Genomic DNA, 144179 nt, shown 5'->3' on the forward strand with positions numbered 1-144179 from the left:
GTCAATCCCCTGTCCATGTGACGGAACTTCTAAGCAGAGCACTGTGCACTTTTTGCTTATTTGCCCTTTGTATTTGTATCTCCGTATTGCTTACCTTAAACCCCTTTTCAAAAAATATTCTGTGTCTACTGTTAAAACTGCTATGAGGTTTTTATTTGCACTTGATGTACCAGGTGTGTGTTTTTTTACTGCGATTTTTATTCTGAAATCCGTGTCCGCCGGGAAAAGTATGGAATTTATAACCCAACTGTGAATGTACTGTTTCCCGTAAATTTAGCTGCTATTGTCGATTTGTTACCTCTCCCTTCCTTGTGATTGCACTGAATTTCCCATTTTTAAAATTTTATAGCTATTATGTAAATTTGATGTAATTTCTTGTGGGCTTTTATGATTGTTTTTTAAATGATCGAATAAAGCTTTTAAACTGAACTGACTTACAGAACCAAAGCCCACGCGAGGACAAGACACCTGCATTACACCTGCATGAGCAGCAATAGGAACATGATCTCACAATGCCAGGAGTACAGGTGATCCGAGTCTATCTTGAGGAAGATCGTGAAACATGGAGGATTCAAGATGATATCTGAGTCCTTTACCTTTACTGCTCCCTCTAGGGGCAGTAGGGACTCATCTCAGCTGGAGGAAACTTTTTGTTTAGCTTCATCCGAGTATTCCTTAACTGAAGTGGGGTCTGCCGTGGCTGCACAGACCCTCCTGTGATTTGACCGCGCCTCCCTTGGCTGCACAGAACCCCTGTGGCTGTACAGAGTCTCTCTTGGCTGCTCAGAACCTCCCATGGCGGCACAGAGCCTCCTGTGGCTGCACAAAGCCTCCCTTGGCTGTGCAGAGCCTCTCTTTGCTGCACAGAGCCTCCCATGGCTGCACAGAGCCTCCTGTGGCTGCACAAAGCCTCCCTTGGCTGTGCAGAGCCTCTCTTTGCTGCACAGAGCCTCCCATGGCTGCACAGAGCCTCCTGTGGCTGCACAGAGCCACCCTTGGCTGCACAGAGCCTCCCTTGGCTGCACAGAACCTCCGGTGGCTGCACAAAACCTCCTGTGGCTGCACAAAACCTGTGGCTGCAGAGAGTCTCTCATGGCTGCACAGAGCCTCCTTTGGCTTCACAAAGCCTCCCTTGGCTGTGTAGAGCCTCCTTTGGCTGCACAGAGCATCCTTTGGCTGCGCAGAGCCACCCTAGGCTGTACAGAGCCTCCCGTGGCTGCACAAAGCCTCCCTTGGCTGTGTAGAGCCTCCTTTGGCTGCACAGAGCATCCTTTGGCTGCGCAGAGCATCCTTTGGCTGCGCAGAGCCACCCTAGGCTGTACAGAACCTCCCGTGGCTGCACAGAGCCTCCCTTGGCTGTGTAGAGCCTCCTTTGGCTGCACAGAGCACCCCTTGGCTGTGCAGAGCCACCCCAGGCTGTACAGAGCATCCAGTGGCTGTGCAGAGCCTCACTTGACTGCACAGTTAACTCTGCCTGTGCTGTTGCGGCTCTTAGGCTGGAATTTGGGCTGCGCAGTAGTTGGGTACAGGGTCTCGCAGGGATAGTGCGCTGGGTTACAAGCCTTGTAAAGGGTGAACCTGGTACATTAAGATCCTTTATTCAGAAAGAATTATTAGGAACCTTAAATGAGCAATCATTATTTGTAAAAAGTTTCAGAACTGCGGTGGACTTGCTTCAATTGGACGAATCAGTACTTTTTACTTTATCATCATATCAGCTTAAGGCAACTTTGAAGCAGGCCACCTGGAAATTAAGTTTTCCTATGGACAGGGAAGCACGTATTTCAAAGAGAGGCATTCATCCGGCTATTGATTCTTGCCTGATAAACAAAGTACAATCTTATATTACTTGGAACCTCCCTCATGGAGTGCGTCGTTTTTGGCTTTTATTGAGGCAGGGCTCTCTTCCACTTAACAATGTATTGTCCAAATGGTACGGTTCCTCCCCTGTGTGTAATTTGTGCAATAATTCCACCCAGGATGTTACCCATGTGTTTTTTATTTGTCCGGCTCTTTTATTGTATCGACGTAAGTGGATGAGGCAAATTTGCCTGCAACTATCCATTTTGTCTGCCACCGCATTTATAGATGCCATTTATAATCCTCCTAATGAAATGTTTTGCCACAGGATTTTTAACTTTTTAAAATGTTTTCTAGATATATATTAAAATTTCTAAAGGATGTTATGATTATCACCAGTGATTTTATCTGATGTTTTATAAGATTATGTATATTTGTATATCTTATTCTATTGTTCAAAAATGTATGTTTTAACCTTTGTGTTTCTTTTTATGTGGATCTCATCTGAGTTCCAAAATCATAAATAAATTGAACTTGAACTTGACTGCACAGAGCCTCCCCTGACTATACAGAGCTTCCTGTGGCTGCACAGAGCCTCTTGTGGCTGCACAGAGTCTCCCGTGGCTGCACAGAGCCTCTCCTGGCTACACAGAGCTTCCTGTGACTACACAGAGCCTCCTGTGGCTGCACAGAGCCTCCCTTGGCTGCACAGAGCCTCCCTTGGCTGCACAGAGCCTCCTGTGGCTGCACAGATCCTCCTGTGGCTGCACAGAGCCTCCCTTGGCTGTACAGAGCCTCCCTTGGCCCTTGGCTGCACAGAGCCTCCTGTGGCTGCACAGAGCCTCCCTTGGCTGCACAGAGCTACCCTTGAGTGCACAGAGCCTCCCTTGGCTGCACAGAGCCTCCCTTAGCTGCGTAGAGCCTCACTTGGCCGCACAGAGCCTCCCTGGACTGCGCAGAGCTTCCCTTGGCTGCACAGAGCCTCCCTTGGCTGCCTGCACAGAGCCTTCCTTGGCTGCCTGCACAGAGCCTCCCTTGGCTGCGCAGGTCCTCCCTTGGCTAAGCAGAGCCTCCCTTGGCTGCGCAGGTCCTCCCTTGGCTAAGCAGAGCCTCTGGTGGCTGCGCAGAGCCTCCCTTGGCTGCACAGAGCCTCCCTAGGCCTTGCAGAGCCTCCCTTGGCTGCACAGAGCCTCCCTAGGCCTTGCAGAGCCTTCCTTGGCCTCGCAGAGCCTCCTGTGGCTGCACAGAACATCCCTTGTCTGCGTAGAGCCTCCCTTGGCTGCACAGAGCTTCCCTTGGGTGCACAGAGTCTCCCTTGACTGCACAGAGCCTTCCTTGGCTGCCTGCAGAGAGACTTCCTTAGCTGCCTGCACAGAGCCTTCCTTGGCTGCCTGCACAGAGCCTTCCTTGGCTGCCTGCACCGAGCCTTCCTTGGCTGCCTGCACAGAGCCTCCCTTGGCTGTGCAGACCCTCCTGTGGCTGCGCAGAGCCTCCTTTTGCTGCACAGAGCCTCCCATGGCTGTGCAGAGCCTCCTGTGGCTGTGCAGAGTCTCCTGTGGCTGCGCAGAGCTTCCCTTTGCTGCACAGAGCCTCCCTTGGCCGCACAGAGCATCCCGTTGCTGCACAGAGCCTCCCTTGGCTGCACAGAGCCTCCCATGGCTGCGCAGAGCCTCCCTTGGCTGCCCAGTCTCTCGTAGCGGCAGTAGAGTCTCAGGTAGCAGCAGTGAAGTCTTCCCTTTGTACATTGCAGCTTCCTTGGCAGTCATGGACTGACATCTAGCTGTAGTGAACTCTCCCTTAGCTGCCTCGGAGTGTCTGTTAGCTTCAGTGGGTCCTCCCTTAGCTGCAGTGGAGCTTCCTTTAGATACAGTGGAGTCTTTGTTAGGTGCAGTTGCATCTCGTTGGACTTCTTGGCATTTCCAAAGGGTGTAGTGGAGCCACCCTTAGTTCCAATGGAGATTCCATTAGCTCCAATGTAGTTAACTATCTTTAGTGCAGATTTCCTTACCTTTAGTGCAGGTTCCCTTAGCTGGAATGTAGTTATATGAGCTACAGGACAGTTTCCATTAGCTGCACGCATGTGGTTTCCCCTAACTGCAATGTACATTTTCTTAGCTGCAATGTAGCTTCCTTTAGCTTGCATGCAATTTCCCTTATTTGGAATGAAGTTTAGCATAGCTGCAATGTAGTTGCCTTTAGGGTTAATGTGGTTTCTCTTAGCTCCAGTGCGGTTGCCTTTACCTTCAATGGCCCATTACGAGTGGCCCTGTTTGAGGTGTAATATTTGTCTTATCTATTAAATACCCATACATTGGGGTATGTTATCTATCGGGTGTAATAAATAGCACCTATTATGAGTTGCTATCCCTAAAATGGACTGTAACATGTGTAGATTTTGGTGAGGTAAGTACCAAAATCCACATAACAGTATATCACTGGCCTTTTTCTTACTTTAAATTCTAAGTGTTGACATGCCGAAATTAAACAGAGGATGTTTTTTTTTTTTATCTCACCCATAACCAGATGTGATAAAAAATGAAAAATTCATAACTCTGATGTGTGCGGTGACAATAGTTACCACAGGCCACTAGAAATGAGGGGCAAAGTAGTTACTGTTATCTCCAATGTGGTTTCTTTTTATAGAACAGTGACCACAATTCTGTTTGCCTTTTTTAAAAGCTTTTTTATTATTTTTGCAGCACAACAAATTACAATTGTACAGTTTACAGGAGCATTTTGAAAATATACATGTTCAAGCCTGCCTTTATTAGGCCAAAGCCCAGGACGAGTCCCATTGGTCCATCTATTGGATTGTCACTTCCCGCGTTCCTCTGAAGCTGATAGTCGGGTCGTCGCTCTTGGTTGTGATTACTACATGGTGTATAACAGATTAAAGTGAAGGTAACTTGGAGTATTGAACATGAAATGCCTATCCATTACCATCACTCCTAGGTAAGCGTTGCCTAAGTGTAGTGTGTAGTCCTTCTTCAACTTTGTTTTAGTCTTTCGAATCATATCGACTAAAGCCTGGTTGGTGTGATTATAGTTATGAAATGATATTCCAGCGCACAACTTGAGCCCTAATTATGAGTCAGTTGAGTGAAATTACTATATGGAATTCCACTCTGCCTGACTCCGAGTGGGCACCTGGTTTTCCTGGGTGTTGGAACACCGGACCCAATTTTACTAGGCGGTAATTCTGCCTGCTAAAATTGCTTGAGGCGTTGGCTTAGGGGTGGGCTAACCAACAAATTAAGAGGGAGAGTCATGTTGGAGCCAAGGGTCTGCCCTGACCGAGAGAGCCAATGCATGAGCTGAGCCATTAATATATTTGGAATTTAAATCATGCAACAAACATTGGGTTAAAATAAGAAAAATTCTCATCAGAATTAATGAAGTGTATTTCTTTCATCCACAGAAGTGTTTCGCCTTGGTACATTAGGTCATATCACTGTGTATTAAGAGGAATTTACTAAGAGTGATACTCGTTAAACATATGTCCAGAAATATTCCTGCCCTCTAGCCCTCACCACAATGACATTAGTGAACTAAGAGCAGAGCCACTGGAATTATGCGGCAGGAGATGGACAAACTATGCGTCACCATTGAGTAAATTCTGCGGCAAAAAAAGGCAAATTATGCAGCATAAAGCTGCGCATTTTGTAATAGTTATTTTGTAATTTTTAGGTCTCGTCTAGCGAACGCAGCGCATGCTCTGCTTCGCCTTGGCAAGACTATTGTTGTCAGTTTGGTGCGCGAAGGGAGACAAAACATGTACGCGCACGAACAGCCCATGTGCACGCTCATGGCACCTGGACAGCCGAGGTGCACGGCATCTCTTTCAGCACGCACAGGGACAGAAGATGTGCATGCGTACGGACAGGAGATGTGCACCCGTATGCGTGCACATCTCCTGTCCCAGCCTAGGGCTGGCACTCCTTCATTTTCACGCAGGACGCTTCTCCGTCGGCTCCAGATCATCTCTGAAGCTCCCGGGGACCCTGCACAGCATCAGCAGACTTGGAGTCGGCTTGTAATCGGAATTAAGTGTGACTTAAGTTGAGTGGTGCAGGTCACTACAAGATGCAGGCAGCACGACAGGTGGCGTGCTCCATGTCCGGCGGGGTGGACAGTTCGGTGGCAGCTCTGCTGCTAAAGCGTGGAGGTGAGAACCTTAATCCATGAATGCGGGAAGAAAATCAACGACCTATTCCCCAGAATTGGAGTTAGCGGCTGGCTCAGTTATTAGAAGACCTCATCTAATTTTGTCAGCATTAGCAAATGGTATGGCATGTAGCGCCTCCTGCTGCTGTTTCGAGATCTCACTACTTGACGTATTCAGCCAGTGACACTCATAACCATAACATCATGCCTCCTTTTCCCCCTTGTTAGACCGGTCAAATGTTTTTTCATACTATAAATAAATGTAAGAACTTTCAGTTTCCATAGCAAACACCAGAAAAGCAAAGCGATTAAATAACACATATTGTACATTTAGTTAAAATCATTACAAGTTACATTAAGTGTTTGGAGCTTTTAAAACGAATTATAAAGTGCACAAGAGACCTCAATACCTTCAAAAGCCTGGGCATTACAAATATATAAAAATATCAAATAAACTTAAAAATAGTTAAAAAATAACTTTGAGGCTAAGTTTCAACTAATCAAGGGAGCAGGATGTAACACAGTATACAAGCAGTATGGCAACTCGCATAAAGTGTTAGCTGCACTTGTGAATGAATTATAAAGGCACAAGAGACGTTAATGCTTTCATAAAAGACTAAATTTTACAAAGTCATAAAAAATATAAAAGAGACAAAAAGGTGGATTAAACATAAACATTGAGGATGTGGCGTCACGGCCAGAGCAGCCGACTTTGTAGCTGGACAAACAGGTTTGAATCTCGGTGTTGGCTCAACCTCCTGTGACTCTGGGCAAATCACTTAATCTCCTGTGCCTACCAAAACAATGATTTGCAATGCAATAGGTCTCGCATTTACGCGAGTTTGAGCTATTGGCATTGTAAATGGCAATGCCTTTTATTTATGTTTTGGTTTTTAAAACATAAATAAAAGGCATCATCATTTACGCTGCCCATGGCTTAAACACGCGTAAATGCGAGACCTAGTGCATTGCAAATGCTTGTTAAACTTGGTAACACTATCTGGGAATTGGTTTCACCTCATTAGCAACAGTTTATAACCCAAATATAGCAATAAGCAACAGAAAGGTGCCCAGCTTTGCAAAGGTCTTCCACTGCACAGCAACATATGTGACACTACATTTTTAGTAACTTTTGAACCATTTGAGCCGGAAATTTTTTTGTCAAGACCTGCTGATTATGTGGCAGATGATGAATTATATGGAAAATGTCACAAATCAATAATTATGCCAAAATTGCAGTGGCAGCACAATCGCATAATTCCAGTGGCCCTAACGAAGAGGGAAGTTAGTTTTCATGTGCATCCTATAGAGGCTTAGTTCTTATTATACAAGGAGCAACCTTATTGTCTGTTAAATCAGGCACAAGAGGTTTTTGAACAGCTCACAGCCAGAGCTGACTGATGTGAAGGACATCTCATACGTAATAATGAAAAAAAGGAGGCTAGGTGAAATAAAATATTTGCCCAGGATAACATAAATTACAATGGCAGCTGCCACAGAGTAGCATGGGTTGGGCGGGGGCTGGGCGGATAGAAAAATAAATGTAAACAAGCATTAGCTGTGCCAATAGGTCTCGCCTTTGGGACCTTATAAATGTTTAGCCATGCAACAGTTAAGATTGTTGCCGTAAGGATATTATGCTGCATAACTAAATATTTATAAGGTCCCAAAGGCGAGACTTATTGGCTATGCCAACACTTGTTGGTTGTCTTGAGAAAGCATCAAGGCCTGCCTCTTTTCAAGTAACTCATGTTTCTGCCTCCTGTTTCTGGATTCTACACTGGGATGTGACTCTGAATGTGTAATAATGTGTTTCGGTTTAGGCTGTGCACTATGGTGAATAAAGTATTGTAGATGACTCCTTCAACTTATATAGTTATCTAATAGAGTATTGTATTGTTTTGTTGTGTAGTGCAGAATATGATGGCCACACATGCTCCTTCTATAAAATTGTTTCTTGATCATTTACAGTTATGACAGTAAAAAGATCAGCGCTAAAATGTTTATTTAACAGACAAAAACTGAAAACTGCCAGGAAAAAGAAACAGAAGATTAATAAAAAGTCAATAGTTAAAAAGGAGCATGAATCAGCCTTTGCATATGAGACTTTACCATTTGAAAGTTTTTGTGGTGGAAACTAAACTCTATGTAGGTTTGGAGTAAATATGGCAGAGTTTAGCCAATTAGGGTTATGTGGTGATCGTGGTTTCATAGCAAGTGGGAGGTACTACATTGATTACTCAATATCCATATATTTGTGGTAATGTTATCACAATTAAAACTGGTATGTGCCTAGTTGCAGTTACAAGATTTTCTACGTTTGTTTTAATTGTTTCAGTTCGAATTCTTCTCACTTGGAACATTTCCAAAGTAAAATGGTTTTACCAAAATTCCGGTGTCCATCAGCAGTCATAATTCAAGTGCAAGGTATGGTTGTAAGGGAAAGTCCGCATAAAACTGCATCTGTTAATAAACTGATTCCATCTACAAGACTTGAGATACATTGTCGATTATCTTCTCAAATGGTGTGGTTCTCTGGAACCAGTGGCAGGCTAGTCTTCATTGACTTTCGAACCACGTGACTTCTAAGGTGTCCACATAATACTCTCATTGTTATGAAGTTGTAGTCCACTAAGCTGCATTTTAACCATACAGTTCACTCCAGATAAGTGGTATGCGGTGTTCTATTTGTCATGGAGATCAGGTGTGTGTAAATAAAGCATGAGTTGCTCCAAAGGCACAAAGGTTTAAAAAAATTATAACCATATTACACCTGCAAGACTATCTGCATTTTAACCATGTAGATGTAAATGGCTCATGTGAATCAAATGAAGAGTTTACCATAAATAAAGATGTATAACTTACTTCTTAGAACTATCTACATTTATGCCCATGAATGCACTTTTCTGATGGAAAAGTGCTTCCTTCAAGACAACAATTATAGGCCAAAACTTGTCTTTTCCTAGGTTTTACCTGCTCATCAAATTTGCACTACTCCTTGTAATCCCAAAATGTACCTCTTACCAATCAAATGTATATGTCTTTCAAAGGGGCTGCTGCCCCATCCATAACTCAGTCCCAAATATCTCAGACACTTCCCCTTAGTATGAAATTGATTCAATACTTCTGAACCTGGTGCACCTCTATATTATGGATTAACACTTAATCATTTACAAAATGTCCTTTATCGAGCCTTTGAGGAAATGGCATAGGCATGAAAACTGTTTTGTGGAACCACACTGCACCCAAATCATGAAAGGGAAATGGGATGATACAACGCCACTGGCCATCAGGGACCGATCAGGCCTCAGATCACTGACCTATACGGAAATCTTAAGTTACTGCTGTATACCTTCATAAGGGTGAGCAGCAAGAAACTTCAACAGTGACCGAATAGATGGTGGCAAAAAGGCTGCTGTGGTAGATTTGCCATAGTGTGAACCAAATAATAATTGACTTTAAGGGAATTTCCATAGAGCACAATCTATCTCATTTTGCTCAAGGTTGCAACAACAATGTAAACCATTTGCATATCAGTCTGACACCCCGTTCTTGACTTGAAGCAGTTGGACAATTTCACATGCAGCGCACTGCCCTCCTAAATGGGTTGCAGCAAACACTAGGTTTGAGTTACTACGTGATTTGTAGACTGAAGAAGGCAACCAAATATTAGGTTTCAAAAGGTATTGAACTTGGAAGAGAGAGGTTTAAAAATACCAACATGCAAAACCACCCATTTAGATTAATGGGATTTCTGCAAGCCACAGCCATCAGTGCGAGGGCGCCATAGCAAGAGAATTACATTTGCCTGTCAACCTAATAGCTACAAATGAAAATTCTGCACATTTGTGTATCTTTTCATGCAAGTTATAGCCGAAATGTTCTAGGGTCGGCATGGCTGGGTTCTGCACTCATCAATAAAGTGCAGGTGCACCTAATGAGCAAAAATTATGGGATTTAAGTTTCTAGATTAATAACAAAATTCGAGAGTGTAGAATTATTCACACGTAAGCATGAGACATTCATAAAAATAGCAAATACAAATTATTTTTAGACTAATACGTATTTCCCAGCAGCACTTGCCTTACTTTGCCTGTTTGTGGCAGACGAAGGTACAAGGGGCCGCTGTAAACTCGTGTTCTCTCCTTACTCTGTCCACCCATTTTGATAGGAAGGCTTAAAATGAAGGTGGAAGGATATTTACTGGGTGCAGCAGTGCCTCCTGCATCAGAGGGAGAGGGCATGTGAGGTGTCATTTCATTTTCAGGAGGGTCGTCCCTGCGTTCAATGTATTTCTGAGGATGTAAGCTCACATGAAGAACCCCTTTTGAAGAATTGGTGTCATTGATAAGTGACAATTGTATTTAACCCCCTGGTAATTAACAATCACAGAACGATGGCATAAGGTAAAATGATTGTATTTTTTTGAGCATTTTATAGTGCTTTCAGTACATCTTGTCAAAGCCTCACAGCGTTTTCCAAAGTGGACGATTAGGTACGACCAAATCTTGAAATTCGTGGATGAGGAAGTGTGTTGGTTGCAGTGTCACCTAAAGTGTGCTGGCTTCATTTCATGCATGATGCCCATAGTGTGCTCCAAACGTGTTGCAGTAGTGTGCAGCAGTGGTCTGTGCAGGAAGCATCATGCTACAAGCAGTGAGGAATAGCTTTGCAGGCAGCGTACACAAATCAATGTCATTTGAGGTCTTCTATGGCATGTTTTAATTGAGGCCAAGTCTTTTTTGGTGACCTGAGTACCGGTGGCTTTGATGAACCTTGCTCTTTATAGGGCAGAGTTCAGATGTTTGTGTGTCCAAATAACGGGAGGTACTCCCCTAAGGGGTGTGGTCAAAGTCGTCCCTAGTGTAATAGTGGCTTGACTCAGTTAAACTAATTGATGGAGCCCATCGTAGGGCAATAGTAGGTACAAACTATGGAGCCACAGTTAAGAGTTACAGTATTTCTGTTGTAGGGGATCTCTGTGTATATTCATAATCTAGTGAATAGTCCCGCCCATGTGCGTGGACCCCGGAGCAATAAAAAATAATCTCTTAAAGTGTCGAAAAAATGCAGAACTGCACAGACACTTAAGAGAGAATTTAAAGACATATAATGCAGCCTATAACATGCTACACTGTCCAGTACTTCAGCTAGAAATTCCACCAAAATCCACAAAACAGCTAAGCCTGTCCAGATTTCCCTTGCCTTCAGCACAACCCCCTCTGGATGATAGAGAGGAAGACATGGACAGACAAGCCCCATAGGCTACCATTATGTGGCTCAGAATAGGATACTGTGCCTTTAAGAGAACTTTCCAGCACTTCACAGTATCCCAGAATGCCCTGCAGGTCTCTCTTACTTTCAGTTCTTTTTTCCGGCTCCTGCAAGCAGGACCCTGGAGCATTGAGCTCTCCCTTTTCAAGGGTTTTGGTGGTGTTTTTTCACTAAATTCGATTTTGTGTACTTTTAAAGTACTTTGGTGACTTTCTTCTTGGTTTTTTGCACCCTTTTGTTGTCCATAATGCCTGCATTATTTGACAAATGCCCGGAGTGCTCCAGGAAGAAGGCCAAGTCAGACCCCCATGAGGTCTGTATCCTCTGCCTTCCCTCTTCCCATGTCCCTGAGGAGTGTGAGATCTGCCAAGGCTTCTCTGGCAGGACCCTGAAGGACAGACTGAAGATCAGGCTTCAGGGACTCGAAGAAAGAAGACTGAAGGCGCAAGGTGGGTCTGGAGGGGCTTCATCTGCCCATGCTGAGGCCTCTGGGGGGCTCCCCAGGCGCAGGAAGTCTGGGTCGGTGTCACCCACCACGACGTCGAGAGGGAGGTCCAAGGCCGTCTCCCCGTCTCCCCAGGGCTCTGGGTCGAGAAAACGTCGCCCGTCGACGTTGAGGGACTTGCATAGGCCGCCGTCGACCCCCGGGACGTTGTCTTCATCGTTGTCTTCGACGTCGAAGTCGAGCTTTCGGCGTTGGCGGGTCCTGCGTCGGCGCTCGCCGTCAAAGCTACACCGTCGATCGCCGTCGAGAGACAGGACATCATCGTCGTCGAGGGGATCCTCGTCGTCGAGACCGCCGTCGAAGCGGAAGCGGTCGCCGGCGAGACACAAGCGTTCGCCGTCGAGGCAGAAGAGGTCGCCGTCAAGGCGGAAGAGATCGCCGTCGGGGCGGTCGAGGTCGACGTCGAGGCAGACGAAGTCGACGTCGAGACATTCGAAGGCGACCTCGAGGCGGTCGCGGTCCCCCTCGAGGTGCAAGAGATCGCCGTCGAGACACAGAGGATTGTCGTCGAGATGGTCCGGGTCGACGTCGAGACATGGCAGGCGTTCGACGCTGAAGCAGACGAGACGGTCGATGCCGAAGGGACGCTCGACGTCGAGGGACCGACGTTCGAGGTCTGGTCACCGTTCGTCGGCGTCGAGGGATTGTACTACGCGGCCTAGGGCTGTGGGGGGCTCCCCTCAGTCCGGGAAGGATGGTGGGTCACCGGGATCGGTGCACTCGGAGGTGTATACTCCGAAGAAGTCTGTTACACCTCCTCCTCCGTTACCAAGAGGTCCGCGTCCAAGGGCTCCTACCCCCCCTCCATTGCCTCCGCTGCCTGCACTTCCAACCGGACCACGGGCCCCTGCGCCTGAAAAACCTCCGCCGGTTCGCCGAGGTCGGTCTCGTTGCCCAGGCTCCCGACTCCTCCGAAGAAGACTCCTAAATCTAAGGTACCGCATAAGCCCAAGTCGGCCGTCCCGGAGACTCCGGCTGACCGTCCGAGGCCCAGGAGATCGAGATCGCGCTCCAGACGGAGAGAACGATTGAGGAGCAGACACAGGTCCTCCTCCCGTTCTAGACGGCGCCATAGGAGGCATAGGTCCAGGTCCAGTACGACTTCTAGGACCCGCTCCTATTCACCTACTTTGTCCGATTCCCCGGAGACTAGGGTGTCTCCGATCGACGACATCGGTACATTCCAGGAGGTTCTCCTGTGGGGGGCTGCAAAGTTGGGTATCACGGTGACGGCTCCTACACCTACGACGTCCGTGATATTCGAGACTTTGCACAAGAAGCACCTGTCTCGCCCCCTGTTGGCTTTGGTGCCAGGACTGGTTGAACCGGCACAAGAGCTGTTTCTTACACCTGCGGTGGTGAAGGCTGCCCCGTCCAGACTTTTGAAGAAATACAGGGCACCGGACTCGGACCCGGCCTTCTTGAGGATGGACCCAGTGCCCGACTCAGTGATAGTGACGGCGGCCAGGAAGCAACATTCTACCTCCCTGTCCTCCACCGTGCCTCCGGATAAGGAGAGCTGCTGGATTGATTCGGCGGGAAGGAAGGCATGTGGGACTTCTTCCACCACGATGAAGGCTTCCAGCGACTCGGCATTACTGGGACGATATGACCGTGCGCTTTGGGATTCCATGGAGCAGTTCGCGGACCTTGTGCCGCGTGACAGGAAGGAGGACTTCATGAAGATCGTCAAGGAGGGGATGCTGGTCTCGAACCAGGCCATCAGTGCCGTGGCGGATATCTCCTTGTTGGCAGCACATGGCTACTGCCAGGGTATCAACCAACGCCGCCATGCGTGGCTCAGGCTTACGTCGCTCAAGCCTGAGGCGCAACAGCGAGTGGCCAATCTGCCGTTTTCTGGGGACACGCTCTTCGGTAAACACGCAGATGACGAAATGGCCCGGATGAAGGCCGAGGCGGAAACCCTGACGGCTGTGGGCTTGGAGAAGCCCAAAGACAAGAAACCCTACCGCCAGTTCCAACGGCGGTTCGGCTCGCAAGGGAAAGGAAGAGGACAGTCTTCGGGACAACAGCAGCAGCAACAACAGCAGCAGTTCCGAAGACCCTTCCAGAAGCGCCAGAGGGGTAGAGGTGGACAGCAGTCCTCTACCACGAACAAGGGCCCGGCCGGGTCTCGACCCTGAGCGGTTAATTCCCCGTCATCCGTTACCCGCTCCGGTGGGGGGAAGCATTCAATTTTTTCTGGCAGAGTGGAGAAAAATTACTCAGGACAAGTGGGTGCTGAATATTGTTTGCAATGGATACAGTCTTCGATTCATCAGCCCTCCTCCAGCGATCCCGCCGGTCAGCTCGCAGTATCAACTGCGTGAGCTCCAGGCGGAGGCTGATATCCTGTTAAGGAAAAGGGCGATAGAAGACGTACCTCTGTCTCAAAGAGGAAGAGGTCTGTACTCCCGGTTCTTTCTGGTTCGCAAGAAGGACAAGAACGAGTTCAGGCCCATTCTGGACTTGCGGCAGGCAAACAAGTGGATTCGCAGAGAAACGTTTTGCATGCTGTCGTTGCATCAGATTTATCCTCAGTTGCAACAGGGGGACTGGCTTTGTGCCATAGACCAATTGAAGGTATCAACCCAGGCTGTCTTGTAAGCAAAACACTAGCTATGTCAAAACATTATGGTATATCAAAAAACAGTCATAGACTATAACACAACGATGAACTTGATATCAAAAATAATTGGTTTTAATTAAAAAAGATTAGTTTAACAAACAAGTTTTGTATACATGATGAATTAATGCAATAAAACAGATATTCTTTATAAATAAAACATATGAGTTAAAACCAAAAGGGAAAACATTGATGTGTAAGGGGAATAGAACTTTGATTCGCCGTAACAGCCCACGCCCCTTTAACGTTACTGCCGAATCCAGCCGAGAATACATCTTCGGCTTTTACGCGCCGCAGCAACGGAGCTCCTCGCATATGAGCCGATAGAAAAAAACATTAAAAGGTAGGAATTTGTGCGACGCAAGACAGCGGGCACAGCGTGTAAATTAACGATTAGTAAAATGACAAATACTAATTAGCGCTCTCGAAATCTTCTTTTTAAAGAACAAATATAAACTCTGTTTGAGCCCGCGACTCCTTATCAACATTAGCTACCGGCACAACGTGTTCTACTGCAGAACCCTGAAGTTATTTAAGCGGTAAGAGACATATCATTTGTAAACCAACAAATAATCAACTCGAAAAAATAACATGCTAAACGGTAACTTAGATAGATATTATATTTTCCCAAGAGGAGACACGTGTCCCTAAAGTGAAAAGCATTAAAAAGAAAACTTGGTCCACAAGAAGTGAGAAGGGAGCAGTGAAATCTAGTGATACAGGTACACGATATTATGCTGATAAATATAACGCGATTATGCTAATTAGGCAGAGAATGTTTCCACAAGAAATAATAAAGGATTTTGAAAGATTTGGACATGTCGACTGGATCTTTTTCAGATTTCACGTGCCGCAAAGTATAGAATTTTAAGAGGTGCCTCACTTTTCGTGGACGTAATTTGGAGATTTAAAGAGCGATAAAACAAAGTTTCATCAGGTAATCCTAATGATGGTAAACGTATGACCCAATTTCGAACTTTAGGCATGCTAATGTATAGATCCAATATAACGCTGGTAATAGTTATGACGTAATAGACAACTCCATAGATAGACAGGCCTTATAGGATATTCTAACTAGAATAAAAAGAGGACGAATTTTGGATAATAGGTAAACTGGAAGTAGGACTATATTTTCTTATCTTTAGAAAAGCTTGTTGTATTTCTTTTCTTCTATACTTCTTTTATCCTCCTTTACTGCTTTGGGAGAAGGGCGTATTAAGAAAAACTGTTGATGCACATTAGATCTAAGATATGGAGGACAATGCATAACAATAATAAGAGAATCATATGCGTTGCATTGAATAAGATCAGACTGAAATATGGTACTGTATCATGATTCATCAAAAACAGTGAATGTACCGTTGTTACATAGTGAACTTCTTAGAAGAGTGATACTGACGCTAATGTGATGTTAATCGTTAATCTTTAACCAGAATGAAAATATCTCCTCAACATACTTTACTTATAGTACCTCCATGAAAGAATGTTTTCCCTACACTAATGCTATGTACAAAAAAGATGTGTTTCTGTCATAATCTTTAATGAAAATGAATAATTGAATCGAGAGTCTTTTGTATGATATCAATAATCAGTATATGTATAAGAACTATAACGCTCTTTTAAATGTGAATAAGAACTAAATATGTTCTGTTCTCTCTAGAAAAATTTGGCTGCAAATAAATTTGTCCTGATGAAGACACCACGACGTGTTGAAACGCGTTGACTGACAGACTACAGCCTCAACAATATTAGATAGGATAAACATCAATGTTTTCCCTTTTGGTTTTAACTCATATGTTTTATTTATAAAGAATATCTGTTTTATTGCATTAATTCATCATGTATACAAAACTTGTTTGTTAAACTAATCTTTTTTAATTAAAACCAATTATTTTTTATATCAAGTTCATCGTTGTGTTATAGTCTATGACTGTTTTTTGATATACCATAATGTTTTGACATAGCTAGTGTTTTGCTTACAAGGCAGCCTGGGTTGATACCTTCAAATTGTACGTTTTTCCCTGACCCAGGATCTTTATCCTCACCAGGGGGCCCTTGTTACTTCACAAAAATGTGTGCCATAGACCTACAGGATGTGTACTTCCACGTGCCCATCGCGTACAAACACAGGAAGTTTCTGCGATTTCAAGTCGGCACCAACTATTACCAATACACAGTGCTGCCTTTTGGGCTGAAATCTGCGCCCAGGACATTCTCGAAGTGCATGGCAGTGGTAGCGGCACACCTCAGGAAGAACAAGGTGTTTATCTACCCGTACCTGGACGATTGGTTGATCAAGGCCTCCTCCTTCTCGGAAGCTGAAGCAGACTTCCAGAAGTCGTGCGTTCTCTTGAACAAGTTGGGGTTGCACATCAACATGTCCAAGTCTGTCCCGATCCCGGTCCAATGCATTCAACTTGGGAGCCACCATCAATACGCTGTCAGCAAGCGTGTCTCCTTCGGAGGAGCGACGGCGATCGATCCTTCGAAAGGCTCAGGCTCTTATGACCGCTCCATCTACAACAGTGAGGACGGTGTCTTCTCTACTGGGGTCGATGGCCTCTTGTATCTTCCTCACTCCTCATGCACGACTACACATGAGACCTCTGCATGAGTGCTTGGAGGACCAATGGGACCAGAGGAGATGATCTTGGGACGACAGGATACGACTGTCTCTACATGCTCTTCAGTCTCTGAAGTGGTGGTGTTCAGCGGAGAATCTCCTCAGAGGGGTTCCCTTCCACAAGGACATTCCTACTCAGACTATCGTGACGGATGCTTCTCTCCAAGGATGGGGAGCGCATTCGGGAGACTTACAGATCCAAGGCACGTGGTCTCAGACAGAGTCCACGTATCACATCAATTTCCTGGAACTCAGAGCTGTTCACTTGGCACTGAAGGCCTTTCATCCGTCCTTCCGGACCAACTCTCTGCTTGTACAGATGGACAATACGACCACGATGTATTACCTCAACAAGCAGGGGGGGGTCGAGATCGCGCACCCTGCCTCGGGAGGTGCAGACGATCTGGCGCTGGCTTCTGGCCAGAGGATTGACGATAACGGCTACCCATCTGCCAGGTGTGCAGAATGTTCAGGCGGACGCACTGAGCAGACTGATTCAGGAAAACCACGAATGGGTCATAAACGACGACTCTTTAGGAGAAGTCTTCAAAAGGTGGGGGACTCCAGACGTAGATCTGTTCGCCACCGCCGAAAACAGCAAATGCCGAGACTTCGCCTCCAGGTACTACCAGCAAGGGACGCTGGGGAATGCACTCTGGATCAACTGGTCGAACAGCTTTGTTTACGCTTTTCCGCCCATTCCCCTGATTCCAGCGGTGCTCATCAAGCTGTCCCGGTCCAGGGCACGGATGATCCTGATTGCCCCGGAATGGCCCAGACAGTGGTGGTTCACGGACCTTCTACACCGGTCCCTCCTTCCACACATACGGTTGCCGTACAGGCCGGACCTTCTCACGAAGTTCGGGGGGAAGATGTTGCACCCCAACCTCTCGTCCTTGAGTTTGGCTGCATGGCTCCTGAGATAGTGCAATATGGTCATTTGAATCTGCCCAAAGATTGCATGGACATACTGAAGGAGTCTAAGAGACCTTCCACTCGGACATCCTACGCTTACAAGTGGAAGAGGTTTTGTATCTGGTGTGTGTCCAGGAACTTTGACCCTACGACGTGCAAGGAAGATGTCATCCTTCCCTACCTTCTGCATTTGGCGCGGTCTGGCCTTAATGTTCATTCCATTAAGGTTCATCTCGCTGCATTCACTGCCTACAGGAAAAGCCATTCACAGACTTCCTTCTTCCAGATCCCTGTGATCAAAGACTTTTTGGAAGGCTTGAAGAAAGTGTTCCCTCCTGTCAGGCTTCCTTCGCCTTCATGGGAATTGGATGTGGTGCTGTCCAGTTTGATGAAGGAGCCTTTTGAACCCATTCATAAGGCTTCGTTGCAGCACCTGTCCTGGAAGGCGGCGTTCCTTGTGGCCATTACATCGGCCCGCAGGGTGAGTGAAATTCAGGCGTTGTTTTGTAATGAACCTTATACTGTATTTCATGCTGCTAAGGTTGTTATGCGTACTCACCCTAAATTTCTTCCCAAGGTTGTTTCTGACTTTCATGTCAACCAAACTATAACTTTGCCTATGTTTTTCAGAATCCTTCATCTCCAGCGGAAAGGTCTTTACATCCCCTGGATGTTAGGAGGGTGTTGAAATTTTATCTGGATAAGACCAAAGGTATTCGTAGGTCAGACCAATTGTTTATCAATTATGGATCGGTCAGGACGGGTCTTGCGACCCCTAAGCAGTCCATCTCTAGGTGGATTGTGTCCTGCATACAACTATGTTACCAGAAAGCTAACAAGACCTTGGGAGGTAAGCCTAAGGCTCATTCCACCAGGGGCAAAGCTGCCACGACGGCCTTGCTCCATAATGTGCCGATTGCAGAAATTTGCAAGGCCGCCACTTGGAAGTCGGTTCATACCTTTGCTAAGCATTACTGTCTGGACACTGATGCCAGGGCAGATGCTCAGTTTGGACAGGCTTCACTGCGGAATTTGTTCGCACAATAGTGGTGTTGGTTTCTTTTCTCCACCGCCGCTTGGTGTGGGGATGGGCTTGCCATTCTATTCACTAGATTATGACTATACACAGAGATCCCCTACTACAGAAGGAGTAGTTTCTTTTCTGTAACTCCAGTTCTGTGGTAGGGGTATCTCTGTTATAGTCATAAGCGCCCGCCCTCCTCCCCGGTGGAGAGATATTCATGTAAGGAATGCTACAGGTCTGGCGTGTTACGCCTTCAAAAAGAACTGAAAGTAAGAGAGACCTGCAGGGCATTCTGGGATACTGTGAAGTTCTGGAAAGTTCTCTTAAAGGCACAGTATCTTATTCTGAGCCACATAATGGCAGCCTATTGGGCTTGTCTGTCCATGTCTTCCTCTTTATCATCCAGAGGGGTTTGTGCTGAAGGCAAGGTAAATCTGGACAGGCTTTGCTGTTTTGTGGATTTTTGGTGAAATTTCTAGCTGAAGTACTGGACAGTGTAGCCTGTTATAGGCTGCATTATATGTCTTTAAATTCTCTCTTAAGTGTCTGTGCAGTTCTGCATTTTTTCGACACTTTAAGAGATTATTTTTGATTGCTCCGGGGTCCACGCACATGGGCGGGACTATTCACTAGATTATGACTATAACAGAGATACCCCTACTACAGAACTGGAGTTACAGAAAAGAAACTACTCCTTACTACGTATTCACAGTGAAATCTAGCTTTGGCAGAGAACAATTGTAGGAGGAAGAGGGAGGTCGATAGGTGGGGGCAAGGGTTCTCAATGGAGTGGCCGGGTTCTGGCCCTTGGCATATTCCAGGCCCTAACATGCACAAACAGGGAAGACGCTGCAGAAAGATGCACTTAACCTTCCACTCTTTACCTAGGCACTTGGCTGGAAGCCATTGGAGAAATAGTTTAGTAAGTGCGGTGTCGAGAGGTAGGACAGCCATAGAGGGGATGCAAATCCCGTGTGCGCCCGCGTGATGTAACCATCAATACACAAAATAATGAGAGGCCCCTTCGATTCTGGAACCTCACTCATTTACAAATGACTCATGTTGAGCGAAGTCCCCCGAAAGGAGAGGCGCCTGTGCCACACAACCTTGGTGTGCACCCATGGCAGGAACTGTTTCACTACTTTATCCTAATACAACCATTTTGGATTCAACTTAGCTTAGTGAAGTACAAACGTTGTTAAAGATGTTTCTGCTGGTTCCAGAGGTAGCCTGTACCCGAGCTCTTGCTCCCGCACAGACAGGTTTGCACTGCTGTGAGGTCACTGTAGAATTTTAACTTGTCCCTTTATCCTCTTCTCTGTTTATTGCTTAGTTGCTAAGTTTCCATTGAGTGGCACACACACATCTGCCAAAATTGCACCCCCTTGCTTGCAGCCACTGTCGCCCTTTAAAGTAGTCAGTTCCCTGCATCCCATTGTCAACCCTTCCGGGAGGCTAGCCTCTTTCATTAGGATTTTTCACTGTAGACGCACTTGTATTTTTTAACTAAAAAGAAACGCTTATTTGTTTCTATTTGCTTCGCCTGGAGAGTGAATGGAATTGTTTAGTAAATGTGCCTGAGTTTACTTATCACTTATGCAAAATATGTTTCCTCAACATTCACCAGCAATTAATTTCTCTTTTTATAATGCATTCACAAACATCATTAAAAGCCGTATACCCAGCCTATATTTTCAGAGTGAGTGTGTGATCTGTACCCTCGGATAAATGTAAATACATACTGGTTGTGAACTACAGAATAAAGTTGGGTTGTGGCTGCCGCTTATTGCATTCGCTGCATGCCGTGGCGTGTACCAAAGCAAAATCGATTGCATGGTTTGTTGCACTCTGTAGCATGCACATATGTGTATATGTCATGTTGGTCCTGAAGTCCTGTATAACATAGCTGCACAGTTTTTGTTTGTTTTACCTGTGCTCCAAAGGGTGGTCGGATCCAGTATGCGAGCTCAGGCAATGGTCTTATTATTTAAAAAGGACACCCATACAGACTATCTAAATAATACTTCATTACAGGTGGACTGCAAAGAAAAAAATGCTATTATAAAAACGTGTCTTTGTTACTGCACCTGGCATGTCATCGGACGTTTACATTGAGGGGTCGATTCCGATTCGGGGAAAAACGCTCCGAATAGCTGTTCGGAGCGTTTTTCCCGTACGAATCGTACCTGCAATGTCCCCCGTACGTACGACGAAGTACGATACGTACCAGGAGCTGGACTCCGTACGAATCGTACAGAGACTGTAAGAATCAAATCCCCGTACGAATCTCCCTCGGAACCCGCTGTACGCGACATCTGTACGGTTAGCGGCTGCTTTTTCCGACCCGCCAAGTACGATTCGTGTCGGGTACGCACAATGTAGGATCCTTTATCTACGGGAGCAGAAAACAGCCGTAAAAGCAGAGTTTGCCGCGAAACAGGTACGGAACGCACCCCCCGGGTACGGTGCGTACACCCCATGATTGCAGGGGTATGGTGCGTACCCCTGCGATCATGGGGTGTACGCACCGTACCCCGCGATCTTGGGGTGTACGCACCGTATCCCATGTTTGCTGAGTGTACGGTGCGCACACCCTGCAATCGCGGAGTACGTTGCGTACACCCCAAGATCGCAGGAGTATGCACCGTACCCCTGCTATCATGGGGTATACGCACCATACGGTGTGTAAGTGATTGTGTCCTTTTCCGTACGAATCGCCCTTACCTGACGTGGACCGTATGAATCGCGTCCTCATACCCCGGTCCAGATCGTACTCACCGGGTCGCACGGCATGTGTACAAGTTGTACTGTTCACTGTATCAGCCTTGCAATACGTACGGATCGCGACGATTTGGACGGATTGACAGAATACGGATCGTACTACGCGACTCGGACTGACGGGTACGAATCGTACGGCGATGGCTCCGGATGAAAATCGTACGGACGTTTTTTTTCCAGGATCGGAATCGGCCCCTTAATATCCAGCATCTGAAACACGAGTTTGTTTGTTGTTTTTGCACGGGTGAGCTGTCGATTTAAAAGATTTGCCCGATCAAAATTAATTGTGTGCAGTGTTGTCTTTCCCTGAGTTATTTTGCAGCCCAGACTTAGGTGTTACAGATATGAGCGATGTGCAGATTGCATAAGTTGTTAGGCATAGCTCACTCGAAGATAGAGCGCCCTGTCTGCCCTTAAGCCCTTTATTCTCTTTGGCTGAATGCAGTTAATTAGCAACTGTCTCCATAGCAACTGCCTCATAGTCTAAAACATTGTCTAGTTTCTGCAGTTTAGCTTATCACACTGTTTACCTGAAGGGCTTTTCGCTGCTGCGAGTCTGGCTGGAGTTGGCGGCATGCCTGCCCACTGAAGTTAATTGTTAGGATTGAGAAACACCGTGGCTGAACGAGGACTTACTCGCGCCATGGCCAGAGCAGTAGCAGATGCTGAGCAAACAACAAGCATTGGCCGCGCGGCAGTAACAGTAACGTCGCGCTGCCATGAAAGCGAAAACGATTCAGAAAAGGGGGTGGTGATGAATAGAGTGTCTGAATTAAGCAGACCACTCTTACCCAGTCCAAAGATCAGGGCTTGATCCATCACCGTTATTTATCATGGGAACAGGGCAGACTAAACTACCAAGCCAATTCTTCACCAGAAAGGAGACAAGCTACCGGGGACCGGTTTCTGGCATTTCAGCCGTCTTCGGCCCGGCTTGCTTGAATCCTGATGGTGCAGTGAGAAAGGGACTCATGTCTGAGTATACCCTGCCACACCTATAGTGGCCAAAAACGATTCAGAAAAGTATAAGAATTGGCTTGGTAGTTTGGTCTGCCCTGTTCCCATGATGCACTGGGCCAAGGTCAGACTAATTTGCATATAGCCAAGTTCTGAGCTGGGATGGTGCAGTGAGCTGAAAAAACGGTGATGGATCAAGCCCTGATCTATGGACTGGGTAAAAGTGCTCTGCTTAATTCAGACACTCTGTTCATCACCACCCCCTTTTCTGAATCATGAAAGCGAAAGTCATCACGATCATTCTGAAAGCGAAAGTGATTGCGATCACGATGGCCCGCTAAAGCATGCTAGAGATGCGCGTGCAGCAGCGCGCGCAGCAGCGCGCGCAGCAGCGCGCGCGCTTGTGCGCGTGACAGTAAGCTAGTGGCCTCTTTGGTAGCACTTTTAAAAGCAGCTACTAAATGTCTCGGTCAAACCAGCGCATGTGCTGTACCAGGCGAGACCTAAAAATTACTTACCTTGCTGGCAGACAGCCGCCTCACCACACGTCGTCCTCTTCTGTTCCTGCTTGAAGGAGGAAGCACAAACAGGCTCCCCAAGCCAATCACAAAGCTGCAATGCAGCGTTGTGATTGGTCTGAGCGCTGTGGTTCGACGCTCAGACAGGCAGTGGGAGCCTGTGCTCCAGCAGGCTGTGTAATACAACCTGGTGGGGAACATGCAAAGTGCACATGAATGTTTGGCCAGCCCAAGACGACCAGCCATACAGTCATGCGCACTTAAGTGCCCACCACTCCGTCCCTTGCTGGTTGTGACACAGCCAAGCCCCACTCAGCCCTGTAAACCGAAAACAGAAAATGATATTAACATAGTGTTATTATCATTTTATTTTTCCTTTATCCACTGCTCAAAATATGTGGGGCAACGCTCCTTTGCCTTAGCGGAGGATCCGTCGCTGTTAAATGAATCAAGCAGACAAACTGGCATTCAGCCCACGTTTTCTGGCTTCACATTGTTCAGTTCCATCACTAAATGAGTATATCTTTCTCTCTCCTTTTATGCATCAAAAGTTAATGCTTTACTTGTCATTCTTGCCATGAGCAGAAGCCACCTGAAAACTCAGCTTGATTTGGGCTTGAGGCTCCAAGAGGACCTTGAGCTGAGTCAGAGCCCACCATCTGGCTCGAGCTTTTGGTGTCCCATCCACCTCCATTTTGTCTGATGCAGCTGACACGTCACCGTCCCCTTTTTAGGTTTCGCTGGGGAGCGGAGCCGATCAGGCTCCGCCTCCAGAGAAATCTAATGAGTATAGTAAGCACTATGGAACACGCCCCCCCGTCCGATTGGCTAGCTCCATAAATGGAGCCTAGCCATTGGACGAGGGGCCTGTCCATCAATGCCGGACCAGACACGGGGGCGTTCCCGAGATTCTTTGGCTTTGGCGACGTCACGCGACGCCGGGAACGCCCCCGTGTCTGGTCCGGCCGGGCCGTGCTTGCTGCTGTCCTGCCTTGTGTCCCTCCTCCCGCCGTCCCCACGTTTCCCTCCTCCCTCCCGACGTCCGTGTCCTCTCCCGCCCCCCTCGTCCTCTCCCGCCCCCCTCGTCCTCTCCCGCCCGCCCCCCTCGTCCTCTCCGAGGTTTTTTCTTCAGCCGGCCGGCCGGCCAATCCTAGCGCGGCCGGCCGGAAGTGCCGCCCCCCGCCGCCCAGGGGAAGAAGGAAGACGGCGGCCCACAAGAAGTATGGCGGCCCACGACAAAAAATATGGCACTTGAGCAGGTGGTTCTATGGTGTTATTATCACGCACAAAGCGTGAGGACGGCGGCCCACATGTTGCATCAAAGTGAAGAAATGAAATGACCCCCTCCCCAAATGTCTCTTAGTGCAGAGTCGTCTCTGAGCGGTGCCAGGCGCCTCTCTCACCCCCTTCATCCTGCCCCCCTCTCTGCCGTGGCATGGCACCGTCTCCCATGGCAACGGGAAGAAACCTGCCCACACACTCTTGACAGGAGCTTTTCCGGAAAAGCGCGCACCAGCCCCTTTTTGGCAGAACCCTTCCTTGAAGAGGAAGTGAGCCTTCGGGCTCCTCAATCGTGACTCCAGTCGCGACATGTGCTCATGTCGGGGTATCCCAGGCTCTCTCGGTCTCCCCTCCCCACAGGCTGCGGCGCACCATGTATGTGCATTAGTTGAGGCATAATCCAATTCAGTTTAACGACGTGTCAATCATTAAAAACATGTCAGGGGGAGCGGAAAATATGATGTTTATTTATCCGGACAGTTACCGAGGCTGCGGGCGCGCAGCAGCCCTGCTGCGCCGAGGCCGAAACCAGCCATCTTCTTCCATGTTGAGGTTTCTGAGCATCGGCAGAGAGGGTGCAGGATTGACGAAAAAAAACACAGAGCGATCAAAGCATCCATGCCCCCACCCCCTCCCTGTGTCTTACAGCACAGGCAAGGCACGTATGTGCAGGCACACAGCAGCGTGTGCGGCAGTGCAGTCTGCAGCACAGGTACATGCATGAACTTAGATTCATGCGGGGACACACAGATGAATCCGGGGCTGGGTTTAATGTCGGCTGCATACTGTGTGCACTTGTAGGAATGTGTGTCCTCGGATATACGGGTATGCATGCTGCATGAATGTAATATTTATACAGAATATATGCTTATACATGGCTGCACACATACAAACGTATATGAATGCGACAGATTCGACGTGTATACATATGTATGAATATAGACACACACACATATATGTGTGTGCATATACTCTATGCACATCGACTATACAATATATATATATGTGTGTGTGTGTGTGTGTATATATATATATAGATATAGATATACACACACACACATGTATCGTGTACCATAGGTATATAAATGTTACATAGTCGCTGCTATTTGTAAGTATATATTTGCGCGCGCAAACACACAGCGTTTCCCACATGTAGGCTGAGGTTAGTAATTCAGCAGCGGTGCTGTGACAGAGCAGACAGTGTTACAGCCATGTCACACGTCGACATCACAACACTCACACGTCGCTGCACAACCGCCAGTGAACCTTCCGTGGCACCTTCCTGGCTGGCATCAGCGGCCAGGCCTAGTCCCCCCCTCCCGGGCTGTGCCTTCACCGTGGGTAAACGTGGACTGACATGTCTCATGGTGAAGATAGAGACAGCTTACAAGGGGGGGGTGGGGGTGGTCACCCCATGGGTGCAGGGGGCATAAAGAATAAACACCTCTTTTTAGGGGCCTGCTGCCGCCATTTCCGTGACATTTATCCATATGAATACATGCCAACCTATGCAAAGGCGAAAAGAAGGAGATTTAAAAATAATAAGGGGGTGGGGGCGGACTATATTTTATGTAACTGCAGTGGGGGGCTTTTTCCCTATTGGTTTGTATTGAAATCGGGACATTTTCAGGCGGGAGAAAGGTAATTGCAAGCCATTTTTTCCTTTAAAGATCTGGAGTCTCCCGCCCGGGTCGGGGAGGGTGGCGCGTGTTGGCACATGATTCTTGGACCCTTGCAGGCGGTGACTCGGGCCCCTACCCCCTGCCCTGATAGCTGTCCAGCAGGGGGCTCCTCCTGCCCGTGGGTGCCATGCCACCGCGCCTGGCACCCTGCCACCCCCGCATACGCCCCCTCCATCCTTACCTTCAGCAGGGCTGCACCCTCCCCGGGGATGCCCGTGCCCAGGGTAAGCCGTGGCGCTGGCGGAGGCTGCGGGCTGGTAGACGCCTCCCCACGAGTCCGCTGCAGCAGCCGGGTGCAGGGCTGAGGGGGGAGGCAAGGTGGGCCCCCATCCCTGCCTCACTACTGCCGGCCCTCCATCGCTGCCCATCCCCGGCTCCTGGGCAGGCGGCGGGCTATCCGCAGCATCCCTCCTGAGCCGGGCACCTGCAGCGGGGGTCCAGGGGGCGGGGCGGGGGGGCTCAGTCCCTGGTGCTGACAGGCAGCTCGGTCACAGCAGCCAGACCCAGGAGTGAGGTGCAGAAACGAGGGATGCATGCGCGTGCCTCTCTGGCGCCTGCATCTTTAAGGGGAGGGGGGGCGGGGCTGCCTGCTCACTTCCTTGCAACCTCCTGCCTGCTGCACTGGGCAGCGCTGGGCACAGATGGGTGGGCATGGGCACGCGGCTGCTTACAGGAGGGCAGCATGTACTCGGAAGCGGGCCTCCACAGCCCTGCTCAGCGAGGGGCTGGCTAGCACCTGGGGAAGTGTCTAGGCGCTAGCATGCAGTGCAGACGTGCACTGCCTCTAAGTTGCCCGCAGCACTGCTCTGGGGCGAGGTGGGGTGTGGGGGTTGTAATCTAGGGGTGGTATGTATGCACTAACATGAAGCTTTGGTGGGTGGTAGCGAGGGCGCCAGAAGGGGCCGGGAAAAGGAGACATACATTCATTCACAAACAGTGCCGAGTTTCACTCCTTCCCTGACCCCGACAGCTCCCATAAGACCTTCACCGTCGTTCCTTCGCAGCGTTCAGCTGCGCCTGGGTACAAGTAAAGCGCTTAGAGGGAGCTGTCCTATGCAAGGGCCCTTTGACCAGGACATCCCGCGGCCTAGCTACTCTGTATATAACTGGAATGCTTCTAATGCCCCCCCTCCTTCTTCCCGCCTTGCAGAAGGGAGTGCAGCGGCGGCCGAACAGATGTGCAAGTCATTCAAGGGATCGTCTACAAAGCCTCGAGCATTCTTGTGAAGTTACCTCTGCTGCTGGGGTCTCAGCGGCAGTGTGCAGTGCTTGCCTTGGTATGTGATGGCAGTGGCATCCTAGAGTGAATGTAGGTGCACAGCAGGGGTCCTGAGGTCGGACAGGAATGGGGAACGCAGTCTGCACGTTTCTGGCGCCTGCTGTCACACTCACGACGCCCCCTAAGCCCACCACATCACTTTCCTGCCAATTCACAGCAGCAACAGTTTTTAGGTTTCGCTGGGGGGCGGAGCCGTTAGGCTCCTCCTCCAGAGAAATCTAATGAGTATAGTAAGCACTATGGAACACGCCCCCCCGTCCGATTGGCTAGCTCCATAAATGGAGCCTAGCCATTGGACGAGGGGCCTGTCCATCAATGCCGGACCAGACACGGGGGCGTTCCCGAGATTCTTTGGCTTTTGCCGACGTCACGCGACGCCGGGAACGCCCCCGTGTCTGGTCCGGCCGGCCGTGTTTGCTGCTGTCCTGCCTTGTGTCCCTCCTCCCGCCGTCCACACGTTTCCCTCCTCCCTCCCGACGTCCGTGTCCTTTCCCGCCCCCCTCGTCCTCTCCCGCCCCCCTCGTCCTCTCCCGCCCGCCCCCCTCGTCCTCTCCGAGGTTTTTTCTTCAGCCGGCCGGCCGGCCAATCCTAGCGCGGCCGGCCGGAAGTGCCCGCCCCCCCCCCCCGCCGCCCAGGGGAAGAAGGAAGACGGCGGCCCACAAGAAGTATGGCGGCCCACGCGGGGCTCCCGTGGCCTGCCTGGAGGGAGCCCCGGAAGAAGCGGAGGACGTTGCCGGGCAAGTGCTGCCGAGTAGGACAGCTGCAGCCCCGCGCCTCCGCCCACGGTGAGTGCTGTGTTGCTCGGGTGTTGCGTGGCTCCGCACGCAGGGTGCACACGCCTGGAAAAAATCAGGATTCGAAGATGATACAACAGTGCACCAACCTATTTCGCTGGCTTTTTAATTGAATGTTGATTTTAAAGTCAAGAAAGGACCGCATGCAGGCGTATGCGCAGGCTCACAGCTGCTGTCTCGCTGGGGATGTTGAATCTAAAGAGGTGAAACCAAAATCCTCCCACAGTCGCCTGGACCGTCCTGGGCGCTGGGAAAATGAAACCAACTGCGGTTCCTCTCCACCCTGGGTCCCGTGCCTCTGCACGTGCTTCAAGATTGATAACGACACCCTGACATGAAATGCAGAATAAGGCACTTAAGTAAGTCGGTTGACTTGCATAGGCAGCACGCTCCCCCTGAACATTGTTTCAGCAGCACTGCTGGTACAGAGCAGCCTCTTCAATGGCTGGAGCTCTGGTCTCCCGAGCAGCAGGCCGCAGGCCTCTAGTGAGAGTGAACTCTGAGTACCCCACCCCCACCCCCGCCCTCAGGCCCAGTGCGGGGCAGCAAGCCCCTAAGGTAAACTATAAACCTGCCCCTCTGTCGCAAATGCAATACGTCTTGCATTTGCGACAGAGTAAGCTATTGGCATTGTAAATGAGAATGCCATTTATTTATCTGTTTTCAAATCCAACACATAAATAAAAAGTTTGTCATTTACAAAACCAATAGCTCAAACTTTTCCGAAGGCGAAACCGTTGCATTGTAAATGCTTGTTTGTCAGTGCTCGCCCTCTGCCAGAACTTACCTTCTCCTTCCTTCCCCTACTCCAGACACCCCCTCCAGCCCTACCTCAAACGAGGTTCTCGCATATATTTACCACTTGCCTTGAGCAGGTGGCAAATATGTGTGTAATCCCCATGGAATTAGAAATTCCGTTCTGTTTTATGACCGGTAAACACGCTTTCATGTGGTTATTCCCCATTCCACGGGCACTAGCCTGTAATTACATGGTGCGGCATTACTGCATGCCAGCATTAACTTTGCATGTGGTGTTCGCACCAAATCAGTACTGTGCAACTCGTAATCCCCTTAAAGGGGAAAAATCATTTCGTTAGTTTGTTCCATCATCCATTTATGGAAAGGAAGGGTCATTTCCCCTCTTTTTTTACTGCATAGAAAGATTTACTAGCCACACACAGACACCTGATCCATAAAAGGAATACACCAGAAAGTCCAAAACCACTGTTTTGAGCTTGCTAAGTAGAAGAAAAAAGGTGTTAAAACCCGTTAAAGGATCTATGTCTGGATGTTGTTTTCATTTTTATAACTAAAACTGAGCAAGACCAGAAGAGCTCCTTCGTAATGTGGGCACAGGCAGGAACAAATTCTGCCTTGCATTTACTGACTACTCTGAAGCAATCCCACGCACTGCAGCAGCCAAGAGCGAGGCTGCAAATCTAGTCAACGTGTATTAAATAGAATATCATTTTGCATTAAAATGGCCTTCTTCAGAAGCATGTGCTATGCTGCGCAACCTTCATTAGTGTGAGTATCTGACACAGAGTGTTTTAAGACCTCCCTTTTTGAAACCAAATGTCTTTCCAGGCACAGGGTTGTGGCATTGGAATTCCTTTGAAACCCGATGACACGCAAGGGCATAAAGCCCAGAAATAGCATAATAGCATCCTGCTGAGAAAGCGATTAAGAGCCTCCTAAACAGGTTGACCCTGGTTTGAGAGTTAGATGCGCATGCGCAGTTGGGAGACACGTTCCTCCAGTTGAACAAGGTCCATTCCCTGCAGGACCCTCTGTTAGGAAGGTTTTTTTCAAAAGGTTATAAGTAATGGATTAAACCTGTCATTTTTTTCTGGCCTCATGACATTGGGGGAATTGGTCATTTGCGAATGGATGGTTTGAATAAGCATGTACCCTCTGTTCCATCAGAGTCACTTAATGCTGAGGTATTAGCTGGACCTTTTGTAACATTATATCTTGAGAGGGTGTCCACCAAAGACTCAAGGCTGTGCTGAGGCTTTCTAGGCGCACCAGTTGAAGGCACCAGAAGGACTCACAGCTGAGTGTGCCCAGCGGTATTGCTGGCGCTATTCGCGAAAACCTCAAGAGATCAGATGAGGTCTGATGGACCACAGCTCAAACCCATGCATTGTCAGTCTGCCCATGTGCTTTGACTGAGTTTGGCAGACAGGCTTTTGGTTTGGCTGCTGGGTTCCCCCTGGCATGGAGAATGATACGTCAGTGCAATGGGAAGATAGCCCTCCTTACATTGTAAGGTCACAAAAGCACTTTGCCTAGCTCCCCAAGTAAGAAAACTGGTGCCACACCTACGTCTGGGTTGAACAGCCTGGGATGCTGTAGGATTTAGCTAAGTGCGTTACCACTGGAGAAAAGGCTGGCACTGTGTAAGATGTTTGAATACAGTGAAAAATATCAAGTCCTTTATAAATGTTTTTGAAAAGACTCCCAAACTCTGTTTGTAATGTACTAATCTCCTCAATGAAGGACTGGGTTCTTTTGGACCCAGCGGTGCCAGGGCACAACACCTGAAACCTTCGTGGGTAACCTGTTCCGGCGTACAAGTCACAGAGACACGGGACACTTCCTTCGGCGTCAAAGAGTCAAGGTTTATTTACTGCAGGGAACACAGAAGTCACAGGAAGTACATCGAGTGTAGTTCGGGGAGACTGCTTCAAATTGGTTATGTGGATCGCTCCTTTTATACAGTTTTTACCCATAGGCTAACATTGAACACAAAGGTTTACAACTCAGTTCCCACATCTAGCTCCCAGAGGGGTCGTTTTGGTCGCTTTCAAACATGCAAGGTCCGGAACATAACTGCGGAAACATTTGGCGGTTCCCAACTGTAAAAACCCATCTTCCCACCATTAGCAAATTCCAATCAGCAATCAAGTAGATCGAAACAGGAACGAAGACAGGTGCAGAGGAAGACGGAGACAGTGGGGAGATCGGAAAGGGTGTAAAAGGGGAGGTGTCGGGAAGCACGAGATACAGGCATCAAAGGGACGTGCCTAATGAGATGCACGGCTGAGACAATAAGCCCGTGCGGCAAGATGAGCCTCGAGCGGCGCCACCTGCCTTACAGTAGCAACCCCCTCGTCATAAAGACACTTTCAAAGGACATGTGTCTTCCGCAAATATCTTGGGAGTCCCAGGGTCGCGAAGCGGACAGCGTCCGTTCGCTGACTACTTGAGGGCAAGAGACAAAATGGATGCCGTATCTAAGATGGAACCCGTGGGTACAGATGAAAAGCCCACGTAACAAACGAACGGTTTAAGTTAGCACAGCGAAACTGCACACACTTACTAAACTCGTCATTTGCGGTTCATAGATACTAGACTCGACCATATTCGTGCGAGTCGAAAACACCACTTATAATTGTCACGGAACCTCAGACGCTCCTTTTGCCCTCATGTAGGCAAGCACTAGTCGGAATCATATTCGATATTCATCAGACCATCAAGATGTCGTTGTAGCATAGCCTTGTCCAACCGAGTCCCCTTGGTAACAGGTGGTTGTCTCATACACGTTGTAGCACAAAGGCCACATAAGGCAGGACCACACTGCACACAAAGGCAACACGTGAACAGGAACACTACCACAACCCCGATGATCATCAGAATCTTCCAACCCCAAGTCGACATCAGGCCCCAAAACCAACCGAGTAGCGTCCAATCCCCTACATCCACGTGTATGGATTCGGAGATTTTATGCAACTTTGAGATGGCTTCATAGACAGTAGGAGCATTATCAGGTATGAAAATGCAACAGCTCGAATGGATCACTTTACATACCCCACCGCGATCTGCCAAGACGACATCTAAAACCATACGGTTTTGTAACGTCATAAGTCTCTCCGCCTGAAGTTCTGTGGTGATATTACCAAGGGCACTGGCAGTAACATTAGCTGTCGATTCTACCACTCGAGTCAAATGTCTCAGGTTCCTACTATTAACCATAGGTCCCCAAAACGGGAGGAAACCCTTGAAAAAGTCTCCTGCCTCTTGACCGGCAGTATCCTCTTCGCTAATTACGCCTCGTACAACTCTAGTCTTATGGTAATCGGCATCTACAGTGAACGTCGGAGGCAACAGATTTGCAACAAAACATGAGCCCATAAAGTCTACGGGCAACCATGTGTATGCACGATCATGACAGATGAAGTACGTACCCTTGGCAGCCAGAAACACAGGGGTCGGGGACATTGGCAGAACGTAACTTTCAATGCAAGCACTTACTCCAAGTGAGGCTTGCGAACCACGACCCACAAGACAAAGATTACCAGTGTGGGGTACGACCCATATTGGAGACGAGCTTTTAAGCTGCTTTTCATTAGCGAACATACTATATTCCCCTCTACTCAGGACCCTATAGGCTTGTACCTCTTCCTTAGGGATGAGAAAAGCATCATAGATCTCATCTTCCATATCCTCTATTGCCATCGATAGCACCCACTGGTACGAGGTAGGACCAGGTTTGGGGGAACGTTGTTCTGGAGTGGGGTGGAAACCTAGTGCGCTTCGAAGCATTGTTTGGAATGCTCGAGCTGACCCTTGGGAACTATACGGTAACACCAGATATGGAATTCCCTTACCCGTAGTATGTGGCATCAACCCACACACCCAACAATTAGTAGTGTTAACCACTAACTGATGCTGATGGAGGAGCTGGATAAAGGAATTGTTGCGGAATTCTACACGTCTAGACTGTTCGTGTTCCGGTAAAATGTGAAAGGAATGGGGAGAAGCAGTAGTAGCAGTAAGAGTAAGATTAGGGTAAGGAGTAGGAGTAGGGGTAGGAAGTAAAAAGTAAGACATAGCGTAATACACCCCACCCGCCAAGAATACAGAAGCAGTTAAAAACAATACAAACAATTGGAATACAAAACATTTAGTGCGACTGAGTTTCTGCAGTTTGACTCTATATGCCTGAGCTCCTTCCAAATCGTTCAGCTTCGAAAATGCCATTTCCCTACGACCGTCCGCAACGTTTCTTGACGCACTTCGTTCTGTGCAGCAATAGTCAATCCCCAGGAGTTCCTAGGAACCGACGGCCTTTAACCTAGCGTCAAGACCTACTGTCCAGAAGGAAGTACGCGCGCGGCCCTACGGCCCTCAATACACAATATGTATTTATTTAGCACAATAATTCAGCTGTGGAAGGAAAAAGATTCAAGGAAGAAGCTTGATATATATACAAACAAGTTTCAATGATACGAAATGTTCAAAGTTGATCAGGGGAAACGAGGATATTGCAGGTATCAATTTCAGCAAAACAAGAAAAACTTTATTTGTCCTTAGTGTGAGAACGCAAAGAATATCGATGTTTCCCGGGACGTGTCTGCTCGTCGAACAAAGGATCCGTTGAAGAGACAGCGTCCTGCTGATCAGTTTGTTGATTTGGTCTTGAGTCTTTTGCTGACAATGTTTCAACAGTGGCTTTCTGCTGCGCTGAGTGTTCACCAACAAGCTGTGCGTCGCTAAAAGGTACAAACGCCGGCAATGTTTCTGTTTCTGTTGACGCAATGCCTTTCCTTACCCACGGGTCTGCCGGCAAAGGAATAGGGACTCGTTTACAATGGGTAGCATGTACCCAATTCTTCCGCCCCTCAAGACGAACGGCAGTCCTCGTGGCCAGGAGCACCTGGAAAGGTCCAACAAAGCGGGGGTCCAGATTCTTCTTGCGTGAGAAGTTACGGGTAACTACCCAATCACCGGGTTGGAGCTGGTGGCCTGGACCCTCCGTCTGCGTCGGCAAGGCGTCGTAAACCTGTTGATGAATTAACCTCAGTTTAGCAGTCAAGTCATGTAAGTAGTCAATCAACATCGGATACTCAAGATCAACGAATATACCTGGCCTAGGAACCCCCCACACATTCGCAGGACGGCCGAACACTATTTCATAGGGACTAAGCCCTATTCGGGAGTGTACAGTCGCCCTAGTTGACAGTAATGCTAGAGGCAAAGCGTCGGGCCAAGACAGTCCAGTCGTAGCCTGAATCTTCGCTAATTTTAGTTTAAGGGTACCATTGTACCCTTCAACCAATCCCGCTGACTGAGGATGATTGGCGCTATGGAATTTCTGATTAATTCCAAGGCCCTTACACACACTCTTCATCACACTTCCAACAAACTCACTTCCATTATCTGACCACACGACTCTAGGCATTCCATACCGAGGGAAGTATTCCTTCAGTAGGATTTTCGCAGTAGACAAAGCAGTATTATCTTTGAGGGGATAGGCCTCGATCCATCGGGAGAATGCGCAAACCACAACCAAAACATATTTCAAGTTATTGCATCGCTCCATATGGATGAAGTCCAATTGAATCACCTCAAAGGGATACGAAGGAGGAGCAAAACTGCCAGGGGGAGTTGGGGTTCCTTTGCCAGGATTGTACATTATACACACCATACAATTCTTCACCAGACGTTCAGCACACTTTGTAATGCCATCATTCTTCCACACAGGCGACAACAACTTGCAAATGCCTTTCGCGCTGATATGTGCTAACCCATGTGCCATTGTCACAACGGCCAGCACATACGCATCAGGCAACATCCATCTTTTCTGATCCGACAAATCAATCCAACAACCATTCACATCCAACTTTCCCGTACTTTCTTTCCACTTCATCTTTTCCGTCTCGGTGGCCTCATTCTGAATTGCTTTCACGCTCTCTATAGTATTCTCACACATACTCGATTCTGTAGGCCACCTAACCGAACTCGTCACATACATTCGAGTGCTAAGGTTCCGGGCAGTCTCCTTAGCAATCTCATCTGCAAACGCGTTACCACGACCAACATCATCCGTCACTTTACGATGCGCACTACACTTAACAATCGCAACTTGAGCAGGCAAAGTCAATGCATCCAAAAGATCATTCACAAGCTGGCCATGCTGTATTTTCGTACCGTGTGACGTCAAGAAACCACGCTCTCGCCACAATCGTCCAAAGCTATGCGCTACACCGAAAGCGTACTGGCTATCGGTGTACACATTCACACGTTTCCCTTTCGCTAATACACATGCTCTAGTAAGAGCAATCAGCTCTGCAGCTTGGGCAGAATTCTGATTCAATCTCGCAGTCTCAACAACAGTATTCAACGTCACAACAGCATAAGCAGTAGTCACATCACCATTCGGCAATTTAAAACATGACCCATCCACATACAAAGTGCCGTCAGGGTCTTCCAATGCGGTGTTTTTAAGGTCCACTCGACCTTTTGTTTCCTCTTCTGTACGCAAGTAGCAGTCATGTTCTGTTACTTGATCTGACTCTGCACTAATCGGTAACAAAGTTGCCGGATTTAGGACATTACAACGTTTTATTTGAATGTGGCTTGCCAAAAGCGTCAATTCGTACCCAGACAACCTCGCACTCGTCAAGTGCTGAGTTTTCGTTCGATTCAAAAGAGTATCGACTGCATGCGGAACCATCACCGTAAGCATATTATCCATGACCAATCCTGCTGACTGTCGGATGGAGACCGCAGCTGCCGCAGTTGCTCTCAAACAACTCGGCAATGCTCTAGCTACCGGGTCTAAGGTCGAGGAAAAATATGCACATGGACGTTGCTTACCACCAAAAGGTTGCGTTAAGACACTCAACGCACAGCCTTCTCTCTCGTGAACATATAATGTGAACGGTTTACTGTAGTCAGGGGTACCTAACACAGGAGCCGAACACAATGAATCACGTAATTCAGAAAAACTTTTCTGACATTCTTCCGTCCATGGTAAAGGAGTTGAAACATCCTTGCACGTAAGAGCCACCAATGGTTTCGCTAGCAATGAAAAATTTGGAATCCACTGCCTACAGTACGACGTGATACCTAGAAAGGCACGCACATCTCTTTGGGTTTTTGGCACAGCCATTCGCGCAATCGCTGCAATTCTCTCTGGGGTCAATCTCCTTCCCTCCTTTGACAATAAGTGACCTAGATAGGTTACTTCTTGACAACAATATTGGAGTTTAGAAGGTGACACCTTGTGATTTAACTCACAGAGATATTGCAGCAACGACACCGTAGCAATTTTGCAAATGTCCTGAGTATCAGCAGCCACCAATAAGTCGTCGACGTATTGGATTAAGGCCGCACCAACCGGCAACCGAAACGCATCCAGTTGTCCCTTCAAGGCTTGACTGTAAATCGACGGACTTTCACAGTAGCCTTGAGGAGCGCGTTTGAACCGGAAGCTACGTCCACCAAGAGAGAAACCGAAAAGGTCCCTGCTCTCTTCGGCGATCGGGATGCTGAAAAAGGCATTTTTCAAATCGATCACCGAAAACCATGATGCAGTAGCTGGAATCAGAGTCAGTAGCGCCGTGATGTCAGGCACAACAGGGAATTGAGGAACCACAATTTTATTCACCTCCCGTAAATCGATAACAAAACGATAAACAGGCGGTTTGGTAGGATCAGTACGTTTAAGAATGGGCAGTACAGGGCTATTGCACACGTTTCCCCGAGTCTCCTCAATAACATCTTTCTCGATCAAGTCATAGATGATCGCTAACAAAGCTCGTTCACCATCAAGGGAGATACGGTATTGGGGAATACGCGGCAACCGCACATTCGATTTCAACTGAACAACATAAGGGGAGATATCAAGTAGGCCCACATCGTTTGGACCCGTCGCCCACAAAGACGCAGGAAGAGAATCCAATTCCGGTGGAAGCTTATCGAGGGACAAATACATAGGAGAGACTACTTTCTCCCCAAACGTAAGCTTTACACCCGCTGGAGAACAATACAAAGTTGCATACAAACGTTTAAGCAAATCCAGACCCAAAAGATTTTCACCACAACCAGTGGTTAAAATCAACGGAGCTTCGAGCTCACGAGGCCCAATTTTAAGGGGCAAAGGGCGCGAAACTGGATTGCTAACGGGGGCGCCAGAGAATCCAACGGATACATTTGTTAAGCCAGACAAAGGTGCGCCAGGGAGTTTCGAATGCATAATGGAACTTTTCGCTGCACCAGTGTCCAACAGAAAAGGCTCAACGACGCCCGATGTAGCAACTACGACGTAAGGCCCTCTCTGATCAACCGGAACTGATACCACTCCCTCTCCTTGTCTTTGGCTGTCCTAGTAATTACTGTCGTCAGTTCCCTGATCGACGTAATAATCGTCTACATTGTACTGCGCAGATCGTCCTTGCGATGATCCACGTTGATCGAAACAGTTATTAGAATTTGATGAGTTGTCAGAGCGGTCATTCTGAGCACCACGACCTCTACCACGTGATGCATTCTGTGAACCACCACGGCCTCCTCTAGACGAATTACCATTATTACGATCATTTAAAGCAGGACAATCAAATTTAATGTGTCCCTCCTGTCTACAATAAGCACATTGATTGTACCCCAACGAAGATCTGTTGAAAGAGGAATCATTACGCGACTGCGATCGATTCGATTGCGACTGTGATCTATTCTGCTGAGACGCATTCTGATTAGAACGCGGCGGATATGCTTGTTGTAACAACACTTTAGTTTTCAGCTCTTTTGTCTTTTTATCAGCTCGGTCATTTTCTTCTTTCTCTCTATTTTCATAATATTGTGCCGTAGCCAGAATCTGAGCTGAGGTAGAAACGGCCCACGCACTCTCCGAATTCTTCAATTTATTGCACAAATCGGGCAATAAGTTCGATACAAATTTATCCACAAACAGCCGTTGTCCACCCTCAGTACCCATATCCTGTCCACTATGATCAACAAATGTTTCCTCAAACCTTGTAAAGAAATCTGAAACACTCTCATCTTTCTTTTGCTTACAGGCTGACAACTTGTCCCAATTTACCTTCATAGCTGGCATAAGCGTTTTCATTAATGTAATGATTCGCTGGGGAAGAAGTGCAATCAACTGATCTGGTTTAGTAGCAGCCGCTTGTCCAGCGTCTGCCGCTGTAATGGCAGCCCAATCACCACCTAATTCATTTGTGTGATCTTGATGACGAATCTTGGCCCATACCGGTTGCGGTACGACATTGCCAAACAACATGTCAATATCGGCAAGATTCATTACCGTAGCATCCACAAGCTGCGATAATTCTTTGTAATACCCCGCAGGATTTTTTCGAGGATCAGGCAAAGTTTGTTTCACCTGAAGCACTTCCGATCGTTTCCATGGGAGATGTATCCATACTCTCTGGAAATGTGCCGCTATTATGTTATTAGCATCAGTATTATCAGCAGGTACCCAAACCGGCGGAACTTCACGCATAGGGTATTGGCCAGACTCAGCTTGTTGGCGTTCAAGATCCTCAACAAACAGTGCGTGAGGAATAGGAGCAAGGCGATAAGACAGCAACTGCTCAATAGCTCGTCGGACATTAGTATCGACTATCAGTCCAGTTGCGAACTGAAGCCGAAGATTAGACAGGGCGGTTAGCACCTCGTCAGGCGCAACAGCCGCTATCTGATCATGTAGGAATTTACACATTTCGTCAAACACATATCTCTGAGTCGGTATGTTGAATTGACTAAATGTTTCAAGAACGACTCGGGGTGGATTTCTTTGCGGATTGTCCATCCAACCCATCGCCATATTGTATAGCGCAGCGCGTTCCCTATTACCGGGAAGCTGACTACGTCTCTGTGGTGGACCATCAGAACCAGCGGACCCAAAAACAGGTCCGAGCGACTGGAAAAAATCTGTCGCAATGGGAGAACTACGGTTACGAGTAGAGGGACAAGAGTAAGACACAGGACTAACAAGAGGAGGAATAGAAACGTTAGCAACAACAGGGGTTAACAACACAGGAGCAGTAGCATGAGTAGGAGTATGTGGAAGCGGAGGAGCAGTAGGAATAGAAACAGGCACAGGAGCAGGAACAGTCGGAAGAGCGGGTGCAGGTTGAGGAACGGGTGGAGGAATAACAGGTGGAAGAACAGGTACGGCAGGGACCACAGGAGTTGCGGTACCCTGTACGTACGGAGGTGGCGACTTCATAAGATAGGACATTAAAGGATCCTCAACTGCCTCTTCCTTCTTATCCGACTCCGTAGGCAAAGCAGGATAACATTTATCTATGGTCATACGTTGCAACCTCTCAAACACTTCCTTATCCTTATCCTCCTTATCACGCTGAAACTGCTCAGCTTTCTTCACAATGGTAGCAACATTATCTCGCTCACTACGTTTATTCTGTCTGATCTCTTTCTGTCGGGCTTCTTTGCGCCACAACCGAAAGGCATCAAACATGGCCGGCCTAGATTTGCGTTCGAACAACTTTATTTCCAAATTATCTAAGATCGACGCTTCGAAGCTACCGTGAGGTGGCCAACGAAGATCGCCGTCTTTCTTTGTATATTTTATCCAGTAATCGTTAAAAGCAATCGGGCCTAGCCCATGTTTGCTATATAAGTCATAAGTAGGAGTTCCAACCGGAGGTATCGGACACGAGTCCTCCAGCAGGGAATCCGCACCACAAGGTCTACAACAACTGAACAAAGTACTGCGACCAGGCATCTTGCACACTAGCCGAGTTTCACAAACTTCAAGGGTTACGGGATTTACCAAGTCCCAGCAAGAACAAAACCCTCGGTCTTTGGCGGCTGCAGTCGTCAAACAAGTACAACAACAAAGTACGCTAGCAAAGTGTCACCGACAAAAACACTCACACAGCGTGTACAACAAAAACCACTAGTGTTTACAACAAAGACACTCGCTGAAGTGTCTACAACAAAAACACTCGCTAAAGTGTTTACAACCAAGGATTCTGGGAGCGACCCACAAATACTTAACTCAAAGATCAATGGCGTCCTCAGGAAGGCCCGTCTATCGTCTCGCTATACCAAGGTCTACGCCAGGCGCCAAAACAGGTCTACAGTCAGGGCAGCAGTCCGTCGCAGCCGTCAGGAGGCGGGAATCTTCGCGGGAAAAGTCTTCGGGCCACTTATTTCGACAACAGGATCGATGAAGCGGGGTGCACCTTCCCTCGGAGATTTCACACGAAGTTCCTCACGATCGTCGGGCTTGGACCGGTACCACTGATGCAGCCCCACGTTGGGCGCCAACTGAAGGACTGGGTTCTTTTGGACCCAGCGGTGCCAGGGCACAACACCTGAAACCTTCGTGGGTAACCTGTTCCGGCGTACAAGTCACAGAGACACGGGACACTTCCTTCGGCGTCAAAGAGTCAAGGTTTATTTACTGCAGGGAACACAGAAGTCACAGGAAGTACATCGAGTGTAGTTCGGGGAGACTGCTTCAAATTGGTTATGTGGATCGCTCCTTTTATACAGTTTTTACCCATAGGCTAACATTGAACACAAAGGTTTACAACTCAGTTCCCACATCTAGCTCCCAGAGGGGTCGTTTTGGTCGCTTTCAAACATGCAAGGTCCGGAACATAACTGCGGAAACATTTGGCGGTTCCCAACTGTAAAAACCCATCTTCCCACCATTAGCAAATTCCAATCAGCAATCAAGTAGATCGAAACAGGAACGAAGACAGGTGCAGAGGAAGACGGAGACAGTGGGGAGATCGGAAAGGGTGTAAAAGGGGAGGTGTCGGGAAGCACGAGATACAGGCATCAAAGGGACGTGCCTAATGAGATGCACGGCTGAGACAATAAGCCCGTGCGGCAAGATGAGCCTCGAGCGGCGCCACCTGCCTTACAGTAGCAACCCCCTCGTCATAAAGACACTTTCAAAGGACATGTGTCTTCCGCAAATATCTTGGGAGTCCCAGGGTCGCGAAGCGGACAGCGTCCGTTCGCTGACTACTTGAGGGCAAGAGACAAAATGGATGCCGTATCTAAGATGGAACCCGTGGGTACAGATGAAAAGCCCACGTAACAAACGAACGGTTTAAGTTAGCACAGCGAAACTGCACACACTTACTAAACTCGTCATTTGCGGTTCATAGATACTAGACTCGACCATATTCGTGCGAGTCGAAAACACCACTTATAATTGTCACGGAACCTCATCAAGTGCCAAAGCTGTGACTCATACAGGTTACATTTCCAATCCAGAAACTTGCAGACATACCTCAACTACAGTTGCAGTGATCTATTGCTCTGACTTTCTTTAGTAGATTGGAGATAGGCTGTAAGAAGCCATGCATTCTTTTCCCAGCTTTTACCTTTCTGCCAATCTTCAGATTATGGCTATTATCAGCAGTATGTCTCAATCAATCAATCAGTATGTGTGTAGCATGCTTCTTGTCACCCGGAAGGGTATCCAGGAGCTGGCAGGTCCCAGTTGATTAGTCGAATAGCCATGTTGTCAGGGACTTGATGAAGCATGACACCCATTTGGGTGGGTGAGGGCTCTTGCTCCAATTGGAGCATATACCCACTCTAATAAACTGTACCTATACACACTCTCCCCATCTACTTCAATAGGAATTGCAGGGTGCAAAATCAGCATCGTGCGCCCAATGCTTTTCAATGGAGTTTCTTCTCTTTGCACACAGGCTTCAGGCATCACACTGGAGGTTGCAGGAGGAAGACCAATACCAGCAGAGCTAAGTAGTCACACCAGCCATTGAGCAGATATTCAAAGGCTGTGATAGAGAGAAACCTATTGTAACGGTTTGCAAAGTGAGAGAAAAATTGAGCGTCAAGACAAAATGGCAGACAGTGCATCACGTTGTGAAGACAAAATGGCTGCCAGAATGGTTGAGAAGCATTCCAGTCATGCCCACCAAAGTAAAAGGTAACATGAGTTGACGCAAGTAGAAACTGAAAGAGGCTGATTGTCATGTAATTATTCATCTAAAGGTTCTTCAACGTCACTGTTGAGCGACAGTGAAGAAGATGGGTGAATTATTTCGAAGATGACTACTGAAAAGATGTACGCGTGTAGGTTTGATTTCTTGCAAGAAAGAATGCAAATCAGAAAAGAATCAACACGCGAAATCGCAATATTTATTTGGACATTGCCCCAAAACAAAATTGAACGTTAATAGCTGCTATATACCATTTATCATAGGCAGTGGTGCGTCAATAAATATCATGCCAGCTGAAAATTACCATGAACTCTCTCCAGTGCCCCGTCTCACACCACTGACAACCAAAGCATACATATGGGCAGTCTCAAAACCATTGCAAAGTCAAGGTTCTTTTATGGAGACAATAAAAATAAAAAGACCGAGGTACAAACTCCAATCCATGTCCTTCAGAGAACTTCAATGAGTGCATGTTTGCTCAGCTTCAGCACTGCTGCTGACATGGAGCTAATTTGTGTGAATTACAATATCAGTGTTCATCACAACATACTGAGTCAGTATCTGTCATTGTTTCATGGATTGGGAAAACTTAAGACTACGAAAGTGCAGCTCCGCATTAATTTACAAGAGGATGTTGAAAAATAAATTGTGACTTTGCTAAACCATGATATCATTGAGTGCTCTACTGGTCCAACACCATGGGTGTTGCTGATTATGGTGGTACCTAAAAAGGACAGTGTAGGGTCTGTGTGAATCTGTGTTGACATACGTCAAGCAAATAAGACAATAGAAAGAGAACAACACCCAGGTCAGCAAAATGCCAATATGATTATGCAGTTGAATGATGCGAAAGTCTTTTTGAGCCTGATTTGAAAAAAGGTATCATCAGCTCGAACTGGAAGAAAATTGCTGGTACAGAACTACCTTTTCAACTCATGTTGATTTGTCTTCAGCTACTAAACTTTTTCAAGATGTCATTTATCGCATTATACAGGCTGTCATGCATGCTTTCAATGACACTTATGACATATTAGTATTTGGGGCTACACGAAAGGAACATGATAGAGCACTTACACAAGTGTGCTGTATACTTGCTGATGCTGGTCTTATGTGGAATGCTGAATAATTATGAATTTAATAGAACAAAACTAAAATTCTTTAGGCACATTTCCTTGGAAGGGGAATGGCTCTGGAAACAGCAAAGCTTCAGGCTTTGTCATCTACCTCCTCTCCACAAGATGTAACCATGCTGCTTTCTTTTCTTGGTATGGGCAGCTACTCTTCCAGGTACATCCATGATTTTGCCACTGTGAATGCCCTATTTTGAGATTTAATAAAAACGAATGTTTGATTTCAGTGATCATGGGAGTGTGATCTAATTTTCAAGACGATTAAGCGTGCAATTAAAAATGCTACTGAGATCGTTTACTTTGATTTGAAATTGCATACAGAGATTGCTGTAGATGCTAGCCCAGTGGGCTTGGGTGCAATTCTTGCCCAACATAGAGAACATGCAACTGCACAAAGAGGTATTGTAGCTTATGCTAGCCGTAGTTTGTCACAAACTGAATAAGCACACTTGAAACTTGAGAAAGAAAGCCTAGCTGTTATGTGGGCTTGCGAACACTTTCATGTGTTTCTGCTTGGAAACCTTTTATGCTTGTTATTGATCACCAGGCATTGCTTACTATCTTTAACAATCAAAATGCCAAGATGCCCCCTCAAATTGAAAGGTGAGTGCTTAGCCTGAAAGAGTATGACTCCACCATTGTGCACCAGCCAGGGAAAGATCAAAACCCTGCCAACTACTTTTCTCGAGTGCCCATGCAGTGCAAGAGCACCCCTTCCAAATTGGCTGCGGCCTACATTAACTTTATTTCGAGATCCAGCACTCCTGCAGCTGTGTCCGTGGAGCAAATAAGTGCTGCTACCAACAGAGATAGAAATAAGCTCATTCTCAAAGACATTATTATGCATCAGTCCTAGAGAACATATGCTCGACCTTTTGATTATGACAGTGGATATCAGACATTCAAGAATGTGCGTGATGTACTATCTGTTATTCAAGAACGACTTATTTTGCGAGGGACGAGATTTATCGTTACTGAAAGTCTACGAGAGCAAGTCATTGAAGTGGCACATGAGGGACATTGTGGAATTGTCGCCACAAAGCGAGCCCTCCAAGACCGTGTTTAGATCCCTCATCTTGATGAGCGAGTTGAGAGAGAGCTCCAGACTTGTCATTTGTGTAACTGTTTATCTCCCAAAACAAAACAGCATACATTGACTGTTAGACCTGGCACCATTTGTGTGGTTCTCACTTCCATTTTTCGCTGTTGTCTCCTCTGTTTTTGCTGGTGTTAGATGCTCTGGGCGCTGTGCCACTGCCATTCAGTGCCTCAGCGCGAATGCTCCCTGTGTAAATATGACTGTGAATTGGTATATCCCTGATGCACTTATTTGGGTTACCTGTTAGTCCCTAGTAATGTGGCCTGTGTGTGCCCAGGGCTGGTAACCCAAATGCCGCTGGTGGGTCTGCAGCGCTGGTTTGCGCACCCACAGAAGCAGCTTGTAAAGTGTACCTCAGACCTGCCACTACAGTGTCTGTGTTCAATCCAGAACTGCCATCTTGGCTGTGAAGTGCCCACACTTCCCAGCCCCTGAACCTTACCTTGGCATCATATCAGTCACCCCTATGGTAGGGTATGTAGTGTGTGTAGGGTAGGACATGGCTTGATATGTGTAGCATGTCCTGGTAGTGAATTACACCCCATTTCGTATTCACTATTGCAAGGCTACCTGTTCTCCATACGCTAGAATGGGCAGTTAGATTATTACATTTTATAATCCTAACTGACTCAGGAAACATGGTAGAAACTCGAGTTTTGTATACCTGAACTCAGAATGATAAAATACTTTTTTAAGTGAAGTTGGTTTTAACATTCTGTGTTTGAAAATACCACTTTTAGAAAGTAGGTATTTTCTTGCCTAAGCCTTCCAGTGTGCTCTGCTGTTATGCGTATTGGTTGTCTGGGTTTAGAGGGGCAAGGCAGGCTGAGTCAGACCTGGGTTTAATGGAGATATCTGCATTGTAGTATTGGGGAGGGGTAGTTCCCTGACCTGAATAGGGCTGTGCCTGACAAAGTGAATGCTGGCTCCACCCCCTACTGTGCGTCTGATGGCAGACCCCCTCTTTCTGAAAAGAAGGATGCAGCCTGGTAAACAAAGTGCTCCAGGACTGGGCATAACTGGTTTTGGCTGAGCTAAGTGGCTAGTGACTTTTTAGAACAAAGACTTTTGGGGTATAAATATCTGTGCTCAAACCCCTTCATTTGGTTTGTGAAAAGCAGCGAGTCTTCTAAGACCCCCAATGCTGCCTGGTGCAGGGTTCACCTTTAATTCACCTTGGATTCGCTATCAAAATAATGAGGCAAGCTCTGGAAACTGGAAGACAAGAAAAAGGTTTATTTCTCATGAGGAGACGACGTCAACTGCAGACACCGGGATGTCTGAGGGAGGTGTTCTGCTGGCATCTCTTTTGGCTCTTCCTTTTATACAGGTTATACACAATGCATTTGTTTCATCAACATGGTTACACAAGCTTGGAGTCCCCGCCCCGGGCAGGTTTCCACACAATCCCAACAGTAATTCTCTTCCCACCCAGGTCAAATAGACAATCTTATCTTGCAGCTGGACCTTGCTTCAGCGTCTAAAACATGTGAGACCGGCCAGATCAAAGAGTCCGTTCTGTTGATACAAACAGGTCCCATTGTTGGTAAAAACAAGTCTCGCTGTTTGTAGTGCAATACATCATGTTTGCAAGGGTCATTTTAGTGTCTGGAACTGGTTTCAGTAACTAGGTGCGGTGAGGGGTAGATTGTTCAAAGGTTTGCCTGCAAACAGAGATGAAAGGAAAAACGAGTTTGTGGCAGCAAGTGGCACTGAGGTTTGTCGTGACAATAGGGTTTATAGCCCCCAGCACACATATCCGGTTTGGTCAGAGGGTCAGATGGATGCTAGTAAGGGCAGGGTGAAACAAAGGTGACCAAGAGAGTACAAAATGGCTGTGATGGATAAAATGGCTGCAGATTATGTGCACATAGAAATTTCCACTAAACAAGATGGCGCAGGCAATGTTCGCGAGTGTCATTTTACTTTTAACAGTTATTGCTCCTGGATATCAAGAAGAACCTCTGTCCATGTAACAGAAGGAATCTGCAGGAGAGGACTGTCCTTGTGCTTGTGTGCTGTTTCTTGGATTGGCCTGCAGTAGTTTTCCCTGGACTTGGAAGAAGAGGGAAAAGGACTTTGTGAGAACTTTTATTTGAACTTGCTAAAGCAAACACCCAAGGGCTAGAAGAGAGCTAGCCTCCTGCTGGAGTCTCAGGCACATCTAATTCCACATCCAGCCTCCTGATTCCTCCCAGTGAGGATCTCTATCTGCAAGTGAGGCTCCTGTGAGTTCCAGGGCCTCTAGTTCTACTACAGAGAAGAGAGTGCTGAAATCGTCGCTAACGAAAGTTTGCGAGCTTCCGCAGCTGAAGAGAGTAAGGAAAATCATCGCGCTGCTGCCGCCGAGGCCTTGCAAACCAAAGATCATCGCACACTTACGGGCCACAAAGTGCTTGCTAACCCCCAAAGATCATCGCATATTTGCGGGCTGTCGAGTGCGCGCTAACCCTGGATCGTTGCATCGAGATCATCGCATCACGACATCGCCGTGCATCCACCATTTTCAACGCATCACACCTGGATCGTCGCTCCCTCGCGGAGCACCATTTCTTCTCGTCGCAACAGGGTCGCACACACACCAGGTTCAGCGCATCATCCTCCCGTGCGGCAAGGATTCAAAGCATCGCTGGCCTAGCATGAAGAAGTCTGTCGCTTAGGCCTGCACGCATCTGCAGATCGACGCATCATCCTCCCTTGTGGTAAGGATTCAACGCATCGCCGGCCTCGCAACATTTTGGTTGTTTTGCTATGAACGCCAGGTACTTTGTAAGTAAAAGGGTCGCAGAGACCACTGCTTTGAACTGAACCCCTATTTGCACACTTTTAACTATGTTTGCAGCATTTCAAGAGTAACCCTTTTTACAGTATTGTGGCTTTTTATCGTTATTGGTCTTGAGTTAAGTCTATATATAAAGATACTTATGTTTTATAACTACTTGTGTGCTGTCTCTTTGTAGTGTTCTTCACTGTGTTACTGTGTATGATCATAAATGCTTCACACACTGCCTCTGAGATAAGCCTAGCTGCTCGTGCTATGTTACCACAGGGTTGAGCAGGGTGTAGCCCTCTTACTCTGACTTAAGAAGAAGGGTCCATACTTGGACAGTGGCCAGCCATTGCCAACTAGAGACCCTCGTTTCTAACATTGAACATTTCATATCTTCCAAAACACATCTGGGAGAAAATTGCAATTGATTTCTTTGGGGCCCTTGAAAATGGCCATTACCTCATGGTAATTGTAAATGAGTACTCCTGGTTTCCTCTGGTGGAAGACCTCTAGTCAATCACTTATGATCGAGTAATTGAAAGACCAGAAGGCATATTTGCAACCTGGGTTGTTCAGTTCATTCTGAAATCTGACAATGGGCCACCATTCATTGGTCGGGAATTCAAAAACTTTCTTACTCATTTCAATATCAAGGATCAGAAAAGCACACCTTTATGGCCACAGGCTAATGGCGTTGTTGAACGTTTTATGAGCACTACTTAGAAGGCTGTCCAGTGTGCTGCGCTGAGGGACTTAAGCTCAGGTCCGTTCTTCATCTACTCTTTGTGCCTACTGATCTAACCCCATTCTACAAACAGAAAAAGTCCGACCACCCTGATGTTTGGAAGAGCCATGGGTACCAAACTGCCCTAGTGGTCCACTGAGAGAACAACTGATGCTCAGAAAGTTCGACTCACTGATTCATTTCACAAGTTTAGAATGAAGTCTTATACAGACAAGCGTAGATGTGCTCAGGATATTACATTTCAGGATGGAGCCTGTGTCCTTGTCAAGCAGAGGCGGAAATGCAAATCTAATGCTCCATTCAATGCCAATCCATTGTAAGTTGTGACTAGTAAGGGTCACATGGTAACTACTACTAACCATCCTGGAATGTCCATTACGAAGGAATCCTCACATTTAAAGCACCTGCCTTGGAATTTGTTGGTTCCATAAATCTGGAGTGAGACTCTGTAATGAGAGGGCAAGGAAAGCCCCAGGAGTGCTTAAGGGACTAGCTCACCTGTGCCTGCTGCAGCTGTTTCTACTGTTTCTCCTCAGCCTCACACCACAAGATCTGGAAGAATAGTTCAAGAGTCTCAACGACTTATTGAGGAACTATGATGTATATGTGTTTTGTTTGTATCTTTTTATTTATCAAAGGTAGTGTCTTGTGGATTATAGAGCGCAGGACCCTTATGTTCCCAAACAGACTCCATAGTCTAGCGACATAAGTGTTTGGGTGTGGTTAATAAAATTCATGACGCAGTACGTTTCAATTACTGGTTATACTTTAGAGAATAAAGACGTGTAATTTAAAAGTGGCATTTTCAAAATTGTATTTTAAAATCCGACTTCACCATGAGAGAGGATATTTCATTACAATTCCAAAGACACCCAAACCTAAACTAGTTACTTGTTCCAATTTGGAAATTACAGCATATTAAATGTAAATGGTTAACTCCAGTCTTATCGTATGGGAGAGGTAGGTCTCGCTGTAGTGAAAATCGAATTTAAGAGTTTGTCACTACTAGGATATGTAAATATTAAAAGTACAAGTCCTACTTTTTAAATACATTGCACCTTGCTCTCTGGGCTGTCCAGGTCTTGGGCTTGGTAAAAGATGTATTCTGCCAGTTTGAAATGGCAGTTTAAAACTGCTCATGCACAAACTGGGAGGGAAAGCCTGAGAAATGTTTAAAGTGCTACTAAACTGGATGACACAATCAGTGCTGCAGGCCCACTAGTATAATTTAATTTACAGGCCCTTGGCAAAGGTAGTGCCACTTTACTAGGGACTTACAAGTAAATTAAACATGCCAATTGGGTATCAGCCAATCTTACCATATTTTAAGGAAACAGCACAAGCACTTTAGCGCTGGTTAGCAGTGGTAGAGTGCACAGAGTCCTAAAGCCAACAAAAACAAAGTTGGCAAACAAAAGGTGTGAAGGCAAAAAGGTACGGGAAATATCATGTCAAGTAGGCCAGGTTTAACAGTGTGTAACCCTGATTCAGCCAAATCATGATTATAAATGCAGAGGCTACACCTTACTCTAGATAGTTTTTTACTGCCCACATTTCATCAGCAAACATCTAATTTGGATTTACCATATAAACAGGTGAAGGGACACCTGTAATGAGGTATGCTGGGGCCCTGCCTAGGTTACTAATGACACTCAGGCACCATACTGGGTTGTAGCTCCCCACAGGATGCACCCGGATTTTTTATAAGATGAGTTGCATTACATCCGGACGTTTCCATTACTTTGATACTAATGGGGATATAACTTGCTTGCCCCTTCACAAATGTGGGTGACTCCCTTCACTCCAGGAGTGACATCCCCAACATTACAACACTCCCCCACTATAAATGAAATGAAACAAACAGATGTGATGTGAATACTTCCTCTTGTCAAACCTAAAATCACTAGGTGTTTATAACATAAAGTCTCAAACCCTGCTTGATGGAGCAGGGTTGTCTCTCAGTGTATATTGTAATTTACTGCTGCTGGTGTTTGCTTGTCTCCTACCTTCTTTTTTTAAATCTCCGCTCTCCGTGGTGTGTGGGTCTAAAACGTGCCCTAGCAGGTGATCATCCTGCTGTCCTCTTTACGGCACTTCTGTTTCCCTTGTCGGGCATCTATCTTCATATTCCTTATCCTCGGGTTCTTCTTCCTTGGGTCTTTTCCATCCATGGTATCGTTTAAAGGTGCCTCCGACTCCCGTGTGACAGTGACTATGGTTCCTCTGCAGCGTGTCACTCGCTGTTTTGGCATAATGTCAAACACTGCACTTCATGTTCCTTCTGTGTCTCCACTCTAGTGCTTTCTGAGCAGTGCATTCCAGGACCTAACTGGGGTGGTGGAGGATGATGTCTTGGATCACCCTGCCCTAGCACACATTGTAATGGCCACTCCGTTGGTAATGTGTGGGGCTTGTCCATGATCATGTATGAATGTATGGATGGCCCGCTCAAGTGGCTGTTGGTTGTGTTGGACTATGCCGATGACTTTGTTGATGGTCCACATAAATTGTTAGATCTCCACATTTGCCTGCAGCAGCTGTGGAGTTACCCTTTTGTGCTTGATGTTACAGGACTTCAGATAGTCTGGCATTTCTTGGCTGTGAAACGGGGACCCAATGACTGCCCAAAGTTCTCATAGTAGCCCGTGAAAAAGTGACCATCCCTTTTTAGGTCGAGCGTAGCGATGGACCTCCATGTATACTTTAGTATACATATATGGGGACACGAGTCGGAGGCGCGCATTTTCCGACTTGGATTTGGCCTCGTGGGCGCGCTTTTGCTGCTGGCTGTTTGCTGTGAATGTGTGCGAGCGCGACTCTGCCCTGCGCCTTGGAAACCGAAACCTAAGAGCCGCGGGACGTGAGCTGTCTATGGTAGAAGCTCACGCGCGTGGCTCTTAGGTTTCGTTTTGACTTGTTAATTTAAGGTGTGCGTTATAAGTAGTTAATTGAAGTTGAAAGACTTAAAAACGTATTTTTGCCACGTCTTTGACCCCCACCACCTCTACCTCACTGATCCCGCCCCCATTGCTCGCAGCATCACAGCTCACTGTTTGCACGCTGATGCAAAGCTAGACACCAACCAGCCCAAAACGCTGGTGCAGACATATCCTAAATTAGCCCTTCACATGCTCACTTTATGTGCTCGCCATTGCAGCATGAATTTTCAACCGACTGAGACCCTTGTGCATAACGCTTGCTCTAGCGACATCTTGTGGCAAATTGGTTTAATGCACTCAAATGATTATTCACTCCAGCCACTTGCTTTCGGGGCGCGAGCTCGTAAGATCTACTTGCTATAAGCCAGGCTGAAGTTAAACAAGCATATTAATTAGGATTTTGGTTGGAAGCACAGGCCTTAGTTTAAAATGTTTTAGAGATTTTGCAGGAAGATATCAACCTCTGGAGCCTCGCAGTAATCACGGCTTATGGTCCTGAAACCAACAACAAATAATATCAATGATGCAAAATATATTAAAGGGGTCACAGAATTGTGAAATAAATACGTTTTTATGAATATTGAACGGCACAACAGCTTCCCCCTCCACCTGAGAGAAAACACTGACCATACCAGCCCAGGAGATTAATGAAAGGTACAAAGTGCACACACACCGCACCCACACACATACTCTGCACCCTCACACACACACACTCTGCACCCTCACACACTCTGCACCCTCACACACAGCTTATCTGTTATTTTCTTCATTTATTAGAAAGTTTACTCCCTTTAAGATCTGAACACAGCTGCCTGGTCCTGTTTATGGCTAATAGATCATGTCTGTAGCCACTCTGCACCCTCACACACACCGCACCCTCACACACCGCACACTTACACACCGCAACCTTACACACACTGCACCCTCACACACACTGCACCCTCACAGACCATGCATCCTCACACACCGCACCCTCGCACACACTATTCCCTCACACACAAACTGCACCCTCACACACACACTGCACCTTCACACACCGCAGCCTCACATACTGCACCCTTACACACCGCACCCTCACACACATTGAACACTCACACACTGCACACTCACACACCACACACACACACCGCACCCACACCCACACACACACACACACGCACCCACACACACCGCACCCACACACACCGCACCCACACACTCTGCGCCCTCACACACTCTGCGCCCTCACACACTCTGCGCCCTCACACACACTGCACCCTCACACACAGCTTATTTGTTATTTTCTTCATTCATTGGAAAGTTTGCTCCCTTTAAGATCTGAGCACAGCTGCCTGGTCCTGTTTATGGCTGATAGATCATGTCTATAGCCACACTGCACCCTCACACACACTGCACCCTCACACACACTGCACCCTCACACCACACCCTCACACACACTGCACCCTCACACACACTGCACCCTCACACACTGCACCCTCACACACTGCACCCTCACACACTGCACCCTCACACACTGCACCCTCACACACACTGCACCCTCACACACTGCACCCTCACACACTGCACCCTCACACACTGAACCCTCACACACCGCACCCTCACACACAGCCCCCCCCACACACAGCGCACCCTCACACACACCGCACCCTCACACACACTGCACCCTCACACACCGCACCCACACACACTGCACCCACACACACACCGCACCCTCACACAACGCACCCATACACACACACTGCACCCTCACACACACTGCACCCTCACACACACTACCCCCTCACATGCCACACCCTCACACCCCGCACACACCGCACCCTCACACCCCGCACCCTCACACCCCGCACCCTCACACACTGCACCCTCACACACCGCACCCTCACACACCGCACCCAAACACACACACTGCACCCGAACACACACACTGCACCCGAACACACACACTGCACCCGAACACACACACTGCACCCGCACACACACTGCACCCGCACACACACTGCACCCTGACACACACTGCACCTGCACACACACTGCACCTGAACACACACTGCACCCTGACACACACTGCACCCTGACACACACTGCAACCTGACACACACTGCACCCTGACACGCCACACCCTCACACGCCGCACCCTCACATGCCGCACCCTCACACGCCGCACCCGCTCACACGCCGCACCCGCACACACACTGCACCCGCACACACACTGCACCTGCACACACACTGCACCCGCACACACTCTGCACCCTCACACACACTGCACCCTCACACACTCTGCACCCTCACACACTCTGCACCCTCACACACTCTGCACCCTCACACACTCTGCACCCTCACGCACTCTGCACCCTCACACACTCTGCACCCTCACACACTCTGCACCCTCACACACTCTGCACCCTCACACACTCTGCAATGGAACATACACTCCAAATACCACTCAGTGCCACATAATTATATGCAACATAATTGCACACCTCATACTTACACTCTACTCAATGCAACATAAATTCACTTTATCTGTCTATCTATCTATCGCCCTCCCTCTATCTATCGCCCTCCCTCTATCTATCTATCGCACTTACTCTATCTATCGCACTCACTCTATCTAGCTAGCGCATCACTACAGCATCACTCAGGGCCACCACAGCATCTCTCAGGGCCACCACAACATCACTATGCGCTACCACAGCATCACTGAATGCCACAGCATCACTCGTCACCACCACAACATCACTGAGCGCCACCACAGCATCAATATGTGCAACCATTCAACAACAACTGATTCAAATATGTTCTCTCAATGTTTCAAGCTTTATTACAAATGTCACAAAAAGATGTTAATATTTCACTTCTGTTCTTGGATTTCTGTCACAATAAAATACAATGAACATAATCGTTAAATATTTACAAAAGCTATTGCCATTATAAATTACAATAACTTTTATTTAAGTATTAATTCTTAAAAAAATTAAACGCCATTTTTATTTGTAATATCAATACATGTAGGTCACGTAAATACAACACATATTGCATTACAAATGCTATAGGTGTCACATTTGCGAAAGTTAAAACTATTGCCATTGTAAATGACAAAGCTATTAATTTCGCTATTTTCAAAACCAACACATAAATAAAAAAATTGTCATTTACAGTACCAATAGCTCAAACTTTCCTAATGCGAGACCTATTGCATTGCAAATGCTTGTTCCAGTTTGGCCAGCACTTCCTGGGCGGATGTACTAGACACAAGTTCAATTTCTGGGTATTTCGAATATTCGTCTACCATGTGCTGCCTGTCTAGGAGGCTGCCAAAATCCATGCTGGCACAGACCCACAGATAGGTGAGTCCCTCTTCAGGAATTATCGGGACAGCTTGACACAACATGCAGTTTCTCACAGTGACATCCAATAATTCATCCAATGAGGGGAACCACACCTTGCTCCACAGGCGATTCTTGTCATTTATGATTCCTTGGTGCACGGCATAGGACAGTTGTAGGATCTGAGATACTAAACTGTTGGATATCTGTAGACAATGGTTCCTCAGCAGGCATCCGCCTGGACTCCTTGTAAGTTTGTGGCATATGTTGTGCAGGGCATCAAGAATCTTCTGCAATTCTTAGGTCATTTGTCCCTAATGTGACTTCAGGGTGTCCAACCTCCTGGTCTTCATCGCTGTCAGGGCTACCTGAATGTAGTCGTAGTGGCGACTGGCTGCCATGATGTTCTCGAGGGACATGGGATGAGGCCTCGACCCTTCCACGACATATTGTATATATTCTTTAGTCTCCTAGGCATCACTCTCTTCTCACTGGATGACTGCTCACGGTGCCTGGAGAGATAATCAGCAGGGTTCTGAGACCATGGTTGGAACTCGACTACAAACAAGTATTCTTGTATTGGAGGACTCATTTTTCAATCTGCGGCAGCAGTTTTGATACTGACCCTTAAAGTAACGGGATCAGTGACTTGTGGTCATTTGGACTAGGAACGGATGTCCATATACATACAAATGGAAGTGGTGGCACCTCCACTGCATGGTGATGGCCTCTCTCAATTTGTGAGAATCTTTGCTCCGTTTTGGTGGGCGCTCTACTTGCATAGACCATGGAGGCCTTTTTTACATTCTCCTATCATTGCAAAATTACTGCTCCCAGCTCTGTGAGGCTCTCATCTACGGCTAGTTCAGTTGCCTTCCTTGTGTCGAAGTAGACCAGTGTATTGTCCTTGGGGAGCACAGCTTTGGTTCTCAGAAATGTGGCTTCTATTGCAGTCCGCCTTTTCCCATGGCGTGTGTGCCTTTGTGAGTTCCTACAATGGCTTCGCGAGGGCCATGAGGTTCTTGGTAAACCGCCCTCAGTAGTTCACCATGCCCAGAAAGGTGCGAATCTCTGAAATCCAAGAAGGGGAGGGGAGGGGCTGTTCTCGTCCTCATGCACTTAAGCAGGATTGGGTTACCCCGGCTGCCAAGAATTGGTATTCAAAGAAGCATATTGAGTTCTGCATGAACTTGCATTTCTCTTTATGTAGGGTGAGACCACTTTCACAAAGTCTCAGCAAGAGGCTCTGTAACCTCTCATAATGATCTTCCTTCGACTTGGCGTAAATCAGAATGTCATCACTGACATTCTATACCCCCCCGGAAGTCCTGACAGCACTTATTGTATCATGTTCTGAAAGACCTCCACCGCACTCGATATCCCAAAATGTATCCGCTTGTATAGATTGAGCCCCAAGTGCATGAATAACGTGGTAATGTATCAGCATGGTATTTCACACTTGGGGGATGTGCATGCAGTTTGGCGAGGGTGGTCTACTGCTAGCATGAATTGGACTACCCCTTCCAGGTCATACTCTGTGTCGTTGAACCCACCATCCACTTCACCTTTTTGTAGTGAGTTTCAGGGGTGTTCTTCTTTGTGCCTCGGGTGGAGCTGCACACCTTTGCGAAATGGTTAGATTTGCGACAGGCCGCTGAGGTTTTACCCCAAGCTGGGCATTTCGTGGGGCACTGGGCAGTACCTCCGCTGTATCTGCTGTGGCCTTTTGCTGCTGGCTGTGATTTGCGCTTGTCCATAGTGCATTTTGGGCTAAGAATACTGACTGGTTTGTTCTTCACTGGCTCCTGGAGCACGGCCTCTTTGCGTGATGGCCTTGGCCCTGGATATTTCTTTGGACCTGGCAAGTGTTAGTGTGACATTCAGGGGCATTCGGGGGCCTGAAGGATGTGTTCTCGCCGTTTGGACAAGGCACATCCCTGGATTATTTGTGCTCTGATTTCCTCGGTGACTGTGCACATGCTCGCTGTGCTCCTTGAGCTGTACATTATTTGCGTGATGCGAGATTTCCACCTCCTGCCTGGCTTGCCCAATACAAACTGTTCATAGTCGAGGTTTGCCATTGGTGCAAAGTATGCTGTGAGCGTGGCAATGATAGGGGCATACCTGTGGGCCGGCCCCGCTTCATGCACAGTGCGGGGTTGTTTGTAAATGCCTGCCCCTACCAAGTGGAGGAATAGTGCTTTTCCCAAACACTCCTGTATCTGTGAAGTAGAGATTCAGCATTTTAATCCACAGCTTCCATTTGGGTGTCTTAGATGGGAAACATCCTTTGCAACGGAACCGTTACAACGTGGTACCGTTACAATGCAGGATTTACAACGAAAATTGTTACAACGACTTTCGCTGGAGGGCGCTCTAGGATAGGGGATAGTTTAATTTACTATCCAACACCTTCCCTACTATCCACGGGGACTTGAGTTGGAGTAGTAAATTAAACAAATAACTATCCAGCGCCCCCCAACGCAAGTCGTTGTAACAACTTGCGTTGTTAAACCTGCGTCGTAAAGGTCCGCGTTGTAATGGTACGTGTTGTACCGTCATACATTCCCTCTTTCTTTCTGGTCCTGGTTCTTCGCCCTGTCGCTGCTTTGTCGAAACACACCTCACTTGCCTAGCGTCTTCTCCTTATGCTGGGTGCCTGGGATTGGCTGGGCTGGAGTCGCAGGGGGCCGCCTTGCTCCCTGGCTCCCATGTGAATTGGGCACTTCACCCCAGGCCTTTCCCAGGTCTTGTTGTGGTGCTCGTTGTGATCTCACTGGGCCCTGTCCTGCCGTGCTTGCTTCACGGTGTGGATGATGTTGCTAACTGAGCTCCCATGGGGCTTTTGCCAACATGGCTGTGCATGGTGTAACTGGTGCATGTGCCCTCTGGGGCCATCACTGCACACGCCCACCAAGCTCCCACGTTGGGCTGTCTCCTCCCCCTCTGCAGCTCAGAGCGCCAAGTGGCAGAGGTGGTGGGAAGGTGGCTCCTCCGAGTTGTCCTGTTCGTCGGCCCAATGGCCTGGGTCTTTTCGCCAGTGCAATGAGGTATGTCAGGTAAGGCTTAATTTGTAAAAAAATAAAAATAAAAAAAGGAGGCCCCAGCAGTTTGCAAAACACATTTACTTACACAAGTAATGTCCATCACGTTGCTACAAGTGAGACAATTCAGACTGTTCGAGTCCGCAAAAACTTTAAGAATGGGGTGGGTGGCAGGTATTGGTTGTAATCTATATTGATTTTTTTTTCAAAAACTGTTTTTCTGCTCATCTTTAAATTACGCAAACAGCACCACCATGTGGCAGCTGTCATAAGTGTAGATTCCGGCAGTAAAGTGCTACTGCCGAGCACCGGAAATCACCAGCTCAAATTAAGTACTGTCTGAGCAGCCACGGTATGCTGGCAGCAATGACACTCAGACACTATAATGGGTTTGTAACTGCTCACAGGGACTTTTATTAGATGAGTTGCGTCACATGCAGATGTGAGCATTAATTTGAAACTAATGAGGGTATAACTAGCTTGCTTTCCCCTTCACAAACGTGGCCGCCTCCCATCACTCTGGGTGTGAAGTCCACAATTTACAACACCTACTCACCTGGTAAGTCCCCACTTCGAAAGGAAAAACTCGAAATGATATGGAATTTCCGTACCGCTATAGATATTGTGACAGGGTTATTGAAAGTTCGATCAGGTGAGGCAGTAATTGACCCTTTCCCAGCCCCACCAAATTTACAGATATAGTGGCCGCTTTCAAAAGTTAAACTATGTTTAACCTGGAGGCAGCCAAGCTGAATTCAGACTACATTTTCTCTCGATTTGCATTTTGACATCATTTGATAAGTGTCCGAAAAGAGTCGTGATGTGCCTTTCCCTCCAAGCCCAGCCCTTCTCACCAGCCTGGCCGAGCCCCGTCTTCCCAGAACAGACAGAATCCCACGTTGGGTCCCTCCGCCCTCAGCCAATGGCAGGCCTCCAGCCAGGCACCGAGCCAATGACCCTGACATGCCTTGTGGCATAAACAGTGGAAACCTATCCAATTAGCCGAGGAGACGGAGGGAAAGGTGGGAGGGGGTGGGGGGCACAGGCTTGAACCTTTGGGCCCTGGCTCCAGCTGCCTGCTTGTTGTTTCTGTAATCAGAGCCTCTCTTCCCAGGCCGTGCTTGTCTCCTGCGCTGCTGTCGAGGCAGCCCCCAGCCCCCCGGGGCTGACCCTCCCCCACGCCAGCTTCTGGTACAATGCTGACTGCTCCAGGAAGCCCGGATAATGAGGGTGCACAAACACTGCCATTCACTGGTGAACGTTTACTATAATCAGGCCCTCCCCACGGCGTGTTCATGCATAATCCCCCCAAACCCTCCTGGTAGGTTTAAAGTGCCTCTTGTTTCCAGCGTGTACGTGGGGTAGGAAGGGGGCAGAGGAGAGATGAGAGGGGCACAGCAGCTCTGAAGCCTTTTGTTGAACAGATCACACTGGTGAGTTCTTTGTGTCTCTCTCCCCCCGAAATCCCACCCAGACACCCCCTCCCCTCCCCCAGAAGAGCATGTTTACTCTGATCAGCAGTGAAGGGTAGAACTGTGGTGAGGTGAACCTTGGGAGGCCAGATACTGGCAGGGCAGCTGCCCACCTGCCACTGCTTATTGAACCCTGGAAGACCCTCTCATAGGTGGGGGAGAGAGGCTGGGGGAAGATATCATTCCTGCTGTGTTAAGAACACCTTCACATGTCTGGTATCCTTAACTCTGGAGAATAAATATGGAACATGATCAGGTGCGCTTGCACTAACATTTTTCTGTAAGGGAAAAGCCCACTTTAGGCCAATCCCGCAAAAACACCAGAATGTCAGATTCTCGTTAGACGCAAAGGCCTATGGCCTAACACTGTCATCCTAGGAGCTGCAAAGAAGCAGTGAAAGCATGATTAAGTTAACATTTGTAGACTTTAGTCCTCAATATGACTAAGTTACATGAACTGAAAACATCCCAAATACTTGTTTTAAAATAGGATGCGGTCTTGATTTGTTGTGGAACTGCGATGTGCTGCCATTGTACTGTGTTGCGATGATATAAACTAATTGTGCAGTAAATACATTTCTTACTTCACTGTCCCCAGAGTAGAGGAGGCCAGAGTAGCATTTCTGTTAAAGCTACTTCTGAAATTACTTGTTTTCAGTTTAACATCTGTGGAAAAACCTAGAGCTACAGGGAAACTGAACAAGTCTGCTGGCTGGTATGCAGCTTCCACAGGGAATCGTACATGTGGTTAAGGTTCCCTGCAAACATGTTCTTGCATATGAGTGACAAAGATTTTTATTTTATTTGTTTGGAAAATTGTGGAAACATTTCCCGAAATTATCCGTTTTTTGCAAGCTCTCGTGGCTGGACAACAGACAATAAGGGCTTGTAAAATATAACAATGTATGGCTAGGCACAGTTCACTTGGAGTGCAATTACTATGCAATACTTGGATCCTCAGTGCATCTGTCATAAAATGAGAGCAGCCTCAAATCAGCTTTTCTGTTGGAATTGCCTTTGTATCTACTTCTCTTCTCTGTGATGAGAATATGATGCGGTGGGAAAATGCACTTTGCAGGCTGCGGAGAGAAGGAGGCCCCAGGCTTGATGTGAGATAGGATTGAGCTCCTACAAAGCAGAAAATGGCACTTTCAGACACATACAAGTTCCATCAAGTCTAGCCTTTGGTAACTTGGTTTGATTGACAGGAAAATGCACCTCGGTGTTGTGTGTACCAGAAGTCACACAACAACAAATATAGTGAAATAGGTAAAAACTAAAGGTCCAAAATAAGTTCTTAATAATAATGATAGTAAGGAGAAAGAGTGACGACCAAGATTCCATAAAAAGAATCCAAATGTATTTTTGTTGTTGTTTTTTATAATGCAAACTCGACCCAAAGGTATTACAGTTCTTTACGTGAATACCTGTTACATTGCCGAAAAACACATTCATTTCTTTTAGGCACATGTATATTAAGTGATTTGCCCAGAATCATAGGCATAGATGCATCAAGGTAAAATCCGCTCGCAAAGGGGCAGATTCTCAGAATCTGCCCCTTTGCGACCAGTATTTTTGCATTTGGGATGCATCATCCCAAATGCAAAAATCGTAAATTAAGAAATCGCAAAATTGCGATTATTTGCATTTAAGGAATCTCAAATTGAGATTCTTTTAATGCAATGCATTAAAGTTTAAAAAATAGCGATTTCGCTAATAGGGCTCGCAAATTACCATGAAGTTGAACTTCATGGTAATTTGCAAAAACTTTGAAAAATGACCTAAAGTGCATTTTTCAAAGTTTCATGTTGCGCACACACATGCCCTAAGGGCATGTGTATGCGCAACATATGTGCACAGATCAATTTCAGGGGTGCAACAGGGTGTCCTTTGGACACCCCTGCACCCTTGAAATCGCATTCTCAATTTGCGATTCGCTAATTGCCATTCGCAAATTGAGAATGTCTTCCTATTCATTCCTATGGGCCTCTAGGCCCATAGGAATGAATGGGGAGGTATTCCTTAATTGCGACTCTCAATTTGCGAGTCGCAATTAAGGAATTTTAAGAAATCGCTATTTTTTTTAGTGATTTCTTCATGCATTGCATTTTGCTATTCCTTAATAGCGAATCGTTATTTTTCGCTATTAAGGAATAGCAAAATGGGTTCTTGTTGCATCTGGGGATATGTATGTTGAGCCACTGCCGCTACCCAAACCTGGTTCCAAAGTCGAAAGCTCTGGCCTTGATGCCACATCCTCTCCCTGAATCTCTGTATTAAGCTATAGGAAGCAAAAAATCAAGGGCACAATTGAAAAGAAGCAGATGATGTATATGACGAAAAACAGGGAGCTAATTTTTTGCCACCCATCTTCCTCTCATGGCTGCCACTTTTTGCATATGAGTAAAAAACGAACTGATATCATAGGAAAGACTCATGCTTCATCTTTGAGAACCTCCAAGAGAGTTCTGTACACAATCCACTATCTGGACAAGGGTAGTTCATCACAGCTCTTCTCTCAGAATCATTGTCGGCTAAACACACAAAGGAGAACAGAAAATTTGACATCCTTTACTCACTGCTGGACTTCACAGCTCCACCACCGCCAGCGTGGACAAATGTCGTCAACTGTTTGCAGAAAACCTTTCGGGTGATCATGATCACAGAACCTTCACCACAGCCAAAGCTGAGAAGACACCAAGCTACAGGCTGGGAGCACGTAGTGAATGCAGTCCCCCTTGATCTTATACAGACCCCAGTAAGCCCTGGGCACATATGTGACAAACGGGCCTTCTGGTTCAGGATACTTCTAGGCTTCAATCCCAGTCTTGGTTCTACAGGCATTCATTTCCCTTTCCAGTGAGCTCCTGCAACCACCTGAGGTAGGGCTTAAATGTCCTATTAAGCCTGGTGAGCCATTTATATGCTGAAAATTGTGGATTCAGTCCAGGGGTAAGAGATTTAAGTCTGAAGGGAGGATGTCTCTTCCAAAAGGCAGTAAGTATGCTTCCAACCAAGGCTTTAAATGGGATGAAAACCCTGGGGGGGTGTCTCTTAAAGGGGCGTGGCCAATTTAATTAAGTGCGTGGTTTAAAAACACATAAGCTAAAAATCTGTGCTCGTCATAGTGTAGCAACCAACTTGTATTTTGCTGTTTCTGTTATTGCATCCAGATATATGATACAACAAGTAACATTATACCTACATCAAGTCAGGACTATTGGGTCTGTCAATGGTTGGTAGTTGCATAACATAAATAAGCAGCAACTATGGCTTGTATATAATATTGAAGAAGCTTCCACTTAAAGCCCTGGTGACCCCACCACAATGTTGCTGCTCCTGCGTTTAAAAAAGAGAAGGAAAATGCAGAGAGGAAATTACTCTCTTTAAAGGATTTCCCTTCCCCTACAAAACTCACCTGGCATAACGTCATTCCGTAACTTCTGCACTAGTGAGAAGTGAGCAGTGTGAGCAAGCGCACATCGATGTGCCTGCTGTCACTGCAGTCCAGAAAAAAATGGACCTCCTGTGCCAGGGCACAAAACAGAACCCGATAGAGACCCGTTTCGATGCCCTCTCTAAAAACTGATGGTGCACAGCACCGGTGAGACCCGACCCACTTAAAGCTCTGCTTCCAGCAGCAACCATAGAAGTATTCCTCCTTTTTCTGATTATAAACCGATTTGGAGGGACAAATGGCTAAACCAAGTGTTTTTTTTTGTTTCATAATTTTTTATTGAGAAAAATTTAAGATGCATGAAAAACATGAGTACATACAGAATATCATAAAATAACATGAATTCATATGAAGTCAAATGAAAAATGAAATGAAAAGAGGGAGGGGAATGTGATAGCGGACTCCTAAATGGAAAAACAGAAATTAAAGATATATATATATATATATATATATATATATATATATATATATATATATATATATATATATATATATATATATATATATATATATATATATATATATATATATATATATATATATATATATAAAAATATGCATTAAGAAAATTAAGAAGATAGAAAAGAGTAGACTCCTTTCCCGGATAATGTAATAATGTAGGAAAGAGAGCGAAGAGAAAAGCAAAGATATAAGGTTGAAGAGGTATGAGAAGAGTGGGAAGGTATTCAGGAATCACAGAAAAAAGGAGCCCACACTTGTTGGAAAACTTCCTCTTGATCCTGCAATCTGTATATAATAAGTTCATGAGAAACGGTTTGAATCATTGCTACCATCCATTCTTCCTGCGTAGGAGGACTAGGCAATTTCCAATGCCTTAGAATGCAGATTTTAGCAGTGGAAGTTCAGTGTGCAAAAGATGACATTGCAGACGTGTAATGGTAGGAAGACTTCTAAAATCATGCAATAAAATGGTAAGGGAAGAGAATAAACCTTGCTGAGTGTTCCCAACATATGTCCAAAAACCTTGCATAGAGTGGCATTCACAGATTATATGAGGAAGGTCACAAATGACTCCAAGACATCTCCAACATTTAGAGTACTGTAGTAGTCCTACTCTTTGCAACTTTAGAGGTGTCCAGTGCCAATCCTGTAAAGTTTTAAAAAGGCAGAACTTCAAACGAGCCTCTCGGGTACCTTTGTCAAGGGCTTCTAACATATCCGACCAGTCATCTTCTTCAATAGTGATGTATAGACGTGCTTGCCATTTCTCTTGAAGAGCTTTAAGAAGTGGGTTTGAGTATAGGCTATGAATTAAAAGACCATATAGACCTGACAACGCCCCTTTATGTCGACCCCAAGTAAGAAGATGATTTAGAATTGGTGAAGAATTAAAAGTCCAGGGAGGAGAACCAAGACATCTTTTGAGACAGTGCTGCAACTGCAAGTGGCACGTGGTCTGGTGTGGTGGGAGAGCAAACTCTTCACTAAGTAAATAAAAGGATTGTAGTTCTCCATTTAGCATAAATTGATCAAGTTTTTTTGATGCCTCTTGATTTCCAACTAGACCATTAAAGTATATCAAGTGTTTTTTGAAGTGCCATTCAAGTCTGCTGAAATGGTAATTACTGGCTGGCAGAAGGGAGAGAGCAAAATGCAGATTTAGCTTTTTAGAGACTTCGTGGTGAGCAAAAGTGACTTTCTAAAATAGTCATCTATCCAAAATAGTTATCACATATCTGACCTCACCAAGGAATTAGGCTTTTAAAAAATATTCCAAAAAGTCAAAAACGAAATGTAGTTGTTCCCTAGGCAGAATAACATTTATTAAACATAAAATTGTGTCTAAATACTTTCCTATGGAACAGACAATCCTGTTACAGTGAGAATAACTCTGAGGGCATTTTCACCCAAAGGACATGTTTAACATTTAACCTTTACATGTCCTACTGTTAAATACCATGCACCTTGCCCTATTAGCAATAAGGTCTACTTAGGGTGACTTACAAAACTATTTAAAAGTTAGGTTAAGGCCTGTCAAAAAGGGCCTATTTTGATAGGTCGAATTTGCAGGTGAAAACTGCTAAATCTAGCTACATTGTATGTCTGGAAACAGGAATCCAGGGCGACCTTGCAGAAAAGGCAAATTTCGAGAAAAAAAACGTTAATATCCTGTGAGGTCTAAGAATCCCACACCCATTTCTGGGTCTTAGGATGCTTGAATCCCTGCTAGCTGGGAATTTGAGTAAGAGAAGCATTATGTTCTTACTGTCACTAGGTGGCCTAGGTAAGTGACTGATCCTTGTTCAATGTGGCATGTGCTAGACTAGTTTGAGACAGTGCTGCAACTGCAAGTCTGTTGTGGTGGGAGACCAAACTCTTCACTAAGTAAATCAAAGGATTATAGTTCTCCATTAGCTCCATTATGTTCTTACTGTCACTAGGTGGCCTAGGTAAGTGACTGATCCTTGTTCAATGTGGCATGTGCTAGACTAGTTGAACATAATACTCATGGATCATTAATTACTTTCAGATTGCTTTTTGTGTGTTTCCTTTCTTCAGCTTTCACCACTTCACTGCCGCTGCTTCATGTTACTTTTAGCCGCCAGAGGAGCCGACCTCTGAGCTTCAAAGTCAGCCACTCTCATGATACACTGCTCATCTCATGCCCGTCAGTTCTATTAATCATTTTTAATCTCCGCCACCTCCCCCTCCCCCCGGTGCTGTCCCCACCCCACCACCACTACTTGTGTTTGCTTATTTTTTTTAGCCCTGGTGGGGAGGCCATGTAGAGCGTCCATCATGCTCTGTGGTGGCCAACTATTAGAGAGATTGGTCCCCTTGGAAAGCAGCAGAGCGCCGCCTCACGGCTGCTGCGCTCCATGTGTTTCATCAAAGCGGCCGTGACTAACTTTACTTTTATCTACACGTTGCCTGGGTTTTCGACTGTGTTTTTGAAAGGTTTAATAAAACATTGTTTTTTTTATTTTAGAGGGTGCACCGTCTTTCCCTCTCACGCTTTGCCCACAGTGCTTGTTATATACAGTGGTCACGCTCCCTCTGCATGCCCATCCAGCAGGTCTCCCTTCCTCCACAGCTCCCTCAGTCAGGGCCGGCCTTAGGCATGTGCAAGCTGTGCACCTGCACAGGGCCACCAAATCCCAGGGGCCACCACATCAATATATATCCTTAATATAATAATCCTCTGAGGATGGATACATATTTGTGTGGGGGCCCCTGGCAGGAATTTGGTGGCCTCTGGCTCTATACAACTTCCAAACACCATCACCCCCCCTCTTCACTGGCCTCCGCGCTCTGCCCCACCCGGACCTCCTCTTCCGGGGCCCCCTACCTACGCTTCCTGCCCAGGGCCACCATGAACCTAGAGCCGCCCCTGCCTCAGTAATCATAACACAAACAGCAGGGAGAGGAGATGTTTTCAGGGTCAGCCCATTTATTTTAGTTCTTGGCTCGCCTTTTGAATGTGGTGTTTCTAAAACATGCAGCGGCCATCTCTGTGGGGACGTTTCATTTCTGTGGTACAAACAATTTGTATCTGTTCCTAGAAGAGGTATCCCTGTCTTGTTTTTTATGTTGGCCAGGGCAGCTACTGCTGGATGGGACAGAGAAGGTAAACAACTTTTTTAAGGTTGGCTGGGAAGACATTATTAAATGCAGGTATATCTCCACATCTCACCCCAAATGTTACTTCTGTTCCAGTATTTCAGTAAAGCACGACACCGGAGACCGAGCAGCCACCCCTTTTGATGTAAGTATGTTATGTGAATCCTGCATGATTTATACATTAGCATTAACGGGTCATTGCAACAGTCGTGTTGGTAATATGGCTGGCGATTCAGTGGGTGATGTACAGTAGCTGCTGGGAGGGTGCTCTGAGAATGGACAGTGGAAATGTACAACATCAGCAGGCACTGGCTGGACGCTTCATAGGGGACTTTAGGGGGAGTCGCTGTTTACCTTCTCAATGCTCTCACAGCTTCCCAGAAGACTCCTCTAAGGCCATCTCACCCACTATTGCTTGGGCCGTCTCACTAGTAGTGCGTGACTCCGTGTCTTTTCTTACACTCTCTCCCTTTCCGTGGCATAACAGGCATTCTCCTCACATAAAAAATGCACACTGCCTGCGTTTCTCTTACCTCCTCACACAACCCAACCCTCTCCTCATCGAATACACATCAACAAACCATCCCTCCTCTAACCACAGCGCTTCATAGATTGCTGACTATGCCTGCCCCAAAGCAACGGCAAAGCCCACATCCTCTACTATTCCACCCACAACACTGCACACTCCACCCTCCGCACATGCATCACCAGCCATTGCCCCATCCTCCCTGAACATAACTGGTACTGGCAGCCCTTCTCTCACACACATGCTGGCCTTCTTTCATGCATATTTATACAATGTGTCTTCCTCAAGCCACAACCTCTCTTTGCACCTAACCAGCCCTCCCACCTTCATTCCTCGCCACTGTCCTTTCCAGTCCCTTTATGTTACAGGTTTTATATAGCGCTGGCTAAACCCAGAGGTATCAGAGCGCTTTACAGGAGTGCAAGGAGGTACAGTAATCGATACATTTGGTCTAAAACATTGCCATACGAACCAATATAACAGGGAAGAAAGATACATACGAGTGCTATTTCAACAGTACAATGATAAGCTCACGTTGGTAGAGGGTAATCAGATTAGGGTGGGTATGAGGAGGTGAAAAAGAGAAGATAAAGGAGGGAGATATGGAGAGTGGGAGTTAGAGGAATAAGGGTATGGGAGATCAGTGGGAGGCCATGCTAGAGGATTGGGAAGGGTAATGTTACTTACCCAGTATAACGCCACACCATCGCACGACTCTCCCACCTCCTCACATGTACTCACCGACCTTACACGTTACACAGATGCTGCTAGCCTGCTCGTTTTAAACACACCTATTTTCTCCATCTTCAGCCTGTGATGGAGGCAGACATAGTGCTGCTTATTTCGTACATCTCAAGCCTGTGATGGATGGCGCTGCTTCTATGCTGCATCTTCTCTAGAGTGGCTTTCCATGGTAGGATATTCGTTTTTTCTGCCTTTTTCACCTTCCACTCTGCATGCAAGACCCTTTCTTACCCTTCCATTATGACAATAAAGCACTACTTTGACGGAGAACGCTCCTCGTAGTGCAGCACCATCTCCGGCCTTGCTGTGTCCACTTCATGTTAGGTCTTTGGAGGTATGTGCCCTGTGGCACGGTAAACGTTCCTCTGGCCTTAATGTAAACAAGGAGAATGAGTCCTCATTGTACCATTGGGCCTCGGTGCCACTGCACCTGAAAACTATTGATAGCTATACTCGTTCTTGTAACCCTGTGCCTTTAGCCTCTTATAGCGTAAGACACAATCCACTGTAAATGATGCCTGGAAAACTAGCTGCCAATCAGGACAGTGGAAGCAGACCTGAGTGAAAACCCTGTGTTGTGTGAGCATCTATGTTGTTGGAAGAACCTTCGGTTGGCATTGATTACATATATCTGTGTGGAATAGGTGGCATGATACATTTGTACACATCAGCAGAGTGACATGCCACGTATAACAGCAGCATTTCACGAGAAAGCACCTGTTAAAGCAGAGTAGAGTACTGTCATGTAAGCACCACTTCAGGCACTATATTGGCACTTTTAGCAATACTTTGCATTACGGTGCTCACACCCTTCTTTTATCGAGCCAGGGCCCTTAAATCTGCTGCACAACAAATCTGGTGGAACAGGCAGGATTCTGCTTCCTTCCTTGTCCATGCATTCAAAATACACGTCCTTATTTTGCTTGAGGCATCAGTGGCCATTGTGTCGACATTCTCTCATTGCATTGTAAACGGTGAGTGCCATTTTGTCTCCACGTTGCATGCTTTATCTTACATGTTACCTTTCCACCCAGTGGACTCGATCTCTTTAGACAGTGCCCCACATTGACATGATTGCTCCAAGTATGCTGTGGTCACATCTGAAGTGTGCTCTCAGTCTCACCAAGTTTCCATTTATATCTCTGATAAGTGTAGGATTCTCTTAACCTATCCCATCCTCTGTATGTGAGTTGTGACAGGAGAACTATTCAGTCATCACGATTTGTTTCACAACTTGGAGAAAAGAACTGGTAAACCTCATTGAATAGCTAGCTAGGCATCTTTAGGAGGAGAGATTTCGAGCACTGTCTAGCTTAGAACCCACTGAGCTAGATAAGCACTCTGATGAAGACTTTAGCATCACCAAGAGGGCATCTTTACAAACTGTGGGCCCTCCCATTAGCTGGGCACTTTGTTTAACAAGCTAGCCATCACCTGTCACTTTAACCAATGGCTGTGGACATGTAGGTAAATGATTTGTTTCTGTCATGCCTCCTTCGTCTCGTTGTTTTGCCTCAGCCCGTCTTCCCTGTTTACTACCTCCTTTTACTCTGCTGTCTAATCAGTGCTCTTCCTTAACTCTTACTGTCTTGCCTCATCACTTCTTCCCTATTTCTGCCTCCTTTCCTATGCCTGTAGTTTTACTTTTTGTTTAAAAACATCGGCAAAGGCAAAAGCTCTGGCTAAACACTTATAAGGTTCCAAAGGCAATGTTAAAAAGGGTTCCAAAGACAACTGGTAACCAAAGACCCTTTTATGTTGCCCGGCGGTATCGCCTCTATGACCCACCAATATTAATCAATGAAGAAGCAGGCGCTGGAGACTGGAAGGCGGGAAACGAGGATTTTATTCTCTCCGGAGGAGAACACATCAATTCAGACAGCAAGTATCGTCACGAGGTGCTCTAACCACATCTCTGAGGCCTGGCCTCTTATACCGAAGTTTATGACCTTTATTACACATAACACATTCTCGCAATACTTTAGTACTAGAAAGAACATCCTCGGAATCTCCCCTTCAGACCCGTTCCCACATACATTTACAGTTGGATTTCCCACCCCGGTCACAACAGGTGATGGTTGTCGCACAGCAGGGCATTCCGCCGATTCACGGAATGCATGGGGTTGATCGGATCTCATGGGGTGGGGGCTTTGATCGGTTCGGGGGTCTTTTGATGGGGAGGGGAAGCTTCCTACCGTACGGGGTAATAAACAGTATCCGCAGAGCCAGGTGGCGGCCTGGGAACAGGGAAGACAAACGGGGACACAGGAAAAGGGGTTTGCATCAAAAGGGTTTGAGGCCACGAAAGGAATGAGGGGAGGTGTCGCGCTGGGAACAGGATGGGATTCTGTGGTGAAGCTGCGCTGAGGAGGGGTTTATGACCCAAGGCATGAGAGAGCGGGGGTTGTCAGTGTGCGGGGGAATGCTTGCGAGGTTAAGAGAGAGAGAGAGACGCGCTGGCTATCAGCGAGGGGCAGGGAGGCCATGGCATTCAAAATGGCTGCCGCTTACGCGCACGAATGGGCTTGAAAAGGGGCAAGATGGCGCAGATAATGTTCACCAAGATTGTATCAGTTTTTCACAGTCCTCCCTTTAACATTTCCAAGACATCTTGCTGGCCTATTTCCTATCAATACCTATATGCAGCGATCATAAGTAAGGGAAAGGGGACTTTAGGCGAAAGAACTGTACATAAACATCACATTATAGACATCATATCGAAAAATTTCATCATCTAGTAAGCGGTTTCATTGTTAAGTTGGTTGCAGGAAAAATCATCGTAATGCAATATCAGACTAGAATTACGCAGTGAGGGCGTTGGGCACAGATCATAGAATAAGAACTGGTAAGTTATCATATAAGTAAGTCCTTTTTGTATACGGGGGGTGCATAGTCAGTCCAACGGTGATTGGGAGAGAAAGGAGATACAGTAAAAAAAAATGTCAGAGTTCTCGTTGTCCTTTGTCGTCTTCTGTCAGCACTGTTGAGCATCTGGATTACCTATCAACAGAAATGTTCATGTGGATTGAGTCGTTGGAGGTCTGCGGGCAGGGGTACTTTTTGTTTTGTTTCGCCAGACCTCATAGGAGCAATGCGTTACGGTTTTGGAACAGGTGCACTTTCTTTTTGTAGCGCAGAGCATAGATTTGCAATAAAAAAATGTGATTGTTCCAGAATTGTGAGACCTGTTCGTGTCTCGAGTCTCTGTGGTGGGCATTTCCTGTTGCTTCCATCATCTTCAGGGTGTTTGGTAGCGGGCAGAACCACAGACCTTGTTTATCTTTTCTTCGGGGGCGACCCTTGGTGGAGTTCTAGGTCACCGTTCTGGGGTTTAACATAGTTCGTGGTCTATTTAGTCGGAGCTCCCTCCCTTCTGACGCAGGGAGTACTCTTCTCTGGGTAGCTCAGTAGGATTTGGAGGAACTTGGGAGTTCGGATGGAAAGGTGCGGGTGTGAACAGTCCTTATGGTAGGTCGGAGGAGGAGGGGATGGAGCAAGGCCAAGTCGGGAACAGATCAGGGGGAGGCGGAGAGTTTGCGACAGGCGAGTCCGTAACCATGTTCAGAGAGCGGGGGCTTTTGGCACACGTTGATCATATAGCAGGGGCTTCAGGTCAGTCCTTTCCTTAGCTTTGTCTGAAACCATGCCCCGCCCGGCGTCTCCTTACTGCTGTGGTCTCGCCTCGGCCTCCGTTGCTGATGTTCCACAATCCGTTGTCAGGCCGCGTGCTCCCACATCCGGTCTCTTTCTCCTCCGACAGGCCCTTAAATGAGTTTTGAAAAGACAGTCTTTAGAGATATTGCAGAAGAAGGTAATTACATAAGTCTATTTCTCTCCCAACACCAAGCAACTGGGGTAAGCACTCGCTACATCTGAGATTCTTGCGGCTAGCGTATAAGCAATTGATGATGGGTTTGCTGGATTCCTTACAACTTCCTTTTGTGGCTAATTCTTTGGCGCTTTGATGGTTATTACGTTCGTTTGTAATAGGTACGAGGTCTGGTACTCATTTATTGCATAAGTCTATTATAGTAGATGTCAGTTCTTCTGGTAGAGATCTATTTCCCTAGTACGAGTCTTGCAAGGCTAGGCTGGTCTTCAGGGCCATGTATTTTACGAAAAAGTGTAACGTGCTATTCACCATAGTCTGATAGGCATCCTTCTGAGGGGTGAACATAGGCTAAACAAGTCTGTATTACATAAAAACATTTTATTATCAACCAGGCTTACTGCAACAAGTTCTTACGATTTTCAATCTAATTTTCAACTTTGCACACATCCTTCTAACTTTCTATATAAGTCCTCGCAACCTGGTTACTACGAAAACTCGGGAGGGGTGGTTTACAATAATTATTAAACTTATCCTCGGGGAAGGAGGGATCTTATGGAAAACATTTAGGGACACAGTGAATTAGAGCAGGGGGGGCGTTTTTCAGGCTCTCGTTCAGGGCAGCTGACACAAAACTGGGGGCAATTTTCGGGAAGACGGGGGTGTCTCGATCATTGCTTACTGTTTTGGGGTACGGGGACAATTTGGAATGGGGGCGGTCGCATTATCACAGACATGTTTTATCATAGAAACCACTGACAAATAGTTCCCTGGTTGTGGGTCAAATTTGGGGAACCTCAGTCGTCTTACCTGTCCCTTTCCTATTGGCCAATTTAAACTTCATCCATGTTTAGCAGAAAAGGAGAGGTAGTAACGTGGTACCGATACAATTTTTATTTAGGACAAATTTGTGCAAATACTTGTGGTATTTGGGGCCAATCAGGAGGTGCACCAGGTTCGCCAATTAGGTGCTAGTCGTTAGGAAGAGGGAAAGCGTGGAGGGGTGAAAAGAGTGGGAGAGAGAGAGAGAGAGAGAGAGAGAGAGAGAGAGAGAGAGTGAGAGACAATAGGCCAAACAGTACACGTGGGACATGGAGAATGACCGTGTATTGTTCGGGCTATTCAGTGCGTTACCCAACGTTAGACGTTTCGGGTTGGTGTTAGGATGTAGAAAGCATGCAGTTTTGGGATAGAAGAGCATTAGATCTGGTACAAAAAGGTCGTGCATTAGATAGGGCGTCCTTTTTGTGTCGTCTTGTAGCGGTAGTCCGTTTTCATGCATCGGGCGTGACGTGGTTCCAGATCCCTTACGATACTCTAATCGGGATTCTAATGTAACCTGCAGAAGGAAAAAGGAGGGAAAGGGGGAGGTGGGAGGACAACATTCGAACACATCAAATGTATGGGCACGAAAGTCCTTTACTTACTGCATACTCGTACTCATCTCTTCGGGATATAATCCCTTAGGGTTCTGGTTTCCTAAAGTCATGGGGGCAGGCAATGTGATAGGTTGTTCATGGGGAGGTTCGAGTATGGCATTAAGGATCGTGTGTAGAGAAATATTTAAAAAAGAATCAGAGGTGCCTAGCGTGAGGTACCCGGGTTTGTAGATGTATCCGGCCTTCGGGATCCCTAAATCATTCCCAAAGCTGTGATGTTCTAAGGCATATCAGTTCGTCGTTCAACCCTGTACCTTAGAACCTTCGATCACCATATCTTTATAACAATTTATCAATCACCCCGCTTTACTTTACCCATTCTCAGAAGTCGAGGTCCTTCTTCATACGTTAGTTCCTGGGCTTAGTCGCATATTTTGGAGGCAACGTATCATACCTTTGATTCGATCATTAATCCAGGGCCGAACAACCATTTCTTCAGATAACCTTAAAAAGAGGAGCAGAACGGTTGCGCACAGAAAAACCCTCCCACCGATACCCATATTTACAAAAGTATGCGATGCCTATCCATAGCTTTTTTAAAACCTTTATTTGCAGAATTATTCAGTACGTGAAATGTGAGAGCGCAATTCATATTTTGGCCTGATATGTCGTCGATGGAAGCACATACAGTAGGGGGTTATTTTGTAGCACAAGAACTTGTAAAAAGGTCTAATTAATTATTTGCAAGTAACCAAAAAACATTTCATTGCGTGACGAAGGAATCAGGGGCATTTCAGTTCATAAATGGAAACACAGTCGAGCTCATCGTAATCACATTTCCTAGATATATACCGTGGGTATGCATCATAAGCGACGTTATGTATCAGTTACAACAAATATCGAAAATAGATTGTTCATTGAAATCAACATTTTACGGAACCCTTCTTAAATGTTCGCCAAGTGAACCCTCCTCCCTTTAACATCGAGTGCGCAATGGTTCGTACATATATATATATATCTTAGTACATCAAGTTTCATTAGCTAAGGAACACCACGAGGCATTCGTTAGTTTCCATTGATACCAGCGCCATTTTGGGCGAGGCCGGTTTAGTCCGGAAGTAGCATCAGGGGCAAAATATCCCCGACAATTGGCGGTTGGACCAGAGTCCCTTTCGGCAGTTCAAAAGAAAACTGTGCTAACAGAGGGGCTGGTGGTGTGGACCGTCAATCAAGAGAGGGAGGGAGTAGAGTCTTTCTTACCGGGTCATGTTGATGTTCAGCCGGAACTTACTCAAGTTCGTTAGCCCATAATGTTCCTGGGTGGTTCAGACGGAAGCTGATGCAGACACGAGAGCACCGCCATCTTGTTGCTGTGCCGTGGTTATTTCATTTGAGATCAATGCAACTGTTCCTCACCGGAAGCCTGAAGGGGCCGAGGGCTCTTGGGACTTTGGTAGAATCTTCAAAGTCGAGGGGATGTTTGTCGATGGTGGGGGCTTGCGCCCAGGTGGGCAAGTGCCCGAGTTGTAATTTCGGACAAAGTTACTCCAGCGGCCTAGACCCGCCTTTTCGAGGGCCCAGACGCCATTTTGAGATCCTTGTGGCAGCCACCTTTGCCATATTCGTCAGGAGTGGAAGAAACTTCTCGTGATGGCGAAGGACAGAGCATCATGCTGCTGGAGCTGGACATTTTGGTTCGGGCGCCAGGTTGCAGCAGTGGAGCCTTCATCTGGGGAGGTGAGGGAGGCTCACTCGTGCCGTCTCCTTCTCCCGGCGCATCCTACACCGTCCCTTGGAATCAGGGGCGCACATGATGACCACCCTACACCCCTGATTCCGACTCTTGGGGGACCACTGTACATCCGGTGCTCCGTAAATATGCCCATCGGACATTGTATGTCCTGTACTATGCAAGTATACCAGCCGGGTCTTGTATGTCCTGTGCTGAGAAAATATACCAGGCGGGCGTTGTATGTCCTGTGTTGCGGAAATATACCAGGCGGGCATTGTAGGTCCTGTGCAGCGCAGGTATATGGCCGTCGTCCGGCTGGAGGACATCGGCGCCGGACCAGGGCAGGGAAGCCTCCTACCTGTGGAGGTGGAAGAGGCTCGTCCGCGTCGCCTCTTCCTCCCTGCCCACCCTGCATCCGTTCGACGGAGGAATTCGTGATGGCCGGACCAGGAGATACGAGGGAGGGGGTCATTTGCATCCGCCCCCTCCCTACTCGCGGCCCGGGGGACGCCATCCCTGGAAGGGCAGTATGGGAAGACCATTTCATTGCCTGCTTGGCGGGGTCTCCAGGACCTTCTCGCCAGCGATCCCTTTTGGCTCATGGCTGTTGGCAGGCCCCGCCCCACACGTGCTATGTGTTTCGGATGGGCGGGACCATCGAACTGTTACATTTTGAGGACTTCCGGAGTGAGCATAACATGTTTTGTATTTTTCCTATTAGTCAAGTTTGCTTTTTAGAGAGTACTACTGGTTATTCTATTTACTGTTGGTTGTGTGTTTTACCGTAATTAAATCTTAAGTTATATAATAGACGCTTGGCTTTTTTTGAGTCTTTTCTCTAACGGGGGGTTGTTTACACTGACCTGCAGTTGTGTTTGTTTTTCAGAGTGGGGGAGCAACAGAGAGCAATCAGTCCCAGAACTCTAACATGTCGTTAAAATTGGCCTGACGAAATCTGTGCCACCGAGCATAATCAAACGGGGTGGTCCTGTCTGTTCTGTCTGCACTAGTCTGATTGGTTTTTATCTCACGTCTTTTTCCTTTCTGTCGGTCCGTCCTTTCTGTCAACCCTCCATTCTTACCTATGCTTTGCAGAGTCGGGCATTGGGCTTTCCAGTGTCCAAGACATTTACAGAAAGCACATTGGTTTTGTTTTAAATCTGTCCGTCCTGTGCGTAATGTCGGGGGATTACCTTCGGGTCGTTGTGTTCCGGTGTTGGCTTGTCGGCACATCCCTTTACACCGTTCGCTTTTCATGTCTACTCCTTGGGACTGTGCCATCGCTGGCCCTTCCCTTTGCCTACTGGACGTTTGGAGGGTTATCCGTCGTGTCCCCTCACCTTTTCTGAATTCGTCGCCTTCCCTTCGTTGCGTGGCTTCTTTGCGCCACATACCGAGGCTATCGAGCATAATAGGTGTTGTTTCATTCCTACGAAGGGCTATTTCTACTGTTTCTATTTTGTCGAGATCAAAGGATCCTCTCAGTGGCCACTGTCTTTCTCGATCCCTTTTCGTATATTTATGCCACAGCTCACTATAGGCTATAGCAATTAATCCATGCTTCATGAACATGTCCTTATTAGGGGTGCCTTCCAGCGGAGCCGGATGGTTCATCTCTAATAAGCGGTCCGGGTTAAACAGGCTACTAACCAGTGGGGAGAAGACAGGCATGACGGATCACAATGGGATAATAGTCAGCACTACCTATCTTATCACTGCGCGCAAAGACTAGACAGAATATTTCTATTCTACGTTGTTTGCACGTAGTGAATACCTCATGAACCAATTCTGAGCAATCAATCAACGTTAGGTCAAAAAATAAAAAATCAATGTGGTCAATGGGGAGAATAAGTAGGCTCGCAAAGGTTCGCGTCACCTACCCTTTCACTATCTGTAAAGAGGGGACCTAATCTTCCCTGTTTTCAGACAGAGAATCTCCAGAAAACAATCTATAACAGTTAATCAATGGGGGGGAGGGGCAATTGTTCAGTGGGGGAGGAAGATAGGTCCGACGGGTGCGTACCTATCCTTCGCTGTTTATAAAGGGAGAGCCTGTTGTTTCTCCGTTTGTAGACAGTGAATCTCCAATAAATTAACAAAGAGTAATACTAGTATTTTCTCAACAATTATCAATTACTTTCAATTATCTATCAATTTCGCAATTCGTCGTGTTTACACGACCTTACCCGGACCGCATGGACAGTTTCTCGTCTTCCGAATCCAGCGCCCGATCGTCCTCTTCTCTTCGTACTTCTCGTGGCACTCCTGATGGTTCCCAGTCAGGACCGCAGATCACTCGAGAGAGGTCTGTTCGGAACCAGTGAAGTTCGGATGATCGGCTGTCAGACGAGGGTCTATCGGACAGGGTACCTTCCGATCGTTGCAGTCGTTCACTCTGTCGTCGGGACCTCTCCCACTGGATCCACGAGTCGCTGATGGGCCCCACGTTTGGGACGCCAATTGTTAAAAAGGGTTCCAAAGACAACTGGTAACCAAAGACCCTTTTATGTTGCCCGGCGGTATCGCCTCTATGACCCACCAATATTAATCAATGAAGAAGCAGGCGCTGGAGACTGGAAGGCGGGAAACGAGGATTTTATTCTCTCCGGAGGAGAACACATCAATTCAGACAGCAAGTATCGTCACGAGGTGCTCTAACCACATCTCTGAGGCCTGGCCTCTTATACCGAAGTTTATGACCTTTATTACACATAACACATTCTCGCAATACTTTAGTACTAGAAAGAACATCCTCGGAATCTCCCCTTCAGACCCGTTCCCACATACATTTACAGTTGGATTTCCCACCCCGGTCACAACAGGTGATGGTTGTCGCACAGCAGGGCATTCCGCCGATTCACGGAATGCATGGGGTTGATCGGATCTCATGGGGTGGGGGCTTTGATCGGTTCGGGGGTCTTTTGATGGGGAGGGGAAGCTTCCTACCGTACGGGGTAATAAACAGTATCCGCAGAGCCAGGTGGCGGCCTGGGAACAGGGAAGACAAACGGGGACACAGGAAAAGGGGTTTGCATCAAAAGGGTTTGAGGCCACGAAAGGAATGAGGGGAGGTGTCGCGCTGGGAACAGGATGGGATTCTGTGGTGAAGCTGCGCTGAGGAGGGGTTTATGACCCAAGGCATGAGAGAGCGGGGGTTGTCAGTGTGCGGGGGAATGCTTGCGAGGTTAAGAGAGAGAGAGAGACGCGCTGGCTATCAGCGAGGGGCAGGGAGGCCATGGCATTCAAAATGGCTGCCGCTTACGCGCACGAATGGGCTTGAAAAGGGGCAAGATGGCGCAGATAATGTTCACCAAGATTGTATCAGTTTTTCACAGCAAGACCTGTTGGGTATGCCAATGCTTGTTGACTTTTGCCATGGTAAACATGACAAAATCTGCAGTTGCGGCTAGTAGGGAACGGGGTGGAGGGGCAGGGGGGCAAAATAAAAAATAAAACACTTACCTCCTCTCAGCCCAGCCACCGTCTGTCCACCACTGTCTAACCACTTCTCCGGCGAGTCCAAGAAGCAGGAAGCACACAGGCTTCCCTCAGCAATCACAACACTGCAATGTAGCTTTGTGTTTGGCCTGAGCACTGTGGTTCAGCACTCAGATGGGGACATGGAGCCTGTACATGTTCCCCACCTGGCTGTGCATTACAGCCTGGTAGGGATCATGCAAAGTGCGCATGACTGTTTGGCGGGAACAAGACAGCCGGACAAAACCATCATGCGCACTTGGAGTGTGCAAACCACTTATCCCCCTGTGCCACCAGTCCAGTCCCCCCCCCGCCCTAAACCTGCCTCAAACCTATGAAAAAGTAAGATGATATTAACGTTATTATCATTTTATTTTTCCTGCCTTGAGAGCAGTGCGACGACGCTTCTCCACCTTGGAAGAGAAGCCGTCTCTGCAAGCATGCCTGTTCAATGAAGGACTCCCTGTTAACTGAACTGCTCATTCTGAGATCAGGAGTGACACCCAAAGTGCATCACTCACAGTGATGCACTTAGTGACCCCTGACCTTCGCACCTTGCTGAGAATGACAGGGTGGCAGCATTGGATTATGGCTGCGGCATTTGGGGGAGGGGGTGCCTCAAGACCTCTCCTGTTAAAAGGTTCTGCTAGCTCACTCAAGTAAGTCCTTCACTCCATCATTGTGGGACGGGGGTGGAAAATGAGTGTATGATTTACATGCATGTGGTAGGGTAAGTGTGGTGCATATGCTTTGCTGACAGTGTACAGGAATCAAGCTTGAAAATTATTGGAGTGTATGAGAGCTCAAAGTGGAAGTGGAGACCTGAGGAAAGGCTGCCCAGGTCATTTTTGAGCGGAAAGTGGGCCCTGGAACTCTCAATCCAGAGGTGTCACTGCACCCAGACATCAGTCTGGTGGGCAGGGTGGCATATCCTCGTCACATTTGTTTGAGCACAGGCCTGGGAATCTTCCTCCACCTTCCCCCAGATTCATCACTACAGTCAGGTTTCAGTAACTGATTGTGGGATGCTACATCTTTCTTTTTACTCTGTCAATGACTTCTTTTCCCCCTGCATCTGTGGCTTGACCAGTCTGAGTCTAATACACACCAGTGTGGCTGAGATGACCACTGAGCTCTTGGACTGCCATCCCTTATTTCAAGTTTCCCCTGACACATTGGGAACTAGGCCTGCCTCCTGAATCCTACAGGAGATGCGCCTAGAGCTGCCTTGAAGGATGGAACACGAGGTGCGAAGGAATGGAGTACTGGCTTAAGAACTTAGAAGAACTTGGAATGACTGCCTTAGTGTAACTGTAGTAGCAACAGATATATTCTTGCTCAATATCAAAGCAGTTCTAATGCTCTCATGTCTGGAATTGAAGTCAAGAAATTCTCGAAAAGCTTGCTCCACTCTAAAATTTTACAATTTTGTGAGTGTTTGAAGAGAGTGTCTAGTATCCCACGACACAGTCTCTGCACTGATTTGTGTTCTGTTTCAATTTCGGCATGTGAACTCCATTTGGAGTTTATGAAAACGTAGACATTTGTGTTCCCGACGTGTGTTCTAGCAACTACACTCATAGGCAGCTCAGCAAGGATCTCTTTAGTTAGACCCATTCGTCCCTGACCCTCAGTGGGCCCCTAGTGGCTTCAAACTAGACAGGATTACTTGTTCCTCTTTCCTGTGCTGAAGGTGTATCAAATGGGTAGCTAGGTGAGGCCTTTCTAAAGAAGATCCCAGGAACCACATGACAATCCATGCAGTTGTTGTGGAGATATTTGACTATGAATCCCAACTTGTAGCAGCTCTTTGTGCCCTCGCCCATCTCCCTGCTCGAAGGGACCCACCAGTGAAAGAAAAAGTGAACCATTCGATTTCCATGTATGGCACTTATAAAGTCATGCAGTGCTGAAAAATGTCACCCTCTTTCAGGTTTTTTCAAGCTATCCCCCTTTTAAGCCTCGGTGAGGGATTCTAGTGTGTCCTCTCTGGAGGACAGCTTTAGCTCCCAACCAACTCCCACTTAGCCTACTGTGTGGTAGTCTCATTGGATCTCCCCCAGAGACCCCTTTGTGTACAAGGATTGCTGGGGTAGACTCTTATGATTTGTATTGATGGGGGACTTGTCATAGGGCCCAAGGACGTTAAAAAAGATCCTGTCAAATCAGCACAGAAGTGTGACCAAGCAGAGGAGCCTCTGGTTTGGTACACAACCTCCCTTTCATAGTGCTATTAGAGATTCCTTAAATCCAATTCCTCGCAAATATGCGATTTCGGTAATAGCGATTTTTGCATTTGGGATGATGAATCCCAAATGCAAAAATCGCACTCGCAAAGGGCCAGATTCTCAGAATCTGGCCCTTTGCGAGCGCAAATCAGCTTGATGAATCAGGCTGTCAGTCACTGAACTGGGAACTGAAATAAGTACCAGCAAAGTTTGTCAGGCCAGCCCCCACACTGCATGTAGTGAGCGAACGGGCCTGACCACTGCAAGGAGAGTATGGGGCTGGTGTTGAAACAAATTGCAAATATGCTGGGCTTTACTACATATTTTTCATTTTTGAACTTTTTCTAATCACTGGGTGGATGGAGATGGAGATTGGAGACGTGACTGCATGGCTCAATGAATGAATAAATTAGTGAAAGCTGAGTGGGAGGGTGGGATGGATGAATTCATTCAAGAATGGATGACTGTGAATAAAGGTTTTTAGTTACTTGAAGCAAATGGTCTCAGTGTGCTAACCAAGGGGAGGTACTTTATATTTAGTGAAAAGCAGCACCGTTCCAAACACTTCCACCATCAAGCCCCGTGTACTATGCACAGCCCAATGTATTTATCACAGTGCACTGATTTATCATCTCAAATAAACACAAATCATTCAGCTTTGATCTATTCTAAAACAATAGAGTGAAAGAGATAACCATGTAGTGGTTGAATTGCTCAACACAAAACTAGGAAATCTTGCATTAATCCCTTCTCCCATTTAACCACATTGTGCCTACCTAGGCAATTATGTTTTTTCCTTTTTCTAGATCATCAGATAAGAGCACCACCTTGCACCATATTAGTTCATGGTGTGCGCTGCACAAAAACAAAAGACAATTATGTTACTCCACCTATAGTAACCACATCTATGGGCCATGTAGGTATTTGGGAGAAAAAAGACAGCTGGCTTTCCTCTCGGTTCATCACCAGCAGTGGGGGCATCAATGTTTCTAAAGTCATTTATAGAATCTATCACTTCTAACAACTCCCACTCAAAGCAATGATATAATTTAGTATACTAAACTGAAACATGAGTCTTTATCATACGTGTACTGAACTCTGTATCTGGATTTATTTGCATTCCAGATATGTTGATGGCTTGGCAGTGAGCTAAGCAGCAGGAGACCCCCCCCCCCCCCCCCCCTTAAGGTGAGCCCTGCTAAGGGCGACCTTGCAGGAAAAAGGAAGCCACCAACTGCAAAAACATATGGTTTTACAGCAGCATGGTCTGATTGAGAATGCTTTAAAATCATATGTTTTGCATTTTTTATTTTTGAAGCAGGCAGGAAATGCCACCGCCCCAGCCCCCAGCAAAAAAAACGTCCCTGTCCCGCTGTGAAATTTGCCCTCACCTTCCCAGACTACTGAGAAAAGGCCGGGTGCCCAGTGAGGCCAGTCCGGGCCTGGTGGCCTTGAATGTGCAGTCTCATGGCTGCCTATAACCTAGTGCCAGGGGCGTAGGAGATACTAAAATTCTGGGGGGGACAGGGACAAACTTGTGTACTTTCCAGTGATCCTATACAAATCACTGCCCGTTAAACAGATACAATCGCATACTTTCGAAGTGAAATATTGAGAAAAGCAGGCATGTTGTCACAGTCTTCATGTATGCTTTATTGTTATTTACATTCATATAGTAATCAGACCAAATGTTAAAGAACCATGTATATGAATCTTGCTGCACCAAGCAGACATAGGTCGCTGACTTAGGGTGGTGGTGTCGTGTTTGCAAGTGCCTTATGATTTGAAAAGTACCTGCTGCTGCATTCCTGGTCTCCAGCACTTTTCAGGCAACAATAAAAATGTGAAGATAACTTTGGTGATTAATGTTCTTTATTGAGAGAGGTCGGAGGTTTGTCTAGTGGAAGTTTTGACTCTTGGTAAGGTAGACACAGTGGGTTAATATGCCTGCTTAAAGAATGTGTAGCACGCAGATCACAAAATGCATATCATGTAAATTGGTCAGTGAATTACTGCTTTTGTTTGAGAGGATATTTTGGTATTTGCAGTTTATAAGTTAAAATCCTAACATTGAACAGTGAGCTATTAACCGTCATCAAAGAGCTGCATGAAAACATCAAGGTACTGATTAGAACTTTATGATTTTTCCCCAGTCTTTCCTTATCCTAAATTTGGAAAATGGGTTCATTAGGCTAGAAATCAATTCTGATTATTAAAGAGAACCCCCCCAACCATGGTGTTATGTTTTAAATTCTGAGTTTGTGCTTCTTTAGTGTTGCAAAGCCATCCTGTGCCCTGGGCACTCCCCAGCGTTTCGCTGACTGGTACTGGTGGTACCTGACTGACTGACCCTGGCCTCTGCCTGAACAAGCACAGGGCCAGTGCTATTCTGAAAGAGACACTTAAAGATACTGTGAAATACGTACATACACTAGGGTGCACTATGGATTAGGGTACCCCTATGATTGGCATGACCTCTCCTATAAGGCCCTAGTTCATAATAGGGCAGGGAGATTAGAACTACCTTTAAGTCCCTAGAATATAATAGGGCATGGCAGTTTATAGGCCAGCAGCCCTTTCTGCGTTTGCATGTGTGCACTGCTAAAGCCTGAGGTCAGTTTAAAAGTAGCCCTGTGTTGTAGGACTGCTTTTAAAATGCAAATTGTGCCCAAACCCAACTTTTGGGTTTGGGGAACTTATAAATTGATCAACTACAATGCTGGGGCAAAATTAAGTTAAGTGGAAAAATGTTTTCCACTTAACTATGGCTGTATCATATTTGACACATATTACATCATCTGCTGCATAATCTAACAATTTGACCCAAAACAATTTTGTAGCTCAAACGGATCAAAAATTACTAAAAGAAATGTGACTTATGTTCTGTGAAGTGCAGGACCCTTTGTAAAGGTTGACTGGTCACCTTTACCTCTGCTGCATTTGTATGTTACACAGGTACTAATGAGGCAAAAGCTTTGCAGAGGCTGTTAGTATGTATAAATATGTTAAAATAATAGTATCATAAAATGCACCGCATCACACTGCAGCCTTTTTATTGGTGCATCATTTAGTCAACACTGCAACATAATTTTGGCCTCCATTGCTGCATAACTCCAGTGGCCCGAAAGAAGGCTGCACATGTTAAAAGTGTTTGTGCATGAAGCAGAGACCATGACGTTTTCAAACTTAGGGGCTGATTACGAAGGCAGGCGGACTTCAGTCCGTCCGCCATTGAATCGGGGAATGGGACCGCTGGCCTTCAAGGTGGCGGCCCCACGATAGGCATTACAAGGCGACCGCCACTATGGCGTTCGCCGTGCCTATCTTTTACATTGCAGCAGGTGCTGCTAGCTGCATAATCTGCCGCAATGTAAAAACTGACATTGTTACATATATCACTGCACTACGTGGCAGGCACAATGCGGTGCCTGCCACATAGTGCAGTGATATGTAGGGGGGCTTCTTAGATGCCCCCCAGGACCCATGTCTGGGGGCTGGGGGAAAGGGGCCCGCTATGGGCCTCCAATGTCCCTTTCCACCAAAATTTCAGTGTGGGTGAACTGCCATGGATAGGCTGGTGGGTAAGGGGTATCGTAATCCTTACTGTGGTGCCTGGTAGGTACCACCAGCATTGTAGGAACCACGAGCCCCTCCACTGCACTGGCGGGCTCAAGGAGCCAGTCGGGTGCGTGGCGGTTGGTCTTTCCGACCACCAGGGAACCACCAGCCATTGTAATATGGTTGGCGTAGATGCAGTCACCGATGGCGGTGGGACCGCCACTGACGGGGTGATGTGGCAGTCCCCCCTCCATTATAATTACCCCCTAAGTTTGGTGTGCATGAAAATCCTACATTGCCAACCCCTGGTAAGTTGCACCACTACTGCTGAAAAAGGCCAATGGAGGAACCAATGGATGCGGTGGACTGGCCTCAAGGATCTTGTGACCTCAGTGACAGTCACAGTCAATCTAGGGTGTGCTTCTTCGTATGCCTGTTCACAAGACTGGAAGTGAACTGCAGTATGGATTGTGGTGGACAGGCGTTCAAGGTTAACTCACACTTGCCACCGATAGGGTCCACCTGCGAGTGCTAAGACACCAGGGCTTCTAAGGTCTATCGGTCCTTCTAAGGTGTAGCATCGGAATGAGCTCGGTCAGGAGTGCGGTCTGGTGGACTGGTCATGAAGGCTGAAAATGGTGCGCCAGTTCCAAATTCAGCAGCTCTGGCCAGAGTGCCACATCCTCTCCCACACTGGACACCATAGTGTCCCACTGAGAGAAACTTGCACTGCCTTCAGCTACAACTCAATTGTGCTGCAACTAAATTCAAATTAGGCACTAGACAACAGTAAAATGCTGCCTGAAAAAAAATGAAGAACACCCTGAAAAAAGCAAACACTCATAAGGAATGCCAGACTAAGCAAATCATGTGAAATGTATTCAGGAGCAACATGGTTACCTTAACAGTTTTAAACTCATTATTCAGAAATTGAAGTGATTGTTCCTGAAAAATTCAGGACATGGCTACAGGACCAGGAAGGGACCTGTTTCAATGTCCATTGCTTATATCCTTTCAAAATGTAGGCAGTTTGGTTTAAAAAAAAAAATCACATCCCTGAACACAGAGCCGCAGTACACATTTTATAAGCTAAAATAATTAAAACAGTTGAAAACGATTGTATTTTCCACTTCACCCTTCAACCAGGTATTGCAGTCCCTTTAGGAATGGTTCACTTCCCCACCATGGGAAAACAATGTTGTTCAAAGAAAGAAGAAAAAAATAAAGCGCTTTCACTGGCAAACTCTGTAAAGTGGTTCTAATACGTGTGGATGTAAATAACAATCTGGCCTGTCTGCTGACCACTCTGTATTGCTTAATTTAGGTATTTCATTTTTTTTCTCTCCGTCCGAGGTTTTTCTTTGGAATTATAAAACGGTCAGTAAATGAGGAAACATCCAGCCAAAGTGTCCGCCTATTTTGGATCCATTTCACAGAGAAACAAATAAAGAAAGGGTGATGCAAGAGAGAGTAGATAAGAGCTCTTGAAATCAGAACTTAAGCAGGAGCGAGACAGAGATAGACATGGGTATGAAGGAAAAGAGTCTCTTTGACTCCAGATAGGTGAAGTGCGCTAATGGCCCTGCCACAGACAGGAGAGAGAGGGTAAATTATTTTGTCCCCTCGTCCCACCACCCTCCCACCCTTGTCCCCTGTGTCCCCCCACTCCATAATCTGGCGGGGATATATCCCCCGCTTCTCCCACACTTCCTACGCCCATGCCTAGTGCAATGCTGTAGGCTGCAGGCTGCTCCTCTGCTGCTTAAAGGCAGTGAGGAAACACAACCTGTGCCCTGTCTAGGATTGTAGAGAAGTCCACATGAAAAACGGTCTCACTTTGCTTCATCCGACTCCATGCTTAAGTGGAGCTACGCAATCACAGTGGGAAATAGTCATTACAATGCGGCTGTTTCTACGCAGAGCCTTTACCATGCATGCGTTAAAATGCATGCACTGTTACCACACATAGCCTTCGCCACGCATGTAAAGGATGTTGCGATGTAAAAACTGCGTTGTAAAGGTATGCGTTGTAAATGTATGCGTTGTAACGTCATACATTCCCAGTGGGAAATAGTCATTACAACGCAGCTCTTTCCACGCAGAGCCTTTACCATGCATGCGTTAAAATGCATGCACTGCTACCACACATAGCCTTCACCACGCATTTTTTAACATGCGTTGTTTTGTCATACAACCAATCACAGTGATAGGAGAGATGAATAGATCCCGCAAGAAAACAAAATAGTTGTCAGGTTGGCTGCAATCGTCATAAACCATACTCTTTTAACCAGACAGAACAATAAATTACTGAGGCATATGTTCTAGTCCTAGCTCGTCTTCCTTCTGTGACATGCTTGGGGCAGAAACCCAAGTCAGGATAAAAGCACTCTTCCTCTGAATAGCCAATGGCATCAAACCACTTCCCCAACCCGCCACGCGCAATTCAATACTCTTCCATGAAAGCACTCCCGAAGCCTGCTGCCCATCTGCCAGGGCCCTTCAGCATCTCTTCAGGGGTGCGACACACTATATAAATGCAATTATAACCCACCACAATGCAATGTTGGAGGGCTCACTGGCTGTGAATACTGATTCCCCTCTAGGCAATAGAACCAGTGTGACTCTTGGCAACATAAACCCTCACCCCTGACTGTACTGGGTGAGACTTTGTTGTTTAGGCGGTGGGTTTTTGGTTTCAGTGACAGGGTTTTCACGATTTCCAAACAGGAAACTCAGCAGTTTGGGCTTTAGAGCGCTAATACATTGTCCAGTGCTGAACAAAAAACGAATGAAAGAAAGGGAGAGACCTATCATAGATAGTTTGCTAGAATGTATATTTTGTGTGGCGCCTCTGTCTCGTTTATTCAGATGTTGTTCGTCAACTCCGTAGTGAATCTGTAAAGTCACCAAGTCTAAGTTCTCCCAAGCACTGTCCTGCAGGATTTCATTGGGTATAGTCTCAACATTATAGTAAATCCAGTGCCCAGCACATTTCGGGGTGTGTTACAGCTGCAGATGTTGCTAGCACTTTTTGGCTTTGTTCCCAATTATAATTTTATTTGTTGTTTTTAATTCATGGTAAATATAAGCCCCATCCCCTTTAAAGAGAAAGCACTGGCTGGACATTACGCGTATAGAGTGTTATGTACTGTGTCATGCACTCCTGAGGTTATAATTTCCACTGTATCCTTCACTACTCAGCCTCACTGCATACATTTACATTGCATGCCATTACAACAAATGTTTTAAAACTACTTTTACAACGCATTCCGTTACATCGCATTACACCTTTACAACGCGTACCATTAGAACGCATACCATTGCATTGCATGTAAGGTAAGTGTTGGATAGTGTAGGGGGTAAACATTACTATTCTAACTCCAGGGAGTGCAACAGTAGGGTAAGTGTTGGATAGTGTAGGGGTAAAAATTACTATTCCCACTCCAGTGAGTGCAACAGTAGGGTAAGTGTTGGATAGTGTAGGGGTACTAAGCGTTGTAATGGTATGCATTGTAATGAAATGCCATGTAATGCCTGCGTTGCAGTGACATGCTTGGTAGTGACATGCAATGTAATGGCTGCGTTGTAGTGACATGTGTTGTAGGGGGTGTTGCGATGTAATGACTGCGTTATAAATGTAGTGCGATGTTATGACTGCGTTGTAAAGGTTGTTTCCCTCTAACAGTACAACTATCTTGGGCCATTATTAAATGAGTCCTTGGCTACCAATAGCCAGAACACATTTGTGTCCTTAAATTTGATGACTTCTCCTTTTCCTACTAAAAGAATATTCATATTCACATGTTTGTGGTTTATACTTTGTATATCCAATCCCATCATTGAATTAACCAGATCTTTCCCAGACCCTGAGAGCTAATTGTAATAGTCTCTTCTGTATTGAGTAGTAGTCAAATCAGCCTGTCTCACATTTGAAGAGATATCTTTGGGAATCTAAGCCTAACTTTTGGTTCTCAGGAGCAACAGTAGTCGATACATATTATCCGACTAATCATTAATGATGACTAATCAAAAATTGATTCAGAATGCTTTCCAGTAGTAGGTGGGGCGTATTTCTTACCTCAGGTGGCCAATTCACATTATTGATAGCCTACATATACTCTTAAATGAGGAGTGAAGTTATATGTTTGATTAAAATAGCTAGTCTTTATTTTATCTGACATTTTGGCATCATCACAAGCGCAACATGGCACCAATATTATATCCATATCCTTTAACACATTCACATATCAACCATTCAGAACAAGTTAACTTGTACCAAACTGACATGCGACGAACATTGCATCAAAATGTAAGCATGTAATCTAGCTAACGATGCCTCTGACTGAGCAGCATTCTCAGATGAGCAGTGGAAAACTGTGCACCCCAGAGGAGTAGGACATAAGGGAAGGTCCTGCAGCACACTCGTTCCTACATGTATGTTCTGCATAGACGTATATGTAGCCAGCTACTATCCAATATAAACCTTTACTTCAGCCACAGTCCAATATGATTTCTATCAAATAACATCAAACATAGTTTTTCAAGGCGATACCAAAACCTAATAGATGTATATTGCGTATCCACTGGGTAGGAACAGGTGTGTAGGGGTTCCAAGGCAAGTAGATATTATAGGGCTCCAATTGTGTCCTTTGGGGCCTTTTACCCCCGTGTCTTGGATGCTACGTTACTATTGGGCTCACAACTGAGCACCAAGGACCACTTAAGCTCTCAAACCTCAAAGTAACAAGGCTCATTCAGTGTGGTGGTGAGGGCTACGGAGGAAAACTCCATACAGCACATTAGCACATTATAGATATAGAGCAATGTCCATTCAGTGTGCAGTCTTGAAAAGAAAAGGGGACTGTAATCTACAGACCAACCAACTAATCACGACAACATGAACTATAAATGAACCTGAAGAAACAAAAAGCAATATGATGCACATTTTACACAATAGACTGATCTCTAGTCATAGTCAGTTTTATTGTAGGGTTAATTAAAACCTTTACAAACTTCTAAAAAGAGATAAAAATATACAGCGTACAATGATAAAACCATATTATGAAAACAAGCATTGCTGAACACAAGCAGAGAGGATTCAGCTTTCTCTACCTTCTTCCTTCAGAAAGGGGTTTCATAATCAATAAGCCATTAACAACAAGCTTTGACCACAGGCTGTCACAATCAATAAATCACTGCCCGTAGCCTGTGACAAAAGCTTTCCATATTCAACAAGCCACTGCCTATTGGATTTAACAGTTTTTTGTACAATAAATTACATCTGAACTATGCAATTTGAGAGAGAGTGTTTCATCAGTGATAAGCCACTACCTTTGGGCTTTATAATAGCAATCATAGACTTTCTCATACGGTCTCCGAGTAGTATTCTTATGTACAAGACAGCCTGGCGTCTAGGCTACTCCTCTGTTAGTAGTGTTTCACACTTGATGTCTCCCGGGTTGTTTGCGGGCATCTGTCCCTCACGGTCTTCTCTAAAAACACCAATGATCACTACCCGGCCAGGAGGGAGGACAGAACATACTCAAGTTCCTGTTGGGAGCTACCAGGGGTACACATTTGGAGTCATGGACAAGGGTGCTCACAAGGATCTTGTAGCGCTAGTCATCTCCTTTCGAGTCCCACCAATGGTGGTAATTCTTTGTCCTGCATGCACAGCTGTGGTCTGCTCTTATTGATGGTGTCTTCCTCCTAGTGTAGTGTAGTTCCTATAATCCCAATAGGCTCTGCGCATTGGAATAACATAAACAATAGTTTAGACGTAGGACTGAAGTCGACTAGGTCTCTATTGAATATGTTAGACTTAATTGTGAATGCCAGCTAGCTCAGAGGTCACTAGAAACTTTCTCGAATACACAAGAAGGGTTTAGTTTCTGACAACCATATAACATGACAACTTTGTTCCCCAAGAATAAGGAATATATCTCCAGAGTCGCGGAAACAATAGATGGCTATTTCACTCAGTCAATCGGGCATGCTTCGTTTCACCAGAAGTGCAGAGAAATAGAGAGACGGGCGTTTTCAATAAAAAGGTTATTTATTGAGCAGTCTTCTTTCTCATGCAAGAGAAGTGAATTGCAACAATCGTAGTACTTGCTATGAAGTAAAGTGTGTACAGTAAAAGGAGTAATATGAAATAATACTGTAAAAGCATTTAAATGGTTTCTAAGCCGTAAGATACATAAAATAGATAAAATACATACAATGATAAATAATGACTAAAAGTACTCAACTGGTGCATCTAAAATACGCCTACCCCGGTGTACCTAACCTAAGTCTAGTACAAGGGAAGAAGTAAGTGAGGTGTAGCTTGAGTTAAATAGTTTCTGCCAAGAATTCTCTAAGGGTCTAATCAGCTCCGTACCTTAGTTCTAGAATGAAGGAGGTCTTGTATCTCTCTCTCAGGACTCGATCTCCTAGTAACCCGCAAGGGTAGCAGGGAAACACTGGAGCTGGATTTCTCGGCAGGAGAAAAGACAGCGTCTCTCTCAGTGCGTCAGCAGGGAGGGTCGGCTTCCTTCGGCACTCGCATACAGCAGGGCGTCGGGCAAGTAGTTAGTCGATCTGCTCCAAAACCACTGTGTGTTTTGCTAGGGCAGATGTGGGCATATTTATACCTGGAAGGTGCTGAGTTTGACGTAAGGGTGGACATAATAACGTCACTAAGAACTCAAAGTTCTTTACACACTTCAGGAGTTCTGGGACAAATCAATACTGAAGCAGGGGGAAGTCCCGTACTGCTGAAGGCTGGTTGTCTTCAAGAACTCGTTGTACTCTGGGAGCTTATTGGAAGTAGCCATGCCGTATGTGGACTGCATTGGTTGTGTCTAAATATGGTTATGATTCTTATGCCTATATAAGGATATGATAAGTTATACCTCTATAAGGGCATGAATCGGGAAAATTACACTAGAGCCCTAGATACGTTACAACACTAGGGTACACTTCCACATCCATCTTGACAGAGAGTTGGCTTGTTCCTACGAGGGAGATACAGCATCGCTGGATGGTGAGGAACAGGTCCTGTGCATACATCTCCTAGTCACTCGGTAGGAGGCTGATGGCTCTGCAGGCACTTTTCTTGGGGATGCAGCCCAGCCATCCCCTAGATACAGCAGCAGACAGTACCTCCTTCTTTCAGATAGTTTTCTGCCCTCGTTTATAGGCCGTTTCATATTTGCCCCTAATCTGAAAAAGAGAATGCTAATCAAAGATCCCAGGCCTGATGCACTGAAACCCTATTCTGCATGATACTGTATAGTGCCTGACAAAAGGCAATGAAAACTACTGGAATCCGAAGCAGACCAAATGACCAGTATTTATTTTTGATGTGATCAATCGGTCCTCTGCTTTTTATGTCGCAATATATATTTATATAAGATAGCACAGCTGTCTGGTTTGTTAACAGCATTTTGGGGACATTCTGAAAGCTTCTCTGGGAATTCATTCCATCAATTGCTTACCATTAGTTTTGTGGTTTGTACCTCCCCTTTTCTTGCTTTCTATTTGCTGGGTTTATTTGTTTTAGGCTGTTCAGCTTGAGTTCGTCCCTTCTGTGGCCCATACCCTATTTACAGTATTCTTCTACTGGTACTGGATTTCTATAAGCAGGCCTTTAAATCTGGTTCTTATCTTGACACATTTGCTGTGCATTCAAACACAGATGTCAAATGTCAGGCTCTGTCTTCTGAGGGAGTTTGCTGTTTACTTTTCTTTCTCTGACTTCAAAGTGAGAGGTTTTATGTGACAATCATGCTGGCTACTGGGGGTAATTCTGAAGAGTGGTGGAAGCAAATATTTTAATATGCTCAGAACAATTCAATAAACTGGGTGAAGTCATTTTCACACATTATCATTTGTGCGCTGTAAAACTGTATCTCTGTGCAAATGTAATGGTAATTTCAATTGAAGATGTATTGTCTGTCATGGCAGTGCACTGGCACACATGCAATACTCCACTTTACCCCACTCTGCTCTATGTTGCATCACTGCACTGCACTCTACTCTGCTCCACTCTACACTACTCCACTTTACAGCACTCCACACTGTGTCACTGCACTCTACTCCATTGCACTCTACGCCACTTCACTATACGCTGCTCTACTCTACTCTGCATCACTCTTACCCACTCCATTCTACTATGCACCACTGAACTCTTTGCCACTGCACTCTACACCACTCCAGTCTACCCCATTACACTTTACCCAACAGCACGCCATGCTACTCTACTCTGCAACATTGCACTGTTTGCCACTGCACTCTATTCTGTACCACTTCACTCTAGGCCAGTGCACTCTGTGCCAATAGTCTCTTTGCCACTTTAATCTGTGCTGCACAACTGCACTCTATGCCACTCTACTCTGTGCCACTGCTCTTTATTTATGCCACTGCACTCTACCCTGCACCATTCCACTCTACTGTTTACCATTCCACTCCACACCATTTCACTCTACTCTGAAACAATCTACTCTGCGCCACTCCATTTTGCCCTACTCCAGTCAACACCACTGCACTCTGTGCTACACCAATCTACTTTGCACCGCTCTGCTCTACGCCTCTGCACTAACCACTGCACTTTATGCCTATGCACTCTGCACCACTTTACTTAAACCCAATGCACTCTATGCCAATGCACTCTCTACACCAATCGACTCTGCACCACTACACTCTATACCACTGTACTCTGCAACACTCTACACTACTATACTCAACATTATTGCACTGTACGTCACTGGACTCGACACCACTCTGTTCTACTGTGCACCCCTGTAGTCTAAGCCACTGCTCTTTACACTGCTCTGCTCTGCACCACACTACTCTACACCACTGCACTCTGACACTCTTCGATGCACCACTGCAATCTGCGACAGTCTTCTGAGCGACATTTTACTTTCTGCTATTGAACTCTATGACACTCTACTCTATGCCACAGCACTCTACACTGCACCATTCTACTGCCACTCCACTCTGCATCATTCCACTCTATGACTTGCACTTTACTCTGCAACATTAACTCTCCACCACTCAACTTTACGCCACTCTCCTCTGCATTACTGCTCTCCATGCCACTGCACTCTACTCTTCATCACTCAACTCTATGTCATTCTACTGCACTCAATGCCAATGCACTGTATGCCACTGTACTCTACGCCACTCTCGTCTGCATCGCTCTGCTCAACGCCACTGCACTGTAAGCCAGTTCACTCTAAGCCACTCTAATCTACTCTGCATGACTGCACTCTATGACACCGAACTCTATGGCACTCTACTCTATGCCATTGCACTCTATGCCGCTTCACTCTACTCTGAAACAGTCTACTCTATACCACTGCACTTACAGTACTCTATTCCACTCTGCAATGTTTCCAACTATGCCATTCTACTTTATGCCTCTGCTACCTGGTGCCACTCCACTCTACTTTTCACCACTTCACTCTACATCAATGCACTCTACAACACTTTACTCAAAACTAATACACTCTAGACACTGCACTGGATGCCATTGTTCTTACTCTGCAACACTCTACTCTAAATCACTGCAGTCTACGCCACTCTATTCTAATCTGCATCATGGTATTTGATTCCACTTTACTCTGCACCAATCTACTCTACACCACTGCACTCTTCACCAATGCACTGTATGCCACTCTACATCACTGCACTCTACAACACTCTAGTCTGCAACACTGCACTCTCCGCCACTGAACTCTATGCCACTCTACTGTGCACCACAGCACTCTGTACCGCTGCCCCACTCTTCTCTGTGCCACTCTACGCCAATGCACTCTACACCAATCCACTCTACACCAATCCACTCTACACCAATCCTCTCTATGGCAATCTAATCTACTGTGTACCACTACAATCTATGACACTGCCCTCGCCAATCTACTCTACATGAATGCATTCTAAGCCAATGTGCTGTACACCACTTCACTCAAAACCAATGCATTCTACGCCTCTACACTATATGCCAATCTATTCTACACCACTGTAATTTATGCCACCTCACTCAAGGCTACTCTACTCCACTCTATGACACTCCACGCTATAAAGATCTACGCCATTAAACCCTACTACACTCTATGACACTCTACTCTATTCTATGCCACTCCACTCTACAACACTCTGCTCTGTATCACTGCATTCTTTGCCACTCCACTCTGCACCTGCGCCACTGCACCACTCTTCTCTATTCCACTCTACACCAATGCACTCTATGCCACTGCACTCTATGCCACTGCACTCTACACCAATCCACTCTACACCACTCTACTCTAAACCTCTCTACTCTACGCCACTGCGCTCTACATCACTCTACTCTAAACCACTGCACTCTACCCAAAGTACTTTACACCGCTTTACTCAAGACCAATGCACTCTACGCCACAGCACTCTGCGCCGACTACTCTGCACCACTGCACTCTACGCCACTGTACTCTAATTTGCAACACTCTACTCTACGTCACTGCACTCATCTCTCCTGCAGGCTATGTCATTCTACACCATTGCTCTCTATGTCACTGCACTCTATGCCACTCTATTCTACTCTGCACCACTGTACTGTACACCACTGCTCTCTAAAGGACTCTACTCTGCAACAATCTACGCTACGCAACTGCACTCTACACCAATAAACTCTGCACTCTACGACACTCTGCAAGACTACACTCTCTGCCACGGAACTCTAGGTTACTCTACTCTACACCACTACACTCTATGCTACTGTACTCTACTCTGCACCACTCAACTCTACGCCACTCTACTGCACTCTACGCCACTGAACTCTATGCCACTACACTCTGCAACCCTCCACTATTCACCACTGCACTCTACACCACTCTAATCTACTGTGCACCACTCCACTCCACACCACTGCACTCTATGCCACTCTATTTTACATGTCTGCACTCTCTCTTACACCCTCCACTTTACCCTGCACCACTTCACTCTATTCTGTGACAATCTACTCTACGCCACTGCACTCCACACCGCTTCACTCTATGCCACTCTACTCCACTCTGCCCCACTCCACCCTGCGCAACTCCACTCTACACCATTGCACTCTATGCCGTTGCACTCTATGCTACTGCAATGTATGCTGTACCACTCCACTCTACTTTACTCTTCACCCTTCTACTCTACATGACTGCCCTCTACGCCAATGCACTCTACACCACTTCACTGAAAACCAATGCATTCTATGCCATTGCACTCTTTGCCAATCCACTCTAACCAATGTATTTTATGCCACCTCACAGAAGCTCAGGGACCAAAAACTAATACTCAAAGGAGCTGAGGGACCAAAAACTAGTTTGCAAGCACCGGGAAAGAAGCTGGAGGAAAGATTATAAAGACGAAGACAAAAAGGAATACAAACTGAGCCTGGCTCAATACAAGCACCTGCTACAAAGCACCAAACAAAAATATTTCACTGAAAAAATTCAGGATGCCAAAAACTCGCCCAAAGTGCTGTTCTAAATAGTTAATACTCTAGCCCACCCTGCTTCCCCTTCCATCCCAACAAGTCAAGAATTATGCAATAATATAGCCAAATTCTTCTTCGATACAGTTAATGCCATTTTCTTACCTTCTCGACTCCTTAAATAAAAAGCCACCCGACACATCCAATATCCCAATGAAACAAAGACTTGATAACACGGAACTCAACAGCTTCAACCCCCTCACAGAAATGGATACCCATAATCTCCTTGCGAAAGTGAAGTGAGGCTCCCCGCATGACTCTTGCCCAATAGAGATAGCAAAACTAGCGGCAAAGATAATGGTAGGTAAACTTACTTCTATCTTCAACTTAATGTACTCAGAAGGATACTTTCAGAGAGACTGGAAACAGGCTTCCATCTTGCCCCTACTGAAGAAACCCGATTTGGATGCCAAAGATCCGAATAATTTTAGACCCATCTCCAGACTACCGGTTCCAGCAAAAATAATAGAAAGAAATATGAACGCCCAACTCAACCAGTTTTTAAAATTATCTCAGGCTCTGAACCCGACCCATTATGGATTCAGAGAGGGCCACAGCACGGAAACGGCGCTCGTCAAGTCCACAGAAGAAATAAGGACTATTCTCGGTCAAGGAGGTAGGGCCGCCCTGATCATGCTCGACCTTTCGGCAGCATTTGATACTGTCCATCACGCCTTACTGGTGGACCGACGAGAAGAGATAGGAGTGAAGGGCATGGCCCAAAAACTCCTTAAATACTTTCTCTCAGAAAGAAACCAAACAGTCAATTTGGGTAGATTTGAGGCTGAAGCATTCTCCTAACCCTGTGGAGTCCCACATGGTTCCTCACTAAGTCTGACGCTTTTTAACATTTATATGTCCTGCCTGGCTCCCCTTATTGAATCCTTTGGATTTAATTTGACATCCTATGCAGATGAAACCCAAATTGTGGTACAATACGACCTGAGCTGCTGCAGGAAGACCACATCCAAACTACAAGAATGTATGAACGCGGTGGGAACTTGGATGGCACAGAATTGTTTAAAACTTAAACTCCAGCAAAACGGAGGTTGTGCTTTCCAACAAAAACCCTATTTTTTGGACTCCAGACTGTTGGCCGTACTCCCTAGGACCACTGCCCGCCCAACTTGAAAAGTGAAGAACCTGGGAGTATGGATTGATGATACACTTAGTTTCAAGGACCAGGTGAACTCTGTGTCATCTACTACTTCGTACATTCCTAGATCATGCAAAAAATAATACCTTTACTACCAAAAGACACACAACATACAGTAGGCACTGCATTAGTAATGTCCAGATTGGACTATTGTAATAGTCTCTACCTCAAGCTACAAGAAGGAGCAATGAATAAACTACAATTGCTGCAAAACGCAGCGGCCAGACTCCTCACGGGCACTCCTAAATATGCATCGGTCAAAGCAGAGATCAAAAAACTTCACTGGCTGCAAGTTAGGAAGTGCACCCAATTCTAGGCCTTATGCCTAGTATTCAAGACCCTTCAGGGAACAGGGCCAGACTTTTTAAAACAACACTTCCGCTGGTACTCACCTAAAAGAGCTCTCCGGTCCTCGGTTGCTAAATTGGTGATGATGCCTCTGATGAAAAAAGCTAGCTGGGTGGTAGAAGTTTCATTGCTAATTCTGCAAAATCTTGGAATACTCTCCCAATACAGCTGAGGTGCATGACCAATCTGATGGCCTTCAGGAAGGCTTTAAAAACTAGGTTGTGCAATACACCTATCGTTTGATCCCCCTCGAGATCTTCACCTTAGCGCCAGGACACCTTCGGGTAGCAGCTGCACTCTACAAATGCAAATAACATTAACATTAACAGTAACCTCACTGAAAGCCACTCTACTCTACGACACTCAATGATATAACTCTCTATTCAATTAATCTCTACTCCACTCTATGACACTCTACTCCACTCTGTGTCCCTCCACTCTACAATACTCTGATCCATGCTATGCCACTCCAAGACACTACTCCACTCTATGACGCTTGATGCAACTCTCTCTACCCCATTCTATGCCACTTTACTCCACTCTTTTATAAGACATACCACTCCACTGTACTGCACTCTACTACTTCACTTTACGCCACTCCACATTATGCCACTCCAATCTACCACACTCTATTCAACTCTACGTCACTGCACTCTACAACACTCTATTCCACTCTATGCCATTCCACTCTCCTACACTATTCCACTCTATGCCACTCTACTCTACGACAATCTACTCCACTCTACTCTACAATACTCTTTTCCACTCTACACAACACCCTCTATGCCACTCCACAACACTCAATGCCACTCCACTTTACAGCACTCTACACCTTTCAGAACACTCCACAACATTACATGACATTCCCCTGTTTTGCACTCAACGCTACTAAACTCTTCTCTACACAACTCTACGCCGCTCCTTGACTCTCTATGCCAATCCATAACACTCCTCTTTACTCCAGGACACTCTACCATACTACACTCCACTCCATGCCACTCTATTTTACACAACTAACTTTTAGCCATGCTGAATGGTAAACCGATTATGCACAGCAGCAAGTAGAACTTTTGGGATCTGCTGCAGGCAACAGCAAAGATGCACATGTTGGTAGCAATTTTTGGTGTATTGTATGGGCACACCATGAAGGAGACTTCCCGCAAAACTGTGAGCAGGTGGTTGTGAGGCATTATGGGGGTTCCTGAACACGGGAAACACCCTTACTACCTCTTAACTCTACTCTCCACGTAAGCCAAAAAAAACCTTCCTACCCCTTAATACTAAAGTTCTCTGCACACTAAGAATCCATTAATGCTATATTCCATGAACTCAAAAGTACCACTTAACGTTACCCTTACCTGAACATACAAAGCCTTTACTACTTCTTACAGCTACTCCTCCCTAAATCCCCAAAATCTCCCACTACCCCTTAATGCACCCTTTCTTTGAACCCTAAAAACCTCTTACTACCCTTAAAGATAACAATCCCTGAACCCTAAAAAAATACTTTAATACCCCTTAACCCTACTCTTCCCTGAACCCTAGAAATTCCTTATTACCTCTTACAGCTACCCCTTAACTCCACTCTTTCCTGAACCCTAAAAACCGCTTTCTACTCCTTAACGCTACCGATCCATAAAAGTTCCTTGCTACCCCTTAAAGCTACCCTTACCTAAATCCAACGCATCCATACTACCTCTTAGCGCTACCCATCACTGACCTATATAGACCTGTGCTCCCTATCTCTGAACTTAAAAAAAAATCTTGAAGGGGGGGTGGCCAAGATGGCGGCAGAATAGAACCTGTTTCCCTGCTGTCCGTCCTGCCGCTTTTTCAGCTAGTAATAGCGACTACTGGCGTACCTCCTTCGACCCCCGTGAGAGTCCTCAGTTGCCGGGGAGAGTCAGGAGCTATCAGCCCCTGGCCGGGAAGTCAGGTAAAAGAGAGTGACCAGCAGTGGGGACTGCCAGAGCGTAGAGCGGCTGCCACGTGAAGAGGCCGGGGTCCAGACGGAGTGGGGATCCTGGCACGAGCTTGAGAGCCTGACTGCCTGCCAGGACGTTAGCACGATATTGGCGGGCGCTGGCTGGCCCGGGTGGGGACTGCCTGAGGCCCGCGCAAGAGGAGCTGATTGGCTGAACGTCCCCAAGAGGCCGCGGCTGAGGGGACGGGACGGGCCTCTGGGAAGCGACCTCGGACAGGCGGGTGAGCGAGGTGCAGGCACCGCCCTTGGAGAGGAATTGGCTGCTGCCAAACTGAATGCTGAGAGCAAGGCCCGGACAGAATTGGTGCCAGGGGGCCCAACCATCCCTGTGACCAGGCGAGAGTGCCAAGCCTGATCACGGAAGAGGAGGAGGAGCTCAGGGGCCCCTGAGCTGTCCTGGAAGCCTGTGGCCTGCTAGCGGTGAGTGCTCCCCGACGGCCCTGAGTCACACGAGTAGCTTGGCCTGTGCAAGGCCTAGCAGAGGGACATATCGAGGAGCCCTGGAGCCGGCGCTGGTGGGGCTGTGAAGCATCACCCTCGTGGTTGGCTGGTGAGGGGTTCCATTGCCTTACTGGTAGATAACTGCCGCGCAGGAACATTAGCCATCTGGCTGCACAGGCAGTAAAAGGGGCGGAGGCGGGCCCCAAATCCTGGATCACACATTCTGGGCCCTAGGAGATAGAGGGCCCCTCGAATAGCACAGAAGACCCCGTGGGGTGAAAGGCAAGACGGGTAGAAGGATCTGAGATGAGGCCAGCAGGGGCCCCACAAAATACATAGGATTGCCTGGCTCTTACCAGGGGGTGGGGGGAGGCGTCACTGGAGGAGGACCGGAGCTGGGAAGGCCCATCCTTGGTGGGTAAGATCTGGACGGCGGAGCACTGATGCCCCAGGAAGGCCTCAAAGGCACAGCTCGGTCCTGTAGGATCCGGAGACGCGTATCCCCGCCGAAGCCTGGGGCCCCTGAGAGGATCCAGAGAAGGAGGCTTGGGGGCACTACATCGAACTAAGACTTGCAATGTACTAACGTACGGCTGGGGAGACTTCTGACCTCATCCACAAAACCGCTTGGGGTGGTGACTGGGACAGCATGGCAGGGCCCCGCACAAAGAAAGATCATTCCCTAAAAGAACTGTTTTGGTTGGCTGGTGCCCAGGAGGAGGATGAGATGCCCGTTTCCCATAAATGGATCCCAAGCATGAGTCAGAGGGAGGCCATGGCCAGATCATGAAAGCTTACATGGAATCCCTATTTACCTCCCTTCGGGCAGACATACAGGTGTTAAAAGCGGAACTCGCCTCAGACCTTAAAGAAGTGCGCCCGGATGTGGACGAGGTGGGTGAGCGGGTGGCTGAGCTTGAGGACAGAGAGTCGAACCAAGTGGAGGAGGTAACCTGACTCCAACAAGAAGTGCTGAGATTTAAGGAACAGCAGCTAAACCTCCAAGCGCACAATGTGGACCTTGAGAATCGGTCGAGGAGGAACAGTGTCAGAATTCGAGGTGACCCATTCAAAGCAGAAGGCACAGACCTGCGAGAATACATCACGCCCTCCTCCGTCATGTCGCAGGCCTGCCAGAAACATCTCCGCTGCAGCTGGATCGAGTTCATAGGGTGGGCACCGAGAGGGCAGACAGGGGCCCCCAGCTGACATTTTGGTGTGTGTCCATGATTTTCAGATCAAGGAGGACTAGGGATTCCCATCTGGTCCATTTTAGAGGTCACTCGCCGACCTTCTATCAAGACCTGTCGAGGATCCCGCTAGAGATTCCCATCATGGAGCACCTCAGGCAAGCCAAGATCCCCTATGCTTGGGGGCATCCTTTTAGGATCATCTTTAAGTATGAAGGGACACTACATCAGTTTCGATCTCTCTTTGAGGCCTGTGCTTTCCTGCATATAGATCCCCCAGAGAGTCCAGAGGAGCAGCATGTCTCCCCTAAGCGGTGGCAACCGGAATGGCAGAAAGTGGGGGGTAGCCGCCAGGGGCCTAAGTCGGACCCGGATACCATCACTAAAGCAAGGCAAGCTGTGCTACAGGCTCTTTCGTCTAAATCTTCCATCTCAAAAGAAGCATAGATGAGTACTGACTCCCACCCTAGGGGTTGGTGTGGGCCGGGAGAGAGCCCAAAAGAGGAGGTGGAGGAGTATAAGGACTTCCATCTGGCACGATGAACTACACACTACATGCCCAGGGACGCATTGGGCCTCTTCGTCATCCAGAGCCGACAAGATCCCATCCTGGCCGGTTACGCCTAACACTACTCCACTCAAACAAATGGACTCTGACACTCCAATGTTGTCCTTCCCAGGGCAACGCGGGCTAGCACACTAGCACACCACTTGGATATGCCACAATGCAGAAAGTGGGCAGGGTCTGGCGGTGGCAGCGAGAGGTACGAGGTCATAAGGCAGAAATAGAGATCCCAATGACAGGATGCATGATGTTCGCATAGTGAGCCTCAATGTTAGAGGCCTCAATAACCCAATTAAAAGCAAAGCGATCCTATCTTACCTAGAGCACATCAGGGGACATTTGCCTGCTGCAAGAAACGCACCTTCTGGCCAGGAACACTCATCGCGTGCGCTCCCCGAAGTTTTCCAGAAAATACTGGTTATCTGACGTAACATAGAACAAGCATTTACAATGCAACGGTTTCGCCTTTGCAAAAGTTTGAGCTATTGGCATTGTAAATGACAAACTTTTTATTTATGTGTTGGTTTTGAAAACAGATAAATAAAAGGCATTGTCATTTACAATGGCAATAGCTTAATCTCTCACAAATGCGAGACCTATTGGCATTGCTCATGACATTATTTTTATTTATGTTTTTGTTTTGAAAACATAAATAAATGACATTGTCATTTATAATGCCAATAGCTTAATCGCTCGCAAATGCGAGACCTATTGCATTTGCACCCACACAGAGCCACCCACACAAAGCCACCCACACACACATACAGAGCCGCCCACACAGTCATTCACATAGAGCCACCCACGCACACACATAGCCACCCACACAGAGCCAACTACACACAGACAGAGCCACCCACGCACACACAGAGCCACCCATACACACACAGACAGAGCCACCCACACACTCACAGACAGAGACAGACAGAGCCACCCACGCACACACAGACAGAGCCACCCACGCACACACAGACAGAGCCACGCACACACAGACAGAGCCACGCACACACAGACAGACAGAGCCACCCACGCACACAGACAGAGCCACCCACGCGCACACAGACAGACAGAGCCACCCACGCGCACACAGACAGAGCCACCCATGCGCACACAGACAGACAGAGCCACCCACGCGCACACAGACAGACAGAGCCACCCACGCGCACAGAGACAGAGCCACCCATGCGCACAGAGACAGAGCCACCCATGCGCACACAGACAGAATTTGGAAAAAGAAAAAAGCAAGAATCCCCATAAAAATCTTGAAGAGGAATAACTGCTCTGGTGGTATAAATATTCCAGACTACTCCCGTTATCATAGAGCATTCTTGATTTCAAAAGGTTCCTGGTGGTTGAGACCACACAAACCCAACTCCCCCTCCGTAGCTCGACATCGAGACTGGCCTTACCGCACCTTTACCCATGAGCTCCATTCTCACTTTTCACAATACGTTTACGTTCCTATTGGAATACTCCAAGCAAATTTTAAGCCACTACAACCTCATTCCTCCTGCTCGATAAACGCCTAACACACCAATCACATGGAAGGACGCTTGCCTCCGTAGGGTTAAACCGCCAGATTTAACTTGATGGGAAGATGTTATTCTGGGTTACATGGGCTCAAAGGAATAGACACCAGGTACAGTCTAGATTCAAGAGCCAATCCTATTCCCTTTTCCATTCGACAAACAATCTTCGACCTACCTAATATTGACTTTTAGGAATTTCTGTGACTCAAAGGTGTACTGAGTAAACTGATCCCACCCTTCCCCTCCCGCAACACAAACCGGACCACCTGACCCTTATAAATACCCTTAAAAAGAGATGCAACACTGCTTCCCTCCTGTATAAACTCCTTCACGCATACAACGGTCAATCTTTTAAATTATTTATCAGAAAATGATAATCCCACACTCGAGCAACTAACACTTTACATTTTAGTGAAACAACTTGGCAAAAGATCTGGAAATCCTCCTTTGATACCAAATCCCCCCTCCCCCGGCTTTAGCGTAAGCTAGGTTCTGGTCTATTCATAAAACATACTGGTCCTCTTTTAGACGACACAAATTCAGACTGAAGGGCTCACCCATAGACTGGCAGTAAAGGGCAGACCTGGGCGGGGATCTTCCACACTATTCTTTTTTTTTTTACACGCAGTTGACACATGCATTCTGGACAACAATCCAGGATCTGCTACTTCATATCACAAATGTCCGAATAGAATTTGCTTCTCTGACCACCTGTCCTAGGGCTTCATGCCAATCCCTGTGCACCTGGTTGAGACCCCCACATCTCATCGTTAATAACCTCCTCCTATTCTTAGGCACAATACCAGTTCTTTCTGACTGGAAATCAACATCCACCAGCGCCTTCGATAAGTGGTGGAATTTAATCAAATGTTAATCATGGTCAGTCAGAAAAGCGGATAACCCATATTCTAATCTTCACGGCTCCTCGGGCCGAAGACTGCTTTGGGGCGCACTCGATAAATGCGTACAGAAGAACAAACCCCAATAAAACCCTCTTGTCTGCTCTAAGTGCATTGCAAGTCTCAAGCACAAGGAGCGCGAGCTCGCGCTACTGCGGGGGAGGGGCGGACACCGACAATGTGTCTCGGCGCCCCTCCCTTTCGTTTGTTCACTCACCGGTAAATACAAAATTTAGAATTGAATCCTCACAGGAAAAAATCAGCTCAATCATTATGAATGGCAGGAAAATTGCCTCACTGTCCAGGGTGCCTATATCGCCTACTAGCAACGATGACACATACATAGAACACCACCAGTGGCATCAACACTCAGATAAATCCATACGGGAAATGTCCCGGACAGCAACACATCCACTTCTGCCTGAGAAGCCTTCTAAGTGCCACAAAAGCACTTGTTGATCAGAAAACATGCAAATATATTATATACCCTGGGTGAATTTTCGCAAGCAGAACTGTTCCGGCAGTGCGCTTCACTGTGCGAAATTCCAAGACGTTCGCAGATGTGAGAGGCATTTTGACAAATTACAGTATGAACCAAGTCACCAAGTTAAGGTAAAGCATGACAAAATTGTGCGTTCAGTTATAAATGTCACCAGATATTCCTCGGACATTGAAAAGCACCGAATGAGTTAATTGTTAAACTCTTTTGCATCCACATTCTGTCCCCCAGCGCGAGCTCGCGCTACTGCGGGGGAGGGGCGGACACCGACAATGTGTCCCGGCGCCCCTCCCTTTCGTGTGCTCACTCACCGGTCGGCGGCTCTCTTCAGCCGGTGTCAATACCGGTTGCTGGGTGGCCGGCGATCTCACTCGGAGACTCACCCCCACAGGCACGGCCTCCGTCGCGGCTTCTCTGCTCCCGAGCGGCGGTCCAATCCGGTCGCAGCTTCCACTGGCCTCCGATGACGTCAAGGGGTTCCCCGGAGTCAGCCACTCACAGCGCGGCTCCCGGGGCAGATCCTGATGACGCGGCGATACTTCAACCAATGGTGGCGCAGCTCACGGGGACAGGCCCACTGCAGCGGCCAATCAGAGCGCGCCTCTGCCGACGAGCCTCCAGGAAGCAACCAATGCGGTTGCGGCCCCTTCGTGCATCGGCCAAGATGCCGAACAGCTGCAGGTTGGTTTCGCGGACCCCAGGCTGCGGCGGTGAAGTCCGGCCACGGAAATTTATGGCGCCCTGGGTCACAGGGTAGGATAGCTTCTTCAGAACTTGCCATAGGGTTACTTAACCCTGGGGGCACAAGCGCTCAACGGAGAGTGAAACCACGCCACGGAGAGTGAAACCACGCCCATGGAAAAAATCTCGGGAACGCCCCCGAATCTGGTCCGGCCTTGACGGACAGATCTCTGTTCCAGTGGCTAGCCTCCATTTATGGAGCTAGCCAATCGAACAGAGGGGCGTATTCAAGAGTCCTTACTGGAAACTACAGATTTCTCTGGGGGCGGAGCTTACGCTCCGTTTCCCAGGCGAAACCTTAAAATGGGGTGGCCATCCTACTTGCCCATAGCTTCCGGAACAGTGGTTGAGACCATCGCAGAGCAGAGGGGTAGAGGCCTTGGGCTGAGAACCCAATGGGGTGGCACACAGTTCACAGTAGCATCCTTGTATGCGCCAAATGCACAGCAGGAGCGCTTCCTCTTAGCGTACCTGGAGCTAGTGCTGACCATGCCTGATCGGGGGTGGTGGTAGGGGGTGACTTTAATTTAGTGAGGAATACAGACTTAGATTGCTCAGGCCACCGCATGATCCAAACCGGGACACTCTTGCAGGCAGAACTACATTGCCTTCCAAACAATACGTTAGTTGATGTGTGGAGGCAGAATCACCCCTCTATTAGGAACTTTACATATTACTCTGCTGCCCACAAGACCTATGCCTGAATCGACCATTTCCTGGTCTCGGACGCTCTGGAAGCAAGGTTAAGAGAAGCCACAATAGAACCGCGATCCCACTCTGATCATGCTCTAATTACGCTCTCGCTGAACCTAGGGGTTGTTCAACCTTGGCAGTCCTGCTGGCGCCTGTGGGATGCGCTGCTATACTCCGACCAGATAACCAAGATCCTCCAGAAAACCCTCAGAGACTACCTGTCTAATAATGACAGGGAAGGGGTGCACCCTACCTCATTATGGGAGGCTTTAAACTTAGTCGCGAGAGGAGAGTTTATAGCAAAGTCAGCACATGAAAACAAGCTCTGAAAGGAGCGGTGGAAGGAGATAGAGGCAGAGGTGACGGAACTCCTTCCATAAGTATACTATCTCCCCACTGGTGTGGCGAGAGCTGGAAAGGAAAAGGCTTATCCTTCGCAGGTTAGACCTTGACAGGGCTGAATATGCTATATTCAGACTACATCATCAATTCTATCTAAATGGCAATCGATTGGGCCGCATGCTTGCCCATAAGCTGAGGCACAAAGAGGTTGCGGGATCGATTTCGGTAGTGAAAGACATGTCGGGGATACAAACCCACACGGACTCTTAGATAGCAGAGGCGTTCAAGGCATCCTATGCTAAGCTCTACTCGGAGAGAAACCCCCCTAGCGGAGACATTGCCGCCTTCCTCCTGGGTGTACAGTTGACCAGTTTGCCAGCAGATGTCGCTGATCATTTAGACATTCCAATTCAAATAGACGAATTGATAGCAGCTATTGCCCCCTCAAAGTAGCTAAATCTCCCGGTCCGGATGGCTTCTCCTCAATGTTTTATAAGAAATTCTGTCAGATTATCGCCCCATTATGACACGTCTTTTCAACTCATTTTTAGACACTGAAGTACTGCTGGGCTCCTTTACAGAAGCCTCCATATCAGTCATCCTGAAACCCGTAAACGACTCCCAGGATTGCTCATCTTACCGGCCGATCTCTCTATTTAACGTGGATGCAAAGATTTTTACGGGAGTATTAGCAGCGTGCATTAATCTGCACATGGCGGGCCTCATTGACCCGGACCAGGCTGGATTTATTCCGACAAGACAGGCTGGTGACAATATGAAACGCCTCATTCACCTTACGGACCTCATAGCCCGTTCCTAGCAGGATGCCCTCCTGCTGTCGGTCAACGTAGAAAAGGCCTATGATAGGGTCCATTGGCCATTTTTAATGGAGACGCTCTCCTGGTTTGATTTTGGGAGCAGGTTCCTTACTTGGTTGGGATGCATTTACAAAGCACCCAAAGTGTCGGTAAGGGTCTACGGGTGTTTCTACGGGCTATTTCCCATTACCAGGGGGACCCGCCAAGGATGTCCACTCTCCCCGCTATTGTTTGCCTTATATATGGAGCCAATGGCTCAGAGAGTACGTAATAACCCAGAGATATCCGGAATATGGCTGGGGGCGGACACACACATTATTAGCCTGTACGCTGATGAAGTGGTTTTGTCCCTGACAAACCCGATGACCTCCTTGGCGGTATTAGTGGGCGAGTTTTCCCATTTTAGCGAACTCTCTGGGTTCAAAGTTAACTTCCAGAAGTCGCAAATTCTGAATTTATCTTCCCCACCTGACACAGAGAACATCCTAAAACAGCAATTCCCCTTTTCCTGTGCCGACCACCATAACCCGAACCTAGGAATTCTTCTAGCGCGCACGCCGGCCAAGACCCTTTCAGCCAACTACGTTCCACTCCTTGAACAGACGAATAGAACACTGAGCATGTGGAACCACTTGGGCCTTTCAAGGGCAGGATGGATTGCTGCTGTCAAGATGACGATAATGCCTAGAATTCTGTACATCTTTCAAACTATCCCTTTGACCCCTCCCCAGACCTTATTGCGAAGCCTCCAGCACACTTTCAATCACTTTATATGGGGTGGGAAACAACCGCATCTTAGCTTTTCACTAATCACCAAGGCAAAGTCTGACGGGGATGGGAGTCCCAGTGGTCTCACAAAACTTCCAAGCTTCTCAGCTACGGTTCACCTGGAGTGGAATTGGCCACTCTCAGAGAAGCATTGGACGTTCATGGACGAAGCGATAGCGGGCAACAATCTTTGGCGGGAACTGTGTCTCCAGTGTAAACCCAGGGGATGGGGTCTTTATTTCTCACCAGTCATGGTAACCACTCAAAGTAAGGGATGCAACGGTGACTCAGCATGAGTTCACCACCTTCCATTCCCTACGACCCCGCTTGTGGATAATCCGGCCTTTCCACCCGGGTGTAAAACAGAATATTTTCACAGGTGGAGGGAGAAGGGTTGCAAAAGGGTGGGCTCGCTCTTCGGCCTAGAGGGTATTATATGTTTTGCCCAACTGCAGGCAGAGTATGCAATCCCGCTTCGGATCATTACATGTACCAGCAGGCATGACATTGGGTAACCTCCCCTGAGATTAACACTGGCGCAGCGCGACAGCTCACACGGTTTGAAAAATGGCTCATCACCAAAGATGATGACAAACGCCTCATTCAGAACTATATGCATTCCTGTCCCCGGCTATCTCACTCACGAATTCCAAGGGGCAGCTCAGGTAGGAGGAGGAACTGGGAAGACAACTTACCAACAAAGAATGGCAGGATATTTTTTATAGGGCACACCACACGGCACATGACAATTCGGGTGCTGAAGCAGCCTATAAGATGGCCACATATTGGTACCTCTCGTGGATGTATGATGTACCAATGCGTGTTATAACAACGCGTGCTGTTACATCGCAGTCGTTACAACGACTACATGTTACCACGCTATGCTTTTATAACGCAAGTCTTTACATCGACTTGCGCTAGGTGGCGTGCTAACATTAAAAAAGTGTAATTTACTATTCCAACTCCAGTCCACTTATCAGTAGGGAAGGTGTTGGGATAGTAAACTACACCATTTTTTATGTTAGCACGCCATCTCGATGTAAAGACTTGCGTTGTAATGGCATAGCGTTGTTACATGCGGTCGTTGTAACGACCACGATGTAACAGCATTGCGGTGTACTGACCGCGTTGTTAAGGATGTTTCCCACCTGACCCCATCCTGGCTTAGCCACTGGAATAAAGGACTCCAGCTGGCGGGGCTTTTGCCAAACTGGATCCCTAATACCCCTGATGTGGCAGTGCCCCAAGCTAGAAAGACATTGGGACCTAATAATACAGGACATAAATGACGCCTTTGACATAGATCTTTCTCACTTTCCCACTTACACTTTGCTGGGTCTGCCCAACCGCCTAACCTTTCCCCTGCGCTCCATTAGGGGGAGACAGATAGCGCTAGCTCTGAACGCGGCAGGCCTGGAACTTCTGACCCTGTGGGGCTCCGAGAGGGTGCCCCATCACTCTGCATGGCTCAGGCGGCTATGGATGGCCTTGGGAATGGAGCAACGGCCTTTGTTGAATGAGGGTAAAGGGGACGCCTACCAGGAACAATGGGCTCCCTTCATAACTATCCTCAGAAAAGAGTTTAGGGAAGTCACATGCCCAAAGCTCTTGCAGGTTCTGCAACTCACCGAAACAGATCACCCTAGTAAGCCACAAGAAGATTAGATGTCAACCCAATTTACGGTGCGGAACGGAAGGGGTGTATGGTTTCTCCTTTATCCTCCCCTTTTTGGCGTTTCCCCTCTGCCAACACATTTGGCTTGTTATCAAGTTTATAATCATTTAACAGTTGCGACACACATGTACTAGCACAGGACTAAGTATTAGATAAGCGTGACTATAGATGTTAGCCGTATAGAGTAGGCGGATGTAGTCTATGAGCTACGCTGCCTGCCTCCGGGTTGTTGGCCTTTAGCTGGGTTAAGCTTGCAGACAAGCGCTGCTTAAGCCGGCTATTCGACACCAATAGCTGTAAGTTTTCCATACTGTATTGTGTGATAAACCAATAAAAAGAGTTATACCATAAAAAAAACCTTACAGCCCTTAATGCTACCCTTCCCTGAACCCTAAAAACTCTATTATCCCTTAACACAACCCTTCCCTAAACCTTAAAACTTTCAACATCCCCTTAACACTACACTTCCCGAACCCTAATTTCTCCTTGCTGCCACTAAACGCTACCCTTCCCTGAACGCTAATAAAACGTACTATCCTGTAACATTACAAATTCCTGAACCCTAATAGCCTGTTAATCACCAGTAATGCTAACCTTTCCTGAACCCTACAAACTCCTTGCTACCCCTAAATGCTCACTCAGGGGCTTTGCCTGCTAAAAGCAGGGAGAGTCAAAGGGTGAACTAGTGGGAATTGATAATCAAATTACGATTCCCCCATAATTACTCATTTCTAAGGTGACTCACAGGGACCCACTTGTGACCCTTGTTATTTCAATTTCCTCTTCTCACTCAGCAATGCCTCTAGTATTGGGAACGTTGTGGAGGAGTTACAGGGAGATATCAGGGATGTCGTTATGAGGCAGTACTTTAAATGGACCGGTACTGTCCAGTATGGAGTACTGGCACTTCTTTATTTTGGGAGGGAGAGTCCCGGCACTTTTCAAGAGAAATGCTATACTTTTAATTGGAGAGTACCAGCACTTCTCAGAAACAAGCAGGTACTCTGTTACAGAGTACTTGCACTTCTATTTTTCCATTTCAAGCACTGGCCCTGAGCGTGGATCAATAAAAGTTACAGCTTTAAAGGGTCTGAAGAATGTTTTAGGGCATCCGTGCAGGCACTTTCAGGACTACATTCTGTTGTGCATGTACAGTGGATCTGCGCTGCACCGCCATTTGGCTATTTGGGAGAAATGAGCACCGCCCACTACAGGAGTCATTTACAGAACGTTGGATGTTTTTCTTTTGTAGCGCATTTCTGCAATACTGTTACCACAACCATTTAAAATGACATTACTGCAAATTTAGAGCTAAATTTGCAAGCAATGTTTCTGTTGCAATTATTGATGTACACTACACACCAACTTTTTGCTTGTGCTCTGGCAAAAATAGGCATACAATGCAGTCTTTTCTCTGAATGCAAAAATAGTGTTGATAGAACTGAGAACCACTTTCCACACATTTTACTGAATTTTTCACCGCTTCCCACGTCTTCTAAATGACACCCTCCACCCCACAGTAGTATTTCTGTGAGTATCAATATACAACAAATATTAATGCATGGATATTCTACCTTTTTTGTATTCATTGTATATCTAGATATGGTAAAGTTCTCTTTTTAGCAGCCTCAATAGCATCATTTAGCCGTTCTCTAAAATATGTAAAGAGTGAACTTTGGCTTGGCTCCAACCAGAGAAGTATTGCTCTCTCATCTCATGCTATCAACTTGCTATGTAGTATTCCATATTTAAGGAAGTGCTTCCATTACAATGCACAAGAGATTAATCCGAAAAATAAACCCAACCCTTCTGTTTGTCGCATTCAATTATTTTTTCTATATGCATTCTGCACATTGAGCAATAGTTTTCTACTTTTTCCCAGCCTGTAGAGCAGTCTTTAATGTGATAAACAATTATTTCTACATACAATGTATACAAATATTCGTGAGTATCGGTGTTTACATTTGTGGCTTGGTCATATGTTGTGTTTGTTAAGGGCTGGGGGTAGGCCTATTGGAATTGTCCTGGTGTATTCAACACTGCACACCAGGTTAAAACGGAGATTCCTTGGATTTTTTTTTAACCTCATGTGGGCAGGGAAGGGTGCAAGAGGACATGCAGATCACTTTTGTAACAATTCATACCCTCCACAGTGTACACCATCCACAGATCACTGGGTGGTGGAGACGGGTCAGCACCCATGATCTTGTTTCTGACCCAGTTGCCCTGGTGGTACATTTCCTGGTATGGTTGTTGTTGGACTTGGCCCTTTTGGCAGGTTCAACCCTAAATATTTTGCTTTTAAATGTGACCTGGTGTTAGTTGTTTTAGGCTCCTGCGCACTTTAACACTGTGTCCCAGTGTAAAGTGCGTGCGCAGCCTGAGTGCGTGTGGTGAGATTGGCCTGCCCTCCCATAGGAATGCATGGGGGATATGTGTGTCAATGGTAGTTCCTGATGTGTGGGGAGTGCAGGGGTGAGTTTGGTATGTGCAAACTCGTGAGATTAAATGCTGCGCGATGGTGTGCCCAGCTTTAATGTGTCTAGTGTAGAAGTGCCACTTCTAGAAGTTGGCATGTCTGTGCAGTGAATGTGAATTGACTATCTGGCATGTGATTGGCTGGAGCTGGCTGGTGTGCCTGGCTCCAGGAGTCAGGATGGGTCTGCCCGGTGGTGATTGGGGAGATCTGCATGTTGATGGGAGGGAGGAGTGCACCTGGGACCTGAATAGGGCTGGGCCTTCCCCCCACAATGCTGGCTCCGCCCCCTGTGGTGCGTCTGATGTCCCTAGCCTGTCCTGTGAATAGTGAGAGGGGCTGAGCACAACAAAGTGCTCAAGAACCAGTTGTAACTGGTTATCCCCTGCCCTGCAGTCTGAGACAAAGGAAAGGGTGTATACAAAGGGGCTGTGACCCCATGTGAAATGTTCTCTCTGATCCTGACTTGAGGGGGGGCCTGCTGCTGCTGGGTGCCAGGAGGAACCACAACTGGGGACTGCCTCCCTGCTGGGCTGGAGGGCCCTGTGAGCTGGCCCCTGGGCCCAGGCTTTGCCCCCCTACCTTCTACAAGACTTTCTGTTGACTTTGCTGCCAAGCTCTTCTAGGGGCGGAGGAGCGTTGTGTTGCTGCCTCAGGATGACTGCTGGGGACCTGCAGCACGAAGCTGCGCCATGTGGGATTCCCCCCCGTGGCCCCTTCCTTGCAGTTGCCAACCCTGCAGCATGTCCGCCTATTTTTGACTTCCTTGCAGGTGCCCACCCTGCATTATGGCCGCCGTGCTGATATTCATTTAAACCCAGCGGGTGCCCACCCCGCAATCTGCCGACTTCGGCGCGGGTGCCCACCCAGAAGATTTGCCATTTTTATATCCCTAGCGGGTGTCTACCCCGCCAGGGACTTTGTGCTTACTATCGGGGGCCTACCCCGCCTTAATTACTTAAAGGATGAACGGGTGCCCACCCCGCATCACTGCCAAGACCGAAGAGGAATCACTGCCGCAGCCCAGGGGTTGTGAAAACGTTGCCGGGCCGCTGCAGTCGCAACCTGGAAGCCAGGCGACCCTGCCTGGTTGTGGGCGGGGCCGTGTGACGAGGTGGAAGTGACCCGGAGCCTCGCGGGCTCCAAAACAAAGTCCCATTCCCAAGGAAGGCGGACCGGGTGAAGCACGTGCAGCTGGACAAGTCCCGCGGAATGAAAGAGGCAGCCGACCTCAGCTAAGGGGAGCGGGAGTGCTGCAGTGGCTGGCAGGGCTCCTGTGCTGTGAGGGAGAGTTCCCGCATCCTGAGCCGGCTGCAGGGAGGCCCCCGATGTCAACTGAAGGAGGCACCAGACCGCCGGTGAGTGGGGGTGTCCTGGGGAGCAAGAGCGAGGCACCGGAACGGTGCCTGCATACTCGAGCGGCCTCGCAGGAACAGTGGGCTGCTCCAACAAAGGGCCTAAATTATTGCTAAAGGGCCCAGAGGGGCCCGTGCCTTCTTTCCCCAGTGGCTATTGTCAGAGTTGCCCTGCGAGAGCGCAGGCAACTCCAACGTTGGGGGCAAGTGTCTTCAGGAGTCCCCCGAGTGGGGCTCCCACAGTGGTGCAGGTATCGTGACTTCCACAGCTGTCCTGCGAAAGCACAGGCAGCTGCAATGTGGGGCATATTTACTTTGGGGGCATATGGTGTTTAAAGGGCCCAGTGGGGTCCTCAGGGGTCCGTGCTGCCCCAGCATTCCCTTAGCCCCGTGGCTCCAACGTTTGGCACCATTTGTTTAAAGGGCTACTGAGAGCCCTTGATGCATTTTTCCCTACCACACAGCTGCCCAGCAAGTAGTGGGCAGCTGCCATGTTTAGGCTTGTTCTTTTGCGTTGTTGCTTTTAGCTGCGTGCGCAACCAGCCCTGACTATTTGGGACAAAGGGCGTTTGAGCCCCATGGAAGGCCAGTTGGCCTGGGGTCAGTATCTAATGTGCTTCCTGCGCAGGGTGATTGGTGATTTGGGTTTGTGATAATAATTGCCTAATGTGATTTATGCATAATGTGCAATGCCTTTATGCCTGTGATACCTCTAACTGTGTTTTTTATGCTTAGGAGTTGTTTTGCCTAGTATAGTTTACACTAGTGAGTTTATGTTTCCCTGCGTGATCTATACCTAAGGTGATTAGTATTGCGTAGTGTGTACCTACCTTTTACCAGTGGTTGCTGGTTGTGTCCTACAATTGTATTTTGTGTTACAATTATTCTATGTTCTAGAAGTGCTATTTCTACTAAGTGCTGATTCTGACAGTGGCCCACGTGGCCCTGTCTGGTGTAAATAATCCCCTGTAAATACTGCCCAGTGCCACTTGGCACCGTGTATCTGTGTGATTATGATCTTTTTTTTTTAACAATTCTTTATTGAGGTATTTTCCGTATAGAGTTTTAACCAGCCCGCCCCTCCTCCCCCCACTTCTCTCCCATATAGGCATTTTCATTTAATATATACATACATTGCCAGTGCAAACATAGTGATATACATATTTGAAATTGATCCAATGCCATGTGCAAACATAGTGATATACATATTTGAAATTGATTCAATCATATTTATACCAGTATACTCATACAGTTAGTTAGTCAGGTCTTTCTATCCACCGTGTAAGGGGGTCCCATATTTCTAATCCTTTCCTTTTCTTATATTTTCCCTTCCTGCTGTAGATAGCTATCTCTAGACTATAAGTTGCTAACAGTGGCGCCCGCCGTTGCTGGAAAGTTGGTGGGTGTGGGTCTAGCCAGACCGCCGCCAGGCAAATTCTGAGCACTGCCACTGACACAAACAGGAGTCCTTTCAATATTTCAGGTCAAGTATCCTTGTCTTCCCCTAGTATGATTTCCGCAGTTGAGATCTCTATTCTTGTTTCCAGGAATCCTGAAAGGAAGTTAGAGATTTCCCTTCTAATAGGGTTAAGTGTTTTGCATGTAGGGAACATGTGTATTAGGTCTACTTCGGGTAACGCGCATCGTGGGCATTGCGCCCCTTTACCTGTACTCCATGTTGCTATTCTATCGGGGGTATAGTACAATTGGAAATAGGTTTTATAGTACTGAGCTTGCAATTTGGTTGACATTAATAGCGTTTGGGAAAGTTCGAAAGCCCTCTGATTAGCGGCCTCCGGTATGTCTAATTTGTTCTGCCATTTACGGGTGTGTTTATCCAAGTCATCATGAAAACCAGCAATTAAATTTTTATTTATTTCCCCAATTTTTACTCTAGTATTTTTGATGACTGATTCGATTGTCTGAATTCTCTGGAATGCAGCTCTGCTGCTGTCCCCCTTTTTCATTACAAAATCTCTTATTTGTAGGTATTTGAAGAAATCTCGATTTTCTAGACCAAATTCACGATTAACCTCTTCAAATGAACTGAAACCAGTAGAGTTATAAAATGATCCAAATTGCGTAATGCCTGACCTGACCCATCGCGTCATACATGTGTCCGAAAATATCTCTGGGAGGTTATTAATTCTACGGAGAGTTGTATAAAAAGAAAAACCTTCCAATCCCGAGAAGTTTACGTATATGACTCCATGCATTATAAATTCCTTTTAGGGTTTTGAAATAAACTTTTTTTAAAGTGGCAATCATATGTCAATCTCCACAAATGTTCCCCTGTTTCTTTACCGAGGATGAGTTCCTGTGGAGTTGGAACCCCCCTCTCTTGATTGGGCTCTCTATTGCGGATTGGAAGTGCCCTGCTATATTTAAGTATTGTAGCCCACCAGTAAGCTTTAAAATTAGGTAGGACAACACCTCCTCGTTCCTTCGGTAGGGTGATGTACCTATAGGCTCTTCGTGACCTGCTATATCCACAGATGAAACGTGAAAAAATATTATTGATTTCTATAAAAATCTGTTGATCAAAGTTTAAACAAATAGCTCTAAAAAAATATAAAAATTTAGGAAAAAATAACATTTTGATTAAATTACATCTTCCGATAATAGTTAGGTGTAGATTATGCAGTCTACTAAAGCGCTTTTCTGTTCAGATTGAGTTTAACCAAGTTATTTAATTTTGAGGTGATATTAACTCCTAAATACAGTGCATTATCAACTATCCGAACGTTGTTATTATTGATTTTGTTGTTTATTATAATCTGGGTTTTATTTTGATTTAGTTTGTACCCAGGGATCTCTCCAAAATTACTTGCTTCTTCCTCCATTAAATTAATTGCTTCAGTTGGATTGGGTGTGACTATTGCGATGTCGTCCGCATACGCTAAGGTCTTGGTTTTTCCGTTATGGGTCCTCATTGGTGTTATGGCTAAGTTGGTTTCTAGCCTACGAATGAACGGGTCAATAAATATAGCGAATAATAGAGGGGAGCATGGACAGCCCTGCCTTGTCCCTCTAGTCACTTTGAAGTTATCTGAGAGTTCCCCGTTGATCATGACCACGGCTTCCGGATTAACATACAACATCCGAACAGCGTTGATAAATTGTTCCCCGATCCCACTCCTTGACATAGCAGTCCATAGATATTGCCAGGCGACCCTATCAAAGGCTTTTTCTGCATCTAACAATATCAACGCCATGGGGTCTCTTGTTACTTCTGCTATGTCAAAGTGTGTAATCACCAAATCAAAATAGAGAGAGAGGACTAGAGAAGCTAATCCGTATCCCCAGGATTATATGTAAAGATCAAGAAAGGACTAGCTAATAGTTATGGGGGGAAAAGGGGGACTCAAAGAAGTACGCTGGCTGGCAAACCTGTTAGGTTGTTCATGAAGCCCTCACCCACCAACCTGGTTGGTGGCATGCTTCATCATCGGGCCCACCTCAGTGACACCGAATGTGTCCTGGGTGTGCTGCGACGCCAGATTACTGCGGAGCTGGTGTAATTGCTGAGAGTGCAGTGTCGTGAGTGAGAAAGTGAGGTTTAAAAGCTATACAGTAGGTCCCAGTACCCGAGGGTAAGTAGATAATTTTAATGACGGGGCCACTGTTAGCGTTAAAAAAGGCTGTTAGACGCGGTGGAGTGTGGATTATGACCTCCTGCGTCTTGTTGTATGCCACCTGACCTCGGCATCAAAAACACTAAACCTGGAAGCAGGAAAAACCTGGACGCAACGACAGTTTCCTAACTGTAATTCCTCTAACCTAATATACCTGATCACTTGCAGATGTGGCCTCCGATATATCGGGATGATGTCTAGAAAAGTGAGGACAAGGATGACCGAACACAGAAGTACCATCCGATGTGGCAAAAATATCAGTAAACTTACCGATCACTTTTTTAACCCACAATCACACCCCAAACAATTTCACATGGGCAGTGATCGAACAATTTGACGTCACACCGAACAACGACAAATTTCTCCTCCAAAAAGAACAGCAATGGATATATCGTCTGTCCACCCACACAAATGGTCTGAACGATTCCATCCCGTGGAATTCTATCAACCTATAAACATCGACTTGGTCCTTAGTGCTCCGAGACTCTCAGTCTTTCTCAGTCCCCGTCTGAACAAAACCAATTAGAACTCTCAAATCAGGGTGCCTATACAACACCTATACTTCAGAACCATCGCACGTGCCTAATAGGAACAAAACTTGAAACTAATCATAAACCCAACCCGCGCATGCGTGTAGATTCTCTCAAGCGCATGCGCATAGCCTACAATGACAATGCAACCAGCGCGAGCACATCCCTCCCTCTATTTCCACTTATCCCAGGTGGAACCTACGACCGGAACTACTTAAACCAGAACTCCAGGTCCTCACTCACTCGTTCCGGGCACCGCAGAAGGACGATAGGTCCAAGGAGGATCTAGACTGGGATTTCCGTGAGTAAACCACCATTTCTGGGGTAAGCAATCTCTTCTCTCCCTACAGGTTGGATGTAAACCATTAGTTTCACTATCCTTATCCTAGGGTCTCTATCTCTGCCAGGTGACCCACGGAAGCCTTTGACAGCAAACAGCCAGTGTGAGGATACCTACCAATACTCATTTGTACCTCACAAATGTCACCACTCGCTGTCTTAGCTCACCACAAAAACCGGTTACCTTTAAAAACCAATGTAGGCCAAATATGACCACACCATAGCCGCATATAGGTCGTTCACCCACCTTATAAGTCGGCCAGAAATTGTGATTATATTGTACTCACTATACTAAAATGACTCTACCCTGTACGTCTGTCTTTGTCTTTGTTATATGTAGCAAAACTAGAGGGAATCCCCCTCTTACATGTAATCGCACCTTAGCGAGTGCGACACATAACAAAAACTCAAACACTATAATTTAGTTTTTTTGCACCTTACACTTACTCACTTGGTCCCGAGGAAAGCCAGTTTTAAAATCAATAAGGCCTGGCTGAAACATGTAGACCACACAAGACGCAGGAGGTCATAATCCAAACTCTACCGCGTCTAACAGCCTTTTTTAACGCTAACAGTGGCCCAGTCATTAAAATTATCTACTTACCCTCGGGTACTGGGACCTACTGTATAGCTTTTAAACCTCACTTTCTCACTCACGACACTGCACTCTCAGCAATTACAACAGCTCCGCAGTAATCTGGCGTCGCAGCACACCCGGGACACATTCGGTGTCACTGAGGTGGGCCCGATGATGAAGCATGCCACCAACCAGGTTGGTGGGTGAGGGCTTCATGAACAACCTAACAGGTTTGCCAGCCAGCGTACTTCTTTGAGTCCCCCCTTTCCCCCCATAACTATTAGCTAGTCCTTTCTTGATCTTTACATATAATCCTGGGGATACGGATTAGCTTCTCTAGTCCTCTCTCTCTATTTTGATTTGGTGATATCAGGCAGCGCACAGCTGCGAGAGATATATACCCACTCACAAGATGGCAGAAAATATCGGCCTCACCTTCACTGAAGATGATGTCAGTGAAATCCTATCAGACCCCTCACTCCTGGCAGAATTTAACATCTCTACTACGGTTGCACAAACCACAGACTGGGACACTTTGACTGAGAAGAAAAGGAACAGGATACGGACCATACTCCACGGGGTGATAATGGCACAATACCTCCGTACCAACACAGCACCCACAGGTCTCCTGGTGACCAATGCCCCCAGAATTTTCTTGGATGACGCCACCTTCAGGAAAGACTGGGCACAGATTGCCTGGCACTGCACCAGAGATTGGCTCATACTCATCATCAAAACAGCCAAACGCCTGTCCGATGCCATTATAATTGAGATACAGACAACGGAAAGTCATTTCAAAACCACACTGACTGGCTACAAAAAGAAACTTGAAGACCAAAACCGAGAAATGACAGAGTATAAAGAATACCTCACCCAGACCAAACTAAAGAAATTTGAAAAAGACCTGAAAAAATTCAGTTACACCAAAACCTACCCATACTCAGCAGATGACTACACTGCCCCAAACAAAAACATCTCCGACAGCTCCGGTGATAACAGCTCCATCTCTAGTAACTCGAGCACGGGATCAAACAAATCCAGAGGCAGGGGAAGACGGGGGCAACATTGGCAACAGCCCTGGCAAGGACCACCACAAAATCACCAGTTTGGACCACCGCATTTTGGACCCATACAACCCCAATACTATGGGTACCCACCTTTCTATGCCCCAGGACAAATGCCCTTCTATCAAGGCAACCACAATCAAAGATTCCCTTTTTTATCCCAGGGCCGAAGACCACGCGGCAAGAGACGGAACACCGCACAAGTCCACTGGGAACCGGAAGAGGAACCAGTGAGCTCCAACACCAGGACAAAGTCCCGAGAACAAGCAGGACCGAGCAAGTGACACCGCCTAGAACCCCCACACCGTTGGTATTCAACATATCAAGTAAACACTTGACCAACGAAGAAATAGAAGTCCTAAACAAAGGTCTTTCCTTCGTTCCTACATCTAGGCTCGACCCTTTCAAGCTACACGTGGAACTTGCAGAATTCTTCCGAACACTGAAACTTAAAGCCTTCTTTGAAACAAAAGACAACACAACCAGCAATGAAGAAGAGGTCCCCAATGAGACAGGACTCAGGCAAAAATCAAATTTCATCCCACCCCGACCAGTATCCCGGTAGAAATAGCAACTTTCGAACAGGCAACCTACACAGAGGTGGAAAAACTACAAAACAAAAACACATTCAACAACCTATCCCATCAAGCACGCGAGACAATAAGAAGCCTGCAGAATGACCAATCCCTCGTCATCAAACCAGCAGACAAGGGTGGAGGCATCGTCCTCATGGACAAATCAGATTACGATAAGGAATGCCGCAGACTGCTGAGCGACACCAGAAACTACAAATGTCTCAAAAAAGACCCAACAGAAGATCTACGCAACACCATCAATACCCTGGTGAAAAATGCGAGTGATGTGGAGCAAATTTTAAAGCAACAGGCCAACTATCTCTGTACAAAGAATGCAAAAATACCATACTTCTATACTGTCCCAAAAATTCATAAAGCGTAACACCCCCACCAGGAAGACCCATCGTATCGGGAATCCAATCCCTCCTGGAACCGTTATCACGATTCTGTGATTTCTTCTTGAACCCCTTGGTCCAGAAAACCGCATCGTACATAAAAGACACCAAACATCTCCTCAACGCCATCAAAGACACCAACTTTGACCCATCTACCTAACTGCTGGTAGGACTCGACATTGAGAGCCTCGATACAAGCCTGCCCCAAGATGCGACATTGCAAGTACTGCATGATGTACTCATGGAAAGCACCTGGGACTACCATACCCCCAGGAGCTTCATAATGGACAGTGCCACCCTTGCACTCAAAGACAACTATTTCGAATATGATGGCAAATTCTACCTCGGACCAATGGAACATCGATGGGCAGCGTTTTCACACCCAGCGTGGCGGGTCTCTATGTTGCCCGTTTTGAGAAAACCCACATAGAACCTCCAACTAACCCTTTCTCAAAAAACATTAAAACGTGGCGACGTTACATAGATGATATTTTCGTCATCTGGGAGGGGAATCAAGAATCCCTCAACGACTTCCTCCTCTGGATCAACAGCCGGGACAGTTACCTGCGCTTTACCAGCACCAGCAACTGCACGGAACTGGCCTTCCTGGACCTCAACATAAAAGCAAATCTAAATGGATTAACCACCACTACCTTCTTTAAACCGACTGCAAGGAACTCCCTCCTCAGGTTTGAAAGCTTCCACCCGAGACCCCTGAGGGAAAACATACCCTACGGGCAATTCTTGCGTCTCAGACACAACTGCAGCCACATCCAGGACTTCAAACAACAAGCCACAGATCTGGTACACAAACTGGAGGACAGAGGTTACCCCACCAGAATCATAAAAACAACCTGCAAGAGGGCCCGTAATCAGAACAGGGAAGCACTACTGGAAACAAACATCAAAGCCCCTGAGGAACCATGGCTCACCTGTGTAACAACGTATAACATAGCATCCAACCAAGTCTCCAGCATCATCAACAGGAACTGGAAAATAATCAACACGGGTACAAGAAACTGGGAAAAACCACGATTTGCCCTCAAGAGAACCAAGAATCTCAAAGACCAACTGGTCCACACTAGACCCAAACCAACTCCCTCTCAGCCCAGTGGCACAATCCTTAACGCCTGGGGCCTTCCCAAACTCACAGGCCACCAACCATGCAATATTTGCAACGTATGCCACCTGACCTCGGCATCAAAAACACTAAACCTGGAAGCAGGAAAAACCTGGACGCAACGACAGTTTACTAACAGTAATTCCTCTACCATAATATACCTGATCACTTGCAGATGTGGCCTCCGATATATCGGGATGACGTCTAGAAAAGTGAGGACAAGGATGACCGAACACAGAAGTACCATCAGATGTGGCAAAAATATCAGTAAACTTACCGATCATTTTTTAACCCACAATCACACCCCAAACGATTTCACATGGACAGTGATCAAACAATTTGACGTCACACCGAACAACGACAAATTTCTCCTCCAAAAAGAACAGCGATGGATATATCGTCTGTCCACCCACACAAATGGTCTGAACGATTCCATCCCGTGGAATTCTATCAACCTATAAACATTGACTTGGTCTTTAGTGCTCCGAGACTCTCAGTCTTTCTCAGTCCCTGTCTGAACAAAACCAATTAGAACTCTCAAATCAGGGTGCCTATACAACACCTATACTTCAGAACCATCGCACGTGCCTAATAGGAACAAAACTTGAAACTAATCATAAACCCAACCCGCGCATGCGTGTTGATTCTCTCAAGTGCATGCGCATAGCCTACAATGACAATGCAACCAGCGCGAGCACATCCCTCCCTCTATTTCCACTTATCCCAGGTGGAACCTACGACCGGAACTACTTAAACCAGAACTCCAGGTCCTCACTCACTCGTTCCGGGCACCGCAGAAGGACGATAGGTCCAAGGAGGATCTAGACCAGGATTTCCGTGAGTAAACCACCATTTCTGGGGTAAGCAATCTCTTCTCTCCCTACAGGTTGGATGTAAACCATTAGTTTCACTATCCTTATCCTAGGGTCTCTATCTCTGCCAGGTGACCCACGGAAGCCTTTGACAGCAAACAGCTATTGTGATGATACCTACCAATACTCATTTGTACCTCACAAATGTCACCACTCGCTGTCTTAGCTCACCACAAAAACCGGTTACCTTTAAAAACCAATGTAGGCCAAATATGACCACACCATAGCCGCATATAGGTCGTTCACCCACCTTATAAGTCGGCCAGAAATTGTGATTATATTGTACTCACTATACTAAAATGACTCTACCTTGTACGTCTGTCTTTGTCTTTGTTATATGTAGCAAAACTAGAGGGAATCCCCCTCTTACATGTAATCGCACCTTAGCGAGTGCGACACATAACAAAAACTCAAACACTATAATTTAGTTTTTTTGCACCTTACACTTACTCACTTGGTCCCGAGGAAAGCCAGTTTTAAAATCAATAAGGCCTGGCTGAAACATGTAGACCACACAAGACGCAGGAGGTCATAATCCACACTCCACCGCGTCTAACAGCCTTTTTTAACGCTAACAGTGGCCCAGTCATTAAAATTATCTACTTACCCTCGGGTACTGGGACCTACTGTATAGCTTTTAAACCTCACTTTCTCACTCACGACACTGCACTCTCAGCAATTACAACAGCTCCGCAGTAATCTGGCGTCGCAGCACACCCGGGACACATTCGGTGTCACTGAGGTGGGCCCGATGATGAAGCATGCCACCAACCAGGTTGGTGGGTGAGGGCTTCATGAACAACCTAACAGGTTTGCCAGCCAGCGTACTTCTTTGAGTCCCCCCTTTCCCCCCATAACTATTAGCTAGTCCTTTCTTGATCTTTACATATAATCCTGGGGATACGGATTAGCTTCTCTAGTCCTCTCTCTCTATTTTGATTTGGTGATATCAGGCAGCGCACAGCTGCGAGAGATATATACCCACTCACAAGATGGCAGAAAATATCGGCCTCACCTTCACTGAAGATGATGTCAGTGAAATCCTATCAGACCCCTCACTCCTGGCAGAATTTAACATCTCTACTACGGTTGCACAAACCACAGACTGGGACACTTTGACTGAGAAGAAAAGGAACAGGATACGGACCATACTCCATGGGGTGATAATGGCACAATACCTCCGTACCAACACAGCACCCACAGGTCTCCTGGTGACCAATGCCCCCAGAATTTTCTTGGATGACGCCACCTTCAGGAAAGACTGGGCACAGATTGCCTGGCACTGCACCAGAGATTGGCTCATACTCATCATCAAAACAGCCAAACGCCTGTCCGATGCCATTATAATTGAGATACAGACAACGGAAAGTCATTTCAAAACCACACTGACTGGCTACAAAAAGAAACTTGAAGACCAAAACCGAGAAATGACAGAGTATAAAGAATACCTCACCCAGACCAAACTAAAGAAATTTGAAAAAGACCTGAAAAAATTCAGTTACACCAAAACCTACCCATACTCAGCAGATGACTACACTGCCCCAAACAAAAACATCTCCGACAGCTCCGATGATAACAGCTCCATCTCTAGTAACTCGAGCACGGGATCCAACAAATCCAGAGGCAGGGGAAGACGGGGGCAACATTGGCAACAGCCCTGGCAAGGACCACCACAAAATCACCAGTTTGGACCACCGCATTTTGGACCCATACAACCCCAATACTATGGGTACCCACCTATCTATGCCCCAGGACAAATGCCCTTCTATCAAGGCAACCACAATCAAAGATTCCCTTTTTTATCCCAGGGCCGAAGACCACTCGGCAAGAGACGGAACACCGCACAAGTCCACTGGGAACCGGAAGAGGAACCAGTGAGCTCCAACACCAGGAACAAGTCCAGAGAACAAGCAGGACCGAGCAAGTGACACCGCCTAGAACCCTCACACCGTTGGTATTCAACATATCAAGTAAACACTTGACCAACGAAGAAATAGAAGTCCTAAACAAAGGTCTTTCCTTCGTTCCTACATCTAGGCTCGACCCTTTCAAGCTACACGTGGAACTTGCAGAATTCTTCCGAACACTGAAACTTAAAGCCTTCTTTGAAACAAAAGACAACACAACCAGCAATGAAGAAGAGGTCCCCAATGAGACAGGACTCAGGCAAAAATCAAATTTCATCCCACCCCCGACCAGTATCCCGGTAGAAATAGCAACTTTCGAACAGGCAGTCTACACAGAGGTGGAAAACTACAATACAAAAACATATTCAACAACCTATCCCACCAAGCACGCGAGACAATAAGAAGCCTGCAGAATGACCAATCCCTCGTCATCAAACCAGCAGACAAGGGTGGAGGCATCGTCCTCATGGACAAATCAGATTATGATAAGGAATGCTGCAGACTGCTGAGCTACACCAGAAACTACAAATGTCTAAAAAAATAAACCAACAGAAGATCTACGCAACACCATCAATACCCTGGTGAAAAATGCGAGTGATGCGGAGCAAATCTCAAAGCAAGAGGCCAACTATCTCTGTACAAAGAATGCAAAAATACCATACTTCTATACGGTCCCAAAAATTCATAATGGCGTAACACCCCCACCAGGAAGACCCATCGTATCGGGAATCCAATCCCTCCTGGAACCGTTATCACGATTCTGTGATTTCTTCTTGAACCCCTTGGTCCAGAAAACCGCATCGTACATAAAAGACACCAAACATCTCCTCAACGCCATCAAAGACACCAACTTTGACCCATCTACCCAACTGCTGGTAGGACTCGACATTGAGAGCCTCTATACCAGCCTCCCCCAAGATGCGACATTGCAAGTACTGCATGAAGTACTCATGGAAAGCACCTGGGACTACCATACCCCCAGGAGCTTCATAATGGACTGTGCCACCCTTGCACTCAAAGACAACTATTTCGAATATGATGGCAAACTCTACCTGCAGACCAATGGAACATCGATGGGCAGCGTTTTCGCACCCAGCGTGGCGGGTCTCTATGTTGCCCATTTTGAGAAAACCCACATCGAACCTCCAACTAACCCTTTCTCAAAAAACATAAAAACGTGGCGACGTTACATAGATGATATTTTCGTCATCTGGGAGGGGAATCAAGAATCCCTCAACGACTTCCACCTCTGGATCAACAGCCGGGACAGTTACCTGCGCTTTACCAGCACCAGCAGCTGCACGGAACTGGCCTTCCTGGACCTCAACATAAAAGCAAATCTAAATGGATTAACCACCACTACCTTCTTTAAACCGACTGCAAGGAACTCCCTCCTCAGGTTTGAAAGCTTCCACCCGAGACCCCTGAGGGAAAACCTACCCTACGGGCAATTCTTGCGCCTCAGACGCAACTGCAGCCACCTCCAGGACTTCAACAACAAGCCACAGATCTGGTACACAAACTGGAGGACAGAGGTTACCCTGCCAGAATCATAAAAACAACCTGCAAGAGGGCCCGTAATCAGAACAGGGAAGCACTACTGGAAACAAACATCAAAGCCCCTGAGGAACCACGGCTCACCTGTGTAACAACGTATAACACAGCATCCAAACAAGTCTCCAGCATCATCAACAGGAACTGGAAAATAATCAACACGGGTACAAGAAACTGGGAAAAACCATGATTCGCCTACAAGAGAGCCAAGAATCTCAAAGACCAACTGGTCCACACTAGACCCAAACCAACTCCCTCTCAGCCCAGTGGCACAATCCTTAACGCCCGGGGCCTTCCCAAACTCACAGGCCACCAACCAGGCAATAATTGCAGCGTACGCCACCTGACCTCGGCATCAAAAACACTAAACCTGGAAGCAGGAAAAACCTGGACGCAATGACAGTTTACTAACTGTAATTCCTCTAACCTAATATACCTGATCACTTGCAGATGTGGCCTCCGATTTATCGGGATGACGTCTAGAAAAGTGAGGACAAGGATGACTGAACACAGAAGTACCATCCGATGTGGCAAAAATATCAGTAAACTCACCGGTCATTTTTTAACCCACAATCACACCCCAAACGATTTCACATGGACAGTGATCGAACAATTTGACGTCACACCGAACAACGACAAATTTCTCCTCCAAAAAGAACAGCGATGGATATATCGTCTGTCCACCCACACAAATGGTCTGAACGATTCCATCCCGTGGAATTCTATCAACCTATAAACATCGACTTGGTCCTTAGTGCTCCGAGACTCTCAGTCTTTCTCAGTCCCCGTCTGAACAAAACCAATTAGAACTCTCAAATCAGGGTGCCTATACAACACCTATACTTCAGAACCATCGCACGTGCCTAATAGGAACAAAACTTGAAACTAATCATAAACCGAACCCGCGCATGCGTGTAGATTCTCTCAAGCGCATGGCATTGCCTACAATGACAATGCAACCAGCGCGAGCACATCCCTCCCTCTATTTCCACTTATCCCAGGTGGAACCTACGACCGGAACTACTTAAACCAGAACTCCAGGTCCTCACTCACTCGTTCCGGGCACCGCAGAAGGACGATAGGTCCAAGGAGGATCTAGACCGGGATTTCCGTGAGTAAACCACCATTTCTGGGGTAAGCAATCTCTTCTCTCCCTACAGGTTGGATGTAAACCATTAGTTTCACTATCCTTATCCTAGGGTCTCTATCTCTGCCAGGTGACCCACGGAAGCCTTTGACAGCAAACAGCCAGTGTGAGGATACCTACCAATACTCATTTGTACCTCACAAATGTCACCACTCGCTGTCTTAGCTCACCACAAAAAAACGGTTACCTTTAAAAACCAATGTAGGCTAAATATGACCACACCATAGCCGCATATAGGTCGTTCACCCACCTTATAAGTCGGCCAGAAATTGTGATTATATTGTACTCACTATACTAAAATGACTCTCCCTTGTACGTCTGTCTTTGTCTTTGTTATATGTAGCAAAACTAGAGGGAATCCCCCTCTTACATGTAATCGCACCTTAGCGAGTGCGACACATAACAAAAACACAAACACTATAATTTAGTTTTTTTGCACCTTACACTTACTCACTTGGTCCTGAGGAAAGCCAGTTTTAAAATCAATAAGGCCTGGCTGAAACATGTAGACCACACAAGACGCAGGAGGTCATAATCCACACTCCACCACGTCTAACAGCCTTTTTTAACGCTAACAGTGGCCCAGTCATTAAAATGATCTACTTACCCTCGGGTACTTGGACCTACTGTATAGCTTTTAAACCTCACTTTCTCACTCACGACACTGCACTCTCAGCAATTACACCAGCTCCGCAGTAATCTGGCGTCGCAGCACACCCGGGACACATTCGGTGTCACTGAGGTGGGCCCGATGATGAAGCATGCCACCAACCAGGTTGGTGGGTGAGGGCTTCATGAACAACCTAACAGGTTTGCCAGCCAGCGTACTTCTTTGAGTCCCCCTTTCCCCCCATAACTATTAGCTAGACCTTTCTTGATCTTTACAAAGTGTGTAATCACCCTCTGAATATGATCAGTGGTAGATCTGCCTGCTACGAATCCATGTTGCCTGGTTCAGACAATTTTATGAATTACTGGGGCGAGTCTGCTAGCTAGTAATTTAGAATACATTTTAGAGTCTCTATTTATTAGTGTAATGGGGCGGTAGGCCCCTAGCTCTGTGGGATCTTTGTTCTTTTTAGGGAATACGATAATTTTAGCTCGAGCCCAGGATTCCGGTGGCCGCCCTCCTTGGTAAACATGAATCATTAGTTTTGTTAAGATTACTTTCAATTGTTTGTGAAATCTAGAGTAAAATTCTGTAGGGATTCCATCTAGACCGGCCGCCTTTCCAGGTGGAAGCTGTTTATTGAAAGAAGTATTTCTACCCATTGTGGTATCTCTGCCAGATTGTCTTGGTCAGTTTGAGGTAGCTGAATTCCCTTAACTGAGTCCAGATATTCCTCAATTTTGGATTGATTTTTGTTTGTCTCCGTATATAAGTCATGATAGTAGTTCTGGAACGCATCCCTAATCTCTTTGGGGTCTTGTGTAAGGCTGTTAATAGTGTCTCTGATCTCTTTGATCATGTTTTCCAAACTCTGCTGTATTGTTCGGACTGCTAGTTGGTGTCTTACCTGCTCGCTTAGTTCATAGATTTTCTCTTTATTCAGAGTGGCATTTACATATTGCATTTGCAGTAAAAATCTCTACTATTTGGTTCTTTGCGATGGCTACATCTCTTACTGCTCCTTCAATGTCTGTGCCCCCCAGAACTGCTCTTATGAGATATTCCTCCTTTATTGCTAGATTATCTTGCAGATTTTTAAAATGTTGTTTCGCCTCTCGGTTGCTTTTAATTGAGAATCTCAGAGTTTCTCCCCTGATACCTACCTTGAGTACGTCCCAGACCCCTTCCAACGGAGCACTACCCAGGTTATACCCAAGAAATTCTGGAATCCAATTTTCAATAACTTGACAGTATTTTTCATTTAGCAATAAAGCCCTTTCAAATGTCCATCTACTATGGTCATGTTGAATCCTCCCGGTGTCAATACTTACAATTAGGGGATTATGATATGATAGCACCCTGGGTAAACAATCTATAGAGCACTTGGTTATGATAGTGTGGGAGGCAAATATGTAATCCAGACTGGCAAATTTAGAATGTGGGTGAGAGAAAAAAGTAAAGCCTGAATTATTTGGGAATTTCATCTGCCAACAGTCAGAAATCCCATGTGTGTTGCATAGTTCCTCTAGGGCTCTAAATAATTTTGGTTTCCTACCCTGGTATACAAAATTGTGCCCCGACGACCGGTCAGATGGTAGATTTAGATTAAAATCGCCACATACGATCATTGGGACTGACCAATGTTCTAGTTCATTGGATATAAATTCCAAGAGGTCTGGATCATCTGTAACACACCTGAACACCGAACAAATCATCAATCTTTTCCCCACACCATATTAGCACTCCGTAATTGCCCACCGTCCCATTTTATCGGCGGCTGATCTTGTAAATTGAAGCCCCCTTCCGTTTGCCAAAATAGCCACCCCTCAAGTTTTATTTGCCTGAGTTGTAGCTGTGACCAATCTACATTCGAGGGTTTTCAGAAGATGTATTTGGGACCCCTCCACGTGTGTCTCTTGAAGACAAACGATTTCTGCCCCAATGGACTTGAGACCTAATGCTGTTCTTTCTCTTTTTTTCGGATCGTTGAGACCGCAGATATTAATTGTTAATATTTTTAATTTAGCCATTCAAGCAAATAGATTATCCCTTGCCTGTTATAAATTTAAATTCCAAAACATTGGTCTTAATTAAAGCCCTGACTATGGCTCCTGCCGTGATTTGGTGATGTAGGTCCACTCCCTCCCCCCTTCCACTGTGCGCCCCTATGGAACCCTACACCCCCTCCCCTAACACCCACCCACCGCCCTCTACCACCCATTGAGGCTTCCTGGTTCTGGGGAAATCAGGGTTTGGGCATTGGGGTAAACAGCACGCCTCTAGCGGCTCCGTGCTGCTGTCTCTGTATCCGCCAAAAGGAGGAAGGGGAGTCTTCTTTGATTTATGTTGCCAGAATCAATTTTACATTGATGCTTATATACAGTAATGTTATATTTGTTTTTCAGTCTTTTTCTTCCCCCCCCCCCTTCTGAGGTTCCGTGACAATTGTAAGTGGTGTTTCCGACTCGTACGAATATGGTCGAGTCTAGTATCTATGAACCGCAAATGACGAGTTTAGCAAGTGTGCGCAGTTTCGCTGTGCTAACTTACACCGTTCGTTTGTAACGTGGGCTTTTCATCTGTACCCACGGGTTCCATCTTAGATACGGCATCCATTTTGTCTCTTGCCCTCAAGTAGTCAGCGAACGGACGCTGTCCGCTTCGCGACCCTGGGACTCCCAAGATACTTGCGGAAGACACATGTCCATTGAAAGTGTCTTTATGACGAGGGGGTTGCTACTGTAAGGCAGGTGGCGCCGCTCGAGGCTCATCTTGCCGCACGGACTTATTGTCTCAGCCGTGCATCTCATTAGGCACGTCCCTTTGATGCCTGTATCTCGTGCTTCCCGACACCCCCCCTTTTACACCCTTTCCGATCTCCCCACTGTTTCCGTCTTCCTCTGCACCTGTCTTCGTTCCTGTTTCGATCTACTTGATTGCTGATTGGAATTTGCTAATGGTGGGAAGATGGGTTTTTACAGTTGGGAACCGCCAAATGTTTCCGCACTTATGTTCCGGACCTTATGTGTTTCAAAGCGACCAAAACGACCCCTCTGGGAGCTAGATGTGGGAACTGAGTTGTAAACCTTTGTGTTCAATGTTAGCCTATGGGTAAAAACTGTATAAAAGGAGCGATCCACATAACCAATTTGAAGCAGTCTCCCCGAACTACACTCGATGTACTTCCTGTGACTTCTGTGTTCCCTGCAGTAAATAAACCTTGACTCTTTGACGCCGAAGGAAGTGTCCCGTGTCTCTGTGACTTGTACGCCGGAACAGGTTACCCACGAAGGTTTCAGGTGTTGTGCCCTGGCACCGCTGGGTCCAAAAGAACCCAGTCCTTCAGTTGGCGCCCAACGTGGGGCTGCATCAGTGGTACCGGTCCAAGCCCGACGATCGTGAGGAACTTCGTGTGAAATCTCCGAGGGAAGGTGCACCCCGCTTCATCGATCCTGTTGTCGAAACAAGTGGCCCGAAGACTTTTCCCGCGAAGATTCCCGCCTCCTGACGGCTGCGACGGACTGCTGCCCTGACTGTAGACCTGTTTTGGCGCCTGGCGTAGACCTTGGTATAGCGAGACGATAGACGGGCCTTCCTGAGGACGCCATTGATCTTTGAGTTAAGTATTTGTGGGTCGCTCCCAGAATCCTTGGTTGTAAACACTTTAGCGAGTGTTTTTGTTGTAGACACCTCAGCGAGTGTCTTTGTTGTAAACACTAGTGGTTTTTGTTGTACACGCTGTGTGAGTGTTTTTGTCGGTGACACTTTGCTAGCGTACTTTGTTGTTGTATTTGTTTGACGACTGCAGCCGCCAAAGACCGAGGGTTTTGTTCTTGCTGGGACTTGGTAAATCCCGTAACCCTTGAAGTTTGTGAAACTCGGCTAGTGTGCAAGATGCCTGGTCGCAGTACTTTGTTCAGTTGTTGTAGACCTTGTGGTGCGGATTCCCTGCTGGAGGACTCGTGTCCGATACCTCCGGTTGGAACTCCTACTTATGACTTATATAGCAAACATGGGCTAGGCCCGATTGCTTTTAACGATTATTGGATAAAATATACAAAGAAAGACGGCGATCTTCGTTGGCCACCTCACGGTAGCTTCGAAGCGTCGATCTTAGATAATTTGGAAATAAAGTTGTTCGAACGCAAATCTAGGCCGGCCATGTTTGATGCCTTTCGGTTGTGGCGCAAAGAAGCCCGACAGAAAGAGATCAGACAGAATAAACGTAGTGAGCGAGATAATGTTGCTACCATTGTGAAGAAAGCTGAGCAGTTTCAGCGTGATAAGGAGGATAAGGATAAGGAAGTGTTTGAGAGGTTGCAACGTATGACCATAGATAAATGTTATCCTGTTTTGCCTACGGAGTCGGATAAGAAGGAAGAGGCAGTTGAGGATCCTTTAATGTCCTATCTTATGAAGTCGCCACCTCCGTACGTACAGGGTGCCGCAGCTCCTGTGGTCCCTGCCGTACCTGTTCTTCCACCTGTTATTCCTCCACCCGTTCCTCAACCTGCACCCGCTCTTCCGACCGTTCCTGCTCCTGTGCCTGTTTCTATTCCTACTGCTCCTCCGCTTCCACATACTCCTACTCACGCTACTGCTCCTGTGTTGTTAACCCCTGTTGTTGCTAACGCTTCTATTCCTCCTCTTGTTAGTCCTGTGTCTTACTCTTGTCCCTCTACTCGTAATCGCAGTTCTCCCAATGCGACAAATTTTTTCCAGTCGCTCGGACCTGTCTTTGGGTCCGCTGGTTCTGATGGTCCTCAGAGACGTAGCCAGCTTCCTGCCAATAGGGAACGCGCTGCGCTATACAATATGGCGATGGGTTGGATGGACAATCCGCAAAGAAATCCACCCCGAGTCGTTCTTGAAACATTTAGTCAATTCAACATACCGACTCAGAGATATGTGTTTGACGAAATGTGTAAACTCCTACATGATCAGATAGCGGCTGTTGCGCCTGACGAGGTGCTGACCGCCCTGTCTAATCTTCGGCTTCAGTTCGCAACTGGACTGATAGTCGATACTAATGTCCGACGAGCTATTGAGCAGTTGCTGTCTTATCGCCTTGCTCCTATTCCTCACGCACTGTTTGTTGAGGATCTTGAACGCCAACAAGCTGAGTCTGGCCAATACCCTATGCGTGAAGTTCCGCCGGTTTGGATACCAGCTGATAATACTAATGCTAATGCTCCAGTGGCAGCACATTTCCAGAGAGTGTGGATACATCTCCCATGGAAACGATCGGAAGTGCTTCAGGTGAAACAATCTTTGCCCGATCCTCGCAAAAATCCTGCTGGGTATTATAAGGAATTATCGCAGCTTGTGGATGCTACGGTAATGAATCTTGCCGATATTGACATGTTGTTTGGCAATGTCGTACCGCAACCGGTATGGGCCAAGATTCGTCATCAAGATCACACAAATGAATTAGGTGGTGATTGGGCTGCCATCACAGCGGCAGACGCTGGACAAGTGGCTGCTGCTAAACCCGATCAGTTGATTGCACTTCTTCCCCAGCGAATCATTACATTAATGAAAACGCTTATGCCAGCCATGAGGGTAAATTGGGACAAGTTGTCAGCCTGTAAGCAAAAGAAAGATGAGAGTGTTTCAGACTTCTTTACGAGGTTTGAGGAAACATTTGTTGATCATAGTGGACAGGATATGGGTACTGAGGGTGGACAACGGCTGTTTGTGGATAAATTTGTATCGAACCTATTGCCCGATTTGTGCAATAAATTGAAGAATTCAGAAAGTGCGTGGGCCGTTTCTACCTCAGCTCAGATTCTGGCTACGGCACAATATTATGAAAATAGAGAGAAAGAAGAAAATGACCGAGCTGATAAAAAGACAAAAGAGCTGAAAACTAAAGTGTTGTTACAACAAGCGTATCCGCCGCGTTCTAATCAGAATGCGTCTCAGCAGAATAGATCACAGTCGCAATCGAATCGATCGCAGTCGCGTAATGATTCCTCTTTCAACAGATCTTCGTTGGGGTACAATCAATGTGCTTATTGTAGACAGGAGGGACACATTAAATTTGATTGTCCTGCTTTAAATGATCGTAATAGTGGTAATTCGTCTAGAGGAGGCCGTGGTGGTTCACAGAATGCATCACGTGGTAGAGGTCGTGGTGCTCAGAACGACCGCTCTGACAACTCATCAAATTCTAATAACTGTTTCGACCAACGTGGATCATCGCAAGGACGATCTGCGCAGTACAATGTAGACGATTATTACGTCGATCAGGGAACTGACGACAGTAATTACTAGGACAGCCAAAGACAAGGAGAGGGAGTGGTATCAGTTCCGGTTGATCAGAGAGGGCCTTACGTCGCAGTTGCTACATCGGGCGTCGTTGAGCCTTTTCTGTTGGACACTGGTGCAGCGAAAAGTTCCATTATGCATTCGAAACTCCCTGGCGCACCTTTGTCTGGCTTAACAAATGTATCCGTTGGATTCTCTGGCGCCCCCGTTAGCAATCCAGTTTCGCGCCCTTTGCCCCTTAAAATTGGGCCACGTGAGCTCGAAGCTCCGTTGATTTTGACCACTGGTTGTGGCGAAAATCTTTTGGGTCTGGATTTGCTTAAACGCTTGTATGCAACTTTGTATTGTTCTCCTGCGGGTGTAAAGCTTACGTTTGGGGAGAAAGTAGTCTCTCCCATGTATTTGTCCCTCGATAAGCTTCCACCGGAATTGGATTCTCTTCCTGCGTCTTTGTGGGCGACGGGTCCAAACGATGTGGGCCTACTTGATATCTCCCCTTATGTTGTTCAGTTGAAATCGAATGTGCGGTTGCCGCGTATTCCCCAATACCGTATCTCCCTTGATGGTGAACGAGCTTTGTTAGCGATCATCTATGATTTGATCGAGAAAGATGTTATTGAGGAGACTCGGGGAAACGTGTGCAATAGCCCTGTACTGCCCATTCTTAAACGTACTGATCCTACCAAACCGCCTGTTTATCGTTTTGTTATCGATTTACGGGAGGTGAATAAAATTGTGGTTCCTCATTTCCTGTTGTGCCTGACATCACGGCGCTACTGACTCTGATTCCAGCTACTGCATCATGGTTTTCGGTGATTGATTTGAAAAACGCCTTTTTCAGCATCCCGATCGCCGAAGAGAGCAGGGACCTTTTCGGTTTCTCTCTTGGTGGACGTAGCTTCCGGTTCAAACGCGCTCCTCAAGGCTACTGTGAAAGTCCGTCGATTTACAGTCAAGCCTTGAAGGGACAGCTGGATGCGTTTAAGTTGCCGGTTGGTGCGGCCTTAATTCAATATGTCGACGACTTATTGGTGGCTGCTGATACTCAGGACATTTGCAAAATTGCTACGGTGTCGTTGCTGCAACATCTCTGTGAGTTAAATCACAAGGTGTCACCTTCTAAACTCCAATATTGTTGTCAAGAAGTAACCTATCTAGGTCACTTATTGTCAAAGGAGGGAAGGAGATTGACCCCAGAGAGAATTGCAGCGATTGCGCGAATGGCTGTGCCACAAACCCAAAGAGATGTACGTGCCTTTCTAGGTATCACGTCGTACTGTAGGCAGTGGATTCCAAATTTTTCATTGCTAGCGAAACCATTGGTGGCTCTTACGTGCAAGGATGTTTCAACTCCTTTACCATGGACGGAAGAATGTCAGAAAAGTTTTTCTGAATTACGTGATTCATTGTGTTCGGCTCCTGTGTTAGGTACCCCTGACTACAGTAAGCCGTTTACGTTATATGTTCACGAGAGAGAAGGCTGTGCGTTGAGTGTCTTAACGCAACCTTTTGGTGGTAAGCAACGTCCATGTGCATATTTTTCCTCGACCTTAGACCCGGTAGCTAGAGCATTGCCGAGTTGTTTGAGGGCAACTGCGGCAGCTGCGGTCTCCATCCGACAATCAGCAGGATTGGTCATGGATAATATGCTTACGGTGATGGTTCCGCATGCAGTCGATACTCTTTTGAATCGAACGAAAACTCAGCACTTGACGAGTGCGAGGTTGTCTGGGTACGAATTGACGCTCTTGGCAAGCCACATTCAAATAAAACGTTGTAATGTCCTGAATCCGGCAACTTTGTTACCGATTAGTGCAGAGTCAGATCAAGTAACAGAACATGACTGCTACTTGCGTACAGAAGAGGAAACAAAAGGTCGAGTGGACCTTAAAAACACCCCATTGGAAGACCCTGACGGCACTTTGTATGTGGATGGGTCATGTTTTAAATTGCCGAATGGTGATGTGACTACTGCTTATGCTGTTGTGACGTTGAATACTGTTGTTGAGACTGCGAGGTTGAATCAGAATTCTGCCCAAGCTGCAGAGCTGATTGCTCTTACTAGAGCCTGTGTATTAGCGAAAGGGAAACGTGTGAATGTGTACACCGATAGCCAGTACGCTTTCGGTGTAGCGCATAGCTTTGGACGATTGTGGCGAGAGCGTGGTTTCTTGACGTCACACGGCACGAAAATACAGCATGGCCAGCTTGTGAATGATCTTTTGGATGCATTGACTTTGCCTGCTCAAGTTGCGATTGTTAAGTGTAGTGCGCATCGTAAAGTGACGGATGATGTTGGTCGTGGTAACGCGTTTGCAGATGAGATTGCTAAGGAGACTGCCCGGAACCTTAGCACTCGAATGTATGTGACGAGTTCGGTTAGGTGGCCTACAGAATCGAGTATGTGTGAGAATACTATAGAGAGCGTGAAAGCGATTCAGAATGAGGCCACCGACACGGAAAAGATGAAGTGGAAAGAAAGCACGGGAAAGTTGGATGTGAATGGTTGTTGGATTGATTTGTCGGATCAGAAAAGATGGATGTTGCCTGATGCGTATGTGCTGGCCGTTGTGACAATGGCACATGGGTTGGCACATATCAGCGCGAAAGGCATTTGCAAGTTGTTGTCGCCTGTATGGAAGAATGATGGCATTACAAAGTGTGCTGAACGTCTGGTGAAGAATTGTATGGTGTGTATAATGTACAATCCTGGCAAAGGAACCCCAACTCCCCCTGGCAGTTTTGCTCCTCCTTCGTATCCCTTTGAGGTGATTCAATTGGACTTCATCCATATGGAGCGATGCAATAACTTGAAATATGTTTTGGTTGTGGTTTGCGCATTCTCCCGATGGATCGAGGCCTATCCCCTCAAAGACAATACTGCTTTGTCTACTGCGAAAATCCTACTGAAGGAATACTTTCCTCGGTATGGAATGCCTAGAGTCGTGTGGTCAGATAACGGAAGTGAGTTTGTCGGAAGTGTGATGAAGAATGTGTGTAAGGGCCTTGGAATTAATCAGAAATTCCATAGCGCCAATCATCCCCAGTCAGCTGGATTGGTTGAAGGGTACAATGGTACCCTTAAACTTAAATTAGCGAAGATTCAGGCTACGACTGGATTGTCTTGGCCTGACGCTTTGCCTCTAGCATTACTGTCAACTAGGGCGACTGTACACTCCCGAATAGGGCTTAGTCCCTATGAAATAGTGTTCGGCCGTCCTGCGAATGTGTGGGGGGTTCCTAGGCCAGGTATATTTGTTGATCTTGAGTATCCGATGTTGATTGACTACTTACATGACTTGACTGCTAAACTGAGGTTAATTCATCAACAGGTTTACGACGCCTTGCCGACGCAGACGGAGGGTCCAGGCCACCAGCTCCAGCCCGGTGATTGGGTTGTCACCCGGAACTTCTCACGCAAGAAGAATCTGGACCCCCGTTTTGTTGGACCTCACCAGGTGCTCCTGGCCACGAGGACTGCCGTTCGTCTTGAGGGGCGGAAGAATTGGGTACATGCTACCCATTGTAAACGAGTCCCTATTCCTTTACCGGCAGACCCGTGGGTGAGGAAAGGCATTGCGTCAACAGAAGCAGAGACATTGCCGGCGTTTGTACCTTTTAGCGACGCACAGCTTGTCGGTGAACACTCAGCGCAGCAGAAAGCCACTGTTGGAACATTGTCAGCAAAAGACTCAAGATCAAATCAACAAACTGATCAGCAGGACGCTGCCTCTTCAACGGACCCTTTGTTCGACGAGCAGACACGTCCCGGGAAACATCGATATTCTTTGCGTTCTCGCATTAAGGACTAATAAAATTTCTTGCTTTGCTGAAATTGATAACTGTAATATCCTCGTTTCCCCTGATCAACTTCGAACATTCGTATCGTTGAAACTTGTTTTGTATATACATCAAGCTTCTTCCTTGTATCTTTTTCCTTCCACAGCTGAATTATTGTGCTAAATAAATACATATTGTGTATTGAGGGCCGTAGGGCCGCGCGCGTACTTCCTTCTGGACAGTAGGTCTTGACGCTAGGTTTAAGGCCGTCGGTTCCTAGGAACTCCTGGGGATTGACTATTGCTGCACAGAACGAAGTGCGTCAAGAAACGTTGCGGACGGTCGTAGGGAAATGGCATTTTTGAAGCTGAACGATTTGGAAGGAGCTCAGGCATATAGAGTCAAACTGCAGAAACTCAGTCGTACTAAATGTTTTGTATTCCAATTGTTTGTATTGTTCTTAACTGCTTCTGCATTCTTGTCGGGTGGGGTGTATTACGCTATGTCTTACTTTTTACTTCCTACCCCTACTCCTACTCCTTACCCTAATCTTACTCTTACTGCTACTACTGCTTCTCCCCATTCCTTTCACATTTTACCGGAACACGAACAGGCTAGACGTGTAGAATTCCGCAACAATTCCTTTATCCAGCTCCTCCATCAGCATCAGTTAGTGGTTAACACTACTAATTGTTGGGTGTGTGGGTTGATGCCACATACTACGGGTAAGGGAATTCCATATCTGGTGTTACCGTATAGTTCCCAAGGGTCAGCTCGAGCATACCAAACAATGCTTCGAAGCGCACTAGGTTTCCACCCCATTCCAGAACAACGTTCCCCCAAACCTGGTCCTACCTCGTATCAGTGGGTGCTATCGATGGCAATAGAGGATATGGAAGATGAGATCCATGATGCTTTTCTCATCCCTAAGGAAGAGGTACAAGCCTATAGGGTCCTGAGTAGAGGGGAATATAGTATGTTCGCTAATGAAAAGCAGCTTAAAAGCTCGCCTCCAATATGGGTCGTACCCCACACTGGTAATCTTTGTCTTGTGGGTCGTGGTTCGCAAGCTTCACTTGGAGTAAGTGATTGCATTGAAAGTTACGTTCTGCCAATGTCCCCGACCCCTGTGTTTCTGGCTGCCAAGGGTACGTACTTCATCTGTCATGATCGTGCATACACATGGTTGCCCTCAGACTTCATGGGCTCATGTTTTGTTGCAAATCTGTTGCCTCCGACGTTCACTGTAGATGCCGATTATCATAAGACTAGAGTTGTACGAGGCGTAATTAGCGAAGAGGATACTGCCGGTCAAGAGGCAGGAGACTTTTTCAAGGGTTTCCTCCCGTTTTGGGGACCTATGGTTAATAGTAGGAACCTGAGACATTTGACTCGAGTGGTAGAATCGACAGCTAATGTTACTGCCAGTGCCCTTGGTAATATCACCACAGAACTTCAGGCGGAGAGACTTATGACGTTACAAAACCGTATGGTTTTAGATGTCGTCTTGGCAGATCGCGGTGGGGTATGTAAAGTGATCCATTCGAGCTGTTGCATTTTCATTCCAGATAATGCTCCTACTGTCTATCAAGCCATCTCGAAGTTGCATAAGATCTCCGAATCCATACACGTGGATGTAGGGGATTGGACGCTACTTGGTTGGTTTTGGGGCCTGATGTCGACTTGGGGTTGGAAGATTCTGATGATCATCGGAGTTGTGGTAGTGTTCCTGTTCACGTGTTGCCTTTGTGTGCAGTGTGGTCCTGCCTTATGTGGCCTCTGTGCTACAACGTGTATGAGACAACCACCTGTTACCAAGGGGACTCGGTCGGACAGAGTTATGCTACAGCGACATCTTGATGGTCTGATGAATATCGAATATGATTCTGACTAGTGCTTGCCTACATGAGGGCAAAAGGAGCGTCTGAGGTTCCGTGACAATTGTAAGTGGTGTTTCCGACTCGTACGAATATGGTCGAGTCTAGTATCTATGAACCGCAAATGACGAGTTTAGCAAGTGTGCGCAGTTTCGCTGTGCTAACTTACACCGTTCGTTTGTAACGTGGGCTTTTCATCTGTACCCACGGGTTCCATCTTAGATACGGCATCCATTTTGTCTCTTGCCCTCAAGTAGTCAGCGAACGGACGCTGTCCGCTTCGCGACCCTGGGACTCCCAAGATACTTGCGGAAGACACATGTCCATTGAAAGTGTCTTTATGACGAGGGGGTTGCTACTGTAAGGCAGGTGGCGCCGCTCGAGGCTCATCTTGCCGCACGGACTTATTGTCTCAGCCGTGCATCTCATTAGGCACGTCCCTTTGATGCCTGTATCTCGTGCTTCCCGACACCCCCCCTTTTACACCCTTTCCGATCTCCCCACTGTTTCCGTCTTCCTCTGCACCTGTCTTCGTTCCTGTTTCGATCTACTTGATTGCTGATTGGAATTTGCTAATGGTGGGAAGATGGGTTTTTACAGTTGGGAACCGCCAAATGTTTCCGCACTTATGTTCCGGACCTTATGTGTTTCAAAGCGACCAAAACGACCCCTCTGGGAGCTAGATGTGGGAACTGAGTTGTAAACCTTTGTGTTCAATGTTAGCCTATGGGTAAAAACTGTATAAAAGGAGCGATCCACATAACCAATTTGAAGCAGTCTCCCCGAACTACACTCGATGTACTTCCTGTGACTTCTGTGTTCCCTGCAGTAAATAAACCTTGACTCTTTGACGCCGAAGGAAGTGTCCCGTGTCTCTGTGACTTGTACGCCGGAACAGGTTACCCACGAAGGTTTCAGGTGTTGTGCCCTGGCACCGCTGGGTCCAAAAGAACCCAGTCCTTCACTTCTCATCCCTACTCAATCCCTCCGCATCCTTGATCTTCTGATATTATCGCTGGCGGTTTATTTATGCTGTAGTAGTTATATTTTCTATTTACTCTGTTTATTTTTTGGATTTATCTTTTCTTGAGTCTGCAATTTCCCTTAGATATGCTTGTGCCTGAATTTCACTAGTAAAGCTTCGAGTGACTCCATTAAGAATGATCTTTAGTCGTGCCAGGTTCTGTAGTTATACTGTAGAGTCAATTTGCTCAAAGGGAGTAAAGAGTTGTCTCAGCCTCCACCTTCGTTCCACCGTCGCATGAGCGTAATCAGGTCGAGTAAAGAACATGAAGCCTTTATTCTCTCCTTTACTGGTGGGCCGTGCAAGATCGAAAATTGCTTCGCGCAAAAGAAAGTTTCCAAAATATACCAGCAATGCTCTTGGGTATTGTGCGGGTGTATGAGGTCGTTTTGGGAGGGTTAAAGGAAAGCGGTGAGCACGCTGTACTTCTTTGTCCATTTTCCAAGATTGCAGCTCTGGAAATGATTCTTTAAGGAGAGATGTCATGTAGCCTCTTGGGTCATTCCCCTCTGATCCCTTGGGGATTCCAAGAAAGCGTAAATTATTACGTCTAGCTCTTTTTTCTTGATCTTTGACCTTCAGCATCAAGTCCTTTACAATTCCCTCCTGCTCTTTTCCCTGTGCTTGAAGAACGGAGACGCCTTTCTCAAGGTTCTCGTGCGTAGTTCTACTGAAGCTATTCTGTCAGAAATCTCCAAACAAGTGTGACCCACATTTTAATTGCTCCTTGTAGTTTCTGGATGGCGATGTGGTTTTTCTTGTTATCTAGTTTGACGTTTTCTTGAAAATTCTTGAAATGAGTTTAGGACATCGCATAGGGAAGGTTCTCCCTGCCTTCCAAAATGCCCATCCTTATCAGATTGCTTATACTTGATCTCTTAGGAATCTCCTGAAGGACATAGATTATGGTCCGACTCCGTTGTGAGTTGTGAAGATGGGTTTCTCCGTCTATGATCAATCTGATCTGCATTACTCCCCTGGTCAGTAGTATCTTCCTACATTAGTCTGCTTTGTCTTTTTAGTTTTTTTTTTTGTTTTTTTCCAGCTTCTTTCGTGGAGTGTTATCTTTCAAAGACTCATTCAGCTTCTTTGCTTTTAGGTCTGGAGAGTCTGAAGACTCTGCACTTGATTTTTCTAGTCTTTGTGCCTCACTTGAGGTGGATACACCTGTTTCATATATTTCAGAGTCTGGCCCGTCAGACCCGTCAGAGGGATCTTGGGGTTGCGCTTGGGATCTCTTGCCGTGAGAGAGTGGGTTTAATAAAAGAGGTTGACTTGAGTTCATGTGCTCCACCGCCCCTTCTTGTGGCATATTGATGTCCGAAATTATCTCAGATATTAGTTCTACAATGTCTGGATTGCGATCCGGACCTGGCTCAGTTTCGGAAGCGTCTGATTTTGTATCCGCTGCATTTTCCTGAAAGGAAGATGAGACTGAGGCTACTGGTACTGGTACTGCCGCCATGACTGTTTCTATTACTGCGGGTTTGGATATTTTGCTTGCATTGGTCGTTTTGGTTGCTGATATATCTATGTCTAACTGAGCCCTCTGTCTCTCAGTTTTGGCAGTTTTGGCAGTTTTGGCAGGGGTGTTTATTGCTTGTGCCCCAGGTATTTTAGATTTATTGCCGATATTTTTGCCACACCTTCCTTTCCCTCCTAGGTCACATCCTTCTCTCGTCATCGGGCTAAAGATGTTAGAGATCCTTGGTTGACAATCAGTTGATTGCCCGCTAATTTTAGCCGCTGACTTCAAGTTTTTTATAGTTTGAAGTCTCCTTGCCTTTCTCGCAAATAGTTCCATTTTATCGCTAACCTGCACGCCCTCCAGATCCTTGTCTTTGTCTTTGTCTGTATCTTTGTCTTTGTCTTTATTCTTATTTGTTCTGTGTGTTCTGTACACTTTGTGTGCCTTGAGGGTTCTCAAGTGCTACCTCTGTCTGTCTGCCTGCTAGCTCGCATCCTGCCCCCTTCTGCGCCGAAATTCTTACTTGTGTTTGCGCTCGTTTTTGTCATAGTCCTGGTCCTTTCCTTCCCACTGCGTCCCGAGAGACCTCTCCTTGCAACTCGGCTCAGCGTCTCTTCACAGTCTTTGGTCTTGTCCAAGACCACGACCCCCTGAAAGTCACACGAATCGCGATGTTGAGGAGCGCTGGTCATACGGGGCAGGCAGTGGATCGACAGCTTCGGAGACCGACCGACGTCTCCCTCGCGTTGTCCCTAGCAATGGAGTAACGCAGGCCGTCAGAGGAGGGTTAGCTGAGTCGTAGCCATAGAGCGTCAGGCCGTCAAGAGCGCGGAACTCCATCGAGGCAATAGCAGCAATAGCAGCAGAAGCAATCCGGGCAACGGAGGCGGAGACGGGGAGCATTCAGACCGCATCCTGCAGGAGCAGCCGAGTGACAGTCTCTTAGCTCACACCAGACATCGGAGACATCAGAGACAACAAAGACCCACGGAGAATGGTAAGAAAGCTGTGGCCGCGGAATCAGCGGGATACCAGTAGCGCTCGAGACAGTATACACTGCAATTGCTTTGTTCTGTTCTGTTCTGCTCCGCTCGGCCCTCAGTCACGATGGCTCGTTAGGTTTATTCGGCAATAGAAAAGGTACTTTCACAAAATGATCATATCCGATGATGTCTCCATCATGGCATGTTCAAAAATCTGCATGAATCTGTAAATATCATTTCATTCAGGCGAATACAGGAGTCAGGGTCCACGGAGCAGTGCTTTTAGCTGCCGATCACACTGACGCCATCTTGCCTCTCCTGTGTGATTATGATCTAATGTGTTTATGGTAATACAAAGGCTATTTTTAAATATAACCTTGTGTGGAGTTCCTTTTTGTGGTGTTCCTAGTGTGTTCCGCTGTGTGTGTGTGTTGCGCAAATGCTTTACACATTGCCTCCGAGATAAGCCTGACTGCTCGTGCCAAGCTACCAAGGGGTGAGCAGGGGTTATCTTGGCGTGTAACTCCCTTGCCCTGACTAGAGTGGTGCTTCCTGCCTGGCTTTGGCGCAAGCCTTAGCCAACCAGAAATCCCATTTCTAACAGTTGTCCTGGGGCCCTGTGAGCCGACCCTCAAGATGTTTAAGGTCCCTGTAAGTCTGACTCCCCAGTAGGAGTACAACTTGTGTATTGAACACTGTAATTGGCATATTATGCTGAACTTTGTTCAATTGTTTGGTGTGTGAAGTGTGTAGGTGGCCTGGCTGACTGTCAATCACGAGACTACATTTGACAATGGGCTGCTATATTGTTGTTTTGGTAATTGCTATAAATATGAATATTTTCGGATGTTTTTGTGATAAATGCAATTCGAGACATTTGTTGTCTCTTACCACTCAAGAGGTCTTTCTGTAAGTGATATTTACCATGCACTCGCACAAGCATTGCTTCCAGACTCCAGCTCCTAGTGAACAGACATTTAAAGCAAGCTTCAGCAAAGCCAGCAAGTGTGGGTTTGTAGTACTAATGCATGTAGCATTAGCACATTATAGCGAGACGCATGGTAAGAGGCCTGCAAGAGCGGACAGAGAGGGCCATAGAACCAACTGGATCTTTTTTATGGTTGTTCTAAATCATTGTGGCTATCAACAGGCCTAAGAAGCCTTGAGAAGGTGTTTTGGGTAGATGGCCATCCTCTGCCTAGAACTGATTAAATGTTTTTAGGGGAGTTTTTCTCTGAACTTGACTTACTTTTGGTGTACCATCAAGTAGTCTTGCCAGAAGAATCTCACTATCTGACTGCCCTTGTCCATATTCTGTAAGAGCGTGTCAGCTGGAAAGAGTTTAAAACTAGAGGATGGAGTGAAAAAATGCTTCTAGCAAGACTCCACCTGATGTACTGTTTGGGAGGACACAGCCTAGGAAGGGTCCACCTAAGATGGGGCGGGTCCTGAGGAGGATAGCAAGGTTTAGACAGAATGGCGCTCTAAGCCCAGCTAAAGGTAGTGGTGAGTGAGGGTTTGGGTGACTTGATACTATGTTTCCTTCTTTAGGATGCAATGATTCAGAATTGACTATCAAAGAGGACACTTTGAAGGAGAACTGTATGTAGGGAAGATCTGCAGGTCCCCACCTTTGTGAGTGGATGGGATTCCAGGTGTTGAACTTAGCATCGTAGATGCTCTGAGTTATGCCCAGTGGCATGTTGCAGAGGATGACAAACATTCTTGGAGTCACTGTGGGTAGATTGTGTTTTAGCCAAAGCATGGTTACTGGAGTGACCCATGACCCAAGCTTTGGTGGGCTGAAGGTTTCACAGCCATGAGGGCAGTGACATCATTAGAACAGCTAAGCCCTGTGAGGACCCCGCCTCATGAAAAGGTGGTCAAATGCAAAAACAGCATGCTGAAGGACCGGTGGCTGAGATTAATTCCAGCATTCCATCCATAGCTGTTTTGTATACGTGTTGTGTCACCTTAGGAAGGGCAGGTATGCCCAAACTTAGGTACTGTGCACACAGTGTCTTTGGAACTAAGCTGTACCTGGGTGATGAGCTCATAACTAGGGCAAAACTTGTCTTGGGTTCCCTGTGTTTCAGTTCAGGGAGGACCTAGCTTGGCAGTTTGGGCTGGACTGTTCCTATTGCAGCAGAGTCAAGACCGATTTGCATATATATGCCCAAACTGAGATGACATGCTGTGCAAAATAACAATGGATTGTGATGTGGCCCCAAGTGATTACTAGGTGATGAGATTAATTAAAGCATTCCATCCATCTCTGTTTGTATACTTATCATGATGGGGGGAAGGGGTGTCACCAATAAAGTTAGCCCTGAGCTCTTCACTTTTAAGCTGTGAAGTACCCAGGTGTGACTGTATATCCAAGACGCCTCTTCATAGATTGGGGTGGGGTCAGCAAGTCTAATTGTCCCACCCCACTCTGTAATGAGTTAGGGAAGAACCTACTCTCATTGGCTGACCGATTAGCCAATGAGAGGAGGCTGCAATAT

This window comes from Lissotriton vulgaris, chromosome 2_1, assembly GCF_964263255.1.
Source record: "Lissotriton vulgaris chromosome 2_1, aLisVul1.2, whole genome shotgun sequence".
Classification (NCBI taxonomy): Eukaryota; Metazoa; Chordata; class Amphibia; order Caudata; family Salamandridae; genus Lissotriton; species Lissotriton vulgaris.